This window comes from Tachyglossus aculeatus, chromosome X2 (assembly GCF_015852505.1).
Source record: "Tachyglossus aculeatus isolate mTacAcu1 chromosome X2, mTacAcu1.pri, whole genome shotgun sequence".
In the NCBI taxonomy this organism is placed as follows: Eukaryota; Metazoa; Chordata; class Mammalia; order Monotremata; family Tachyglossidae; genus Tachyglossus; species Tachyglossus aculeatus.
Window position 1 is genome coordinate 15,563,038 of NC_052100.1, and position 144,179 is coordinate 15,707,216.

Here is a 144,179-nt window from a genome sequence, read left to right on the forward strand (position 1 = left end):
GTGGTGTTGGCTCAAAGCGGGTTATCCCACACACTCAAATCCAACATCTTAATTGCCCCCAACATGTTTGAGTGATGGATGAGCCACACTCAACAATCAATAGTATTTATCAAGTACCCACTATGAGCAGAGCACTACACAAATTGCTTGGGAGAATACTGTAGAGGTAGAAGTCATGATCCCTGACACAAGGAGTTTAAATCTTTTGGGGGCAGACAGACAACAAATAATATACAAATAAGAGGGCGAAGTGCTTAAATAGTAGAGAATGGAAAGCAAGAGGCTATGAGGGTAAACATGGTTTAGTGGAATGAGCACGGTCTTGGGAGTCGGAGGTCGTGGGTTCTAATCCCAGCTCTGCCACTTATCAACTGTGTGACTTTGGGCAAGTCACTTAAATTCTCTGTGCCTGTTACCTCACCTGTAAAATGGGCATTAAGACTGTGAGCTCCACATGGGACAACCTGATTACCTTGTATCTACCCCAGTGCTTAGAACAGTGCTTGGCACATAGTAAGCACTTAACAAATACCATCATTATTTTACAGATGAGGTAACTGTGGCCCAGAGAAGTGAAGTGATTTGCCCAAGGTCACACAGCAGACTAGTGGCGGAGCCAAGATTAGATCCCATGACCTTTTGACTCCCAGCCCTGTGCTTTATCCACTACGCCAAGCTGCTCCTTTCACTACTCAGTTCCACCAACCTCTTTCTCCAACCCACCTCACACTCACCAACTCGGTCACACACTCAATCTCATCATCTCTAGTCCCTGTACAATTTCTACTCTCCCACTCTGGACTCCCTCTATCCGACCACATCTTCCTCATCTGTCTTCTCTCGAACACACTTCCCACCTGCAAATCTGTCCAGTTCCTCCACAGAGACCTCTGATCTTTTGAAGTGCTTCAATTTTCTAATGTCACTGTGCCCCTTTTGGGCTCCGTACCCAAACTACCTTCTCTTGATGTACAAATTGATACCCCCAACACCACCCTCTCCATCAAACCTAACTCACTTCTCCCCCTAACCCTGCTGATGGAAACCCAGAAATCAGGCCGACCTCGTCCATTTCACCTGCTTTAGCTTTCCCCCCCTCTTCTCTTCCTGCCTTTCCCATCACTGTGGACAGCACCACCATCCTTCCTGTCTCACAAGCCCATAACCTTGGTGTTATTCTTGACTCATCTCTCTCATTTAACCCACATATTCAATCTGCTACCAAATCCTCAGTTCAACCTTTACAGCATCGCTAAAGTTCACCATTTCCTCTGCATCCAAACTACTACCTCATTAATCCAAACACTTGTCCTATCCCACCTTGATTGCAGCATCAGCCCCCTTGCTGATCTCCCTCCCTCCTGACTCTCCTCACTCCAGTTTGTACTTCACTCTGCTGCTTGGATTATTTTTCTACAAAAATGTTCGGTCCAAGTTTCCCCACTCTTCAAGAAGTGGTCGCTCCTAACTAACCTTGCTGCTTTCCTACTACAACCCAGCTGACACAGTTCGCTCCTCTAATGCCAAACTAAGCACTGTACCTTGATCTTATTTATGTCGTCGCCAACCCCTAGCCCACATCCTGCCTCTGGCCTGGAATGCCCTCCCTTTTCATATCCAACAGGTGATCTCCCTCCCCACCTTAAAGCCTTGTTGAAGGCCTATCTCCTCCCAAGAGGCTTTCCCCGACTAGGCCCGCATTTCCCCTTCTCCCACTCCCTTCTGCATCACCCTTGCACTTGAATTTTCACCCTTTATCTACCCCGCCCTCAGGCCCACAGCACTCATATATCCATTAGTCAATCAGTCGTATTTATTGTACACTTAGTGTGTGCAGGACACTGTCTTAAGCACTTGAGAGAGTGGAATAAAGCAGAGTTGGTAGGCACGTTCCCTGCCCACAGTGAGTTTACAGTCTAGAGGGGGAGACAGACATTAATATAAATACATTATGGATATGTACATACCCATATGTACATTCCCCACAGCTCTTATGTACATAGCCGTACCTTATTTATTTACGCACATTGTGGGCGGGGAATGTGCCTACCAACTCTGATACTGTACTCTCCCAAGTGCTTAGTACAGTGCTGTGTGCACAGTAAGCACTAAATAAATATGATTGATTGAGAGGACAGTGTTAGTGAAACCAAAGTTTCTTCTCTATAGGTAACATCCTCTCTATTGTCATCTCAGGACTTTTTTTACGACATCAATACTTTTAATAATAATAATGGCATTTGTTAAGCGCTTACTATGTGCCAAGCACTGCCCTAAGCGCTGGGGTAGATACAAGGTAATCAGGTTGTCCCACGTGGGGCTCAGTCTTAATTCCCATTTTACAGATGAGGTAACTGAGGCACAAAGAAGTTAAGAGACTTGCCCAAAGTCACACAGCAGACAGGTGGCGGAGCCGGGATTAGAACACATGACCTCTGACTCCCAAGCCTGTTCTCTTTCCGCTGAACCACACAGAGGAAAGTGAAATGTATACGAATTAGTACTTGTTAGGATATAAGATAGTGCTATGGCTGATTGTGAATATACAAGTGCATAATTGGAACAGAAGTGCTGTGGTTGTAGTTGGGGGAAACAACCTGAGGGAGTAGAGAAATTATTCCTGCAAGGCTTCTTGGAGGAGATGTTGGGGACTGAGACTGTGAGCCCATGTGGGCCAGGGACTGTGTCCAACCCGATCTGCTTGTATCCACCCCAGCACTTAGTACAGTGCCTTGCACATAGTTAAGCGCTTAACAAATACCACAATTATTATTATTGAAGTACCCGAGGATCAGTGTTGGCATGGAGAAAGATAATGTGAGGAAGGGATCAAAATGGTTAAAGAAGTTGGAAGTGGGACCTGGGAGGGGATAGATGACTGATACTAGAATCTGGAGTGGGTGGCAGAGACTGATGATATGGGCTTCAAAGGAAGGGAAAGAAAGGGATAGGGGAGTGGAATCATGTGAAAGTGACACTGGAGTGTGAGAAGGAAGCCAAGGCCTCCTCCTTTCTCAGTGAATCTTAACTGTGAGCCCCATATGGGACAGGGACTGTGTCCAACTCTATTTGCTTGTATCCTTCCCAGCACTTAGTACAGTGCTGGCACATAGTAAGTGCTTAACAAATACCGTTATTATGACTACGATTATTATTAAGAAAATGAGGACCCCTCTGGAGAGGTGATGTGAGAAAGGGAACAAAGTGGTTCAGAAAGTTGGAGGTGGGGTCTGGGGGGTAGTAGATGACCATTACTAGTAACTGGAGTGGGTGTCAGAGGCAGTTGATATGGACTTTAAAGGAAGGGAAAGAAAGGGTTGGGGTAGGTGGGCTGGTGAGAAAGCATGAGAAGGAAGTCAATTCCTTTCCTTTTCCCAGTGAGTTTTGGGGAGTGGGACATTTCAACATTTCTAGAACCTGTGCCTTCTTTGCCACTGAAACTGCTTCCATCCTGATCTAAGCATCCTGATCCTATCTCACCGTGACTACTGCATCAGCCTCCTTGCTGACTTCCCTGTCTCCTGTCTCTCCCCACTCCAGCCCATACTTCACTCTGCTGCCTGGATCATTTTTCTTAAAAACTGTTCAGTCCACATTGCCCCACAGCTCAAAAGCCTCCAATTGTTATGTCGCGAGCCCCCGGCTCATAATAGAGTCAAACCACAGCACCGTCCACCAAGGTTACTGTGGAAAGTTTTTTACTTAGTTTTACCAACGCGCAAGGGAGTCACACTCATACACACACACACACTCTCTCTCTCTCTCTCTCCCCCACCCAGGGTCCAGTACCAGTCTGCTGGTCAAGGGAGCCCATTTGGCTGATACTTCTGTCTGCTTCCAAGTGCTGCTACTTTCCCCTGCTTCTGCTGCTCTCTCATGACTCAAAATGAGTGCCTTTTATCTGCGTTAGGCGTTGCAGCTGTGGCTCTACATGGCAGTCATTGATTGGTCCAGGCCCGTTACTGGGTAGAGCAGGGAGAGAAGGCCATATCTCCCTCCATGCTCCGACCCTACATGGACTGGCAACTACCTTCAAGTACACCACGAGTGCCTTCGCGAGTCTCTTCTTTGTTTGTCGTTATTTGTTCGCGGGATCACAAACAGTCACTAGTAAAGTGGTTTGCTGCAGGCTCAACACAGGTTATTCTTCCATCTCTACATCAAACAGAAACTCCTTACCATCATCTTTAAAGCATTCACACAGCTCTCCCCCTCCTACCTCATTTTACAAATCTATTACAAGCAAGTGGAAGGCAATCTGCTATAAGTCAAAACTCACCTGTGCTGGGCAGCAGCAGCTCATACACTGGAGTGGAGGCAGACTGTGGAGGCAATCCAAGGCAGTGGGTTAGTGGTCCAAGATGGACAAAGGGATAGGGGAGCGAATGAGTTGAGTTCAGTAGAAAGGGTGGTGTTGAGGGCATCAATTTGGTCATCAAGGGAAAGTATATTGGGTATGGAGGCTAAGTGGGGCATGATGAGTTGAGAAAATTGGATCGGGTAAAAAAACTGGAGGTCTCTGTGGGGCAACAGTACAGATTAGAGAAGCAGCGTGGCTCAGTGGAAAGAGCACAGGCTTTGGAGTCAGAGGTCATGGGTTCAAATCCCTTCTCTGCCAATTGTCAGCTGTGTGACTTTGGGTAAGTCACTTCACTGGACCTCAGTTACCTCATCTGTAAAATGGGGATTAAGACTGTGAGCCCCCCGTGGGACAACCTGATCATCTTGTAACCTCCCCAGCGCTAAGAACAGTGCTTTGCACATAGTAAGTGCTTAATAAATGCCATCATTATTATTATTATTATTATTTATGGGGAGGAGGTATGTGTGAAAGAATACAAGTGGGGAGGTTGTGGTCAGATTGAGGGATTTCAGAGTTGGTGAGGGTAGAGACTGTGCAAGGACTAGAGTTGATAAAATCAAACATGTGTCCAAGTTGGTGAGTGGGTGAGATGCGGTTGAGCAGGAGGTCAGTGGAGTTGAGAGGCGATCCAAGGTGGGAAGCAGAAGGGGCATCAGGAATATCTATGATGCTATGGGTCAGAGATTAATTCATTCATTCATTCAATCATATTTATTGAGCGCTTACTGTGTGCACATCATCATCATCATCAATCGTATTTATTGAGCGCTTACTATGTGCAGAGCACTGTACTTGGGAATTACAAGTCGGCAACATAGAGAGCCGGTCCCTACCCAACAAAGGGCTCACAGTCTAGAAGGGGGAGACAGACAACAAAACATATAGACAGGTGTCAAAATCATCAGAACAAATAGAATTATGGCTATATGTACATCATTAACAAAATAAATGGAATAGTAAATATGTACAAGTAAAATACATAGAGTAGTAAATCTGCCCTTTCCTCTCCATCCAAACTGCTACCCTGCTGGTTCAATCTCTCATCCTATCCCGACTGGATTACTGCATCAGCCTCCTCTCTGATCTCCCATCCTCCTGTCTCCCCCCACTTCAATCTATACTTCACGCTGCTGCCCGGATCATCTTTGTGCAGAAACGCTCTGGGCATGTTACTCCCCTCCTCAAAAATCTCCAGTGGCTACCAATCAACCTACGCATCAGGCAAGAACTCCTCACTCTCGGCTTCAAGGCTGTTCATCACCTCGCCCCCTCCTACCTCACCTCCCTTCTCTCCTTCTACAGCCCAGCCCGCACCCTCCGCTCCTCTGCCACTCACCTCCTCACTATGCCTCATTCTCGCCTGTCCCGCCGTCGACCCCCAGCCCACGTCCTCCCCCAGCCTGGAATGCCCTCCCTCCACACATCCGCCAAGATAGCTCTCTTCCTCCCTTCAAAGCCCTACTGAGAGCTCACCTCCTCCAGGAGGCCTTCCCAGACTGAGCCCACTCCTTCCTCTCCCCTTCCTCCCCCTCCCCATCTTACCTCCTTCCCCTCCCCACAGCACATGTATATATGTTTGTACATATTTATTACTCTATTTTACTTGTACATATTTACTATTCTATTTATTTTATTTTGTTAATATGTTTTGTTTTGTTGTCTGTCTCCCCCTTCTAGACTGTGAGCCCACTGTTGGGTATGGACCGTCTCTATACATTGCCAACTTGTACTTCCCAAGCGCTTAGTACAGTGCTCTGCACACAGTAAGCGCTCAATAAATATGATTCAATGAATGAATGAATGTACAGATATATACAAGTATATCTATACACAACCTGATGCCCTTGTATTCCCCCCAGCGCTTAGAACAGTGCTTGGCACATAGTGCTTGGCAGTAAGCGCTTAACAAATGCCATCATTATTATAGAATGGGGATGAAGACCATGAGCCCCATGTGGGATAACCTGATGACCTTGTATCCCCCCAGCGCTTAGAACAGGGCTTGGCACATAGTCAGCACTTAACAAATGGCATCATTAGTATTACTACCTGCGGGCCTGCCGGGCTGGGGGCAGCTCGGGGCATGGAGAAATCGATGACGGCGGCCAGGTGGTTGCCCCCCGCGGCACCCCGCTGGTAGACGCAGAACACCTTCTGCTGACTCGACAGCATAAGACAACACTACAACCTAGCCTGCACACTTTATTACTCTAACACCAACCTACTCACTGTAACTCTATTTCACCACTTCCTCCAATGGGCCTTGAACTCCCTCCTCCTTCAAAATTATGTCATCAATGGTATTTATTGGGTCCTTATTTTGTGCAGAGCACTGTACTAAGTCTTGGGAGAGTACAATATAACAGAGATGGTAGACATGTTCCTTGCCCACAATGAGTTTACAGTCTAGAGGACATCTCCTCCAAGTGGCTTGGTTAGGCCTTCTCTATTTGCCCTCATTTCATTTCCCTTATGCACTTGGCTCTGTACCCTCATCATCATCATCATCAACATCATCATCATCATCATCCTGGCAATTGTTAAGCACTTACTATGTGCCAGGCACTGTACTAAGTGCTAGGGTGGATACAAGCAAATCAGCTCTGATACTCACCCCACCCCTTGGCACTCATGTACACATACTTATACTCTGCTTTTTTTGTCTGCCTGAAATTCATTTTAATGTCTGTCTCCCCAATTATAGTCTAAGCTCCTTAATAGTAATAATTATGGTACTTGTTAATCCCTTACCGTGTGCCAAGAACTGTTCTAAGCACTGGGGTAGATACAGTTTCTGCCCCATATGGAGCTCACACTCCTAATCCCCATTTTACAGATGAGGTAACTGAGGCCCAGAGAAGTTAAGTGCCTTGCCCAAGGTCACACAGCAAACATGTGTCAGAGAAGGGATTAGAAGCAAAAACTCCTCACTACTGGCTTCAAAGCTCTCCATCACCTTACCCCCCTCTTACTTCACCTCCCTTCTCTCCTTCTACAGCTCAGCCTTCACACTCCGCTCCTCTGCCGCTAACCTCCTCACTGTGCCTCGTTCTCCCATCTCACCGCTGACCCCTGGCCCACATCCTACCTCTGGCCTGGAATGCCCCGCCCCCCCCCAACTCACATCCGCCAAACTAGCACACTTCCCCCCTTCAAAGCCTATGGAAAGCTCACCTCCTCCAGGAGGCCTTCCCAGACTAAGCCCCCCTTTTCCTCTGCTCCTCTTCCCTTGCCCATCACCCCTACTCCCTCCCTCTGCTCTATCTCTCTCCCCGCCACACAGCGCTTGTGTTTATATACCAGCGCTTTGAACAGTGCCTGGCACATAAGCACTTAATAAATACCATCATTATTATGATTATGTACATATTTATTATTCTATTTATTTTATTAATGTGTATATATCTATAATTCTATTTATTTTGTTTCTATTCTACTCTATTTAATTCTATTTATTTATTTCTACTTGTTTTGTTTTGTTGTCTGTCTCCCCACTTCTAGACTGTGAGCCCTTTGGGTAGGGATTGTCTCTATCTGTTGCTGAATTGTACTTTCCAAGTGCAGCGCTCAATAAATACAATTGAATGAATGAATGACTCCCACAGTTAGGGGGTGGAAGGCAGATGAGGAGTTCCAAAAAGAGATTGAGAATGAGTGTCCAGAGAGGTAGGAGGAGAACCAGGAGAGAACAGTGCCAGTGAAGCCAAGGTTGGATAATGTTTCCAGGAACAGGAGGTGGTTCACAGTGTTGAAGGTTCAAGCACAAACTCCTCACTCGGCTTCAAGGCTCTCCATCACCTCACCCCCTCCTACCTCACCTCCCTTCTCTCCTTCTGCAGCCCAGCCCGCACCCTCCGCTCCTCTTCCACCACTAACCTCCTCACTGTACCTCGTTCTCACCTGTCCTGCCATTGACCCCCGGGCCCACGTCCTTCCCCTGGTCTGGAATGCCCTCCCTCTACACATCCGCCAAGCTAGCTCTCTTCATCCCTTCAAAGCCCTCCTGAGAGCTCACCTCCTCCAAGAGGCCTTCCCAGACTGAGCCCCCTTTTTCCTCTCCTCCTCCCCATCCCTCTGCCCTACCTCCTTCCCCTCCCCACAGTACCTGTATATATGTTTGTACAGATTTATTACTCTACTTATTTTACTTGTACATATCATCATCATCATCAATCGTATTTATTGAGCGCTTACTGTGTGCAGAGCACTGTACTAAGCACTTGGGAAGTACAAATTGGCAACATATGGAGACGGTCCCTACCCAACAGTGGGCTCACAGTCTAGAAGGGGGACACAGAGAACAAAACAAAACATATTAACAAAATAAAATAAATAGAATGGATATGTACAAGTAAAATAAATAGAGTAATAAATACGTACAAACATATATACATATATACAGGTGCTGTGGGGAAGGGAAGGAGGTAAGGCGGGGGGGTGGAGAGGGGGAGGAGGGGGAGAGGAAGGAGGGGGCTCAGTCTGAGAAGGCCTCTTGGAGGAGGTGAGCTCTCAGTAGGGCCTTGAAAGGAGGAAGGGAGCTAGCTTGGCGGATGTGAAGTCTCTTTTGCAGGCTCCTCCTCTCCCTCCCATCCCCTTACTGTGGGGGTTCCTCAAGGTTCAGTTCTTCGTCCCCTTCTGTTCTCGATCTACACTCACTCCCTTGGTGACCTCATTCGCTCCCACGGCTTCAACTATCATCTCTATGCTGATGACACCCAAATCTACATCTCTGCCCCTGCTCTCTCTCCCTCCCTCCAGGCTCGCATCTCCTCCTGCCTTCAGGACATCTCCATCTGGATGTCTGCCCGCCACCTAAAACTCAACATGTCCAAGACTGAACTCCTTGTCTTCCCTCCCAAACCCTGCCCTCTCCCTGACTTCCCCATCACTGTTGACGGCACTAGCATCCTTCCCGTCTCACAAGCCCACAACCTTGGTGTCATCCTCGACTCCGCTCTCTCATTCACCCCTCACATCCAAGCCGTCACCAAAACCTGCCGGTCTCAGCTCCGCAACACCGCCAAGATCGGCCCTTTCCTCTCCATCCAAACCGCTACCCTGCTCGTTCAAGTTCTCATTGTATCCTGTCTGGACTACTGTATCAGCCTCCTCTCCGATCTCCCATCCTCTTGTCTCTTCCCACTTCAATCCATACTTCATGCTGCTGCCTGGATTGTCTTTGTCCAGAAACGCTCTGGGCATGTTACTCCCCTCCTCAAAAATCTCCAGTGGCTACCAATCAACCTGCGCATCAGGAAGAAACTCCTCACCCTGGGCTTCAAGGCTCTCCATCACCTCGCCCCCTCCTACCTCACCTCCCTTCTCTCCTTCTACAGCCCAGCCTGCACCCTCCGCTCCACTGCCGCTAATCTCCTCACCGTGCCTCGTTCTCGCCTGTCCCGCCGTCAACCCCCCGGCCCCCATCAACCCCCTGGCCTGGAATGCCCTCCCTCCCAACATCTGCCAAGCTAGCTCTCTTCCTCCCTTCAAGGCCCTACTGAGAGCTCATCTCCTCCAGGAGGCCATCCCAGACTGAGCCCCCTCCTTCCTCTCCCACTCCTCCCCCTCTCCACCCCCCTGCCTTGCCTCCTTCCCTTCCCTTTAGCACCTGTATATATGTTTGTACATATTTATTACTCTATTTTACTTGTACATATCTATTCTATTTATGTTATTTTGTTAATATGTTTTGTTCTCTGTCTCCCCCTTCTAGACTGTGAGCCCACTGTTGGGTAGGGACCATCTCCATATGTTGCCAACTTGTACTTCCCAAACACTTAGTACATTGCTCTGCACACAGTAAGCGCTCAATAAATACGATTGATTGATTGATTGATGTGGGGAGGGAGGGCATTCCAGGCCAGGGGGATGACGTGGGCCGGAGGTTGACAGCGGGACAGGCGAGAATGAGGCACGGTGAGGAGATTATTGGCAGAGGAGCGGAGGGTGCGGGCTGGGCTGTAGAAGGAGAGAAGGGAGGTGAGGTAGGAGGGGGCGAGGTGATGGAGAGCCTTGAAGCCCAGGGTGAGGAGTTTCTTCCTGATGTACAGGTTGATTGGTAGCCACTGGAGATTTTTGAGGAGGGAAGTAACATGCCCAGAGCATTTCAGGACAAAGACCATCTGGGCAGCAGCGTGAAGCATGGATTGAAGTGGGGATAGACAAGAGGATGGGAGATCGGAGAGGAGGCTGATACAGTAGTCCAGACGGGATAGGATGAGAGCTTGAACAAGCAGGGTAGCGGTTTGGATGGAGAGGAAAGGGCGGATCTTGGCAATGTTGCGGAGCTGAGACCGGCAGGTTTTGGTGACGGCTTGGATGTTTCCTGGTGGGAAACACAGTGGAATCCCCTGCTTGGGGGAGGGTGATAACAACCCAAATCATCATAGGGATGAACAACTTCAGGACTTTGCAGCTGCTTTCCCAGTGCAACTTTTAAAACCTTTCCCTGTCCAAGGACAATTCCCCTCCAATTTACAAAGAAGCCACCTGCACCAGCTAAGAGACCCTCCCCACCAGACTCTTTTGCTGCCCGGGTTGGGGGTACAGGCAGCTTAGAGGGTGGGAGGGGTTTGCTTGCTACTTGGGCTCCTCCAGGGATAATGGGCCTGCTAGAATGTGAGCCCGCTGCTGGGTGGGGACCGTCTTTATATGTTGCCAACTTGTACTTCCCAAGCGCTTAGTACAGTGCTCTGCACACAGTAAGCGCTCAATAAATACGGTTAAATGAATGAATGAATGAATCAATCAAAATATATACGATTGATGATGATGATGATTTATAGAGCGCTTACTGTGTGCAGAGCACTGTACTAAGCGCTTGGAAAGTACAAGTTGGCAACAGATAGAGACAGTCCCTAACCAACAGTGAGAGAAGGCTGATGCAGTAGTCCAGATGGGATAGGATGAGAGCTTGAATGAGCAGGGTAGCGGTATGGATGGAGAGGAAAGGGCGGATCTTGGCAATGTTACGGAGCTGAGACCGGCAGGTTTTGGTGACGGCTTGGATGTGAGGGGTGAATAAGAGAGCGGAGTCGAGGATGACACCAAGGTTGCGGGCTTGTGAGATGGGAAGGATGGTAGTGCCGTCAACAGAGATGGGAAAGTCAGGGAGAGGGCAGGGTTTGGGAGGGAAGACAAGGAGCTCAGTCTTGGACATGTTGAGTTTTAGGTGGCGGGCAGACATCCAGATGGAGATGTCCTGAAGGCAGGAGGAGATGCGAGCCTGGAGAGAGGGGGAGAGAGCAGGGGCAGAGATGTGGATCTGGGTGTCATCAGCGTAGAGATGATAGTTGAAGCTGTGGAAGTGAATGAGGTCACCAAGGGAGTGCGTGTAGATCAAGAACAGAAGGGGACCAAGCACTGAACCTTGGGGAACCCCCACAGTAAGGAGATGGGAGGGGGAGGAGTCGCCTGCAAAAGAGACAGAGAATGAACGACCAGAGAGATAAGAGGAGAACCAGGAGAGGACGGAGTCTGTGAAGCCAAGGTCAGATAGCGTGTTGAGGAGAAGTGGGTTGTCCACAAAGTCAAAGGCAGCTGAGAGGTCGAGGAGGAGTAGGATGGAGTATGAGCCGTTGGATTTGGCAAGCAGGAGGTCATTGGTGACCTTTGAGAGGGCAGTTTCCCTGGAATGTAGGGGACGGAAGCCAGACTGGAGGGGGTCGAGGAGAGAGTTGGTGTTGAGGAATTCGAGGCAGCTCGTGTAGACAACTCGTTCAAGGAGTTTGGAAAGAAATGGTAGAAGGGATATGGGGCGATAACTAGAAGGTGAGGTGGGGTCAAGAGAGGGTTTTTTTAGGATGGGAGAGACATGGGCATGTTTGAAGGCAGAGGGGAAGGAACCAGTGGAGAGTGAGCAGTTGAAGATGGAAGTTAAGGAGGGGAGAAGGGATGGAGCGAGAGATTTCATGAGATGAGAGGGAATGGGGTCAGAAGCACAGGTGGCCAGAGTAGCACTTGAGAGGAGGGAGGAGAGCTCCTCTGAGGATACTGCTGGGAAGGATGGGAGAGTAGCAGAGAGTGTTGAGAGCCGGGGGGTTGGAGAAGCGGGGGAAGTGACTTTAGGGAGGTCGGACCTGATGGATTTAATTTTGTTAATGAAGTAGGAGGCCAGATCGTTGGGGGTGAGGGAAGGAGGAGGGGGAGGAACTGGAGGCCTGAGAAGGGAGTTGAATGTACAGAAGAGCTGGCGAGGGTGATGGGCATGGGTGTCAATAAGGGAGGAGAAATAGTTTTGTCTGGCAGAGGAGAGGGCTGAGTTAAGGCAGGAAAGGATAAACTTGAAGTGAACGAGGTTGGCATGGTGTTTAGACTTTCGCCAGCAGCGTTCGGCAGCTCGAGCATAAGAGCGAAGGAGGCGGACAGTGGCAGTGATCCAGGGCTGTGGGTTAGTGGTACGAGAGCGTCGAAGGGAAAGGGGAGCGAGTGAGTCTAGCTGAGTAGAAAGGGTAGAGTTGAGAGCAGTGATCTGATCATCAAGACTAGGTAGAGAGGAGAGGGAGGCGAGGTGGGGTGTGAGGCGCTCAGAAAGATGGATGGGGTCAAGAGAGCGGAGATCTCTATGAGGGAGTAATATGGATTTACAGGGGAAAGGAGTGTGAGTGAGGAGGCAGGTGAGAAGATTATGATCAGAGAGAGGGATTTCAGAGTTGGTGAGGGTGGACACAGTGCAGCGATAGGAGATGATGAGGTCGAGGGTATGACCAAGTTGGTGAGTGGGTGAGGTGGGGTGGAGCAAGAGCTTGGCAGCGTCGAGGAGAGATAGAAGGTGGGCGGCAGAGGAATCATCAGGGATATCCATGTGGATGTTGAAGTCTCCGAGGATCAGAGTGGGCACGGAAAAGGAGAGAAGGAAGGTGAGGAAGGGGTCAAAGTAGTTAAAGAAGTTGGAGGTGGGGCCGGGAGGGCGGTAGATGACGGCTACAAGAATCTGGAGGGGGTGGTAAAGGCGAATAATGTGGGCTTCAAAGGAAGGGAAGGAAAGGGAAGGGGGAGGAGGGATAGTGCGAAAGCGACATTGGGGGGCGAGAAGGAAACCGACACCTCCTCCTTTTCCGGTGAGTCTGGGGGAGTGGGAGAAGAAGAGGCCTCCACTGGAGAGAGCAGCAGAAGAGACCGTGTCGTCCGGAGACAGCCATGAATGAATGAATGGGCCAAAGCTATGGGAGCGGTGTTGGCTGGGGGCTTGTGTATGATGATGATGGCATTTGTTAAGTGCTTACTATGTGCTAAGCACTGTTCTAAGTGCTGGAGGGGATACAAGGTAATCAGGTTCCCCCATGTGGGGCTCATAGTCTTAATCCCCATTTTACAGATGAGGGAACTGAGGCCCAGAGAAGTTAAGTGACTTGCCCAAAGTCACACAGCAAACAAGTGGCAGAGCCGGGATTAGAACCCAGGACCTCTGACTCCTAAACCCGGGCTCTTTCCACTGAGCCACACTGCTTCCCATGTATCTAATATTAGATATTATCTATTACTATTATCTACATTACTACATCTATTATTAGATATTATTATTACACTATATATAGTGTATCTAATAATGATAATGGTATTTGTTAAGTACTGTGTCTCCTTCCTTAACATCCTTCCCACTGTACTGAGAAATAAAATATTTCTACAGGGTTGGGTTTTCGTTTTTTAAAGAATTTAAGTACGGTGATATTGTTGGTCTCTCTCCTCCCACTTCCCCTCAGTGGTGAGAGCAGATTAGTGGGAGGGAAACAGGGCCATAAAGCCAGTCTACCTGGCCACACCCTGGGAAGTTGTCCTGCATACCCAGGATCTGCTGGCCCCTGTGCCCAAGGGGTTTCCACAGCTGCCACCTTACCTGCCCTGGCCTTTGAGCTGAATACTGGGGGATGCTCCAAGGAGGAGCTGATGACCAAGACAACTTCAAAAAATGTGATTGAATGAATTCAGAATTGCAACCTTTAAGCCCAGGCATCCAGAGCAGTCCTCCTTTCCAGAATGATCTAGAGGTGGAGTTGGGGGGCAGCAAGTGGTGCGTCAGGGAGTTGAGCTGGGAAAGGGCCTGCAGGGGACAGGGTGAAAGACCCAGAGCCTTGGAGAGTAGGCGTACTCAGCTGCACTGAGGCGGGGCAACTTGGTTGTTGCTCCATCACAGTTACTGAGCAGGGTTTCCTGCAACCTGGAGGGTTCTTGGAGTTGGGTGGCAGGGTTTCCGCTCCTTCAAGCCTGTTTCACAACTGGTGGGCACTGCAGGGGTTGAGCTAAGAAGCAGCATGGCACAGCGGCTAGAGCACAGGCCTGGGAGTCAGAAGGGCTGGGTTCTAATCCTGGCTCTGCCATTTGTCTGCTGTATGACTTTGGGCAAGTCACTGGACTTCTCTGTGCTTCAGTTACCTCATCTGTAAAATGAGGATTGAGACTGTGAGCCCCATGTGGAACTGGGACTGTGTCCAGCCCAATTTGCTTGTATCCTTCCCAGGACTGGAGCGAGTGGCCCAGTTTAGTAGCAGGGGTGGCCTCACAAAACTGCTTCCTGTTTTGCTGGGTGAGGGACACAGTGTAATGATCTCACAAGGCACAGGCTGTATGATATTTTCAGGTCATGTAGAGGAATAATAATAATGATGGCATTTATTAAGTGCTTACTATGTGCAAAGCACTGGGGAATTTACAAGGTGATCAGGTTGTCCCACGTGGGGCTCACGGTCTTAATCCCCATTTTACAGAGGAGGTAACTGAGGCCCAGAGAAGTTAGGTGACTTGCCCAAGGTCACACAGGTGACAAGCGGTGGAGCGGGCTTCGAACCCCTGACGTCTGACTCCAAAGCCCGGGCTCTTGCCCCTCACATCCAAGCCGTCACCAAAACCTGCCGGTCTCAGCTCCGCAACATTGCCAAGATCCGCCCTTTCCTCTCCATCCAAACCGCTACCCTGCTAATTCAAGCTCTCATCCTATCCCGTCTGGACTACTGCACTAGCCTTCTCTCTGATGTCCCATCCTCGTGTCTCTCTCCACTTCAATCCATACTTCATGCTGCTGCCCGGATTATCTTTGTCCAGAAACGCTCTGGACATATTACTCCCCTCCTCAAAAACCTCCAATGGCTACCGATCAATCTGCGCATCAGGCAGAAACTCCTCACCCTGGGCTTCAAGGCTGTCCATCACCTCGCCCCCTCCTACCTCACCTCCCTTCTCTCCTTCTACTGCCCAGCCCGCACCCTCCGCTCCTCCACCACTAATCTCCTCACTGTACCTCGCTCTCGCCTGTCCCGCCATCGACCCCCGGCCCACGTCATCCCCCGGGCCTGGAATGCCCTCCCTCTGCCCATCCGCCAAGCTAGCTCTCTTCCTCCCTTCAAGGCCCTGCTGAGAGCTCACCTCCTCCAGGAGGCCTTCCCAGACTGAGCCCCTTCTTTCCTCTCCCCCTCGTCCCCCTCTCCATCCCCCCGTCTTACCTCCTTCCCTTCCCCACAGCACCTGTATATATGTATGTATGGTTGTACATATTTATTACTCTATTTATTTATTTATTTATTTTACTTGTACATTTCTATCCTACTTATTTTATTTTGTTGGTATGTTTGGTTCTGTTCTCTGTCTCCCCCTTTTAGACTGTGAGCCCACTGTTGGGTAGGGACTGTCTCTATGTGATGCCAATTTGTACTTCCCAAGCGCTTAGTACAGTGCTCTGCACATAGTAAGCGCTCAATAAATACGATTGATTGATTGATTGATTGATTGCCACTGAACCACACTGCTTCTCTATACTGTACTATAGAGTAATATACTATATACTATCCTATTATCAAGCGCTTAGTACAGTGCTCTACACACAGTAAGCGCTCAATGAATACGATTGAGTGAATGAATGAACGATACAGCCTCCAAAGCTATATCTTCAATCCTAGAAGGCGTAGCGCATGCGCAGTCGAAGCCCGGGAAGGGGGGGAGAGGGGAGGGAGCACGACGCAAGCGCGTTCGGAGCCCGGGGTGGGGGGAGTGGGTGCAGTCGGAGCCTAGGCGAGGGGAGGAGGGGGCCCCCGCCTCCCTGGAGAGGTCGGAGCGTGCGCAGTCGCAGTGTGCCACGGGGGGGGGGGGGGGGGGAGGCCCGTCCTGGAGAGCGCGGCGCATGCGCAGTCTGAGCCCGGGCTGGCGGGGGAAGGGGGGCCGCCTGGGAGAGCGCGGCGCATGCGCAGTCGGAGCGCGCCGGCGCTTACTAAGTACGAAGCTTCCTATATTGCCAACTTGTAAGAATAATAATAATGATGGCATTTATTAAGCGCTTACTATGTGCAAAGCACTGCTGGGTTACAAGGTGATCAGGTTGCCCCCCGCGGGGCTCAAGGGCTTCTTCCCCATTTTACAGATGGAACTGAGGCCCAGACAACTGAAGTGACTTACCCAAGGTCACACAGCTGACAAGCGGCGGAGTCGGGATTTCAACCCCTGACCTCTGACTCCAAAGCCCGGGCTCTTGCCACTGAACCACACTGCTTCTCTATACTGTACTATATTATGATATACGATATACTATCCTACTCCCAAGCGCTTAGTACAGTGCTCTGCACACTGTAAGCGCTCAATAAATACGATTGAATGAACGATACAGTCCCCAAAGCTATACCATTGGAGCCAATTCCACGTTTTCCCTTTAGGCTATTCTTTTAGAGTATGTACTTTATTGCTTTCATGTTGGGTAGGGACTGTCTCTAGATGTTGCCAACTTGTCCTTCCCAAGCGCTTAGTACAGTGCTTTGCACACAGTAAGCGCTCAATAAATACGATTGATTGATTGATATGTTTCGCTGTCTCTATAGAGGGAACAGAAAAGCAATAGGCCAGAGATATTTGTAGATTCAGAACATCTGACTCTTGAGTTCCCCTATTTGAGGTTTTTCCAAAGTGTCTTTTTTGGGGGTGGGGGTTTAAACACTTACTCTGTGCTAGGCACTGTACTAAGCACTGGGGTAGATATAATTGGGTTGGACACAGTCTTAATCTTAATTTCCGGGCCGCAGTGCTTTCTGGGATAGCTCCCCCCACCCCCCACTCGGCTGTCTCAGGTATTTTTGTTTCAACTTGGCTTTGCTTCCTATTTTTCACTCTATTAATTTTATTTGTACATATTTATTCTATTTTATTTTGTTAATATGTTTTGTTTTGTTGTCTGTCTTCCCCTTCTAGACTGTGAGCCCGCTGTTGGGTAGGGACCGTCTCTACATGTTGCCAACTTGTACTTCCCAAGTGCTTAGTACAGCACTCTGCACACAGTAAATGCTCAATAAATACGATTAACTGATTGCTTGATAGAGCGCGGCGCAAGCGCAGTCGAAGCCCGGGTGGAGGGGGGAGAAGGGAAGGTGCTCTGCGCATGCGCCTACGGAGCCGGGGGAGGGGGGAGACCTGGGCGCATGCGCAGTCAGAGCCTCGGCGAGGGGGTGATGCCGCGGAGAGGGCGGAGCATGCGCAGTGGGAGTGCGCCACTGGGGCGGGGAAGGAAGCAGGCCCATCCTGGAGATCGCGGCGCATGCGCGGTCGGAGCCCGGGCCGGGGTAGAGGGGAGCCCCGCCCTGGAGAGCGCTGCGCATGCGCAGTCAGAACACGGGCCAGAGGGGAAAAGGGGGGCCCTGCCGGGAAGGCGCGGCGCATCCACAGTCGGAGCGCGCCCGCGCTTACCATGTACCAAGCTTACTATGTGACCAACTTGTAATAATAATAATAATGATGGCATTTATTAACTGCTTACTATGTGCAAAGCACTGTTCTAAGCGCTGGGGAATTTACAAGGTGATCAGGTTGTCCCACGTGGGGCTCACGGTCTTAATCCCCATTTTACAGAGGAGGTAACTGAGGCCCAGAGAAGTGAAGTGACTTGCCCAAAGTCACACAGCTGACAAGTGGCAGAGCCGGGATTTGTACCGATGACCTCCGACTTCAAAGCCCGGGCTCTTTCCGCTGAGCCACGCTGCTTCCCAACTTCCCAAGCGCTTACTACAGTGCTCTGCCCACAGTAAGCGCTCCATAAATACGACGGAATGAATGAATGAATGAAGCACTGTTCTAAGCGCTGGGGGGGTTACAAGGTGATCAGGTTGCCCCCCGCGGGGCTCATAGTCTTCATCCCCATTTTACAGATGGAACTGAGGCCCAGAGAAGTGAGGTGACTTGCCCAAATCAATCAATCGTATTCATTGAGCGCTTACTGTGTGCAGAGCACTGTACTAAGCACTTGGGAAGTACAAGTTGGCAACATACAGTGACAGTCCCTACCCAACAGTGTGCTCACAGTCTAGAAGGGGGAGACAGAGAACAAAACCAAACATATTAACAAAATAAATAGAATAGATATGTACAAGTAAAATAGAGTAATAAATACGTACAAACATATACATATATACAGGTGCTGTGGGGAAGGGAAGAAGGTAAGACGGGGGGATGGAGAGGGGGACAAGGGGGAGAGGAAGGAGGGGGCTCAGTCTGGGAAGGCCTCCTGGAGGAGGTGAGCTCTCAGGAGGGCCTTGAAGGGAGGAAGAGAGCTAGCTTGGCGGAGGGGCAGAGGGAGGGCATTCCAGGCCAGGGGGATGATGTGGGCCAGGGGTCGACGGCGGGACAGGCGAGAACGAGGCACGGTGAGGAGATTAGCGGCAGAGGAGAGGAGGGTGTGGGCTGGGCTGCAGAAGGAGAGAAGGGAGGTGAGGTAGGAGGGGGCGAGGTGATGGAGAGCCTTGAAGCCGAGGGTGAGGAGTTTCTGCCTTATGTGCAGATTGATTGGTAGCCACTGGAGATTTTTGAGGAGGGGAGTAACATGCCCAGAGCGTTTCTGGACAAAGACGATCCGGGCAGTGGCGTGAAGTATGGATTGAAGTGGGGAGAGACACGAGGATGGGAGATCAGAGAGGAGGCCGATGCAGTAGTCCAAACAGGATAGGATGAGAGCTTGAACGAGCAAGGTAGCAGTTTGGATGGAGAGGAAGGGGCGGATCTTGGCGATGTCGCGGAGCCAAGACCGGCAGGTTTTGGTGACGGCTTGGATGTGAGGGGTGAGCGAGAGCGGAGTCGAGGATGACACCAAGGTTGCGGGCTTGTGAGACGGGAAGGATGGTAGTGCCGTCAACAGAGATGGGAAAGTCAGGGAGAGGGCAGTTTTTGGGAGGGAAGACAAGGAGTTCAGTCTTGGACATGTTGAGTTTTAGGTGGCGGGCAGACATCCAGATGGAGATGTCCCAAAGGCAGGAGGAGATGTGAGCCTGGAGGGAGGGGGAGAGAGCAGGGGCAGAGATCTAGATTTGGGTGTCATCAGCGTAGAGATGATAGCTGAAGCCGTGGGAGCGAATGAGGTCACCAAGGGAGTGAGTGTAGATCGAGAACAGAAGGGGACCGAGAACTGAACCTTAGGGAACCCCCACAGTAAGGGGATGGGAGGGGGAGGAGGAGCCTGCAAAAGAGACTGAGAATGAACGACCAGAGAGATAAGAGGAGAACCAGGAGAGGACGGAGTCTGTGAAACCAAGGTTGGATAGCGAACTCACACAGCTGACAAGTGTGTCCACCAAGTACCCACATCAGAGCAGAAGGGCCTGCTTTCTGGGGCCCCCTGAAGTGCCCAGAGATGGCTTCGCAGGCCAGCCGCTTACTTGGATTCCGGAGGAGTCAGGCCGCCTTTCGCCATTAGAAACGCCTCTGGTCGCACAGCTCCCGATCAGCGTGTCCGCCACGTGGCTGAGGCTCAGCTCCACCATCCCCGATTCTACCTGTGGGGAATGGCCACCTGGGCTCTGGTGCTTTAAAACCTTTGGAGAGGAGTTTCTGTTTGATGTGGAGGTGGGAGGGAAGGATCTGGGAGACAAGTACAATAACACTGGAACTAGCGGGAGCAGGATGAAGGGGGAACGGGGTTTCCCTCCCACCCCCCAAAATGCTCTAGGCTTAGGGAAGTGCCAAGTACTTCTGCAAAATGGCACTTGTGACATCATCACGTTATACTGTGTGGCTGGCATAACATGTGGCATGAGGTTTTTTTTAAAGGTATTTGTTCAGCGCTTACTGTGTACCATTCATTCATTCGTTCAATCATAATAAAATAAATAGAATAGTAAATATGTACAAGTAAAGTAGAGTAATAAATATGTACAAACATATATACAGGTGCTGTGGGGAAGAGAAGGAGGTAAGGCGGGGGGGATGGGGAGGAAGGGGAGAGGAAAGAGGGGGCTCAGTCTGGGAAGGCCTCCTGGAGGAGGTGAGCTCTCAGTAGGGCTTTGAAGGGAGGAAGAGAGCTAGCTCGGCGGATGTGCGGAGGGAGGGCATTCCAGGCCAGGGGGAGGACGTGGGCCGGGGGTCGATGGCGGGACAGGCGAGAACGCTAAGTGCTGGGGTAGATACAAGGTTGTCAGAGGTGCCTGTCCCACATGGGGCTCACAGTCTTAATCCCCATTTTACAGATGAGGTAACCAAGCACAGAGAAGTGATGTGACTTGCCCATGGTCACACGACAAGTGGCAGAGCAGGAATTAGAACCTAGGACTTTCTGACACCCAGGCCCGTACTCTGTTCGCTAGGGCATCTCAGTGTCCAGTATGCCTAACTGCCAACTGAGGCACCCCTAGCTCCATATAAGTAATTTCATTTATATGTATTGATGTTTGTCTTCCCCACTCTGATGATGATGATAATAATAATAATAATAATAATAATGATAATGCTGGCATTTGCTAATAGTAATGATAGCATTTATTAAGCACTTACTATGTGCCAAGCACTGTTCTAAGTGCTGGGGGGGAGGATACAAGGTAATCAGGTTGTCCCGTATGGGGCTCACAGTCTTAATCCCCATTTTACAGATGAGGTAACTGAGGCCTGGAGAAGTTAAAGTGGCTTGCCCAAGATCACCCATCAGACAAGTGGTGGAGCTGGGATTAGAACCCGTGACCTCTCACTCCCAAGCCCATGCTCTTTCCAATAAACCTGGCTTCCAGCATACACCCCTTTATTTTGCCAGAAGCTCCCACCGGTAGGAGTTCTCACTAGGGTGCACAATCAACCGGTTGTACAGCGGACAGGCCATTTTTCATTTGGTCTGTCCAATTTTGATCTGAAACTGGACACCTTTTAGTCCAGTTTTTTAATTATCATTCATTCAATCATATTTATTGAGTGCTTACTGTGTGCACGCAGAGCACTGTACTAAACGCTTGGGAAAGTTTAATATAACAATGAACAGTGGCATTCCCTGCCCACAATGAGCACACGGTCTAGAGTAGAGTCTGGTAGAGAAGCAGCGTGGTTCAGTGGAAAGAGCACAGGCTTGGGAGTCAGAGGTCATGGGTTCTAATCCCAGCTCTGCCACTTGTCTGCTGTGTGACTGTGGGCAAGTCACTTAACTTCTCTGGGCCTCGGTTACCTCACCTGTAAAGGGGGGATTCAGACTGTGAGCCCCATGGGGGCAACCTGATTACCTCGCATCTATCTCAGCGCTTAGAACAGTGCTTGGCGCCTAGTAAGCACTTAGATACCATTATTATTACATCCCCCTGAAGCCCTCTTCACTGGCTGACATGGAAAAATCTATCTGGGCATCTCTAAGAGGATATTCTGGTGACGCTGCAAAGGAAAAACAACGTGGCCTAGTGGATAGAGAATGGGTTAGGGAGTCTGAAGGAGCTGGGTTCTAGTTCCAGCACAGCCACGTGTCTGCTGTGTGACCTTGGGCAAATAACTTAACTTGCCTGTGTCGCAGTTACTTCATCCGTAAAATGAGGCTTAAGACTGTGGGCCCCATGTGAAGCATGGGCCGCGTCCAAACCTGATTCCCTCGTATCTGGTCCTGCACTTAGAACGGGGCTCGGCAAATATCATAAAGAACCAAAACGACAACAGCAACAAAAAAATACCCTTCACCGGGAATCAATTCTGTCCCGAATGGGAGGTTGAGTGCTGACTGAAGGCACCGCGTTGCCGCAGAAGCCAGCTGTCCCGATAGGCTCCCCTAGTTTCCTTCAGGTGCCCCCGCCCTCACCAGCCCTTGCAAAACCTACCGTAGCCGCCGCCAACACGAAATCAGCCGAACCCACCCCTCGTCACGTGACGAGGTCAATCACGAGAGCAGGGGAAGTCTCTCCGCGGCTCAGAGCGCCAGGACGTCTGGGAATTGTAGTTCCGCGGCAGCTCCCGCAGACGGCTACTTCGGCACAGTGAACTACCACTCCCATCCTGCCCTGCGGTTGCGTGGGCGGCGGGGAGGCCGAAGACGCGGGAGGCGGCTGAGGAGGCGGGGGAAAGTAGGTGTTCTGGCTGCGTTTAGGTAAGTTGAGGGGAGACCCGGCTTTTCTTTTCCACATTAAGGGTGGGCGTCAGGCGTTCAGAGTGCGGGACCCCGGGCGGAGGGAGGATTTTCGTCGTTTGTCCTCCTCCTCCTCCTCCCTGTAGCGGCGCGGGAGAAGTCCAGGCGCGGTCGGCGTGCGGATCCCTCCGCCTCTCCAGGTCCCGGGCCCGTCTCTGAGCTGGGGATTGCGGTGCCCGGTGTCGTCGCCCCTCCTTAAATCACTCAGAACCCGGTTGCTTCTGCTGCCCGCTGCCTTGTGCTGGCTGCCAGGACTATAAAGGGCCCGGCTCTGGCGCCTCCGCCGCTCACGTTGTCGTGAATATGCTGGTCAAATAGCGATCTGCAAGGGCTCTCAGTTCATCCCATGGGGGAGGTTTCCGTGTTCGCTCGCAGATGGATTATCGCGGTAAAATGCAGCACACTAGCGTACCGGCCAGTTGAAGACCCTGCCGAAAGCCGCTCTGTGCTAACAAAATGGCTCCACTTAGCTGCAGGATAACTATTTCCAAAGCTATCATTCCCCACTGTTCCAGTAGACTCTGAGAGCCTTGAAGGTAGAAACTGGGTCTTTTACTTGTATGTTTTTCGAAGGCTAGATTCAGTGCCCTACTAGATTATAAACGCCTTGAGATCAAGGATTATATCCTGTAACTCTCCCAGTGCCCTGCCGCCACGCAGTCAGGCTAAATACTGTTTGAGATGGTGAATGCCCATTATTTTGTAGTCCAAATTCTCTGGTAAGGTAGAGGAACCTGGGGCAGTTATTATTATTGTCATCATTAACCCACGTTCAGCATGCATGTGAGCACTGAGGCAGAATTTTGGTCTGGACGAGACCCTTGATCTACACAGTTTACTGTAAGGCTATCTTCACACATTCACACATTTTCTCTTGTCCCGTGCTCAGGACTGCACGTAGCTTAAGGTCGCCTGCTTGTGGCAATACTCGTCTGTATCGATCAGTCATATTTATTGAGCCCTTACTGTGTGTAGAGTGCTTGGGAGAGTATAGTATAACAGAGTTGGTAGACACGTTACATGCCCACAATTAGTTTACGGTCTAGAGGCGGGGGATATGCAGACATTAATATAAATAAATGATGGATATGTACGTAAGTGCTGTGGGGCTGAGAGTGAAGTGAATAAAAGGTGCAAATCTAAGTGCACCCTGTTGCTCTGGAATGCTTTCCTACACTCAGGAGGAAAGAACTTAAAGCTGGTTTTCAGGAACCAATTGTATTCTAAGACAGAGGACTGCCTATACTAAGATTGGCCCAATGAAACATTACCAAGCTGGGTGAATAAGCAGCAAGCTAAAGCAAAATGAATTACTCAGAAATGATCAATTATTATTTAACTACCTTCTAAGTGTGGAACCCTTACAAGAAGGAAAGGAAGCAACACCATCTCAAAGGAACAGGTAGCCAGATAAAGTCCTTTTCAGTGTACTAAATGCTATCACAAAAGTGATGTACTCTTAGAGTGCTAAGAAAATAAGCCCGTGCAAGTAGGGAACAGATATTCAACAATAAGCATCTGCCAGGATTGAGCGCCAGTTGTTGGCAGTCAAGGGGAAAAGTACTGCAATGCATTTTCTCCTTAACGTGAGGTTCTTAAAGAACACAACTCTCAAGTTACAGAACTGACTGTATTTAGGTAGTAAGCCACAGGAAAATGACCCAGAAGCAGGAATTTGTATTTTTGTACCCCCGATAACAATAATAATGATGGTATTTAAATGCTTTCTAGGTGCTAAACAGTGGGGTAAATCCAAGGTTATCAGGTTGTCCCACGTGGGGCTCACAGTCTTAATCCCCATTTTACAAATGAGGTAACTGAGGTACAGAGAATTAAGTGACCCTCGCCACCTTTGAGAGGCTCAGCCTGCCACTGGTAGCAGGCTACTTCATTTTATTCGTTCTTCATTCAATCATTTATTGAGTGCTTACTGTGTGCAGAGCGTTGTACCTAGGGCTAGGGAAAGTACAATACAACAAACAGTGACATTCCCTGCCCACAGTGAGCTTACATTCTAGAAGCAGGGGAGACAGACATCAATACAAATAAATAAAATTACAGACATGTACATAAGTACTGTGGAGAAGGGAAGAGGGGGGAAAAGCAAAGGGAGCAAGTGGGCGATGCAGAAAGGAGTGGGAGATGAGCCCCATCTAGCCACTAGGCATTTGCCTAGTGGCTAGAGCATGGTCCTGGGAGTCGGAAGGACCTGGGTTCTATTCCCAGCTCTGCCACTTGTCTGCTGTGACTTTGGGCATGTCACTTAACTTCTCTGGGCTTCAGTTACCTCATCTGCGAAATGGGGATTAAGACTGAGCCCCATGTGGGGCATGGACTATGTCCAATCTTATTAATTTGTATATACCTCAAAAAGTACAGTACCTGGCAAGTAGTAAGTGCTTAACAAATACCATATGAAAAAATACATTGGCTTCAGCTTGCTACTCATTCACCCAACACAATGATGTTTGACTGGGCCGTTCGTAGTACATGTAGTCCTCCAACTTATACTACCGCTTATTCCTGAAGATTTGCCAAAGTTGAGGTACAGATGGGAACCAATGTTCTAAATGAAGGATTGGTTCCAGAGCCAAGATCAGATGCCCCATTTTCATTCATTCAACAATCGTATTTATTGAGCGCTTACTGTGTGCAGGGCACTGTACTAAGCGCTTGGGAAGTACAAGTCCGCAACATATAGAGACGGTCCCTACCCAACAACGGGCTCACAGTCTAGAAGGGAGACAGACAACAGAACAAAACATGTATACAGGTGTTAAAATAATCAGAGCAAATAGAATTAAAGTTATATGTACATCATTAACAAAATAGAGTAGTAAATATGTACAAGTAAAATAAATAGAGTAATAAATCTGTGCAAACATTAAAACAGGTGCTGTGGGGAGGGGAAGGAGGTAGGGTGGTGGGGGATGGGGAGGAGGAGAGGAAAAAGGGGGCTCAGTCTGGGAAGGCCTTCTGGAGGAGGTGAGCTCTCAGCAGGGCTTTGAAGGGAGGAAGAGAGCTAGCTTGGTGAATGTGTGAAGGGAGGGCATTCCAGGCCAGGGGAAGGACGTGGGACAGGCGAGAACAAGGTACAGTGAGGAGGTTAAGCGGCAGAGGAGCGGAGGGTGCGGGCTAGGCTGTAGAAGGAGAGAAGGGAGGTGAGGTAGGAAGGGGTGAGGTGATGGAGAGCCTTGAAGCTGAGAGTGAGGAGTTTTTGCTTGATTCGAAGGTTGACAGGCAACCACCGGAAATTTTTGAGGAGGGGAGTAACATGCCCAGAGCGTTTCTGTACGAAAGTAATCTGGGCAGCAGAGTGAAGTATAGACTGAAGTGGGGAGAGACAGGAGGATCGGAGGTCAGAGAGGAGGCCGATGCAGTAATCCAGTCAGGATAGGATTAGAGATTGAACCAGCAAGGTCACGGTCTGGATGGAGAGGAAAAGGCGGATCTTGGCGACGTTGTGGAGGTGAGACCGGCAGGTTTTGGTGAAGGATTGGATGTGTGGGGTGAACGAGAGAGCGGAGTCGAGGATGACACCAAGGTTGCGGGCTTGTGAGATGGGAAAGATGGTAGTGCCGTCGATAGTGTAGCCATGTTTTATATTGGGTCCGAGAGGTTCCATGGTAGCATAGCTGGCTTTAGCTTCATCGGAAGTAAAAGGGATGTGTGACTTCTTGGTGATTCCAGCTTGAGTTCAAGTAGCCTCCTTCAGAACACCTCTCTTCTCCCCCCCGCCACGACTCTCTTGTTCCACCCACCCCATTTCCACTTAAAATTGCTTCTCGTTTGTAATCAATCAGTAGATTAATCATGTTTATTGAGTGCTTACCATGTGCAGAGCACTGTACTGAGTGCTTGGTAGAATACGATAGAACTGGTAGACACATTCCCTGCCCACAGTGAGCTTACAGTCTTCCCAAGCATTTAGGACAGCACTCTGCATACCTTGAGCACTGAATAAATGCAACTATGTGATTGAAATATTGGATGTAAATTTAGGAATGGACGTGCCAATCAATTGTATTTATGTGCTAATTTTTAATGGTACTTGTCAAGTACTTTGTGCCAAGCAGTGTACTAAACGTGGAGGAAGAAACAAGGTTGGACACTATCTCTTTCCCACATTGGGGCTCAAAGTCTTTAAAATTAGGAGGGAGTAGGATTTAGGATTTAATCCCTATTTTCCAGATGAGGAAACTGAGGCACAGAGAAGTCGTGATTTGCCCAAGGTCACACAGCACACATGTGGCAGAGTTAGGAATAAAACCCATTTCTCTTGACTCTCAGGCCTGTGCTCTTTACAGTAGACTATGTGCTCAAATGTATTGAGTGCTTACTGTTTGCAGAGCACTGTAATAAGCACTTGGGAGAGTCCAGTACAACAGAGTTGGTGCACATGTTCCCTGTCCACAACAAGCTTACATTCATCTTAACCTGTAATGTCTTAAAAGTTGAGGACTGTCATAAAAACATTTTATGTTTTTCCTGTTGTTTTTTCCTTTACCTCAGGAAATGATTTGGGGTAGGCAGCAGTCTCTTGGTTTCTCGTAGCTTTTAAAAACCGTTTTAAAACTGAGAGGTAGTCACACTCTGGTAGGGCCAAAGAAGGATGTTTTTGTAATTTTGAACTGGAGACAGTGGTAGCTTTCATTAACCCTAGACTGGATTTTGTGTATACCAAAGGGGAGGTATGTGAATTAATTCAGGTGGAAAAACAGAGTTCACCGTTTACTTGGCTGTAATCACTCTCTACTTATATCTGCTGAAAAGGATGTGCATTTGTTACTTCACTATACTTTGTAAAAGTGAAATGCTAATCTTAAATTATTATTATTGTAATTGAATAGCAATTCTGCAAGAATTGAGGCATGGTAGTTTTTTTTTTAAAGTAGCATTTCTATAAATTCACACTTTTAAGTGGGTTACGTTTTGGGTTGTTTAATATATATATTCATGGATTTTGAGTTTTTCAGCTATAGGCAAATTCAGTGATTCCAGTCACTATAAGTGTTGACAATGTTGCTGGTTTATTAAACTCCTATCCTTACTTTACAAAATGGATATAGCAACAAGAATGTTTAAAAAAACAAGAGCTAGTCCTTAAATTTGCTGGTTTTAAACCTCAGTTTAAATGGGGATTTTTGCTTGCATAAATCTCTCCCTATAAGTTTCATTCTCTGAATATCCAGTAGGTACAGTAAACACAAAGTAGTAGCTCGTGAACATTTTCTAGTGACGTGTTGGATGACCATATTTTTTGTATTTAGTTAAAACTTGGTCTACCAAGGTAGCTACTATCAATCAATCAATCAATCGTATTTTTTGAGCGCTTACTGTGTGCAGAGCACTGTACTAAGCGCTTGGGAAGTACAAGTTGGCAACATATAGAGACAGTCCTTACCCAGCAGTGGGCTCACAGTCTAGAAGGGGGAGACAGAGAACAAAACCAAACATATTAACAAAATAAAATAAATAGAATAGATATGTACAAGTAAAAGACATAAATAAATAGAGTAATAAATATGTACAAACATATATACATATATACAGGTGCTGTGGGGAAGGGAAGGAGGTAAGGCAGCGGGGATAGAGGGGGGGGAGGGGGAGAGGAAGGAGGGGGCTCAGTCTGGGAAAGCCTCCTGGAGGAGGTGAGCTCTCAGTAGGGCCTTGAAGGGAGGAAGAGAGCCAGCCTGGTGGACGTGGGGAGGGAGGGCATTCCAGGCCTCTAGCTACTAGATTAAATATACTTTTAGTCCTAAATGTTAACAGGCACACAGACTGATACAGGGAAGTAGACAAGCACACACCCGTGGACCCAGGAAACTAGATATGCAGACTGTGTGTGTGTGTGTGTGTCTCCCCAGTTTCCCATGCATGTAGGCCTGTTGACCCTCGCACGTACACACTCACTGTCCCTGGGATGTGACCCCCTTAGGCACCCAGGGCAAGCAGATGCACATTGACGCTGAGAGGTAAAAATAATAATTGTGGTTTTTATGAAGTGCTTACTATGCACTTAAGTAATAGTAAGTGCCAAGCACTGTACTAAGTGCTGTGGTGGATACAAGCAAATCAGGTTGGATACAGTCTGTGTCTCACGTGGGGCTCACAGACTTAATCCCCATTTTACAAATGAGGTAATGGAGGCACCGAGAAGTGAAGTGACTTATCCAAGGTTACACAGCAGAGATGTGGCGGACCCGGTATGAGAATCCATGACATTCTGATTCCAGGGCCCATGCTCGATCCACTACGCCATGCTGCTTCTCATGTAGACACATGTACACAGACATGTATGCCCACCAGAGAAGTAGGGGGTGTGCCTGTGCGTGCATGTGCATGGTGCACACACACACACTCCGACATCCTCACAGACCTCACTGTCTCCAGTCTCACCCCTCTTGTCCACATTTCACTTGGCTGCCCAGGTCATTTTTTCAATTAATAGTATTTGAGTGCTTACTCTGTGCAGGATATTTTACTAACTACTTGATGGGGTAGAAGAGAGACGGCATCCCTACTCTCACGGAGCTGATAATTGTGCTGGTGAGACAGACGCTGAAATAAATTACTGATAGGAGGAAGCAACTAAGTATAAAGATCAATGCCGGGGGTGGGAGGGATGGGAGGAGTAAGTGCGTAGCAGGTAGAGACTCACATGCATGGGTGACATTGAGGAGGTGGTAGTATGGGGGAGTTGGAGAAGATGTGATTTCAGAAGGAATTTTAAGATGGGGAGAGTAGTGGTCTGCTGAATGTGAAGGCAGATCTACTTCCAGGCACGAGTGGGCATCTTGCAAGAGGTCAATACTATGGGAGCTGAGGGCGAGGCACAGTATAGAGGATCAAAGTCTCTGGGCTGGGTTGTTGTGGGAGAGGAATGAGGATCAGTAGAGGGAAGAGTACCTTAAAGCTGATGGTTGGGTGTTTCTGTTTGAGGTGGAGAGGGATGGGCCATCATTGGAGGATTTTGAGAAGTATCATTAATGGTATTTGTTTATTGTGAAGTGAGGAGACGTGCTGAGTGATATTTATGAAAAATAAGGGCAACAGAGGGAAGTGTGAACTGGAGGAATGCAGGAATGCCAGAGGCTGATGCAATAGTTGAGTTGGAATTTGAAAAGTTCTTGGACCAGCATGGTGGCAGTTTGGATGAGGAAGGGGAGGATTCTGGAGATGTGAAGGAAAAAAACCAAAAAACTGACAGGATTTGGTGACTGGTTTAATATGCAGGTTGACAGAGAGGATATGTCCAACCCGATTATCTTGTACCTACCCCAGTGGACAGTACAGTGTCTGGCACATAGTGAGCACTTAACAAATACCATATTAAAAAAAAAAAAACAAGGATAATGCTGAGATTGCAGTCTTGAGACAGGGAGAATGGTTGCTTCAGTAGTGATTATTTCATTCAATCGTATTTATTTTTGTTAATGGAATTTATTAAGCGCTTACTATGTGCAAAGCACTGTTCTAAGCGCTGAGGAGGTTACAAGGTGATCAGGTTGTCCCATGGGGGGCTCACAGTCTTAATCCCCATTTTACAGATGAGGTAACTGAGGTCCAGAGAAGTTGTGACTTGCCCAAAGTCACACAGCTGACAATTATTGAGTGCTTACAGTGTGCAGAGCACCGTACTAAGTGCTTGGGAAGTACAAGTTGGCAACATGGAGAGGTGGTCCCTACCCAACAGTGAGCTCACAGTCTAGAAGGGGGAGAAAGACAACAAAACAAAACATGTAGACAGGTGTCAAAACCGTCAGAATAAATGGAATTATAGCTATAGGCACATCATTAACAAAATAAATAGAATAGTAAATATGTACAAGTAAAATAGAGTAATAAATCTGTACAAATATATACAAGTGCTGTGGGGAGGGGAAGGAGGTAGGGCAGGGGGGCGATGAGGAGGAGAAGGAAAAGGGGGCTCAGTCTGGGAAGGCCTCCTGGAGGAGTTGAGCTCTGTAGGGCTTTGAAGGAAGGAAGAGAGCTCGTTTGGAGGATGTGTGGAGGGAGGGCATTCCAGGCCAGGGGAAGGACGTGGGCCAGGGGTCGATGGCGGGACAGGCGATAATGAGGCACAGTGAGGAGGTTAACAGCAGAGGAGTGGAGGGTGCGGGCTGGGTTGTAGAAGGAGAGAAGGAAGGTGAGGTAGGAGGGGGCGAGGTGATGGAGAGCCTTGAAGCCGAGAGTGAGGAGTCTTTGCTTGATTCGTAGGTTGACAGGCAACCACTGGAGATTTTTGAGGAGGGGAGTGACATGCCCAGAGCATTTCTGTACAAAGATAATCCGGGCAGCAGAGTGAAGTATAGACTGAAGCGAAGAGAGACAGGAGGATGGGAGATCAGAGAGGAGGCTAATGAAGTAATCCAGTCGGGATAGGAAGAGAGATTGAACCAGCAAGGTAGCGGTTTGGATGGAGAGGAAGGGGCGGATCTTGGCGAGGTGAGACCTGCTGCAGGTTTTGGTGATGGATGGATGTCAAATGCAAATTTGTGGATGGGGAGAGGGGACAGTATAATTGCATAGTTGTTTCAAATATACCACCAACTAGTGACAAACCAATTCAGGAGCCAATTTTCAAATCTTGATTGCAGCTTTCACTAGAGAAATCTACCTCCACCCACTCTGTTACACTCTCCTCTCTCAGGATGGGGCCCCAGAGAGAAATATGTTTGTACATATTTATTACTCTATTTATTTTACTTGTACATATCTATTCTACTCATTTTTTTTGTTGGTATATTTCGTTTTGTTCTCTGTCTCCCCCTTTTAGACTGTGGCCCACTGTTGAGATTGCACAGTGATTAGAGATAAGATCATGTGTGTGTCCAAATTTCTGAATGGGTGAGGAGCAGGAAGTTGGCAGAGTTGAGAAGTGAGAGGAAGCAAATGGTTGAGAGGTCATCAGGAGCGTCCGCATGAATATTGAAGTCCCTGAGAAGCAGTATAGGGACGGAGAAGGAATGTGAGTGAAGCAACAAAGTGGTTGGAGGTGGGGATTGGGAGACAGGAGATGATGGTGACCAGTAATTGGAGTGAGTGGCATTTTTCTGCATTTCTTTTGGCATTTTTCTGCGACATCTAGTTGCAGTGTCTAATTGAAGTTCCTTTCTGATGGCTGTGAGGGACACTCCCAGCTGTCCTGCAAATGAGAAAAGGTTCACTTAATCACCTATCTTCTACATCCCAATTGATCCATTGTATGTATTGAGTTCTTAGTGTGTGCAGAGCACTGCAGTGAACACTTGGGAGAGTACAGTAGAACTGAATTGGTGGACACGTTCCTTGCCCACAATGAGCTTACAGTCTAGAGGGGGAGACATACGTTAATATAAATAAATGAATTACGGATATGTCCGTAACTACTGTGGGGCTGAAGGAGGGATGCATAAAGGGTACAAATTCATCACCTACCGCTGCACTGTCTCCACCCTCACCAACTCTGAAATCCCTCTCTCTGATCATAATCTTCTCACCTGCCTCCTCGCTCACACTCCTTTCCCCTGTAAATCCATATTACTCCCTCATAGAGATCTCCACTCTCTTGACCCCCATCCATCTTTCTGAGTGCCTCACACCCAACCTCGCCTCCCTTTCCTCTGTACCCAATCTTGATGATCAGATTACTGCGCTCAACTCTACCCTTTCTACTCAGCTAGACTCGCTCACTCCCCTTTCCCTTTGCCACTCTCGTACCACTAACCCACAGCCCTGAATCACTGCCACTGTCCGCCTCCTTCGCTCTTATGCTCGAGCTGCTGAACGCTGCTGGCGAAAGTCCAAACACCATGCCAACCTCATTCACTTCAAGTTTATCCTTTCCTGCCTTAACTCAGCCCTCTCCTCTGCCAGACAAAACTATTTCTCCTCCCTTATTGACACCCATGCCCATCATCCCCATCAGCTCTTCCGTATATTCAACTCCCTTCTCAGGCCCCCTCCTCCCCCTCCTCCTTCCCTCACCCCCAACGATCTGGCCTCCTACTTCATTAATAAAATTAAATTCATCAGGTCTGAGCTCCCCAAAGTCACTCCCCCCCACTTCTGCAACCCGCCAGCTCTCAATGCTCTCCGCTACCCTCCCATCCTTCCCAGCAGTATCCTCAGAGGAGCTTTCCTCCCTCCTCTCAAGTGCTACTCCGGTCACCTGTGCCTCTGACCCCATTACCTCTCATCTCATGAAATCTCTCACTCCGTCCCTTCTCCCCTCCTTAACTTCTATCTTCAACCGCTCACTCTCCACTGGTTCCTTCCCCTCTGCCTCCAAACATGCCCACGTCTCTCCCATCCTAAAAAAACCCTCTCTTGACCCCACCTCACCTTCTAGTTATCGCCCTATCTCCCTCCTACCATTCCTTTCCAAACTCCTTGAATGAGTCGTCTACATGCGCTGCCTCGAATTCCTCAACGCCAACCCTCTCCTCGACCCCCTCCAATCTGGCTTCCGTCCCCTTCATTCCACGGAAACTGTCCTCTCAAAGACCACCAATGACCTCCTGCTTGCCAAATCCAACGGCTCATACTCTGTCCTAATCCTCCTCGACCTCTCAGCTGCCTTTGACACTGTGGACCACCCCCTTCTCCTCAACACGCTATCTGACCTTGGCTTCACAGACTCCGTCCTCTCCTGGTTCTCCTCTTATCTCTCCGGTCGTTCTTTCTCAGTCTCTTTTGCAGGCTCCTCCTCCCCCTCCCATCCTCTTCCTGTGGGGGTTCCCCAAGGTTCAGTGCTTGGTCCCCTTCTGTTCTCAATCTACACGCACTCCCTTGGTGACCTCATTCGCTCCCACGGCTTCAACTATCATCTCTACGCTGATGACACCCAGATCTACATCTCTGCCCCTGCTCTCTCCCCCTCCCTCCAGGCTCGCATCTCTTCCTGCCTTCAGGACATCTCCATCTGGATGTCTGCCCGCCACCTAAAACTCAACGTCGAAGACTGAACTTCTTGTCTTCCCTCCCAAACCTTGTCCTCTCCCTGACTTTCCCATCTCTGTTGATGGCACTACCATCCTTCCCGTCTCACAAGCCCGCAACCTTGGTGTCATCCTCGACTCCGCTCTCTCATTCACCCCTCACATCCAAGCCGTCACCAAAACCTGCTGGTCTCAGCTCCGCAACATTGCCAAGATCCGCCCTATCCTCTCCATCCAAACTGCTACCCTGCTCATTCAAGCTCTCATCCTATCCCGTCTGGACTACTGCACCAGCCTTCTCTCTGATCTCCCATCCTCGTGTCTCTCTCCACTTCAATCCATACTTCATGCTGCTGCCCGGATTATCTTTGTCCAGAAACGCTCTGGGCATATTACTCCCCTCCTCAAAAACCTCCAGTGGCTACCAGTCAATCTGCGCATCAGGCAGAAACTCCTCACCCTGGGCTTCAAGGCTCTCCACCACCTCGCCCCCTCCTACCTCACCTCCCTTCTCTCCTTCTACTGCCCAGCCCGCACCCTCCGCTCCTCCGCCGCTAATCTCCTCACCGTACCTCGTTCTCGCCTGTCCCGCCATCGACCCCCGGCCCACGTCATCCCCCGGGCCTGGAATGCCCTCCCTCTGCCCATCCGCCTAGCTAGCTCTCTTCCTCCCTTCAAGGCCCTGCTGAGAGCTCACCTCCTCCAGGAGGCCTTCCCAGACTGAGCCCCTTCCTTCCTCTCCCCCTCGTCCCCCTCTCCATCCCCCATCTTACCTCCTTCCCTTCCCCACAGCACCTGTATATATGTATATATGGTTGTACATTTTATTACTCTATTTATTTATTTATTTTACTTGTACATATCTATCCTATTTATTTTATTTTGTTGGTATGTTTGGTTTTGTTCTCTGTCTCCCCCTTTTAGACTGTGAGCCCACTGTTGGGTAGGGACTGTCTCTATGTGTTGCCAATTTGTACTTCCCAAGCGCTTAGTACAGTGCTCTGCACATAGTAAGCACTCTATAAATATGATTGATGATGATGATGATGGGTGGCTTGGGGGAGTTGCCTCGTGGCTGTGGGCAGTGGGGGTGTGTGGTACTTCTGAGCCACTGGCCATGGTTTGCAGACCTAGCTGCTCTGACTCCCATCCCGAATTCCCGTGAGGAGGAGATATGCCCCTTTCTAGGCAGCTGCTGCCAGTGTTTCAGACGCACTAGGGCATGGATGTTTTCCAGGGCTGCAGAAGTGCTGCTCTACTGTACTCCCTTTCTGCTGGGTCTATGGATAGTGGTCAGCACACAGATGTCTGTTTCATCTCTGTAGCGCCGCCCCCACCCTTTCTCTGGCAAATTGCCTGGGCTGGGGTGAGGAGAGGCCGGGGGTGGTCACCAGAAGCAAGGGTGAGAGAAGTGGCTTCTGCCGCCTCCTGCCAATAGGGGACATGAAAGGGCACTGCAGTCTTGGCTCCAAGGGGCAGGGTGGAGAGGGCTGGTTAGAGATTCCTGTCCTTCTCAAAAAGTATGGGAAGCAATTGCTCTCGTGGTGGTTCAAGCTAACCAGCCCTGCATGTAGCTACAGGGGAAAGATCCAGGGGTCTCTGGGTCTGGGAAGCTGCTCACTCACTACCTTTGCCAAAGGGAAAGCTAATTTGCATAAAATGCCAATCACTCCCCTGGTGACATAAACTGGTACACACAGCCCATTTCAGGGAAGGATTTGGATGGGGAGGAGGGAGCTAGCAAGGTGGGCAAGAAGACTATGGATTTATATTGTGGGCACTCCATTTTATGCATCTGAGCACGAAGTGGATGAAGAGGGTGGAGGGGCGCGGTCTCCATTTTAGAAACTGGCAGGGAGCAAGCAGAAGTCTGGGGTTTACCTGGAGAGTGTACTTTCACACCTGCCAGCTACGACCTGCGATTAGCCACCATGGAAATACCAGATTAGGGATTGGCTACTGCACTCTCTCGGAACTATCATTCCATGCCTGGATCCAGAAGCTGCGGCCCTAAAGGCTCATCGATTTCACCATCAATCCCCCTCCACCCCCGATCACCCCATCCCTGTCTTTCTTATGCACTTGAGCCTTCACCCCTAAGTATTTAGGCACTCCTGCTCCCCCCAACCCCTGCACACCTCTGTAGCACTTTTGTACACATCTTTAAACTTTGTAATTGATTTTAATATCTGTCCTAAACTGTACACTTCTTGAGGGCAGGGATCATGTAACTTGAATTTTTCCAAGCATTTAGTGTATTGTACTTTGCACAGAGTAAACACTCAGTAAGACACTTAATCAGCTCTCTACTTCCTACCAATCCTTCCTCTCCCACTACAATCCAGCCCACACAATTGGCTCCTCTAAACCACTTTACTTACTGTGCCTCAATTTCCTCTGTCACTATGGGCACCTTGCTCACACTGTCCTGTCTGGAACTCCCTCCCCTTCATATCTGATAGATCACTCTTCTCATCTTCAAAGCTCTATTCAAATCTTATCTTCTCCAGGAAGCCTTTCCTGACTAAAGTTCTCATTTCCCCTCCCTATTCTCCCTGCCTTCTGCATCACTTATGCGCTTAAGTCCATATCCCTTAAGCTCTTTAATACTCATCTCACATCCACAGCAAATCCTTATACTGTGCTGCTTCCCTTACCTGGAATTTATTTCAATGTATGTCAGCTCCTTGAGGGCAGGGATCGTATCAACCAACTCTGTTGTCCTCTCCCAAGAGTATAGTACAGTGCTATGTACACAGTAAGTGCTCCAAAAATGCCTTCATTTTTTAAAAATAACTAGTATTTAAGTGCTTACTTTGTGTCAAACACTGTTCTAAGAGCTAGAATAGATACAAATCAATCAGGTCAGACACAGTCCCTGTTCACCTGGGGCTCATAATCTAAAAGGAGGGAGAACAAGTCTTGAATCTCCATTTTACAGTTGAGGAAACTGAAGCTCAGAGAAGTTGTAACTTGCCCAAGATCACCCAGCAGGCAAGTGGCAGAGCCAGGATTAGAACTCAGGCCCCCTGACTTCCAGGCCCATGCTATTTCTGTTAGACATGCTGCTTCTGTGCACTCATGGATTGATTGATTATAAATACTAGTGCTTAATTGAGCAATACTCAATTTTATCAAGCAAAAACTCCTCACTCTCGGCTTCAAGGCTCTCCATCACCTCGCCCCCTCCTACCTCACCTCCCTTCTCTCCTTCTACAACCCAGTCCTCACCCTCCGCTCCTCTGCCGTTGACCTCCTCACTGTGCCTCATTCTCACCTGTCCTGCCGTCCACCCCTAGCCTGGCTCAGACTGAGCCCCCTCCGTCCTTTCCCCCCTCCTCCCCCCCCCGCCGCCTTACCTCCTTCCCCTCCCCACAGCACCTGTATATATGTATATATGTTTGTATGTATTTATTACTCTATTTTATTTGTACATATTCTATTTATTTTATTTTGTTAATATGTTTTGTTTTGTTCTCTGTCTCCCCCTTCTAGACTGTGAGCCCTCTGTTGGGTAGGGACCGTCTCTATATATTGCCAACTTGTACTTCCCAAGCGCTTAATACAGTGCTGTGCACACAGTAAGCGCTCAGTAAATACGATTGAATGAATGAATGGAATGCCCTCCCTCCACACATCCGCCAAAGTAGCTCTCTTCCTCCCTTCAAAGCCCTACTGAGAGCTCACTTCCTCCAGGAGGCCTACCCAGACTGAGCCTCCCTTTTCCTCTCCTCCTCCACGTCGCCCCCCACCCTACCTTCTTCCCCTCCCCACAGCACTTGTATATATTTGTACATATTTACTACTCTATTAATGTTGTGCATATAGCTATAGTTCTATTTATTCTGACAGTTTTGACACCTGTCTACATGTTTTGTCTTGTTGTCTGTCTCCTCCTCTTAGACTTTGAGCCTGTTGTTGGGTAGGGACCGTCTCTATATGTTGCCAACTTGTACTTCCCAAGCACTTAGTACAGTGCTCTGCACACAGTATGCGCTCAATAATGAATGAATGAATGAGAGCCGAGTGTCAGCAGGGTGGACGACCAAATAGGATCTTGTGGATGGTATGCCCACTGAAGAGCTGCTGAGAGAAGTATAGCATTATGCTTCATTGCATTGTGCAGGCAATTACCCCTGAACTGGTTAGGAATACATTCTAGATTAAAGATGTTATTCCTGGATTTGGGTTATGGTCTGTTGCAATCAGTCAATTGTATTTATTGAGCGCTATGATTCTTGACTAAGTTAATACCAGTTATTGGTTTATGGTCAGAGTGTGGCTCTGTGGAACACACAAAATTAGGTTGTTTTCACAGGGGTGAGTGGGTGTTTTGCATTCCTTCAAGCTTCAACAGTCAGCCCTTAAAGAACAAGAATGGCTAGCCAAACCCTGAATGCTTCTTGTGACTTCCGGGAGTTCAGAATATGAAAGTCATGGGATGGGGCCAGTATACTATCCTGACAACCTTGGTGCACATTAGCATGGACCCCCCCCCCCCCCCGGCACAAGAAAATTCCTACCGTAGCTGTAAGTAAACTGAGAACACTAGGACCCTGGGACTCTAAATGGGCATTGATGCCAAAGGAGCTGGAAAAGTCACCCCAAATGGTAAAAAGTGGGTAGGACTGCCATTGCCACCTATTCCCAAAGGTATCCAAAAACACTGCTCCCACTAACACCTATGGGCCTGGGCAGTGGACGCACAGACCGCAAAAACCCAAGAAGGGAGGAGTTGCAGACATACACAGGGCTAAATAGGTTCAAAGCAGTCAGGGAGTTGTCAGTCAGTTGATCGTATTTGTTTAGCACTTACTTTGTGCAGAACACTGTACTAAGTGCTTGGGAGACTATAACAGACATTTCCTACAACGAGTTTACAGACTGGGGTGGCGGCAGGGCTGGGGAGGACTGAATAAAAGGAGCAAGTCAGGGTGATGCAGAAGGGAGTGGGAGAAGGGAAAGGAGTTCTTAATCGGGGAAGGCCTCTTGGACAAGGTCTCTTGGTTCTCCTCTTATCTCTCTGGCCATTCATTCTCAGTCTCCTTTGCGGGCTCCTCCTCCCCCTCCCATCCCCTTAATGTAGGAGTTTCTCAAGGGTCAGTTCTTGGTCCCCTTCTGTTCTCTATCTATACTCACTCCCTTGGTGAAGTCATTTGGTCCCACGGCTTCAACTATCATCTCTACATTGATGACACGCAAATCTACATCTCCACCCCTGTTCTCTCTCTCTCTCTCTCTCTCTCTCTCTCTCTCTCTCTCTCTCTCTCTCTCTCTCTCTCTCTCTCTCCTCTCTCCTCTCTCCTCTCTCCTCTCTCCTCTCCAGGAGGCCTTCCCAGACTGAGCCCCCTCTTTCCTCTCCCCCTTCCCACCCCCCCGGCCTACCTCCTTCCCCTCCCCACAGCACCTGTATATATGTTTGTACAGATTTATTACTCTATCTATTTTACTTGTACATATTTACTATTCTATTTATTTTATTTTGTTAATGATGTGCATCTAGCTTTACTTCTATGTAGTCTGATGACTTGACACCTGTCCACATGTTTTGTTTTGTTGTCTCTCTCCCCCTTCTAGACTTTGAGCCCGTTGTTGGGTAGGGACCGTCTTCATATGTTGTCAACTTGTACTTCCCAAGCACTTAGTACAGTGCTCTGCACATAGTAAGCGCTCAATAAATGCAGTTGAATGAATGAATGAATGAATTCACCCCACATATCCAATCCATCACCAAAACCTGCAGGTCTCACCTCCACAACATCGCCAAGGTCCGCCCTTTCCGCTCCATCCAAACCGCTACCTTGCTGGTTCAATCTCTCATTCTATCCCAACTGGATTACTTCATCAGCCTTCTTTCTCATCTCCCATCCTCCTGTCTCTCCCTGCTTCAGTCTATACTTAACTCTGTTGCCCGGATTATCTTTGTACAGAAACGCTCTGGGCATGTCACTCCCCTCCTCAAAATTTTCCAGTGGTTGCCTGTCAACCTTCGAATCAAGCAAAAACTTGTCACTCGGCTACAAGGCTGTCCATCACCTCACCCCCTCCTACCTCACCTCCCTTCTCTCCTTCTACAACCCAGCCCGCACCCTCCGCTCCTCTGCCGCTAACCTCCTCACTGTGTCTCGTTCTCGCCTGTCTCGCCGTCGACCCCTGGCCCACGTCCTTCCTCTGGCCTGGAATGCCCTCCCTCTGCACATCTACCAAGCTAGCTCTCTTCCTCCCTTCAAAGCCCTACTGAGAGCTCACCTCCTCCAGGAGGTCTTCCCAGAGTGAGCCTCCCTTTTTTCCTCCCCTCCTCCTTCTCCTCTCCCCTTCGCCCCCTTCCCTCCCTCTGCCCTACCTCCTTCCCCTCCCCACAGCACTTGTATATATTTCTACATATTTATTACTCTATTTTATTTGTACATATTTACTATATTTATTTTTTAATCATGCGTATATGGCTATAATTCTATTTATTCTGATAATATTGACACCTGTCTACTTGTTTTGTTGTCTGTCTCCCCCTTCTAGACTGTGAGCCCGTTGTTGGGTAGGGACTGTCTCTATATGTTGCCAACTTGTACTTCCCAAGTGCTTAGTACAGTGCTCTGCACACAGTAAGCGCTCAGTAAATACGATTGAATGAATGAATGAATCAATAAGACTTTGAAGGTGGGGAGACTCATTGTCTGTTGGATGTCTATCACCCCTGCTCTAGACTGTAAGCCTGGTGTGGACGGGGATTGCCTCTCTTTACTGCTGAATTGTATCTTCATCATCATCATCATCAATCGTATTTATTGAGCGCTTACTATGTGCAGAGCACTGTACTAAGCGCTTGGGAAGTACAAATTGGCAACATATAGAGACAGTCCCTACCCAACAGTGGGCTCACAGTCTAAAAGGGGGAGACAGAGAACAAAACCAAACATACTAACAAAATAAAATAAATAGGATAGATATGTACAAGTAAAATAAATAGAGTAATAAATATGTACAACCATATATACATATATACAGGTGCTGTGGGGAAGGGAAGGAGGTAAGACGGGGGGATGGAGAGGGGGAAGAGGGGGAGAGGAAGGAAGGGGCTCAGTCTGGGAAGGCCTCCTGGAGGAGGTGAGCTCTCAGCAGGGCCTTGAAGGGAGGAAGAGAGCTAGCTTGGCGGATGGGCGGAGGGAGGGCATTCCAGGCCCGGGGGATGACGTGGGCTGGGGGTCGATGGCGGGACAGGCGAGAACGAGGTACGGTGAGGAGATTAGCGGCGGAGGAGCAGAGGGTGCAGCCTGGGCAGTAGAAGGAGAGAAGGGAGGTGAGGTAGGAGGGGGCAAGGTGATGGAGAGCCTTGAAGCCCAGGGTGAGGAGTTTCTGCGTAATGCGCAGATTGATTGGTAGCCACTGGAGATTTTTGAGGAAGGGGAGTAATATGCCCAGAGCGTTTCTGGACAAAGATAATCCGGGCAGCAGCATGAAGTATGGATTGAAGTGGGGAGAGACACGAGGATGGGAGATCAGAAAGAAGGCTGATGCAGTAGTGCAGGCGGGATAGGATGAGAGCTTGAATGAGCAGGGTAGCGGTATGGATGGAGAGGAAAGGGCGGATCTTGGCAATGTTGTGGAGCTGAGACCGGCAGGTTTTGGTGACGGCTTGGATGTGAGGGGTGAATGAGAGAGCGGAGTTGAGGATGACACCAAGGTTGCGGGCTTGTGAGACGGGAAGGATGGTAGTGCCGTCAACAGAGATGGGAAAGTCAGGATCATAAGATCAAATGAATGAATTGAGTGAAAAAGATAGATGAACCAGGAGAGGACTTTGTCAGTGAAGCCAAGGTTGATAACGTTTTCAGGAGAAGGGGGAGGTCCACAGTATCGAAGGCAGTTGAGAGGTTGAGGATTAGAATGGAGTAGAAGCAGTTGGATTTGGCATGGAGGAGGTCATTAGTGGCCTTTGAGACAGTGGTTTTTGTGGAGTGATGGGAATGGAAGTCAGATTGGAGGGGGTCAATGAGAGAATTGGAGAGGAACTTGAGGCAGCAGGTGTAGACAACTAGCTTGAGGAGTTTGGAGAAGAATGGTAGGATGGAAATGGGGAGGGAGCTGTGGAGTCAAAGGAGGTTTTTTTTTAGGATAGGGGAGACATGGGCATGTTTGAAAGTAGTGGGGGGAAAAAGCCATTGGAGAGAGAACAGTTGAAGATGGCAGGGAGGGGGTTAGATGCTCAGGTAGAGGGGGTGAATTTTGAGAAAAGGCAGGAGATGTTTTCTTGAGATACTGCTGGGAAAGATGGGATAATTGAAAGAGAGGCTGGATGGGGGAGGGACAGGAGATTTTTAGGGAGCTCAAGCCTGATAGTATCCATTATCTCACTGAAGTAGGTGGCCAGATCATTAGGGGCAAGAGATGTGGGATTGGCGTGGCGGGTTTAAGGAGGGAGAATAACCTCTGGAACAACTGACGAGGGCAGTGGGCATGGAGAAATAATTTTGCCGGGCAGAATTAAAGCCTGTAAGGATAAACTTGAAATGGATGAGATTGGCCTGCTATCTAGATTTCTGCCAGCATCGCTTTGGGGCTTGTGCACAAGACGGCGGGCTTGGAGGTGATCCAGACCTGTGGGGTAGTGATACAAGAATTGGCAGGGTGCTCTCTCCTCACCCAAATGGAAGCAGGGGCCAGAAGTCAACTGGTGTGTCCACACTCTGCTGCTGCCAAAACTGAGCACTGTTTGGAGCAGTTAGAGTTGTAGCAGGTGAAGATGGATATCCCTGATGACTCCTCTGCCGCCCGCCTTCTATCTCTCCTTGACGCTGCCAACCTCTTCCTCCACCCCACCTCACCCACTCACCAACTTGGTCATACCCTTGACCTCATCATCTCCTACCGCTGCACTGTGTCCACCCTCACCAACTCTGTAATCCCTCTCTCTGATCATAATCTTCTCACCTGCCTCCTCACTCACACTCCTTTCCCCTGTAAATCCGTATTACTCCCTCACAGAGATCTCCGCTCTCTGGACCCCACCCATCTTTCGGGGCGCCTCACACCCCACCTCGCCGCCCTCTCCTCTCTACCCAGTCTTGATGATCAGATTACTGCTCTCAACTCTACCCTTTCTACTCAGCTAGACTCACTCGCTCCCCTTTCCCTTCGCTGCTCTCGCACCACTAACCCACAGCCCTGAATCACTGCCACTGTCCGCCTCCTTCGCTCTTATGCTCGAGCTGCCGAACGCTGCTGGCGAAAGTCTAAACACCATGCCAACCTCGTTCACTTCAAATTTATCCTTTCCTGCCTTAACTCAGCCCTCTCTTCTGCCAGACAAAACTATTTCTCCTCCCTTATTGACACCCATGCCCATCACCCCCGCCAGCTCTTCCGTACATTCAACTCCCTTCTCAGGCCCCCGGTTCCTCCCCCTCCTCCTTCCCTCACCCCCAACGATCTGGCCTCCTACTTCATTAACAAAATTAAATCCATCAGGTCCGACCTCCCCAAAGTCTCTTCCCCCCTTTCTCCAACCCCCTGGCTGTCAACACTCTCTGCTACTCTCCCATCCTTCCCAGCGGTATCCTCAGAGGAACTCTCCTCCCTCCTCTCAAGTGCTACTCCGGCCACCTGTGCTTCTGACCCCATTCCCTCTCATCTTATGAAATCTCTCGCTCCATCCCTTCTCCCCTCCTTAACTTCCATCTTCAACCACTCACTCTCCACTGGTTCCTTCCCCTCTGCCTTCAAACATGCCCATGTCTCTCCCATCCTAAAAAAACCCTCTCTTGACCCCACCTCACCTTTTAGTTATCGTCCCATATCCCTCCTACCATTCCTTTCCAAACTCCTTGAACGAGTTGTCTACACGCGCTGCCTAGAATTCCTCAACACCAACTCTCTCCTCGACCCCCTCCAGTCTGGCTTCCGTCCCCTTCATTCCACGGAAACTGCCCTCTCAAAGGTCACCAATGACCTCCTGCTTGCCAAATCCAACGGCTCATATTCTGTCCTAATCCTCCTCGACCTCTCAGCTGCCTTTGACACTGTGGACCACCCCCTTCTCCTCAACACGCTATCTGACCTTGGCTTCACAGACTCCGTCCTCTCCTGGTTCTCCTCTTATCTCTCCGGTCGTTCTTTCTCAGTCTCTTTTGCAGGCTCCTCCTCCCCCTCCCATCCTCTTACTGTGGGGGTTCCCCAAGGTTCAGTGCTTGGTCGCCTTCTGTTCTCAATCTACACTCACTCCCTTGGTGACCTCATTCGCTCCCACGGCTTCAACTATCATCTCTACGCTGATGACACCCAGATCTACATCTCTGCCCCTGCTCTCTCCCCCTCCCTCCAGGCTTGCATCTCCTCCTGCCTTCAGGACATCTCCATCTGGATGTCCGCCCGCCACCTAAAGCTCAACATGTCGAAGACTGAACTCCTTGTCTTCCCTCCCAAACCTTGTCCTCTCCCTGACTTTCCCATCTCTGTTGACGGCACTACCATCCTTCCCGTCTCACAAGCCCGCAACCTTGGTGTCATCCTCGACTCCGCTCTCTCATTCACCCCTCACATCCAAGCCGTGACCAAAACCTGCCGGTCTCAGCTCCGCAACATTGCCAAGATCTGCCCTTTCCTCTCCATCCAAACCGCTACCCTGCTCATTCAAGCTCTCATCCTATCCCGTCTGGACTACTGCATCAGCCTTCTCTCTGATCTCCCATCCTCGTGTCTCTCTCCACTTCAATCCATACTTCATGCTGCTGCCCTGATTATCTTTGTCCAGAAACGCTCTGGGCATATTACTCCCCTCCTCAAAAATCTCCAGTGGCTACCAATCAATCTGCGCATCAGGCAGAAACTCCTCACCCTGGGCTTCAAGGCTCTCCATCACCTCGCCCCCTCCTACCTCACCTCCCTTCTCTCCTTCTACTGCCCAGCCCGCACCCTCCGCTCCTCCGCCGCTAATCTCCTCACCGTACCTCGTTCTCGCCTGTCCCGCCATCGACCCCCGGCCCACGTCATCCCCCGGGCCTGGAATGCCCTCCCTCTGCCCCTCCGCCAAGCTAGCTCTCTTCCTCCCTTCAAGGCCCTGCTGAGAGCTCACCTCCTCCAGGAGGCCTTCCCAGACTGAGCCCCTTCCTTCCTCTCCCCCTCGTCCCCCTCTCCATCCCCCCATCTTACCTCCTTCCCTTCCCCACAGCACCTGTATATATGTATATATGGTTGTACATATTTATTACTCTATTTATTTATTTATTTATTTTACTTGTACATTTCTATCCTATTTATTTTATTTTGTTGGTATATTTTGTTCTGTTCTGTCTCCCCCTTTTAGACTGTGAGCCCACTGTTGGGTAGGGACTGTCTCTATGTGTTGCCAATTTGTACTTCCCAAGCGCTTAGTACAGTGCTCTGCACATAGTAAGCGCTCAATAAATACGATTGATTGATTGATTGAAGAGTACTGTGGAGATGACCCAGGGCCGTGGACTGGTGGTTTGAAATGAATGGAAGGACAGGAGAGTGAGGGAGTTGAGTTCTGTGGAGAGGGCATAATTGAGGGAGTGAATTTGTGTGTCAGGAAAGGTAGGTTGAGTAAGGAGACCAAATGGACCATGATGACTGAAAAATTAGAGAGGGTGGAAAGAGTGGAGGTCTCTGTTGGATAACAGGACAGTTCAGTGGAGGGACAGAACAGGTAGGTGTGGGTGGGAGAAAAGGTGGCTGAGGTGTTTGTGGTTGGAGAGTTGAAATTCAGAGACTAGAGATGATGAGTTGGAGCATGTGTCCAAGTTGGTGAGTAGTGAGGTGGAGGAGTTGAGGAGTGAGAGGAGAAAGGCACCAGGGAGGTTGTTGGAAACATCCACATGGATATTTAAGTCCCTGAGCATCAGTGTAGGGATGGAGAAAGAGAAGAAATGTGACAGAGACACTAAAGTGGTTCAAAAAATTGGAGGTGGGGTCTGGGGGTTGGGTATGACTGTGATTACTAATTGGAATGGTTGGTAGGGGCGGATGATGCGGACTCCGAAGGATGAGAAAAAGAGGGATGTAGGGGGTGGGATGATGCAGAATCTGCTTCGGGGAGCAAGAAGGAAGCCAACTCCTCACCCTTTCCCAGTGAGTCTTGAGGAATGGGAGAAGATGAGGCCCCATAAGCATTTGGGTCTGTATCCCTTGAGCACTTTGTTTTTCACTCTGCTCACGCAGCACTTATGTACATCATATCCATCTGTAGTCTCTTTTGGTGACTGTCTCCCCCTCTAGTCTGTAAGCTCCTTGTGGATAGGGACTGTGACTACCAACTCTGTTGCATTGTACTTTCCAAAGCGCTTAATACAGTGATCTGCACACAGTAAGTGCTCTGTGGCAAAATGGATAGCACATTGGACTTCTAGCATTGTGGAAGGCATTCAGAGGTTGTGGATTCAAGTCCCACCAGAGTCGGGCTTCTATTTTTTAGAGAAGCAGCGTGGCTCAGTGGAAAGGGCACGCACGGGCTTTGGAGTCAGAGGTCATGGGTTCAAATCCTGGCTCCGCCAACTGTCAGCTATGTGACTTTGGGCAAGTCACTTAACTTCTCTGGGCCTCAGTTACCTCATCTGTAAAATGGGGATTAAGACTGAGCCCCCCGTGGGACAACGCCAGCGCTTTAGAACAGTGCTTTGCACATAGTAAGTGCTTAATAAATGCCATCATTATTATTATTATTATTAAATACCATTGATTGATTGGATAAATGGGATTGATTGATTTGTGTGAGTGCTAATTTCTGGCTGGATCCTGGGCCAAGCATGCCTGATCCTGACTGTGGCCAAGATCAGGCCAAAAATCCAGACTGCCTATTCCCAGATTGAAGTGGGGCTTGGAGCACCCATTCCCCACTCAGGTTAAGAGAGACACCCTTCCCCCTCATGGCAAGGAACCCAATCACAGTTCCTGCTTCCACCAGCCCACTTCTTGCTCTGAGGTGCAACTAGTATCTTTGCCCCCACAGTTGCACCTCCTTGCTGCTAGTGGAAGTGTCTTTGCTCTGGATTATTTTTCAGTCCTGGTAGTAAGGCTGCTCCTAAAGAGAAGTGGAGGCCACCTTCTTTGGTAAGTTGAAGTAGTGGGTATGTTATTAGTTTAATACAAACAACCGTCTTCTATATTTCTTGTGCCTTTAAAGATAAGACATTCAGCGTGGCCTAGTGGGAAGAGCTCAGGCATGGGAGTCAGAGGACCTGGGTTCTAATCCCCACTCTGCCACTTGTCTGCTATGTAACTTTGAGCAAGTCACTTAACTTCTCTGTGCCTCATTTACCTCTTCTGTAAAATGGGGATTAAGACTGTGAGCCCTATGTGAGACAGGGATGTGTCCAACCTGATTATCTTGTATCTGTACCAGTACTTAGTACAGTACCTTGAAAATAAGCGCTTACAAATACCACCGTTATTATTTTCCAAACAAAACAATTTCAGTCAGTGGTATTTATTGAGAATTTACTGTGTAGAGTACTGTACTAAATGTTTAGGTGAATGTGCTCCCTGCCCAGAAGAAACTTAACAATCTTAGAGGTTTAGATTTGTATTGCTTTATTGTAGCAATTCTGGAAAAATAAAACAAGGGAGTTGGTGGATGAGGGGATGCCGGAGAAAGTAGTGTTGATTCTAAGGCTCAGATTTTTATTTTTTTTGGTAACTTGCAAATATTTTCCAAGTGGCTTGTGACTTTCAGAGACATTTTCAGTTAACTTCTTTTTATACATATTCTTCCTAAGTGTTAATTCATACCATGAGGTTATTATTTTAAGCTTGGGGCTATGCATATATGTGTTATTCAAGAAAAGTACCAAGAAGAATCTTTTTGCAAACTGAATGTACCTGGATGTATAATTGCCAAGAAGTAATGGATGAGGAGAAAGGAAGAGTCATTTTTGCAGTTTTCACCCTTAGAAGTAGCCCCTTTTACCTGTTGTTAACTTGGACTAGATCCTGATGATGTCAGCATTTCTGTTGAGAAAGGAGCTGTTTGGTTAGATCAGGTTCCCTAGTTCTGGCACCACCACCTTTTTCATGTGTACAGTAGGTAACTGAGAAAACATCAAAGCAGGAGACACTTGGCTGCCTATCCTAACCCTAAGGAATAAAAGTATAATTTATATCCATTACAGAATTAATATGAGATGGGAAAAGCATAGGATGAATTTCATAAAGTAGTGTTAAGGTAGTTCTGTATTTGGCAAACCTAATTCAAAGAGAATGAGAGAGAGAGGTAGTTTGTCAGATAAAGGCAGGCATAATAACAATGAGGCTTTGAGATGTACAAAGTATCAAATTGAAATGTATGTATGTATTACCGGTGCGAAACAGTGGGATGTCTGAAATTGAGTATATGGTCTGCCCCTTGAGCAATTCAGCTATTAAAAATGCCACTTTGCATAATCAGCATAAATCTCTGTAAAGTCACAATGGAAGCTATCAAACCTTGGAATGAAGGTAGCTTCCTTGAATCGTTTGGTTTGGGGGCTCAGGCCTATATGGGCTAACTGCTGTCCCCCTCCAATTGATAGACGTTGCTCTCCTCCAATCTCTATTTCCTACAGTCTTCCTGGTCCACTGTCTCAATGAAGAAGATGGAACAGGTCCACTGTCCAGGAGACCAGCATGGTGAAGGGAACCTTGTTCCAGACCCAGAGCTTAGTTCTTGGGAAGCTCTCCCAGTGCTTCCAGATCACCAGACTCAAGGAGTTGAACTGGTTTGGGCCTATGCGATTCCTGTCCTGGACAAGAAGAAGACATCCCGGCTGGTGAAAGAGGTGTCTGCAATCTACCCCCTGGTGGGCCAAGGACATCTCAAGAGGGTCCGAGCCTGTCCTGATAAGACCAGTCCCCACGCACTGGAAATTTTGCTCTGTCTAGCGAGCCAGGGAGGAGACACGGTAGAAGGCGTACGGCCCCTTTCTGAGCTCCTCCCCAGTGGACAGATAGACTGGAGCGACTTAGGAGAACCTTATCTTGTGCACGTGCCAGCTCATCCACCCTTTACTAGAGCACAGTTTGAGGAAGCTAAACTCCACTGGCCTACAGTCTTCCATGAAAACAAACACATTTCCAATGCCCTCCAAGGCCTCCTTTTCTCAAAGGAAGATAAAGCCAAGATGCAAATTTACATGGAGAAGGCCATCCACACAGCCCGGCAAGGGGCAGAAAGGGGGATGAAAGCTGTTGGGGCGGTAGTTGTTGACCCAGCCACGGAAGTTGTGTTGGCTGTAGGCCATGACTGTAGCAACGCCTCAAATCCATTACTTCATGCCACTATGGTCTGCATAGATCTTATTGCCCAAAGACAAGGCAGAGGTGCATATAGTTTTAATGCTTATCCTGCTTGTACCATTTCACCATCAGGGGACCGAGCCATTCCCTTACCGGCTAAAAGCATTCAGCCAGGGGTGGTGCGGAAGTATGAATCTAGGCAAGATGGCCTGCCCTATATTTGTACTGGCTATGATCTATATGTCACCAGCGAACCCTGTGTCATGTGTGCCATGGCATTAGTGCATTCCAGGATCCAGAGAGTCTTCTACGGGGCATCGTCACCTGATGGGGCATTGGGCACCAGATACAAAATCCATTCCAAGGAGGACCTCAACCATCATTTTGAAGTATTCAGAGGCATCTTGGGGACTGAGTGCTGCAGTTTGGACCAAAAAAAGCAAGGACAGCAGTGTGTCTCCTCACAGCTCTGATCTCATTTCCTTCTCCTGTAGCCATGCTGTCCTCTGAGTTGGCCAAGACTTTTTCTTCTCATTTTGGGGAGACTATCTTTCCCATGGGTGTTCCCAAATAGAACATTATCTCTCCTAATGCTAAAAAGTTGTGTACCGATCTGTCCCTCCGTAGCTTCTCATTCATGGTAAATGTCAAAAAAAATATCGCTCGACCACATTACTTGTTTCAGTTTGCAGTTGGTTTGTTGTCCGTGTCCCAGACCTTAATGACCAAATGAACAAGACTGAAATTTAAAGAGTTGGCATCTTTTGGGGGTGGGGGGTTGGGGGTGCAAGTGGTGGAACTGTCTTCTCAGATTGCATGGTGAAGCAGTGAGTCCACTATTCTCTAATCTCTAAATCCTCATGTGCAGCGTGGCTCAGTAGAAAGAGCACGGGCTTGGGAGTCATTATGGGTTCTAATCCCAGCTCCGCCACTTGTGAGCTGTGTGATTTTGGGCAAGTTACTTCACTTCTCTGGGCCTCAGTTATCTCATCTGGAAAATGGGGATTAAGACTGTGAGCCCCACGTGGGACAACCTGATCACCATGTATCCCCCCCAGTGCTTAGAACAGTGCTTTGCACATAGTAAGCGCTTAACAAATACCATCATTATTATTAGCATTTACAATCTCTGTGATGTTTTGGCTATTGTTCTTGTGAATTGCCTTAAAACTCTGAAATGCTAAAATAAAAATGGCTCAAAGCTTTGGGTCTCAGTTTATTATCAAGTACCAGTTGCAAAAAATTGTTACAGGAGTTCATTTGGACATTAAGAAAGAAGGCTTGGATGAGCGTTTGGGACTCTGCCCTGATTTATTTGGCTTCAGTTTTTCCCAGACGTGATTACAGTAAGAGCGATGGAGTCTTCTGTCGATAATGATAGACGAACCTTGGTCCTGAGGTTTCAGAACCGAGAATCTGAATAAAGAAATTGTGGGTAGTAGCCTAGAAGTCAGGGGACGTACGTTCCAATCCCGGCTCCTGCACTTGCCTGCCGTGACTTGGGCAAGTCACTTAACTTCTCTGTGTCTGTTTCCTCATCTGTAAAATAGGGATTAAGTTCCTGTTCTTCTTTAGACCCTGTGAGCTGCATGTGGAACAGGGCATGGGCCTGACCTGATTATCTTTTATCTACCTTAGTGCTTAGTACAGGGCTTGGCATATAGTAATCAATCAATCAATGGCATTTATTGAGCACTTTCTGTTTGCAGAGCACTGTACTAAGCACTTGGGAGAGTGCAATACAACAGAATTAGTGGACGTGTTCCCTGCCCACAAGGAGTGTACGGTCTAGAGGGAGTGATGGACATGAAAATAAATAGTAAATGCTTAAGTTCCACAATTGTTAAGGAATTGATTAGCGTGCTAGTGGTTGACACAGCACCATTTCTTTTCTCTTCCTTCCTGGGTGTGTACTTGCTGGTGAACAGAATGCAGTAAGCAAGTAGGCAGGTAGGGGTATAGCACATTGTGAAGTAAATATGAAAATTATCCCTTTTTTTATGTTCAGGATCCAATTACCAGCAGAGTGCCAATGCTGTGTTGTGGCACCAAGACCCTGGAGGCAGTTTCCTTAGTAATAGTAATATTGTACTCTCCCAAGTACTCTGCACAGAAGTAAGTGTTCAATAAACACTTGATAGTAGTAGTATTTATTGAGTGCCCACTTGGTTCAGGGCACTGTACTAAGCATTTTGAAAGTGCAAGATAAAAAAGTGACATGTTCCCTGTCCACTAGGAGCTTATACTCTAATACGGGAGGTAGACATAAAAATATTTACAATTAAAGTAGTCAAAATGAATGAGCCACTTGAGTCTGTGCTGCCTATTGCTTGCCAGGTATTTATCAGGATTCTTGTTGGGCCTGTCCACAGAATGCCTCAGGTGGCTCTTCATTGAGAATTTTCTTATGCTCTACTATTTCTAATATTTTCCCTATCCCTAAGTCTACTTTAATGTCGGTCTCCCCTGTAGACTGTAATCTTCTTTTGGGCAAGGATCACGTCTACCAACTTTGTGTTGTACTCTGCCAAACACTTAGTAAAGTACTCTGCACACAGTAAGCGCTCAATAAATACCACTGATCAATTGATATTATCAAGCATAGTATTGAACACTGTACTATGTGCTTGGGGGAATAGAAGCAGTGTTTGGGCCTGGGAGTCAGAATACCTGGGTTCTACTTCTGGCCCTGCCACTTTTCTGCTGTGTGACCTTGGGCAGCCAATTTCTCTGTGCCTCAGTTCCCTCTTCTGCAAAATGGGAATTCAGTTCCTGTGGTCCCTCCTACTTAGACTGTGAGCCTCATGTGGGAGCTGATTAAGTTGTATCTACCCTGGTGCTGAGTACAGTGCTTGGCACAGAGTAAGTGCTTAAGAAATACCACAATTATCGGAATAGAGTTAATAGGCATGATCCCCGCCCTCCAGGACCTTTCAGTCTAGTGGGAGAAGTAGACATTAAAAGAAATTGGAGGCAGGGGGAAGTGATATAGTGTAAGGATGTGAACAAAAGTGCAGTGGGGTGGTGGTGGGGGAGGGTGAGTGTGAGTACCTGCAAGCTTTGGTGATACAAATGCTGAGGCAGCAGGAGAGGGGGGAAAATGGAGAAGATGTTTGAAAGATTAATCAGGATAGGCCTCCTGAAGATGTACTTTCAGAAAGGGCTTGAAGTTAGGGTTGGTCTGTCAAGTGTGAAGTTCAAGGGAGTTCCAGGCAAAAGGGATGGCATGAGAAGGAGCTCAGTGGCGGGAGAGATGAGAGTTAGTAGATGAGATGAGCAAGGAAATGTAGGGAAGAGCCTGTAACTGTGGCATAATAATAATAATAAGGTAGCATTTTTTAAGCACTTACTATGTGCAAAGCACTGTTCTAAGTGCTGGGGAGGTTACAAGGTCATCAGGTTGTCCCACGGGGGGCTTATCCTCATCTCATCTGTCACTCAACCCGCATATGCAGTCTGCCCCCAAATCCTCTCGGTTCGAACATGTCCATCTCAAACACATCCTTGCCTGCTTTAACTGCCCTCTCCATCTTCTTTGACTCCCATGCCTATTGCCCTCACCAGTGGTTTCAGATGTTTAACTCCCTCCTCAAACCACCTGTCCTCCCACCGCCCTCATCTCCTGCCCCTAATGACCTGGCCACAGACTAGTACTGAGAAAATTGAAACCATCAGGTGTCATCTCCCTAAAATCTCCCCTGCCCCTTCAACTCTCCCATCTTTCCCAGCGGTATCTCAAGGGGAGAGAGAGAGACAATATTTGTTGCTGAATTGTACTTCCCAAGTGCTTAGTACAGTGCTCTGCATGTAGTAAGCACTCAATAAATATGCATGAATGCACAGTATAAATAAAGTTACAGATGTGGACATTAATATAAAGCAGTGGCTTAGTGGAAAGAGCATGGGCTTTGGAGTCAGAGGTCATGGGTTTGAATCCCAGCTCCACCACTTGTCAGCTGTGTGACTTTGGGCAAGTCATTTAACTTCTCTGGGCCTCAGTTACCTCATCTGTAAAAATGGGGACTAAGACTGTGAGCCCCACGTGGGGCAACCTGATCACCTTGTATCTACCCCAGCGCTTAGAACAGTACTTTGCACATAGTAAGCACTTAACAAATACCATTATTATTATTATTATTATTAATGCTGTAGATTGTGAGCTCATTGTGTCTATTGTTGTGTTGAAGAGCCTAGGTGCTTTGTGAAATGCAATCCAATTTGCTTCTATCCACCCCAGCGTTTAGTACAATGCCTGGCACATAGTAAGTGCTTAACAATACCGCAATTATTATTATATTGTTTGCACATAGTGGGTGCTTAATAAATGCAATTGAATGAATGAGTGGGGCTGGGAGGATGGATGAATAGAGTGCAAATCAAGGTGGCACAGAAGGGAGTAGCAAAAGAGGGCTTAATCAAGGAAGGCCTCTTGGAGCACAGAACTGAGCACTTGGAAGAGGACACTATAACAGTTGGTAATCATGTTCTAGAGTTAACAGCCTGATGCCCACATCTCTTCAGTCAGTGACAATGAGGTTGCATTTATTTCCCTTGCCTGGTTTAGGGAGATCTTTGCCATCTTCTGTTGTCTGCAGGGAGCCATTAAAGGAGGGGTGCCCATCTGTGGTTCTCCTTCCAGGGCAACCCAGGTTGCCCTAGGAGGATGCACTGTTGCATGTAAAATTATGCGTATTGGTTGTTCTGCATTGTCAATGAGACGCATACATGATTTGGACGGTCTCCAAATTTTATTCTGCAGAATGGTCAAGCACCACACCTTGGGAAACGATTAGTGTAAGACCCCAAGACACTTTTTAGGTTAGGTTTTTATCCAGACAATAGCCCCGCTTTTCCCCACCCTCCCTTACATATACATTTCAATCACTGACATAGGCATCTTGATTCTCAGATAAGGTTATTTTAGGTGCCAGGGCTTGTTGACACACTGTCAATGATCAGCAGTAAAATTCAGCAGCTACAAAGGATTCTCTAAACCAGATGGAACTTGTAACATTTTTGTATTGACATTTTTTAAAAGTTCTCTTTCATGTTCCTCAAAATGGTGTTACTTCAGCCAAGGCTATGTTTCCGCCAAATGGCCTGCACATTACTTTTCACAGCCCACAGGAGACTTCTGGTCCAGGGTTCCGCACACAATCGAAGCCCAGCTCAGCACCAACCTAACGTTAGGTGCCCAGTGCAGTGGTCTTAATATAATTCTGTTGATTTGTGTCACATTTAAAGCCCACCTGCAGGCTCCACGGGGTAGATGGAAGGGGAAAATGTCTGCCAACGTTGCAGACGCTGTTGCTGTAGGACGTCGTAGAGAGCCATTTGGTCTAGTGGAGGGAGCATTGGCCCTGGAGTTAGAGGACTTGGGTTCTAGTCCCGGCTCTGCCGCTTGCCTGCTGTGTGGCCTTGGGCAAGTCACTTTACTTCTCTGTGCTTCAGTTCCCTCATCTGCAAAATGGAAATTCAGTATCTGTGCTCCCTCCTACTTAGAATGTGAGCTCCATGTGGAACCTGATTGACGTGTGTCTGCCCCCGAGCTTAGTACGGTGCTTGGCCCAGTCTTCTGAAAATGCCTTCAAGTTGTTTCTGACCCATAGCGACTCCATGGACACAGTCTCTTCCAAATGACCCATCTTCTATTATGAAGTCGCTCTGGTATGTGTATCCATAGAGTTTTCTTGGTAAAGATACGGAAATGGCTTACCATTGCCGCCTTCTGCGCAGTAAAAGCTTGAGTCTCTGCCATTGTCTTGGATCACTATTTTGATCCCTTGATCATCTGCCTTTGACTCTTTCCCATGCCTGTATATATGTATATATGTTTGTACGTATTTGTTACTCTATTTATTTTATTTGTACATATTGTATTTTGTTAATATGTTTTGTTTTGTTCTCTGTCTCCCCCTTCTAGACTGTGAGCCCACTGTTGGGTAGGGACCGTCTCTATATGCTGCCAACTTGTACTTCCCAAGCGCTTAGTACAGTGCTCTGCACACAGTGAGCGCTCAATAAATACGATTGAATGAATGAATGAATGAATGCCGCTGCTGCCTGGCACAGGTGAATTAACTTTGCTGCTTCAGCTTAGACCTTTCTATTATGTGTAGCCCTATATGGCATAGCTCTAAACTTCATCAGCATATGCCAACTCTCCTGCCATCATAAGGCCTGGCACACAGTAAGCGCTTAACAAACACCATTATTATTATTCCCCAGATCAGCCAGGTGGGTTTTTTGACTTTTGGGACCTCCTCTGGCCCCTAGGCCCATTTCAATTGCTTTTGTGTCTAACTGTGGATCCCAGCCAGGGAAGCCATGATTGGTGGAAATGGCTTCAAATCAAGCATCAGACTTATAATGTTGGCCGCTTTCATGAGTAAAACAGTCCCTCTCAGCAGGATTCCATTTATGTGAAAGGTTCTTGGGGGGTGTGTTTTTTCACTCCAGAAATTTACCTTTTAATATTCAAAGGTGAGAAGAAAATTAAAAACACGGATGTGACCTCTCAAGGTTCCGCTCCTCAGTATGCATCCATAGGGAGATGGTACGGCGGCTTCTGTGTTGGGGGCTCCGATTGGGCGGTGGTAAGCAGGATAGCTCACTGAGAGCGGGGCTCCGGACCTGAGGTGTACCTATCCTGGTGCTGGGGCTACCTTGGGGAGAGAAGCAGTGTAGCATAGTAGTTAGAGCCCAGGTCTAGGAGTCCAAAGGACTTGGGTTCTAATCCTGGCTCTGCCACCCATCTGCTCTGTGAACTTGGGCAAGGCACTTCTCTTCTGGGCCTCAGTTACCTCAGCTGGAAAACAGAGATTAAGACTGTGCCATATATAGGACAGGGACTGTGTCCAACTCAATTACCTTGTATCCACCCCAGTGCTTAGTACCGTGCTTGGCACATAATAAGCACTTAACAAATACCACAGTTATTATTATATTCAATCTGTCACCAAATCTTGTTGGTTCAACCTTCACAACATCGCTAAAGTCTGCCCTTTCCTATCCATCCAAACAGCTACCACGTTCATTCATTCATTCATTGTCGCATTTATTGGGCACTTAATGTTTGCAGAGGTCTGTATTAAGCTCTTGGAAAGTACAGTTCGGCAACAGAGACAATCCCTACCCAACAACGGGCTCACAGTCTAGAAGGGGGAAGAAAGACCACAAAACAAGTAGACGGGCATCAATACCATCAAAATAGATAAATAGAATTATAGATATACACATCATTAATAAAATAAATAGAATAATAAATATGTACATATATACACAAGTGATGTGGGGCACGGAGGGTGGTAGAGCAGAGGGAGGGAGTAGGGGTGTTGGAGAGGGGAGGAGGAGCAGAGGAAAAAGGGGGGCTCAGGCTGGGAAGGCCTCCTGGAGGAGGTGAGCTCTCAGGGCTTTGAATGGGGGAAGTGAGCTAGTTTGGTGGATGTGAGGAGGGAGGGCATTCCAGGCCAGAGGTAGGACGTGGGCCAGGGGTTGATGGTGGGACAGGCGAGAATGTGGCACAGTGAGGAGGTTAGCGGCCGAGGAGCGGAATGTGCGGGCTTTGCTGTAGAAGGGTAGGAGGGGGCAAGGTGATGGAGAGCTTTGAAGCCTATAGTGACTAGTTTTTGCTTCATACAAAGATTGATAAGCAACCACTGGAGATTTGTGAGGAGGAGGCTGACATGCCCAGGGTGTTTCTATAGAAAGACAACCCGGGCAGCACAGTGAAATATAGACTGAAGTGGGAAGAGACAAGAGGCTGGGAGATTAGAAAGGATGCTGCTGCAGTAATCCAGTTGGGAGATGATGAGTGATTGTACTAACAAAGGAGTGGTTTGGATGGAGAGGAAAGGGTGGATCTTGGCAATGTTGTGAAGGTGAGATGGGCAGATTTTGGTGACGGATTGGATGTGTGGGGTGAATGAGAGAGCAGAGTCAAAGATGACACCAAGGTTGCGGGCTTGTGAGATGGGAAGGATGGTAGTGTCGTCCACAGTGACAGGAAAGTCAGGGAGAGGACAAGGTTTGGGAAGGAAGATAAGGAGCTCAGTCTTTGACATGTTGAGTATTAGGTGGCGGGCGGGCATCCAGGTGATGTCCTGAAGGCAGGAGGAGATATGAGCCTGGAGGGAGGGAGAGAGAACAGGGGAGGAGATGTAGATTTGGGTATCATCTGCATAGAGATAATAGTTGAAGCCGTGGGAGCGAATGAGTTCATCAAGGGAGTGAGTATAGATGGAGGACAGAAGGGGACCAAGAACTGACCCTTGAGGAACCCCTACAGTTGGGAAATGGGAGGGGAAGGAGGAGCCTGCAAAGGAGACTGAGAATGAATGGCCAGAAGGATAGGAGGAGAACCAGGAGGGGATGAAGTCTATGAAGCCAAGGTTGGATAATGTGTTGAGGGTTAGGGGATGGTTGACAGTGTCAGAGGCAGTTGAGAGGTCAAGGAGAGAGGTTGAGAGGTTAGGATAGAGTAGGAGCCATTGGAGTGCTTTGCACATAGTAAGCGCTTAACAAATACCATCATTATTGGCAAAAAGGAGGTCATTGGAGACCTTTGAGAGGTAGTTTCGGTGGAGTGTAGGGGATGGGAGCCCGATTGGAGGGGGTTCAGGAGAGATTTGGAGTTGAAGAATTCAATGCGGTGAGTATAGACAATTCGCTCTAGGAGTTTCAAAAGGAAGGGTAGGAGGGAGATGGGGAGATAACTGGAGGGGGCAGTGGGGTCAAGGGAGGGTTTTTTTAGGATGGGGGAGACATGGGCATGTTTGAAGGCAGAGGGGAACAAGCCGTTGGAGAGTGAGCGGTTGAAGATGGAAGTTAAGGAGGGGAGGAGGGAAAGGGTGAGAGGGAATGGGGTCAGAAGCAAGGTGGAGGGGGTAGCACTTGGGAGGAGGGAGGAGATCTCTTCTGAAGATCCTGCTGGGAAGGATAGGAAAGTAGAGGAAGGGGTCGAGGGGGGGGGGGGGGGGAGAAGGGGGAGGGGTGACTTTGGGGAGCTCAGACCTGATGGAGTTAATTTTATTAATGAAGTAGGAGGCCAGATCGTTGAGGGTGAGGGATGGGGGAGGGGGAGGAACAGGAGGCCTGAGGAGGGAGTTGAATGTCTGGAACAGCTGATGGGGGTGATGGGCATGGGTGTCAATAAGGAAAGGTAAATAGTTTTGCCTGGCAGAGGAGAGGGCAGAGTTGAGGCAGGAAAGGATAAATGTAAAGTGAACAAGGTTGGCCTGGTGTTTAGACTTCTGCCAGCAGCTCAAGCATAAGAGCGAAGGAGGTGGACAGTGGCAGTGATCCAGGGCTGTGGGTTAGTGGTGTGAGAGCGATGAAGGGATAGGGGAATGAGTGAATTGAGTAGAGAGGGTGGAGTTGAGAGCATCAATATGGTCATCAAGAGTGGGTAGAGTAGATAGGGAGGCAAGGTGGGGTGTGATGTGCTGAGAGAGAAGGATGGTGTCGATAGAGCGGAGGTCTCTGGGGGAGTAATAAAGATTTATGGGGAGGGGGAGTGTGAGAGAGGAGGTGGGTGAGAAGGTTATGGTCAGAGAAAGGGATTTCAGAATTGGTGATGGTGGAGATAGTGCAGCGGTAAGAGATGATGAGATCGAAGGTGTGACCAAGTTGGTGAGTGGGGGAAGTGAGGTGGAGCAGGAGGTTGGTGGAGTGATAGAAGGTGGGCATCAGAGGAGTCACCGGGGACATCCATGTGGATGTTGAAGTCTCCGATGATCAGAGTGGGCATGGAAAAAGAGAGAAAGGGGTCAGAATGGTTAAAGAAGTTGGAGGTGGGACCAGGAGGGTGGTAGATGATAGCTACGAGAATCTGGAGGGAGTGATAGAGGCAGATGATATGGGCTTCAAAGAAGGGGAAGGAAAGGGATGGAGGAGGAGGGTCTAAAGCACTTATATACTGCCATAACTATTGCATCAGCCTCCTTGCTGACCTCTCTGCCTTGTGTGTCTCTCCACTTCAGTCCATTCTTAACGCTGCTGCCTAGATCATTTTTCTATAAAAACGTTCAGTCCATGTTTCCCCACTCCTCAAGAACCTCCAGTGGTTGCCAGCGCTTTGAACAGTGCTTGGCATATAGTAAGCACTTAACAAATGCTATTTATTATTATTATTATTATTATTATTATTATTATCCACTTCCACATCAAACAGAAACTCCTTACCATTGGCTTTAAAGCACTCAAATCCCCTTGCCCCTCCTATGTCACCTCTCTGATTTCTTAGTAAAAGCCAGCCTGCACATTTCACCCCTTTAATGCCAATCTACTCACTGTACTTCACGTTCATCTATCTCGATGGCAACCTCTAGCCCAAATCCTGCCTCTGGCCTGGACTGCCCTCTCTCTTCATATCCTACAAACAATCACTCTCTCCACCTTCAAAGCATTATTAAAAACACATCTCCTCCAAGAAGCCTTCCTTGACTAAGCCCTCATTCCCTCTTCTCCCCCTCCCTTCTGCATCACCCTTGCACTTAGATTTGCACTTTTTATTTATCCCACTGTCAGCCCCACAGCACTAATGTACTTATCCGTAGTTTATATTATCTGTCTCCTTTTCTAGACTGTAAGTTCATTGTGTGCAGGGAACATGCCTACTAACTCTTTTTTATTTTACTCTTCCAAGTGCTCTTACTTGGAGTACAGAGTACTCTGTACTCAGAGTACAGAGCTCTGCGTTATAGTAAGTGTGCAATAAATATGATTGATTGACCTTAATATTGCTAAAACCCACCATTTCCTCTTCATTTAAATTGCTACTATGCTGATCCAAGCGCTTATCCTACCCCACCTTGACTACTGCATCAGCCTCCTCATTGACCACCTTGCCTTCTGTCTCTTCTCCACTCCATACATCACTCTCCTGAAAAAATGTTCAGTCCACATTTCCCCACTCTGCATGAACCTCCATCTACCTCTGCATCAAACAGAAACTCCTTATCTTTGGTTTTGAATAACTCAATCTGTTTGCCCCCTCCTCTCTTACCTGCCTGATTTCCTACAACCCAGAACAGATACTTCACTCCTGGAATGCCAACTTACTCACTGTACCTCGATCTCGTCTATCTCACCGACTGCTCACCCACGTCCTCTCTCTGACCTGGAACTCCCTCTCCCTCAAAATACGACAGACCACCACTTTCCTCACATTATTAAAATCACATCTCCAAGAGCTCTTCCCCGATTAAGCCATTATTTTCCCTGCTCCCTCTCCCTCCTGCACCACTTATGCCCTTTAAGTACTAGATTTTCATCCCACCCTCAGCCCCACAGCACATATGTGCATAGCTGTAATTTAGCCCTTTAAATAAGTGTCTGTCTCCCCCTTTAGAGTATAAGCTCCTTGTGAGTGAGGAATGGGTCTTCAAGCGTTTGGTACAGCTCTCTGCACATAGTAAGCCCTCAGTAAGGTCCTAAAGCCAACTGTCAGTAGTTTCTGTGTGAAGTCTCCCAGAACAGGGTAAATACTGCTGCTTCCCACATCCTCTCCTTCATTTCCCTTCTTGTCCTCCTCCAATCCATTTCCAGCCTCTCTTCCCTTACCAAATGTAATAGACTACTTTTATCCTCGACTTCATGGCTGCTTTGAGCACTGTTGACTGCTTCCTGCTGCATACACCATCTAACTTTAGTTTTATGACACTATTCTCTTCTGGTCTCCTCTGACCTCTCTGGCTTCCACTTCTCACTCTTTGGCCAGCTCCTCTTCCATTTCCCACCCCCTAACCATGGGTGTCCTTCAAGGCTGTTTTTAAGATCTGTGACATCCATGAAGCTAGCCCCAACCTCAGAGGAAGGGGGAAGGAGAAACTGAAGAAGTTACTAGAAGGGAGAAATTCACTCCTGGGGACCTCTTCCCTGGAAAAAAGGCTAATTTGATTGTTACAGGGATTGATCAATCAGTAGTATTTAATGAGCACTTACTGTGTGCAGAGGACATTATTAAGCACTTAGGAAAGTACAATAGAGTACAATCCTTGCCCTCCAGGAGCTTACAGTCATGTTGGGGAGACAGACATTAAAATATATTGCAGTAGGTGAAGCCACAGGTTTTGGGCATAAGTGTGCAGGGGTTGGGGAAGTATCAAAGTGCTTAGCGGGTACAGGCCCCAGTGCATAGGCGAGGCAGAAGGAAGGGAGAGGGGTCTGCAGAAGAGAGGTTAGTCAGGGAAGGCTTCCTGGAGGTGACATGATTTCAGTAGGGCTTTGGAGATAACAGTGGTGAGGTCTGTCAGAAATGAAGAGGGAGGGAGTTCCAGGCAGAGGGGAGGATGCCGAGAGATGAGGTACAGTAAGGAGGTTGGTGGGAGAAGGACCGAAGTATGTGGGCCAGGTTATAGTAGAAGAGGAGCTAGGTGAGGTAGGAGGGAGAGAGCTTAATGGGTGTCTTAAAGCCAATGGTGAGACGTTTCTGTTTGATATGATGATCAGTCGTACTTACTGAGTGCTTACTATGTGCAGAGCACTGTACTAAGCGCTTGGGGAAGTACAATACAACAGAATTAACAGACATGTTCCCTGCCTATAACCAGCTTACAGAATTTTTTTTTTATAAGAATAATCTTGGTAGCCAAGAGAAGTATGGAATGAGGAGGGGAGAGGCTGGGGGCCAAGAGGTCCACGAAAAGGCTGATGCAATAGTTGAGGTGGGTTATGACAAGGGACATGTTAAGTGCCTCCATCTGTACCGCAGCCAAGCACAGGGGAGCATTGGGAAAGAAGGAGTGGGAGTAGTTGATTGGGGAAGGAGCCCTTCAGCCATTTGGGGGCAGAAGTTTTGGGAAGCCACCTGGAGGGGCAGGTCTAAGGTGAAAGGTTTTCCATGTGGGGGTCCTGAGTTTAGAATCCCAGAGGAATGAGGCACCCACCCCTGAGGGGAAACAGGTCTGTGGATCAGCAGAAGACCTATACCAGACACCTGTAAATCCAGCGAGAAGGTTTTGGAGAGGGTAAACCTGGAACCTAGGATGCCCCAAAAGAGGAGGGGAGCAGACCAGAAGAATGTGTATACCAGGACACTAACAGAAAAGTAAAAAATGTCCTGAGGAAAGGGGGAAGTGTTTAAAAGAGAGGGAAAGGCGTTTTGGATTGGACTTCTGTTGTATTTGTTAATTAACTCTTTAATACTATATTCAGTTTGTCTAGTAAAAGCCAATTGAGAGCACCTATCTGCCTCTCTGTGGTATGGGCTCGGGTAGTTTTTGGATGCTGGGAAGCTGTGTTTACCTGGGAAGCAGAGGGAGGGATAGGGAGAAAGGACTTCCTCTAGCTTTCTGCAGCTAGCCTTGGAAGGGAGGAAGGCTGGTTGTTTTTGCAGGGGAGTGGGGGTCATATCTGAGAGACAGAGGGGTGATGGTAGCAGCCAAAAGGGGTGTAAGGTGGGGTTTGCTAGGCAGGAAGCCCCAATCCTGTCCATCCCTGGAGGGAAAGAATTGATGGGCTTTAGGACCTAGCGGGCATTATATAGGACCCGGGCTTCCCCAAGAGACACCGAAGGCCCTTTTGGCTGAGATTTAGGCTGAGACGTTCCCAGTATGTCACATGGTCCTCTTTGCTGCTCACTTTACACTCACAACCTAGGGGAGCTCATTTGCTCCTGTGACATCACCTACCACCTCCTTGCGGATGACTTCAAATGGATGTCTAATTTCCTCCGTCTGTCCCTGGGACAGTGGATGGTCCTCCAGCCCCTCAAGCTCACCGTGTCCAAAACTGAACTCCTCATCTTCCTGCCCAAGTCCTCCCATCCGTCTAACTTTCCCATCACAGTTGACAACACCACCCCCCGATAGCTAAATGCTTGGGGCAGTCCTGGGACCAAGGCAGCCCACCCCAAGTGTCCTACAGACCAGGGTGAACTGGGGGTCAGCAACCTAGAGTTGATACCACTACCATCCTCCCGCTCGCTGAAACTTGCTACTGTCGTATTGCCTTGACTCTTCCCTCACTTTCAACTCTCACATTATCTTTTGTTAAATCCTGTCAGTTTTTCCTTCACAGCATTTCTTGAATCTGGCCCTTCCCCTCCATCCAAACAGCTACCCTCCTGGCCCAGACGCTCGTCATATACCAAGAAGACTACCATACCAGCCTGTTCCTTGGTCTCCCCGCCTGCAGTCTCTCTCCCCTCTCTACCCTGCTGCATGCAATTTGCCGATAACGTGAGGATGTGGGAAACTTCCATATAGATTCCCCAAACTACATCTCCAGCCCTGATCTCTCTCCCTCTTTGTGGTCTCCCATTTCCTCCGGCCCTCAAGACATCTCCGCTTGGATGTCCTGCCGACACCTCAAACTTAACATGTCCAAAAAAGAATCCTTTTCTTCCCACCCAAACCGTCTTCCCCCTGATTTTCCCATCATTGTAGACAGCACCACCATCCTTCCTGTCTCACAAGCCCATAACCTTGGCATTAACTTTCTCATCTCTCTCATTCAACCCACATATTCAATCTGTCCTGTCAGTTCAAACTTCACAATATTGCTAAAATCCACCCTTTCCCTGCCATCCAAACTGCTACTACCTTAATCCAAGCACTTATCCTATCTGCCTTAAGTACTGTATCAGTCTCCTTGCTGACCTCCCTGCTTCTTGTCTCCTCCCACTCCAGTCCATACTTCACTCTGCTGCCCAGATTATTTTTCAACAAAAACATTTCAAGCCGTGTTTCCCCACTCCTTAAGAAATTCCAGTGGTTGGCCATCCACCTCTGCATCAAACAGAAACTCCTTACCATCTATCAATCAATCAGTCGTATTTATTGAGCGCTTACTGTTTGCAGAGCACTGTACTAAGCTCTTGGGAAGAACAAGTTGGCAACATATAGAGACAGTCCCTACCCAACAGTGGGCTCACAGTCTAAAAGGGGGAGACAGAGAACAAAACCAAACATGCCAACAAAATAAAATAAATAGAATAGATATGTACAAGTAAAATAAATAAATAGAGTAATAAATATGTACAAACATATATACAGGTGCTGTGGGGAAGGGAAGGAGGTAAGATGAGGGGGATGGAGAGGGGGAGAGGAAGGAAGGGGCTCAGTCTGGGAAGGCCTCAAGGAGGAGGTGAGCTCTCAGTAGGGCCTTGAAGGGAGGAAGAGAGCTAGCTTGGCAGATGGGCAGAGGGAGGGCATTCCAGGCCAGGGGGATGACGTGGGCCGGGGGTCGATGGCGGGACAGGCGAGAATGAGGCACGGTGAGGAGATTAGCGGCAGAGGAGCGGAGGGTGCGGGGTGGGCTGTAGAAGGAGAGAAGGGAGGTGAGGTAGGAGGGGACGAGGTGATGGAGAGCCTTGAAGCCCAGGGTGAGGAGTTTCTGCCTGATGCGCAGATTGATTGGTAGCCACTGGAGATTTTTGAGGAGGGGAGTAACATGCCCAGAGCGTTTCTGGACAAAGACAATCTGGGCAGCAGCATGAAGTATGGATTGAAGTGGGGAGAGACATGAGGATGGGAGATCGGAGAGAAGGCTGATACAGTAGTCCAGACAGGATAGGATGAGAGCTTGAACGAGCAGGGTAGCAGTTTGGATGGAGAGGAAAGGGCGGATCTTGGCTATGTTGCGGAGCTGAGACCGGCAGGTTTTGGTGATGGCTTGGATGTGAGGGGTGAATGAGAGAGCGGAGTCGAGGATGACACCAAGGTTGCGGGCTTGTGAGACGGGAAGGATGGTAGTGCCGTCAACAGAGATGGGAAAGTCAGGGAGAGGGCAGGGTTTGGGAGGGAAGACAAGGAGTTCAGTCTTGGACATGTTGAGTTTTAGGTGGCGGGCAGACATCCAGATGGAGATGTCCTGAATGCAGGAGGAGATGCGAGCCTGGAGAGAGGGGGAGAGAGCAGGGGCAGAGATGTAGATCTGGGTGTCATCAGCGTAGAGATGATAGTTGAAGCCGTGGGAGCGAATGAGGTCACCAAGGGAGTGAGTGTAGATCGAGAACAGAAGGGGACCAAGTACTGAACCTTGGGGAACCCCCACAGTAAGGGGATGGGAGGGGGAGGAGGAGCCTGCAAAAGAGACTGAGAATGAACGACTGGAGAGATAAGAGGAGAACCAGGAGAGGACGGAGTCTGTGAAGCCAAGGTCGGATAGCGTGTTGAGGAGCGAGTTGAAAGCACTTAATCACCTTGCCACCCTCCTACCTCACTGCTCTCCTACTAGAACCCAGCCCATACACTTTGCTCCTCTAATGCCAACCTACTCACTGTACCTTGATTTCGTCTATCTCGCCGCCGATCTTTCATTCATTCAGTGTTATTTATTGAGTCTTACTGCGTACAGAGCACTGTACTAAGCACTGCACCTCTTGCTCATGTCCTGTCTCTGGCCTGGAATGCCTTCCCTCCTCATATCTGATAGTTACTCTCCCCCACCTTCAGTCTTATTATTAGGCACATCTCCTCCAAGAGGCCTTCCCTGACTTAACCCTCTTTTCCTTTTCTTCCACTCCCTTCTGCGTTTACCAGACTTGCTCCTTTTATTCACCCCTCCCTCAGCCCCACGGCACTATGTACATAGATGTGATTTATATATACTAACGTCTGTCTCCCTTCTAGCCTGTAAGCTTGTTGTAGGCAGGAAATGTATCTGTTATATTGTACTCTCCCAAGCCCTTAGCACAGTGCTCTGCACACAGTAAGCATGCAGTAAATACAGTTGACTGACTGACTCGGATTTGCTCCCTTTATTTCTTCGTTCCTCAGCCCCACAGCATTTATGTACATATCCATAATTTATTTATATTAATGTCTGTCTCCCCCTCTAGACTGTGAGCTCATTGTGGGTAGAGAATGTGTCTTCCAACTCTGTTATATTGTACTCTCCCTAGTACTTAGTACAGTGCTCTGCACACAGCACTCAATAAATATGACTGATTGATGTAATAGTGGAAATGATTGTATAAAGTTAGGAGAAGCGGCATTGGCCTAATGGAAAGAGAATAGGCTTTGGGTTCAGGGGACCTGGGTTCTAATCCTGGCTCTGCCACTTGCCTGCTCTTTGACTTTGGGCAAGTCACTTAACTTCGCTGTGCCTCAGCTTCCTCATTTGTAAAATGGGGATTAAATTACCTGTTCTCCTTCCTACTTAGACTGTGTACCTCATGTGAGACAGGGACTGTGTCTTGACCTGATGATCTTGTTTCTATCCTTGTGCTTAGTACAGTGCCTGGCACATAGTATACACTTAACAGATACCACGATTATTCATTATTATTATCATCATCTATTTACATGTAACAGCCATAAGAAAAATACCATTTTGGATTCTCTGGGACATTTGTTGATCTGGCATGCTTTCAGCTGTGCATGATAACTTTGATTTTTGTTATCCTTTCTCAAAGGTGTCCTGTCTTGGTCCAGTTGTCCCCAGGGAACACCGGTGACAATAATGGCAGGTAAAAAAAAAATCAGCCCGAAATGTCCCCAGTGAAACTTACTGTTGTGATTTTTGTGTGCGTCAAAGTGTTAGATGCACCCATCCGCTTTCACATTTTCGAGCCTTTAGTCTTAAACTCTAAAGGAAAAGCCACTGGATTCATTCTGCCTTCTATTACTCATGGGCAGGGAACATGTCTACCAACTCAGTTGTATTGTACTCTCCCAATCACATAGTACAGTGCTCTGCACACAGAAAGGGCTCAGTAAATACCATCAATTGTTTAATTAGCTTTGACCATGTATATTTTGCTTCATGAAAGAGTGCATGGCTGGGAATTAGATGTAGTCCCTGGCCCTCGAGGGGCTCACGGGGATAAAAGTGGGGAGAAAGGGCTGGCAATAAACACAGAAGGAGAGGAGTGATCATTTACTTTGTACCAAACACTGTACTTAGCACTAGAGAAAGCTAGAAGAATATTGATTCAGGTGCAGCCCTGGCCTACTGGCCTACAAGGGGCTCACAGTCTAAGTTAATCTCTCCCCACACAGAGACCTCTGATCTGTAGACCTTTCTCCCCTCATCCCAGGCACACCATGCCTCACTTGGACTGCATCCCGAACCTCACCTCTCTGGGTGCACAAATCCACACCCTCAACTCTGCCCCTCCACTAAAGTCCACTGAACTTCCCCCCTTGACTCTCCTCTGATTCCATACCACCAACCCCAAGTTCTGGAGCATCTCCACAGTATGCTTCCTCCACTCATGTGCTCATGCCATGGAATGCTGTTAATATTAGCCAACTTTGCCCACTCAATCAGTCAATCACTGGTATTTCTGGAGCCCTTCCAGTGTGCACAGCACCCTACTAAGAATTTAAGGACAAATTCATCCATACTTACTTTAATTCTGCTCAGCAATATACTGCTCTCCTCCCTCATCCCCTCCCGTACCATCATCAATGGTATTTATTGAGCGCTTACTTTGTGCAGAGCACTGAATTAAGTGCTTGGGAGAGTACAGTAAAACAGGGGCAGGGAAAGGGTCTACTGACTCCATTCTATTCTCCCAAGTGCTTAGTATAGTGCTCTGCAATCAATCAATCAATAATGTTTATGGAGTGCTTACTGTGTGTAGAGTACTGTACTTGAGAATAAGAATAAGTACAGAGTAAGTGCTCAATAAATACTATCTTTTTGGGGGGTTTTGATTTTTTTTTTAATAGCTCGGCTTCACTATCGCAACGGCTTCTTCACCAATCTTCCTGACTCTAGATGCTCCCCTCTCCAGTCCATACTTCATTCAGCTGCCTGACTCATTTAAAAAATGTTCTGCCCACATCACTCCTTAAAATCCTGCAATGGTTACACTTTCCTCTGCATGTCAAGCAGAAACTCATAACCATTGGCTTTAAGGCTCCCAATCAGTGATCTCCTTCCTACTTATCCACTCTCTTCTCCCTCTTTACCCCAGCTCTCACTCTACACTCCTACCCCTTGCCCACACCCTTCCCCCACTTGGAACTTTCTCCCCCTTCAAATCTGAAAGACCACTGCTCTCTCCATCTTCACCGCCCTCCTGAAATCCTATCTCCTCCCGGAGGCCTTCCCAATTAATTTCTACTCTCCCCATTTGTATCCCCAACTGCTATCTCAGCACTTATGCACCCCACCTGAGCACTTGTGTCCTTCCTCACAACCTCTCATAGCGCTTTTGGACTTATTTTATGTGCCCTGTTTCTTAAAGCAGTACCTCATGTGCACATGCCCTTTTTCCTCTTTCCTCCCAACTGTGAATTATTTCAGTGCCTGTCTCCCCTGCTAGAATGTAAGCTTCTTGAAATTCGGGACACAGTGTCTGTGAACTGTATTGTACTTACCCATGTGTTTAATACAGTATATTCACACAGACAATCAGTCATTACTACTGGTTGATTGGGCGGAGGACAGACACTGGGAAAGAAATAGTGAGCAATTTTCAGTGAAATTACTTCTGAGAGAAAATAATTCTCAAATTTATTTATTTTTAATGATATTTGTTAGGTGTTTACTATGTGCCAGGCACTGTACTAAGCTCTGTGGTAGAACAAGCTAATCAGTTTGGACATACTGCATGTCCCACGTGGGGCTCACAGTCTTACAGATGAGGTAACTGAGGCCCAAATAAGTTAAAGTGATTTACCCATGGCCACACAGCAGTTGACAGAACTAGGATTAGAACCCAGGTCCTCTGACTCCCAGGCCCTTGCTCTTTCCACTACACCAAGCTGCTTCTCCTTACCCCTCCCAGCAAGGCCAACCTTGGTCGACATTCTCATTCGCTCCCACGGTTTCAACTATCATCTCTACACTGATGATACCCAAATCTACATCTCTGCCCCTGCTCTCTCTCCCTCCCTTCAGGCTCGGGTCTCCTCCTGCCTTCAGGACATTTCCATCTGGATGTCTGCCCGCCATCTAAAACTCAGTATGTCCAAGACTGAACTCCTTATCTTCCCTCCCAAGCCCTGCCCTCTCCCTGACTTTCCCATCACTGTAGGCAGCACTACCATCCTTCCCGTCTCACAAGCCCACAACCTTGGTGTCATCCTCGACTCTGCTCTCTCGTTCACCCCCACATCCAATCCATCACCAAACCCTGCCGGTCTCACCTCCGCAACGTCGCCAAGATCTGCCCTTTCCATCCAAACCGCTACCTTGCTGGTTCAATCTCTCTTCCTATCCCGACTGGATTACTGCATCAGCCTCCTCTCTGATCTCCCATTCTCCTGTCTCTCCTCACTTCAGTCTATACTTCACACTGTTGCCTGGATCATCTTTGTGCAGAAATGCTCTGGGCATGTTACTACCCTCCTCAAAAATCTCCAGTGGCTACCAGTCAACCTACACATCAAGCAAAGACTCCTCACTCTTGGCTTCAAGGCTCTCCATCACCTCGCCCCCTCCTACCTTACCTCCCTTCTCTCTTTCTCCAGCCCAGCCCGCACCCTCCGCTCCTCTGCCGCTAACCTCCTCACTGTGCCTCATTCTCGCCTGTCCCGCCATCGACCCCTGGCCCACATCCTCCCCCTGGCCTGAAATGCCCTCCCTCCACACATCTGCCAAGCTAGCTCCCTTCCTCCCTTCAAAGCCTTACTGAGAGCTCACCTCCTCCAGGAGGCCTTCCCAGACTGATCCCCCTCCTTCCTCTCCCCCTCCCCTTCCCCCCTGCCCTACCTACTTCCCCTCCCCACAGCACCTGTATATATATTTGTACAGATTTATTACTCTATTTATTTTACTTGTACATATTTACTATTCTATTCGTTTTGTTAATGATGTGCATCCGCCTTTACTTCTATTTATTCTGATGACTTGACACCTGTCCACATGTTTTGTTTTGTTGTCTGTCTCCCCCTTCTAGACTGTGAGCCCGTTGTTGGGTAGAGACTGTCTCTATACGTTGCCAACTTGTCCTTCCCAAGTGCTTAGTACAGTGCTCTGCACACAGTAAGCGCTCAATAAATACGATTGAATGAATGAATGAATTCACCACTTTTCCTGGGGACCAACTATTGGGAAGTGTGTTTCAGTCTGTCTTCATGTAGGATAGGTCTTTTAACCATAGATTCATTCATTCATTCATTCAATCGTATTTACTGAGCTCTTACTGTGTGCAGGGCACTGTACTAAGCACTTGGGAAGTACAAGTTGGCAACATATAGAGACGGTCCCTATCCAACAGTGGGCTCACAGTCTAGAAGGGGGAGGCAGAGAACAAAACATATTAATAAAATAAATAGAATAAATATGTACAAATAAAATAGAGTAATAAGTACATACAAACATATATACATATATACAGGTGCTGTGGGGAGGGGAAGGAGGTAAGGCTGAGGGAATGGAGAGGGGGAGGAGGGGGAGAGGAAGGAGGGGGGCTCAGTCTGGGAAGGCCTCCTGGAGGAGGTGAGCTCTCAGTAGGGCCTTGAAGGGAGGAAGAGAGCTAGCTTGGCGGATGTGCGGAGGGAGGACATTCCAGGCCAGGTGGGTGACGTGGGCCGGGGGTCGACGGGACAGGCGAGAACGAGGCACGGTGAGGAGGTTAGTGGCAGAGGAGTGGAGGGTGCGGGCTGGGCTGGAGAAGGAGAGAAGGGAGGTGAGGTAGATGGCCAGGGAGTGGTAGGCAGTAGGTGTTGCAATCTCAGCACTGCCCTATCGACTCTGGGCCCCAGACGCTGGGGAACGCTGGACTAACTGGTTTCAGCTCCAGTTTATATCCGTTCTGCCTTCTTTCCAAGCATCTCTCATTTCTCCTTGGTATCAGGACTTTCTCCTCTCATTTTACAGCTAAGGGCCGCTAGGGCAGACCAAGCTTGATTTGGTACAATCTCAATTCAAATCAGTTTAGGAAGAGAGCAGGAATTCTTTCCCAGAGGTTCTAAAGTCATAATCAGCTAGAATATACACCTTTCAGTTGGAGGCCAAATCAAGTAAAACTAGTGTCAACCTTTAATTTTGTTTACTATCTTGTTTTCCCAATTCCAAGGAATAATTGGTGTGATGTGAGTATGGGGAGAGGGATGAACCCTAAAAAAGCGTAAAAATATGTAAATGGTAGCCAGCCTTCTTGCCATGATATTGGCTTTGGCTATGTTGTTCATTTTGGGTGTGGCCCCTTATGTCTTCTTATCTGTGTCCACCCTGGTCTGCTTTTAAGGGTAAATTCCTAAAACGGATATCAGCATCACCTTGCATGGATGCCAAAGGACTGCATGCCAGGCTACCCCATCTAAGGTCCTGTATTGCCCCAATGGAAAGTGGGAGTGTTTAATGGCATATGTGTACGTGGGTGTGCCTGGAGAAAACAGCTAGTCCTTTGTCATATAAGAAGAGGAGAAAATGGGCAGTTAATGACCCTGTGAAGATCCTGAAGCTGGATACCAACAGCCAGAAAAATCCTTTATAAGCCAAGCCCAGAGTCCTGGTAGGGATTCAGAGAGCGAGGAGTCATCAGATGATTGATGCCTCAGTCATTTTAAGCAGATCCCACAGCAAAGCCCAGAGCCCCTTCCTTCAAGACTCTGGTCCTGGAGGAAGGCCCAGGACTGCTTATCTATGAAGAAAAGATAGAAGCAGTGAGGGCTAGTGGAAAGAGCCCAGGACTGGGAGTTGGAGGGCCTGAGTTCTATGCCACTTGTCTGCTGTGTGACTTTGGGCAAGTCATTTCACTTCTTTGTGCCTGTTACCTCATCTGTAAAATGGAGATTGACTGTCAGCCCCATATGAGACGTGATTGTGTCCAATCTGATTAGTTTATATATACCTCAGCACTTAATACATTGTCTGACACATAGTAAGACAGATGGCCAGATCCCAAGCCAACATGTTCCTTGCATGGTATCAGGAGCACAGTTGAGAGGCATTGGGATCCAAAATCGTTATTCAGACCGTCCCTACCCCTTGGGATGATGATGATGGTTTTTGTTAAGCGCTTACTATATGCAAAGCACTGTTCTAAGCGCTGGGGAGATACAAGGTGATCAGGTTGTCCCACGTGGGGCTCACAGTCTTAATCCCCATTTTGCGGATGAGGGAGCTGAGGCCCAGAGAAGTGAAGTGACTTGCCCAAAGTCACACAGCTGACAAGTGGCGGAGATGGGATTTGAACCCATGACCTCTGACTCCAAAGCCCGGGCTCTTTCCACTGAGCCACGCTGCTTCTCTAAAATCCAAAATCATTATTCAGTCCGTCCCTACCCCTTTCAACTTCAGCCTGCAGTGTGCTTCTTTCAGTTCTTCCAGTCACTCACAGTCTTTTCCAACTCTCTTTCCTACCTTCTACTAGTTCTAAAGATTTGAACTGCTTAATTGCAATAGGTTTCTCCAACCGTGGCCCAGCCCTCCTGGCCAATCATTGCCTTTGGAGCTGTCTCTGAGCCAATCAAATCATTTGAAGGTGATCTGGATAGAGGCAATTTCTATGTTTGTTAGAGAGACCTCCAGAAAGGCAGGGCCACTTGGGCATAGATTGGATATATTTGTTTGATTTGATAAAAATATAAAGTGAGTTTAAATATAAGATCAAGCAAAAATACCCAGTGTGCATCCAGTGACTTCTTCCCCACTGCTTTCAAACATGCCTATGTCTCCCCTATCCTAAAAAAAACCCTCCTTGACCCCAAGTCTCTCTCCAGTTATCGCCTCATCTCCCCTGTGGGACAACATGATCACCTTGTAAACTCCCCAGCGCTTAGAACAGTGCTTTGTACATAGTAAGCGCTTAATAAATGCTATCATTATTATTATTTCTCTCCAGATTCCTTGAGCAAGTTGTCTGCACTCGCTGCCTCAAATTCCTCTCCCCCAATTCTCTCATTGACCCTCTCCAATCTGGCTACTGTCCCCATCATTCCACAGAAACCACCCTCTCAAAGGTCACTATGATCTCCTTCTTGCCAAAGCCAACGGCCTCTGCTCTATCCTAATCCTTCTCGACCTCTCAGCTGCCTTTGACACTGTGGACCACCTCCTCCTGGAAACGTTATCCAACCTTGGCTTCACTGACTCTGTCCTCTCCTGGTTCTCCTCTTATCTCTCTGGCCATTCATTCTCAGTCTTCTTTGCGGACTCCTCCAATGCCTCCCACCCCCTAACTCTGGGGTCCCTCAAGGGTCAGTTCTGGATACCCTTCTATTCTCTATCTACACCCACTCCTTTGGAGAACTCATTTGCTCCCATGGCTTCAACTACCACCTCTATGCGGATGATACCCAAATCTACATTTCCAGCCCTGATCTCTCTCGCTCTCTGCAGTTTAGCACTTCCTCCTGCCTTCCAGACATCTCTACTTGTTGTCCTCCTATCACCTAAAACTTAACATGTCCGAAACTGAACTTCTTATCTTCCACCCAACCCAGTCCTCTCCCTTACTTCCCTATCACTGTAGACGACACCACCATCCTTCCCGGCTCACAAGCCCGTACCCTTGGCATTATCCTTGACTCCTTTCTGTCATTCAACCCCCATATTCAATCCATCACTAAATCCTGTTGGTCCCACCTTCACAATATCACTAAAATCCTCCCTTTCCCCTCCATCCAAATGGCTACCATATTAATACAATCACTCATCCTATCCCCACCTAGATGACTGCATCAGCCTCCTTGCTGATCTTCCAGCCTCCTGTCTCTCCCCACTCCAGTCCATTTTCTAGGTTTCCTTGTAGACTGAAGACCTTTGATTTATATAATTTCCTTAGACTTATGCTATTTTAATAATAATAATGATGATGATGACATTTGTTAAGCACTTACTATGTGCAAAGCACTGTTCTAAGCACTGGGGGGATACAAGGTGATCAGGTTGTCCCACGTGGGGCTCACAGTCTTAATCCCAATTTTACAGATGAGGTAACTGAGGCACAGAGAAATTAAGTGACTTGCCCAAAGTCACACAGCTGACAAATGGCAGAGCTGGGATTAGAACCCATGACCTCTGGCTCCCAAGCCCATGCTCTTTCCACTGAGCCACGCTGCTTCCCTATTTTATTATCACAGACATGTTGGAAGCCCACACTGTTGTGAATTTGAATCTATTTTGTTGGTTGAAAATAAAGTTCTGTTAAAACAGCTCACCATGCCCTGCCCAAAGCACAAAAACACTTTTTCCTTGTCATAAAATACAAGCCTTACTGAAAGAAAATTTACCTCTGGGATGAAAGCAGACATGGGAGTTTCTCTCCTTTTAAAAGAACAAAATTAACACATGTTCCTAATCTGAATTATCCATGGAAGCAGCATGCAAGAAGCAGTGTGGCTCAGTGGAAAGAGCACGGGCTTTGGAGTCAGAGGTCATGGGTTCAAATCCCAGCTCTGCCAATTGTCAGCTGTGTGACTTTGGGTAAGTCACTTAACTTCTCTGTGCCTCAGTTTCCTCATCTGTAAAATGGGGATTAAGGCTGTGAGCCCCCTGTGGGACAACCTGATCACCTTGTAACCTCCCCAGCACTTAGAACAGTGCTTTGCACATAGTAAGCACTTAATAAATGCCATCATCATCTTGGAATTATTCTGGGTAAAGAGAGTTATTCCAAAACCAAAATTAAAAAATCAATTTTTAGTTATTCCTTTCAACTCCCCCCCCTCCCCTTTTAACTAAACCTGTTAACAACTAGCTGACTGGACCGATTTGTTTTGCCCCTCCTCTCCCTCCCCCACCTTCCCTTTCCTGTGCCTGCCCTCTGATAGAGACACTAATGAGCAGCCAAATGGTCATAAGGTAAAGAACAGGAAGGGGAAGGAAAAAAAAATGCTCCAAATGATTAACCCCTCAGCAATTCCCAGCTGGTGATACAATACAATGAAAGGGTCTTAGAATCAGTGACGACAAGATGGTCCGACCATTGGCCTGTCAGGCCTTCCAGGTCACTTAGAGTGGTCCCACAAATCTCCCCATGCTTCTGGTAGGCCCTAGCTCCCAGCCTCGGATCTCTGGGCAAAACCAGGTGAAAAACAGGGTCAGCAATACGTGCACCTCCTTTCCCTGGCATGGAAAAAGTGAGAAAGGCACTCCCATGCCTCCAGGACAATACTTTAATCAATCAATCGTATTTATTATACTTTAGAACTCGAGTGTTTGGGGAGCTATTAGCCTCCAGGAATTGGGAGAGGGACTCCCCTTCTGGTGGTTGGGAAAGGAAAACGGTTAGACCAGCCTGATCTATAGCGTTCATGTCCTATGAGTGTTAATGTGTTAAAATGCTTGGATTTTGATTTATATTAGGTTCAAAATATTCTGGAGTGAATCAACTGGTTTTAATTGAAAATTGTTTTTCTTCTTGCAGAGAAAGTAAATAACTTCCCCCCGCTACCAAAGTTTATTCCTCTGAAACCCTGCTTCTACCAGAACTTTGAGGATGAAATTCCCATAGACCATCGGAGTCTTGTGAAAAAGATTTATCGTTTATGGATCTGTAAGCATTTACAGGAGTTACTCCCCAAATCCACCTAGAATGGATAAAGGAAAAGACAATTGGGTTTTATCTGCTTGGTTTTAAGGGAATGCTACTTCAAGCTATCTTGAATATTTGAAACCATTTCATCAAATGACAGCCTGATTCAGTAATCCTTGCTAGTATGAAGCAATTTATGCAAGTCCTCAACTACACAGTAATGCTTACCAACTTCAGATTAATACACAGTAATGTTTACCAACTTCAGATTAATTATTTTTCCCAAAGAGCCTGTTCTTTTTCCTGGTAGAGTTCATTTACCTCAAATGGGAGAGCATATTGGGTTTGCCTTGCATGGTCATGGAATTGGGTCCATTCTTTGAAAATTGTGGGCTTTTTTATACTAAAAGCCTGAGTTCAAAGCCCTTTGTTTCCTCTGCAGTTGGAGACATCATTGACAGTTAAATCAGGATTGGAGTTATTCATTGCTAAGGGACAGTGGCGTTTTGGGTCCAGATCATGGCAGGCAAGTGAAGGAGGGGATGATTGTCAAATTTTAGACTTTTCAAGGGTTTGGATTTAGTTAGAGATCTTAAATGAAAGGCATTAGCAGCTTAAATTTGGCATATTGGCCATTGGATTCAAATCCACTCCCTCCGAAGGGATTTCTGTGAAAATGATCTTTTGCTCCGCAGCAACTCAGAACCAAATTCTTCCCAAATTAGAGTGCCCTCAGATGTCAAGGCCCAACATTTGGCAAGGAAATATTTCCTTCTAGAGTGCAGATGCACTAGTAGGAAAATGAAGCTTTTTCACATTTTGTTTTATCAAAACAGAAAGAGTTTATGGGGTGGTGGTTCAGGGGAGCCAAAGGGCCTCTCTCCCACCCCCACGCCCTTTCTTTCCCTATTTAGTTTCAGTCAGTCAATCATATTTTATCAATCAGTTGTGTTTATTGAGCACTTACTGTGTGCATAGTACTGGACTAGGTGCTTTGGGAGAATACAATATTTGCTCTACATGACAAAGCTGCTACTATGGGTGTCTACTCAAAAGTTCTCATTCAGGTGAATGGGAAAATAGAAATCTGCGAGCCTGTAACTGTATGTAGAGGGAGGGAGGAGTGGTTTCAGAATAAAATAAATATTTCCCATAGTATAAGATCATAACATAGTAGAGGGTCTGCCAGAGAAAGCAGAGGAAAACTGAGGAGTTTATGATTGGCTTAGCAAGCCAACTCACGGGCAGAGATAGAAGGAAGAGTTCAGAGTATCTCCTTGGTCATGAAACTTGTAATTTCACTTGGGGAGGAAATAGAGAATTCATCCAACAAGGTTTGAACCAACTAACAATTGCAGCAGGTCAATCTCTCACAACAACCAGTCTGGAGATATTGGGGAGCAGCTTTCAAGGATCGTAGTTCCTCCCCGAGAAAGGAAACAAAGCCTTGTCACAGAGGGAGCTGGGGAAATTAGAGGAGAGTGTGTATTTCTGGATTTGGTAATGTATTTTATGGATAGTGAGGAAGCCATGGATACTCATTATTGTAGTGAATAAAGCTCCTTATTTCACAGTCACTTGCCAAATGGGATCATTACTACTTATTCTGAGTCTTTTTATGGTGTTTGTTAAGCACTTAGCATGTGCCAGACACTGTACTAAGCACTGTGGGATAGATAAAAGTTAATCAGGTTGGACACAGTCCATGTCCCACATGGGGCTCACGGTCTTAATCCCCATTTTACAGATGAGATAACTGTGGCACAGAAAAGTGAAGCAACTTGCCCAAGGTCACACAGCAGACAGGTGACAGAGTTGGAATCAGAATCCAGGTCCCTCTGACTTCCAAGCCTGTGCTGTACCCACTAGGCCGCACTGCTTCTCACTTATTCACTACTTAAGAATAGTTTAAACATACGATATTTCTTATTAGGGTACCCTAATATGATATTAGTCCTTGTCAGCATTTTGCACAAATGGGCCTTTATAACTAGCAGCAAATATCAGATTTCCACTAAGGTTTGCTTTTTCCATATGTTGTAGATTTTTAATTTTGGTTCTCTCCAGCTGCTTATTCTGGGGCCCAACAGACACATCCCTTTTCACATATTTTCTCTGTTTGTTTTTCATATTTTTTTTTTTGGTAGTTTACTGCATCACACTTGTGATAAATCTCATTGCTTGCCTGGCTTGGTGGATAAGTGGTGGACATGGAGTGAATTTTGGATTGGCTATCCTTTGGCTACTTATCTTTAGCCCTTGTGGTTATGTGTGCTGGTTCCAACCTGCTTACAAAGCCTTCCGGTAAGTCAAAGAGCAATTTGATTTACTTTTTCTCATCAAAATCTTTTCTGCTGTGTTAGCTTCATCATGTATTTGAAGCCCTCAAGGCATTTGCCTAGAGGAACTGAGCATAATGAACAAGCAGGAGCTACCCCATTATTCTTAGCAGTCTATTCTGTCCGCTATTCTTTTGATTTATGGGTACCCACCCAATAATAAAGAATTATAATTGCAGTATTTGTCAAGTGCTTACTATCTGCCTAGTACTGTATCTAGCACTGGGGCAGATACAAGATGATCAGGTTCCTATCAGTCCCTGTCCCATACAGGGCTCTCAGTCAAAGCAGGAGGGGGAACAGGTATTGAATACCTATTTTACAGGAGAGGAAACTGAGACCCAGAGAAATTAAGTGACTTGTCCAAAATCACATAGCAGGCAAGTGGCAAACTCAGGATTAGAACCCAGGTCTGACTTCCAGGCCTGAGCTCTTTCCACTAAGCCACACTCCTTTCCTATCTCTGAATTTTGAAACCCTTAATATGTGACTTATGATCCCTATTTCTTCACTGGGGGGAACAGAAATAAAGGAGGATTCTGCCCTAAAATAAAAGGCCGAGTAAAGGTGTCAACAACAAAATCATTAAACTCCAATAGTGTGGCTCAGTGGAAAGAGCCCAGGCTTGGGAGTCAGAGGTCATGGGTTCAAATCTCTTTAAGGGTAGGGACTGTGCCTTTACCCGCATCAGTCTCACCAAGCACTTAACAGAGTGCTTTATACCCAGTAGACACTCAGGAAAAGCTACTGATTGATTAATTTTCCTATCTGCTCTTGAGGATGATAATTCCCTGGGTCTGCTCAATCAAAATAACCATAAATGTTCTCCAGTCCTTTAATTGGAAGCTTATTTAGACTTAGAGCAAATGGTCCCTGATTCAAGTATGATTCTCTGTACAAATACCTTCCACTCCATTCTCCTAGAGAAAAGACCATCTTCTCTTGTCAGCAACTATGCACAAGTTGCATTTAGATCAGTGCTGGAAGGAATGAGAAGTATAATGCTATTTATTAAGCACTTACTATGTGCCATGTGATATGCTAAATGCTGGGGGTAGATATAAGCTAATCAGATTGGACACAGTATATGTCCTATGTAGGCTCACAGCCTAAGAGGGAGAGGCCACAGGTATTTTAATTCCCATTTTTTTAGAATTTGAATTCCCATTTTTTAGATGAAGAAATGTTGGCCAGAGAGGTAAAGTAACTTGCTCCAGATCCTGCACCAACCAATAATAATAATAATAATGATGGCATTTGTTAAGCGCTTACTATGTGCAAAGCACTGTTCTAAGTGCCGGGGGGATACAAGGTGATTAGGTTGTCCCACGTGGGGCTCACAGTCTTAATCCCCATTTTACAGATGAGGTAACTGAGGCTCAGAGAAGTTAAGTGACTTGCCCATGGTCACACAGCAGACATGTGGCGGAGCCGGGATTAGAGCCCATGACCTCTGACTGCCAAGCCCGTGCTCTTTCCACTGAGCCACGCTGCTTCTCTTCAGCCAATGGCAGAGCTGGGTTAGAACTTGGCTCTCCTGACTCCCAGGCCTGTGCTTTCTCCAATAGGCCACGTGCCTACTTAAGTGAACCGGAATCAGCCGGAACTCTGCACCAGTCTAAGAAAAAGCCCCAGAATGTGTGTTCTGGGGTGAGGGTGCAATGACTCCATCCACATGGGGCAGGGGGAGGAGCTATGCCTGCCCTACCCCTTCCTGCCTGCTGTCTCTCTGTTCACCAATTAACTGTGGTGTTTGTTAACCGCTTACTATATGGCAAGCAATGTACTAAGCGTTGGGGTAGATACAGGATAATTGTGTTCCACATGGTGCTCACGGAATAAGTAGGAAGGAGAACAGGTATGAATCCTCATTTTGCAGATGAGGGAACTGAGGCACAGAAAAGTTAAGTGAGTTGTTCAAGGCCACACTGCTGTGTGGCAAGTGGCGGAGCCGGGATTAGAACCCAGGTCCTCTGACTCCCAGACCTGTGCTTTTTCCACTGGGCCACACTACTTCCCAACAGCCACAGCCCTGCCTCTCCCATTTTTCACCACTCTGCAGCTCTAGATTTTGTGTTAGGCATCACCATCAATGGTTGGTTGGTTGACTGGCAGATGACCACACCCTCTTCTGTGCCCTCTCACCGGCCCCCCCCCCAAAAAAAAAAACCCAGGTCAGCAGAGTCTCCTGGCTCTGTCATATTATTTTTTTTTTTAACTTTCAGCCCTGATTTAGGTGTAAGGGGAAATTGATTCCTGAGGTTTATATGTGGGAAATATTTGTACAAACCATCTCATTTTAGAAAAACCAAAAAGAGGTGATGCTCCTAAACCATAGTTAATGTTCTTCATTATTACATGACATTCACGTATTACAGCTTCAAAATCAAAGTACAGGCATCAGTCCCCCCAGCTAGTTTCTAACAATAAAGCTTACTTATCATCATCCTGATGCAGGTTTGCAACAAAGGTGATTTCTGAAGTGGACTAGTGGAGAAAACTTACTTAAGCTTATCATTTCTTTAAGTGCATCAAAGGTTAAAAGCCTAAGAGAATACCAAATTAAAGGGTTTATGGTGGCAACTGTCTTCAATAAAGAAAGAAATGGCCCATTTGGAATGAGGAATTAATAAATAGCTTAACCTTATTGCAGCAGGTTTTCATAGTGCCCCTTCCTCAAGTCTTCAAAACTTCTACTTTTACTAGGTGTGATAGAATGCAGGATTCTGCTTCTGTAGAGGTCATATTTCCTTTGTACTTTATTTATGGCCTGTAGCCTTGAAAAGCACTCAGCACTGGATTGGTCTCCCTTCTCAGCCATTTTTGGAGGCTGATTACAGAAAGAGATGCATCCATGCATGCTGTATTGAATTATATGCCATCTGTATGTAGCAGTCATCGAATTGATCGAGATTTAGAATACAGTACTGCTGAGTTTGGTTCCGTTTATACTAAAATACTTAGACACTTTGGGCCTGTTCTAGATGGCAGTCTTGATCTGACCCACCCATCCTATTGACCTATACCTATTGAAGTCTCCTCGGAGACTTCAATATCCACATGGATATCCCTAACGACTCCTCTGCCGCCCGCCTTCTATCTCTCCTTGACGCTGCCAACCTCTTCCTCCACCCCACCTCACCCACTCACCAACTTGGTCATACCCTCGACCTCATCATCTCCTACCGCTGCACTGTGTCCACCCTCACCAACTCTGAAATCCCTCTCTCTGATCATAATCTTCTCACCTGCCTCCTCTCACACTCCTTTCCCCTGTAAATCTGTATTACTCCCTCACAGAGATCTCCGCTCTCTGGACCCCACCCATCTTTCGGAGTGCCTCACACCCCACCTCACCGCCCTCTCCTCTCTACCCAGTCTTGATGATCAGATTACTGCTCTCAACTCTACCCTTTCTACTCAGCTAGACTCACTCGCTCCCCTTTCCCTTTGCCGCTCTCGTACCACTAACCCACAGCCCTGGATCACTGCCACTGTCCGCCTCCTTCGCTCTTATGCTCGAGCTGCTGAACGCTGCTGGCAAAAGTCTAAACACCATGCCAACCTCGTTCACTTCAAGTTTATCCTTTCCTGCCTTAACTCAGCCCTCTCTTCTGCCAGACAAAACTATTTCTCCTCCCTTATTGACACCCGTGCCCATCACCCCCGCCAGCTCTTCCGTACATTCAACTCCCTTCTCAGGCCCCCGGTTCCTCCCCCTCCTCCTTCCCTCACCCCCAACGATCTGGCCTCCTACTTCATTAACAAAATTCAATCCATCAGGTCCGACCTCCCCAAAGTCACTTCCCCCCCTTCTCCAACCCCCCAGCTCTCAACACTCTCTGCTACTCTCCCCTCCTTCCCAGCAGTATCCTCAGAGGAGCTCTCCTCCCTCCTCTCAAGTGCTACTCCGGCCACCTGTGCTTCTGACCCCATTCCCTCTCATCACATGAAATCTCTCGCTCCATCCCTTCTCCCCTCCTTAACTTCCATCTTCAACCACTCACTCTCCACTGGTTCCTTCCCCTCTGCCTTCAAACATGCCCATGTCTCTCCCATCCTAAAAAAAACCCCTCTCTTGACCCCACCTCACCTTCTAGTTATCGCCCCATATCCCTCCTACCATTCCTTTCCAAACTCCTTGAACGAGTTGTCTACACACGCTGCCTAGAATTTCTCGACAACAACTCTCTCCTCGACCCCCTCCAGTCTGGCTTCCGTCCCTGCCGTCAACAGAAATGGGAAAGTCAGGGAGAGGGCAAGGTTTGGGAGGGAAGACAAGGAGTTCAGTCTTCGACATGTTGAGCTTTAGGTGGCGGGCAGACATCCAGATGGAGGTGTCCTGAGCTTGAATGAGCTACCCTGCTCATTCAAGCTCTCATCCTATCCCGTCTGGACTACTGCATCAGCCTTCTTTCTGATCTCCCATCCTCGTGTCTCTCTCCACTTCAATCCATACTTCATGCTGCTGCCCGGATTATCTTTGTCCAGAAATGCTCTGGGCATATTACTCCCCTCCTCAAAAATCTCCAGTGGCTACCAATCAATCTGCGCATCAGGCAAAAACTCCTCACCCTGGGCTTCAAGGCTCTCCATCACCTTGCCCCCTCCTACCTCACCTCCCTTTCTCTCCTTCTACTGCCCAGCCCGCACCCTCCGCTCCTCCGCCGCTAATCTCCTCACCGTACCTCGTTCTCGCCTGTCCCGCCATCGACCCCCGGCCCACGTCATCCCCCGGGCCTGGAATGCCCTCCCTCTGCCCATCCGCCAAGCTAGCTCTCTTCCTCCCTTCAAGGCCCTGCTGAGAGCTCACCTCCTCCAAGAGGCCTTCCCAGACTGAGCCCCTTCCTTCCTCTCCCCCTCATCCCCCTCTCCATCCCCCCCATCTTACCTCCTTCCCTTCCCCACACCACCTGTATATATGTATATATGTTTGTACATATTTATTACTCTATTTATTTTACTTGTACATATCTATTCTATTTATTTTATTTTGTTAGTATGTTTGGTTTTGTTCTCTGTCTCCCCCTTTTAGACTGTGAGCCCACTGTTGGGTAGGGACTGTCTCTATATGTTGCCAATTTGTACTTCCCAAGCGCTTAGTACAGTGCTCTGCACATAGTAAGCGCTCAATAAATACGATTGATTGATTGATTGATTGACCTATGGCAGGTCTTGTCAGACACCCCTCTGTGCCCCTTTGCATTTCCCGCCCTGGTTTGGGTCAAATTCAGGGCAGCAGTGCCACAGTGGGTTGTCTGCTAATTGAAGTGGAGTGGAGCTTGATACCATGGACACTGTGAGTAAACTCAAATGTACAGCACTGCTCATTTGAAGTGTAGTCCAGGCCTCTTTTCATCTACCGTAGTTTCAAAAGCTGGGGTTTTGGAGTTTGGCTCAGCCCAAATCCGTATTGGTGCCATGTCAGACTGGCCCATGAAGGGCTCTATCCTAGCTGTCATGGTAGCTGAAATTTTGAATACACTTATTAATCAATCAATCATAGTTATTGAGTGCTTACTCTGTGCAGAGCTCTCTACTAAGCACTTGGGATAGTCCACTGCAACAGAGTTGGTAGACATATTCCCTGCCCATAATGAACTTACAGTCTAAGGGGGAGACAGGCATTAATATAAGTAAATAAATTACAGATACAGTTACTCTAGAGGGGTGAGTAAAGGGTGCAAATCCAAGGGCAAGGGTGACGCAGAAGGAAGTGGGAGAAGAGGAAATGAGGGCCTAATTGGGGAAGGTCTCTTGGAGGAGATGTGCCTTCAGTAAGGTTTTGAAAGTGGGGAGAATGATCATCTGTCAGATGTGAAGAGGGAGGGCACTCCAGACCAGAGGCAGGGTTTGAGCAAAAGGCTTGCAGCGAGACACAGGAGAGGTCAGCAAGATAAACGAGATTGAAGTATAGTGAGCAGGTTGGTATTAGAGCAGTGAAGTGTGTGGGCCGGGTTTTGGTAGGAAATCAGAGAGGTAAGGTAGGAGGGGATAAAGTGATTGAGTGCTTGAGTGCCAATGATAAGGAGATTCTGTTTGATGCAGAAGTGGATGGTGGATCTTGAGGAGTGGGGAAACATGGACTGAATGTTTTGAAGAAAAATGATCCGGGCAACAGAGTGAAGAATGGACTGAATTGGAGAGAGACAGAAAGCAGGGAGGTCAGCAAGGAGACGGGTGAAATAGTCAAGGCGGGATAGGATAAGTACTTGGATTAATGTGGTAGTAGTTTGGAGGGAGGGTAAAGGGCAGATTTTAGCAATGTTATGAAGGTTGAACCGACAGGATATAGTAACAGATTGAATATATGGGTTGAATAAGAGAGATGAGCTGAGGATAACACTGTGGTTATGGGCTTCTGAGATGGGGAGATGGTGGTGCTATCTACTGTGACAGGGAATTAAGAGGGAAGAGAAGGTTTGGGTGGCAAATAAGGAGTTCTGTTTTGGACATGTTAAGTTTGACTTGTATGGAGGACACCCAAGTAGAGATCTCCTGAAGGCAGAGAAGGGGAGAGATCAGAACTGGAGATGTAGATTTGGGAATCATCTGCATGGTAGCTAAAGCCATGGCAGCGAATGATTTCTCCAAGGGAGGGGTTGTAGATGGAGCACAAAAGGGGACCCAGAACTGATCCTTGAGGGACCCCCACAGTTAGGGGGTGGGAGGCAGAGGAGGAGCTCACAAAAGAGACTGAGAACGAGTGGCCTGAGAAATAGGAGGAGAACCAGGAGAGGACAGTGTCAGTGAAGCCAAGGTTGGATAAAGTTTCCAGGAGAAAAGGGGGTGGTCAACAGTGTGGAAGCAGCTGAGAGGTCAAGGAGGATTAGGCTGTTGGATTTGGCAAGGAGAGCATTGGTGACCTTTGAGAGAGTTCTCAGTCTAGTGGGGGAGACTTATGGACTTCCTCATGTTTCCATCTGTTCCTTAAGAGTCTTCCCAACAGTCTCACTCTTTAAATTTGAATACAACTTGCCACAATTGATTGCATTTATTTTTTTAATGGTACTCGTAAAGTGCTTACTGTGTGCCAGGCAGTGTACTAAGTGTTGGGATATTCACAAGGTAACTAGGTTGGACACATTCCCTGTCCCACATGAGGCTCACGGGCTCAATCCCCATTTTAAAGATGAGATAACTGGGGCGCAGAGAAGTGAAGAGACTTGCCTAAGGTCACATGGCAGACAAATGTCAAAGTCGGGATTAGAAACCAGGTCCTCTGACACCAGGCCCATGCCCTTTCCACTAGGCCACACTGCCTCTCTATTATTGAGCACCTACTATATGCAGAGAAGTATACTAAGCACTTGAGAGAGTACAATGTGATTAGAAGGCATGATCCCTGCCCCCCAAGAGTGTAGAGCCTAATAAGGGTGACAGACAAAATAAATTACAGACAGGAAGAAGAGGAGAATCGAAAAATAAAATATATTAAATGGAGTGAAGGGGGTCAAGGAGAGACTTGGAGGAGAGGAACTGCAGGCAGTGGATGTAGACAACTTGCTCAAGGAGTTTGGAAAGAAATGGTAGGAGGGAGCCCTGGGGTCAAGGGGAGGTTTTTTTAGGATAGTGGAGACATGAGTGTGCTTGCAAGCAGTGGGGAAAAATCCACTGGAGAGTGAACAGTTGAAGATGGCAGTCAGAGACAGGGTAAGTGCTTTGATGAGGTGTGAAGAGATAGGGTTAGGAGGCCTTCCCAGACTGAGCCCCCTCCTTCCTCTCCCTCTACTCCCCCTCCCCATTCCCCCGCCTTATCTCCTTCCCCTCCCCACAGCACCTGTATATATGTATACATGTTTGTACATATTTATTACTCTAGTTATTTTACTTGTACATATTCTATTTATTTTATGTAGTTTATATGCTTTGTTTTGTTGTCTGTCTCCCCCATCTAGACTGTGAGCCCGCTGTTGGGTAGGGACCATCTCTATATGTTGCAAACTTGTACTTCCCAAGCGCTTAGTACAGTGCTCTGCACACAGTAAGTGCTCAATAAATACAATTGAATGAATGAATGAATGAAAGGTACAGGTGGAGGGATGTGGGTTTTGAGAGAAGGTAGGAGATGTCCTCTAGAGATACTGTTGGGAAAGATGGGAGAGTTGAAGAAGGGGCAGGAGGAGGGAGGGACTGGAAAGGAGCATGGGAGATTTTAGGGAGAGCACGCCTGATGGTTCCAATTTTCTTAATAATGTATACTGGCAGGTCAGTTATGGGCAAGAGATAGGGGAAGTGGGAGGACGGGGGTTTGAGAAGGGAGTTAAATGTCTGAAAGAACTGGCAAAAGCAGTGGGCATAGTAGTCAATAAAAATGGAAAACTAATGTTGCCAGGCAGAGGAGAGGGCAGAGTGAAAGCAGGCAACAATGAATCTGAGGTGGATGATGCCAGCCTGATATCAGGATTTCCACCTGCAGCACCCTATAGGTTCTACCTTCACAACATCTCTAGAATCTGTCCTTTCCTCTCCATCCAGATGGACACCACGCTCATCCAAGCAGTTGCCCACTTCCCGACTTGATTACTGCATCAGCCTTCTCACTGACCTTTTTGCCTCCTGCCGTTCCCCTCTCTAGTCTATACTTCACTCTTCTGCCCAGTCATTTTTCTGAAAAAAACATTCAATCCATATCTCCCTACTCCGCAAAAACCTCCAGTGGTTGCCCCTCAACCTCTGCATCACAACAGAAAGTCCTTACCATCAGCCCTTTTCCTCTTACCTTACCTTGCTGATCTACTACAACCCAACCTGTACACTCCATTCTTCTAACACCAACCTACTCACTGTACCTTGATCTCGTCTATCTCACATTCAACTTCTTGCCCATGTCCTCCCTGGGACCTGGAACTCTCTCCCCCTTCATATCTGACAATCCTCCACTCTTCACATCTCCAAAACCCTCCAGAAATCACATGTCCTTTAAGAGCTCTCATTTCCCCTATCTGCCCTCCCATCTGCATCAGTAATGCACTTGGTTGTGTATTCTATAAGGACTTTGATACTTACCCTAGCCCCACAGCACTTACATAAACATCCTTTACTCTAATATTTCCCATATCTGTAACTGAATTGATTTTAATGTCTCCCCCTGTAGACTGTAAGTGCCCTGTGTGCCGGGGTTGCAAGTACCAGTTCTGTTGCACTGTTATTTCCCAGGTTCTTAGTACAGTGGTCTGCACACAGTAAGTGCTCAATAAATACTATTAATTGATTGATTGATGATTGATTATACCCAGTTTCAACACTGGACCAAACATAAAAGGGAGACATATTTGGTGCTTGTTAGGTTCACAGTTTGAATTCAGTATTTTTTTAAAAGTAGTATTTGTTAGGCACTTACTATGGGCCATGCACTGTACTAAGCGATCGGGTAGATACAAGTTTCACACAGTCCATGTCCCATGTATTAATCCCCGTTTTATGGATGAGGTAATTGAGGCACAGAGAAGTTAAGTGATTTGCCCAAGATCACACAGCAGACAAGTGGCAGAGCCTGGATTAGAACCCAGGTTCTTGTGATCCCCAGGCCGGTGCTCTATCCATTAAGCCACACTGCTTCTCTTTTTTATGGGGTTTGTTGTCATCCCTATTACAGAGCACTGCTGTGTACAAGCACTCTACTTGGCACTTGGGTACAAGCAAGAGAAGTAGAAGACCCTAGTCCCTGCCAGGAGAAATTCACAATCTAGGAGGGAAGTCAAGTAGATGTAAATCGTAAGCACACAGTAGGAACAAGAGTAGGAGCGTAGAAATAAATGATAAAAACAAAAAGTGTGCAATTCAAGTATTCCTATTCTCTAGATCTAACATCCAGCAGCGTGGCTCAGTGGAAAGAGCCCGGGCTTGGGAGTCAGAGGTCGTGGGTTCTATTCCCGCCTCCACCACTTGTCAGCTGTGTGACTTTGGGCAAGTCACTTGACTTCTCTGGGCCTCAGTTCCCTCATATGTAAAATGGGGATTAAGACTGTGAGCCCCACGTGGGACGACCTGATTACCTTGTATCTACCCCAGTGCTTAGAACAGCACATGGCACATAGTAAGCACTTAACAAATATCAACATTATTATTATTATTATTTTTATTTGCAATTAATTTGATTCTGTTACAAGGGAGAGAGCATGCCCTTCTCCAAGAGCTCAAGGTTCTTTTGTCACATCTCACAGCTCTCCTTCACACATTACACACATCGCTAAAATCCACCCTTTCTGCTCCATCCAAACTGCTACCACATTAATCCAAGCATTTATCGTATTCCTCCTTGATTACTCTATCAGCCTCCTTGTTGACCTCCCTGCCTCCTGTCTCTCTCCACTCCAGCCCAGCCTTCACTCCTCTGTGTGGATCATTTTCCTACAAAAGTGTTCAGAGCATGTTTCCTGCACTCCTCAAAAAACTCCAGTGGTTGCCCACTCACCGCCTCATCAGACAAAAACTACTCACCATTGGCTCCAAAGCACTTTATCACCCTGCCTCACCTCATTACTCTCCTACTGCAACCCAGCTCATGCACTTCACTCCTCTAATGCTAACCTTCTCACTGTGCCTCAATCTCATCTATCTTGCCACCAACCTTTTGCCCTCATCCTGTCTCTGGTCTGGAATGCCCTCCCTCCTCATATCTGAAGGCCGGTTACTCTTCCCCCCTTCAAAGCCTTGTTGAAGGCACATCTCCAAGAGGCCTTCCCTGACTTAGCCTTCCTTTCCTCTTCTCCCACTCCCTTCTGCATCACCCTGACTTGCTCCCTTTATTCATACCCCTCCCAGCCCCACATCACTTATGTACATATCTGTAATTTATGTATTGATATTAATGTCCATCTCCCCCTCTAGACTGTAAGCTCGTGGGCAGGGAATGTGTCTGTTTATTGTTATTTTGTACTCTCCCAAGCACTTAGTATGGTTCTTTGCACACAATAAATACAATCGAATGAAAAAATGAACACAAGAAACACAATTGAAAATGAATGTGAAAAGTAACTTTTAGTTTTGTTCCCTTTCTCAGATCTGACAGCTCCTTCAATTTTATGGCATTTTTCTTCATCTTCGGGGCACAATTTGTTCTGACAGTTATACAAGCAATTGGGATCTCAGGATGGGGAGTCTGGTAAGCAAAGTACTTCACGTTTCCTTGGAATATTCTACTAGCTCCATGAGGTCATTCTTCTTGGTCTTTGTTAGCAGCTTTCCGATACAGGTCATGCATGGGGAGTCAGGTGACCATTCCTATACAGTAGCAGGAAGTGGTTTCCAGGCCCACTTCCAAATGTCTAGAAATTCTTATACCTGTTACCTTTTAAAAGCTGAAGAAATCTATGTGATTGTCAGCATTGGAGGGCTAGTCACTCACTGATTTATGGTGGATCTGTGCACTTATTTAGATGGGACCTTTAGTTGGCACATGCTGAAAGAGAGCCCAGGCTACCAAAGAAGCTTGAGGAAGGGATTGGGATTAAACCCTCCATCTTGGGATCTTGATTTTACCTATGCGTAAAATACTGATTTAGCAGTCTATAGGACACAAAAGGTCAGAAACCCATAATTTCAGGTAGGGGAAGGGGGGATTTCAGGTGTGTATAGGATATGTGTGGATGTAATGTCATCACAGTCAATTTGTGAGGAGAGGGGGCTTTCTCAGTCTACTTGAGTGGGCTAGGGAAGAACTTTGGTCAAGAGAAAGTGCCTTTCACCTTGCTGGGTTTAGTTTGGCTTTTCAAATGTCCATGGGATTGATACCCAAAAGGTTTTTGGGCGAGTTGGGCAGCCATACTTAGCCGTGCCCACCCCTTGGAGCTGGAAGGGACCAGAGGTGAAATTGGAGCCAAGATTTTGGCTTTATTTATTGATTTATTTATTTTTGGCATTCTCTGCCAGCAGGCTATGACCTCTACTGCCATCACTGAGTTCTAGGGCTGGATCAGAGACTCCTCTCGTTCCCATGACCCCAGTTCACAACCAAGGAAGTAACGTGGCCCAGTGGAGAGAGCATGGGCCTGGGAGTCAGAAGGTCATGGGTTCTAATCCCGGCTCTGTCACTTCTCTGTGCTTTAGTTACCTCATTTGTAAAATGGGGATTAAGACTGTGAACCCTACGCAGACAGGGACTGTGTCCATCCCGATTTGCTTGCACATAGTATGTGCTTAACGAATACAAATTAGCTGCAATACTGTTTTGCAGTTTGACTTTGTTTCATATGAAAAGCTGAAAATTATATTAATCCAGTAAAGATTTTGGATGTGCCTGGCCATTTAGCATTTTGCTGCTCCTGCGAGGGACTAGCACTAGCCCGTGGAGGCTCTGGGGAGGAGCAGTAGGGGGACCAGGAAGAAATCTGGACCAAAGAGCAGGGAGGGGAGGCAGAATCAGGCTTCCCCAACAGTTCTCCATGGCGATCATTTGATCCCTTTCTCACATTCCTCTTCTCTTTCTCCAAGTCTGAAGTTCTTTGGGGACTTCAGTATCCTTGTGGATGTTCCTGCTGACCCTTCTGCTGCCTGCTTTCTATCACTCCTCAACTCCACTGACCTCCTGCTCCACCTCATCCACTCACCAACTTGGACACACGCTCAAACTCATCGTCTCTAGTCACTGTACAATCTCTACACTCACCAACTCTGAAATCCCTCTGTCCAATCACAGTTTCCTCACCTGCCTTCTCCCCCACACACCCCCTCCCTGCCATTCTGTGCTCTTCCCCCACAGAGACCTCTGAGCTTTCAACCCCATCCAATTTTCTCAAGTAATGTAGCCTCCCCATATAGCCTCCTTACCCAAGCTACCTCTCCTTCACAATCAAATTGACGCCCTCAACACCACCCTCTCTACTGAACTCAAATTCATTCATTCATTCATTCAATCGTATTGAGTGCTTACTCTGTGCAGAGCACTGTACTAAGCACGTGGGAAGTACAGGTTGGCAACATATAGAGATGATCCCTACCCAACAACGGGCTCACAGTCTAGAAGGGGAAGACAGACAACAAAACAAAACATGTGGTCAGGTGTCAAGTCATCAGAACAAATAGAAGTAAAGCTAGATGCACATCATTGACAAAATAAATAGAATAGTAAATATGTACAAGTAAAATAGAGTAATAAATCTGCACAAACATATATACAGGTGCTGTGGGGAGGGGAAGGAGGTAGGGTGGGGGGGATGGGGAGAGGAAAAAGGGGGCTCAATCTGGAAAGGCCTCCTGGAGGGGGTGAGCTCTCAGTTGGGCTTTGAAGGGAGGACAAGAGCTAGCTTGGCAGATGTGCGGAGGGAGGGCAGTCCAGGCCAGGGGGAGGACGTGGGCCAGGGGTCGACGGTGGGACAGGTGAGAACGAGGCACAGTGAGGAGGTTAGCGGCAGAGGAGCGGAGGGTGCGGGCTGGGCTGTAGAAGGAAAGAAGGGAGGTGAGGTAGGAGGGGGCGAGGTGATGGAGCGCCTTGAAGCCGAGAGTGAGGAGTTTTTGCCTGATGCGTAGGTTGACTGGTAGCCGCTGGAGATTTTTGAGGAGGGGAGTAGCATGCCCAGAGCGTTTCTGCACAAAGATAATCTGGGCAGCAGCATGAAGTATAGATTGAAGTGGGGAGAGACAGCAGTTCTGGGTCCCCTTCTATTCTCCATCTACTCCTGCTCCGTTGAAGAACTCATTCACTCCCATGGCTTCAACTACCACATTTATGTAGATGATACACCAATCTACATCTCCAGCCCTGATCTCTCTCCCTCTTTGCAGTCTCACATGTCCTCCTGCCTTCTAGACATGTCTACGTGGACCCCCTCCCCTCACCTCAAACTTAATATGTCTAAAACAGAACTCCTTATCTTCCCACCCAAGCCCTGTCCTCCCCTTCACATTCCCATCACTGTCGATGGCACCACCATCCTTCCTGCCTTATAATCCCATAACCTTGGCGTTATTTTGGACTCATCTCTCTCATTCAACCCACATATTTAATCCATCACTAAATTCTGTCAGTTCAACCTTCACAACATTGCTAAAATCCACCCTTCCCTCTCCATCCAAACTGCTACCATGTTATAACAATCACTCATCCTATGCCACCTGGATTACTGCATCCGCCCCCTTGCTGACCTCTCAGCCTCCTGCCTCTCCCAACTCCAGGCCATACTCCGCTCTGCTGCTCAGATCATTTTTCTTCAAAAATATTCAGGACATGTTTTCCCACTCCTCAAGAAACTTCAGTGGTTGCCCATCAGCCTCCGCGTCAAACAATAACTCCTCACCATTGGCTTTAAAGTGCTCAATCACCTTGCCCACTCCTACCTCACCTTGCTACACTCCTGTTACAACCCTGCCCGCACAGTTTGCTCCTCTAATGCTAACCTTCCTACTGTGCTTTGATCTCACCCAACTTGCCACTGATCCCTTGCACACATCCTGCCTCTGGCCTGGAGTGCCCTCTCTTCTCAAGTCCAACAATTATTCTCCCCCGTTTCAAAGCCTTGTTGAAGACACATCTCCTCCAGGAGGCCTTCCCTGACTAAGCCCCTCCTTTCCTCTTCTCCCACTCCGTTCTTTGTTTCACTGACTTGCTCCCTTTGTTCTTACCCGCTCCCAGCCTTACAGCATTTATGTACATAGCTGTAATTTATTTATATTAATGTCTGTCTTCCCCGTCTAGACTATAAGCTCGTTGTGGGCAGGGAATGTGTTTGTTTATTGTTGTATTGTACTTTTCCAAGCACTTAGTACAATGCTCTGCACGAGTAAATGCTCAATAAATACAATAGAATGAATGAATGAATATCAATCAAGCAATTGTACTCTCCCAAGAACTGTATTAATCGCTTGGGAGAGTACAATAATCAATCGTATTTATTGAGAGCTTCCTGGGTGCAGTGCACTGTACTAAGTGCTTGGGAGAATACAGTATAACAGAGTTGGTAAACAAGTTCCCTGCCCACAATAAGCTTACAGTCTAGAGGAGGAGGCAGACATTAATATAAATAAATAAATTATTGATATGTACATAAGTGCTGTGGGTATGAGGAAGAAGTGAACAAAGGGTGCAAATCCAAGTGCAAGGGTGATGCAGAAGGGAGAGGGTGGAAAAGAGGGTTTAATTGGGGAAGGCCTCTTTGTCAAATATGAAGAGGGAGGGCATTCCAGACCAAAGGCAGGACGTGGGCTAAAAGTTGCTAGTGAGGTAGATGAGCTTGAAGGCCTCTTGGTGGAGATGACTTTAATAATGCTTTGAAGGTGGGGAGAGTGATGGTCTGGTGTATACGTTGGGGGAAGGAGTTCCAGGCTAGCAGGAGGACATACAAAAGGGGTCGGCAGCAAGATACATGAGATCATTCATTCATTCAGTCAGTCATATTTATTGAGCACTTACTATGTGCAGAGCACTTTACTAAGTGGGGAAGACACACATCAAAACAAGTAAACAGGCATCAATATAAATAAACAGAATTATAGATATATACACATCAAAACAAGTAAAAAGGCATCAATATGAATAAGTAGAATTATAGATACGTACATATGCACAAGTGCTGGGGGCGGGGAGATGGGGGTAGAGCAAAGGGAGCGAGTCGGGGCAACGCAGAGGGGAGGGGGAGCTGAGGAAAAGGGGGACTTTATCTGGGAAGGCCTCTTGGAGGAGGTGAGCCTTAAATAAGGCTTTGAAGGAGTGATGTGTGATTGGTGGATTTGAAGAAGGAGAGTGTTCCAGGCCAGGGGTAGGATGTGGGCCAGGGGTCGAAGGCAGGACAGGTGAGAACGAGGCCCAATGAGAAGGTTAGCACCAGAGCAGCAGAGTGTGCAGGCTGGGATGTAGGAGGAGAGAAGGGAGGTGAGGTAAGAAGGAGCAAGGTGATGGAGAGCTTTGAAGCCAATAGTGGGGAGTTTTTGTTTGACACAGAGGTTGACAGGCAACCACTGGAGGTTTATTTTTGGGGGGGGGAGGGTTGGCATGCCCAGAATGTTTCTGTAGAAAGATATTCCAGGCATCAGAGTGAAGTATGGTCTGAAGTGGGGTCCAGTAAGTAAGCTGGTGCTAGAGGAGCAAAGCATGTAGGCTGGGCCATAGTAGGAAATAAGTGAGGTGAGGTAGGATGGGCCGAGCTGATTGAGTGCTTTAAAGACAACAATAAGGAGTTTCTGTTTGACACAGAGGTGAATGGGTTACCAATGAAGGTTCTTGAAGAGCTGGGAGACATGGACTGAAAGGTTTTTTAGAAAAGTGATCCATGCAGGAGAGTGAAGTATGGACTGGGGTGGGGAAAGACAGGAGGCAGGGAGGTCAGCAAGGGGGCAGATGCCATAGTCACGGTGGGATAGGATAAGTGCTTGGATCAGCAGTATAGTAGTTTGGATGTAGAGGAAAGGGTGGATTTCAGTGATGTTGTGAAAGTTGAACCTACAGGATTTGGTGACAGATTGAATATCGGATTGAATGAGAGAGATGAGTCGAGGACAATGCCAAGGTTATGGGCTTGTGAGATAGGGAGGATAGTGGTATTGTCTATAGTGATGGGAAAAGTGGGGGAAGGCAGAGTTTTGGTGGGAAGATAAGGAGCTCTGTTTTGGACATGGTTAGTTTGAAGTTTTGGTGGGACATCCATGTAGAGTTGTTCCAAAGGCAGGAAGAAATGTAAGAATGCAGGGAAGGAGAGATATCGTGGATGGAGATGTAGATTTGGGAATCATATGCAAAGAAATGGTAGTTGAAGCCATGGGAGCGAATGAGTTATCCAAGGGAGTGGGCGTAGATGGAGAATAGAAGATGACGTAAAACTGAGCCTTGAGGGACTCCCACAGTTAGGAAGTGGGAGGCAGTGGAGGAGCCCATGAAAGAGACTGAGAATGAGTGGCCAGAGAGACAGGAGGAGATCCAAGAGAGGGCAGTGTTAGTGAAACCAAGATTGGATAATGTTTTCTGGAGAAGGGGGTGGTCGACAGCGTCGAAGGCAGCTGAGAGGTCGAGGAGGATTAGGATGGGGTAGAGGTTGTCAGATTTGGTGAGAAGAAGATAATTGGTTACCATAAGAGAGGGCTGTTTATGTGGAGTGAAGGGGGCAGAAGCCAGATTGGAAGGGATCAAGGAAGCTGCATTTCAGACTAAATTCACATAGTTTACTAGATCCCAGTACTCTTCACCATTTTTATATTCAGACATTCGGGTGGCTTAATTAATACCCTCCTGAGGCAGTGTCTGAGACATTGTCCAGCACCTGCCATCAATCTCCAATAAGAGGACTTGTGTAGTAGCAGGGCTTCAGCTGAGGGCTCAGCACATGCAGAAATTCCAGAAATCGGCCTAAACCGAGCTTAATAAAGGTGACGCTCACCCAAAGAATAAAAGTAAAGATGGTGTTTACCAAGCACTGTGCTATGCCCTGGGGTAGGGACAAGATTAGTCAGATTGGACCCAGTCCCTGTCCCGCATGGGGCTCACAATCTAAGAGGGAGGGAGAACAGATATTTAATCTTCATTTTTCAAATGAGGAAATTGAGACACAGAGTGGTTAATTTACTTGCCCAAAGTCACACAGCAGGTAATTGGTGGTGCTGGCATGAAAACCTGGGCCTGTTGAGTCCCAGCCCTATGCCCTGACCACTAGGCAATGCTTCCTCCTGGCTTAGCACTTGATTTTCTTTGGCCTTGTCCAGGCCAAGATTGTGGGGCCTGGTTGGCCTAGTCTGATATGAATCAACTACATGCAATCTTACACCAGGGTAAGCCTACCTCCAATTCACTGGGGATGGGCATGGATTTCTGCAAATGTGTGAGCCATCACCATAGCAACACAGGCACGTTGGTGCGTGCCCCCCCCCCCCAAAAGTCAGTAAGAGCCTCAAAATGAAGGGAGGAGGGGGACGACCACCTTTCGTCCCTCCAAAGACCACTTTTCTATAGCCTAGTCCAAGGACTGGACCCCAGTTTGTTGGTCCATGCAAAATTCTGTCAGCTGACCTAGGCCTGACTTTTGAAAGACATCTGGGATCCAGGCATGCACAGTGGTGAACTTGCATATGCTAAGTTCCCCAATCCATGTTTTGGAAGAATATGAGGCACCCTGCTTGACTCAAACCCAGTTTGTCTGCCTGTTTATCGGGCCCAACCCATTGAAGGACAGCACATTTTAAAATGCCGGGGTTGCATACTTGACAAACCCCATGGTAAGGAAAACCTATGTTAGGATACTAATTCTTTGACCAATGCCGCATCCATGTGCTTTGGCATTTCTTCCATCGTCGGATCACTATCTAACCAGATAGACACTTGCTGCTGGAAGAATGATTCCTAATTCTTCCCTTGCATTCCATCCAAAGTAGATAGGGAAAACATGTGCCATGGGCAGACTGATTGCATTTTATTATCCAGTGGTCTGGGAGCTCTCATCCCTTTTCTTCTCCCACTGGACTTCAAGAGCTTTGCAGACTCTTATTCTGTTCTTCTCTGCCCCCTTTGAATATTGGCCAGTGCCCCTGTTAATGAGAGGTGTCATAGATTATGCTTAGAAGTTCGTCAGGCACTCAAAGCACAAACTTTCTCTGAGTCTGTGGTATTTGTGTTCATTCTTCTCAGTGGTTGGTTGTCGACCATCACTTTCTTCCCGACGAATGTCGGAGCTGCTGTAGTCATGCTGTTCCCAGCCATCATGTTTTCCATATCAGCAGTTTTGATGGCCATTGGGCTCCTGAGGGTAAGTGTTGTTCATAGTCGTAGTGTGCATTTTTGTGCATTGTTTGAGTCACTTTCCCCTCCACTAAAAAAAAATCCATGGTCAATCGTGTGACCACTTATGATTTCATCAGATCAGATGTAAGAGCAATCGGTGGAAAAGGAAGAGACTGGAGAGTCTCTCCATCCATGTACCATGTGCATCTGGCCACTTCTGGTCTGAATGCCCTCAAGCCACTGAACGGGCTCCTACCTCTCTCCCACATCATCCTACCCCCTGGACCGCCATGGTCCAGAGCCAACCTGGGGAAACCTGGAGTGCCCCATGGAGCTTCCAGGCCATTCCAGGGTTCAGAGATTCCCCAGTGGCTGCAATTGCAGGGCTAGAGGAGGAGTAGCATTGTTTTTACTCCAGCTGTACCACTAATTGACTGTGGGACCTGTGGGAAGTCATTTCATCCTTCTAATCTCACTTTGTTAAATGGGAAAAATAACCCTGATACCCACTATCTGCTTAACAGAAACAGAAAACAAGAATACTTACACATACCATCTTATCCTACTGAACACATCTGTGTCTTTCTCCCTGATGAGAGTGCAAGCTTTTGGAGGGTAGGGATCATGCCTTCTAACTCTAGTGTGCTCTCCCAAGTGCTTACAGGGCTCTTCCCACAAGCACACAATAAGTACTGTTGATTGATTGTCCTTACTAGAGGTTATCGTCTTATTGGCCCTCCCACTTTGCTAAATAAAACTTTTTTCATTCTCACAGGTCCTGTAGCATCCCACCAAGTGTCTCTAGTTTATTAAAATGTGGGGATAGGACATACCCATAAGCCATTTTGATCTGATTGTCTTGTTCCTACCCAAGCACTTAGATCAGTGTTTGGCACATAGTAAGCTCTTAACTCATACCATCGTTATGATTAATACCCAATATATGAGGACTGGGCACTGAGAATCAACTGACAGTGAAACAGAGTTGTAAAATGACCTCAACCCAAAAGAGAAAAGTAAAATGCATATCTTCCTGCTCATGTTTTTTCTTCTTTCCCTCTCTTCTCTGTTCCTCAGGTTCATAAGCTATACCGAGGGACTGGTGGTAGCTTCCAGAAAGCTCAGAATGAGTGGAGCACTGGTACCTGGAAGAATCCCCCAACTAGGGAAGCACAGTACAACAACTTTTCTGGAAATAGCTTACCAGAGTATCCCACGGTGCCCAACTACCCTACAGGGAACCAGTGGCCTTAGAAACATCAGTAACACTGCGTAGAGTTGTAGTGTTTTTTGGATTTTTTTTTAACTTTGGTTTCTACTACTGTTTGGAAAATTCATTTGTTCTTTCTTCTTCATAAAGCGATGGTAGATTATTATTTCACCCCTCAAATAAAATACCCACAGAAGAAACTCATTACCTAACAACAACCACCTCTGAAGGAATCTCTAAAATTTTGCATATCTGTAATTGAAGCATTTTTGTGCCCAGTTAACCAGTATTCAGCACGTTTCAGATAGAGCAAACTTTTGCTATCATTGTCTAGAAATCAGCCAGAAATCAGGATTTGGGACTGATGACTTGTCCTGAAAACACTTCATGAAATTCCTCCCCTGCCCCCAGTCATACTGTTATGTCAGATGTGCAAAAGCCTTTCACTTTCCTCTTCTGTTAGTAATGAATTGAAAATTCAAACTGTGGAAGAATCTCTTTCTAGATGCTCTGGTGGAACTCCTCTATTTATTTTTCTTCTTCTTACAATACTGATGGAGCTGAGCAGTGAGAATATATACTTGATTTTGCTTTCATAGTCCTAAGGCAGCCACGGTTTCAATGGGTGAATTGCCGCTTTGTATTAAATGAGAAAATAGGAATTGCCCAAAGACAATTGAGCATGCCTGATCGAATGAGCCTAGTTTGTAGCTTTTCCACCATTAAAAATTTTTATTTTAAAATTTTCCTCACCCCAATGTGCAAAGCACTTGAAATGGCATTGCCAGTGGGAATATCAAATTATCAAATTCCTGATTATATCTTTCGTTTAGTATCCACCAAAACTAATAATCAGCATCTCAAATTCTCATGAGTTGTAAAAACTCTTCTTGGTTACTTATCAGAAAGCAGTAGGTGTATAACTTATTAGTATGAATAATACATGTTTTACTATATATTGTCTAGAAATTTATTTTTCTTTAGGTTTCCAAGTTAAGAAGTACCATAGAAAGGTAGGTAATTGATTTAGGATTACCTTATCCATGAGGTCATTGCTTGCCTTAAGGAGTTCTATGTATGAAACTCTTCTGTGGGAAGAGATAGATGTAAAGGAGGAAGCTTGCTTGGGGAAGCAAATAAAGCAAGGCTTCACTCCCCTTTCTGCACATGGGTTTTGTGGGAGGAGGGAAAAAAAATAATTTCTTAGAGTGAGCGTACCCACCCAAATTTATTTACATTTGCCAAGCACACACATTGGAATCTGTAAGTACAGTAGTCAAATTCTTCATTCTTTGAGGCTTTTCAAGCAAAAGTTTAACATATTTTTATATTTTTGATTACAATAACTACATCATTTGCACATTTCCCAGTGCAAAGGACACTTTCATCAAATGGTCTTAAAAAAAGAAAATCTTGATCTATGTGCCTTATCAAATAATTAAAACAAAGGAACCCGTTATCTAAAAGTGACTTTTTCCCCTTCTTCTTTAGTTAGTCTTAATTTTCCTAAACTGTTTTGTAAATATTTCAACAACTGAAATGCATTTTGTTGGGATTTGTGAGACATATGAGCCCCCCTCAAAGCCCCTAAACCTGTTTACACTCGATGCTTAGAATATTTTGTTTACAAAGACATAGATGTTTCCTAAAAAGTTATCTTCTTGACCTCATAACTGCCTAGCCATTCCCAGAAGTTTATTCCTTTCAGAATTTTCTCCTTTATAAAGTACATAATTTGCTGCTTGAAACCAAGGTATCCTGGTCCAGTGGAATCTTCCTCTTGAGGAGCTTCCTTTGCCTTTCGTAGATCATGCTAAGTGAAATATTCAGGTTTACTTCACTCCTAAACTTTTGCCACCTTTAGCCAGCAAACTTCCTCTTAGTCTTCCTGAAAATAATGACCATGTTGTCTCTTGGGAAAAGAGCAGTCAAGTTTTCAGCATCATGTCTGCTTAATGAAAATTCCTAGATTACTGCGAAAAGCAGCACATGGTGTCTTTCCAAAAGCACAACTTTATGCCAAGATCTGCAATTTGCTTAGAGAACAAACTATGTAAAACACTATGGCTCTTTTTTGTAGTTTTTAAAGTGTTTATATTAGACATATAAAATTAACAGTGTTGGTGAGAAAATAACAATTGGAATTAATGACTTTTTTGGTTATTTGCATGTTTCTTTGTGGTGTATTTTGTTCAATAAAAGTATTCTTAAAATCTGCATCAGGCAGGACGGTGGTGACTCCCATCAATGTATATGCTTGTGGGTTTCTGGGGTTTTTTTTCATGGATGAGAGAAATTGGTGAATGAGAATGATTAGATTCCACTGATTTCTTTGTGGAACAGGTAGAGGGGAGTCATCCAAGAGCTTTTGAATGAGGAGTATGTGTGGTTTCTTCAGGAAGGGAATTTTAGGAACTTAGGCTTTCTTGTTTTTTCATTGAGAATTCAAAGGCCACTGGTAAGTGAATTTCGAACTAATTCTGAGAGGTAGTTTAGAGAGTTTTAATCAACCAGTTGTATTTACTGAGTGTTTACTGTGTGGAGGGCACTGTACTAAGCATTTGGAAGAATACAACGTAACAGAGTTGGCAGACACATTCCCTGCCCACAACGAGCTCACAGTCTAGAGGGTAAGACAGACATTAATATAAAGAATTAAATTATAGATATGTACATAGATGCTCTGGGGCTGAGGGAGGGGTGAATAAAGGAAGCAAATCAGAGCGATGCAGAAGGGAGAGGGAGTAGGGGAAATGAGGGCTTACTCAGGGAAGGCCTCTTGGAGGATATATGCCTTCAGTAAAGGCCTTGAAGGTGGGGAGAGTGATCATCTGTCAGATACGAAAAAGGAGGGCATTCCAGGCCAGAGGTACGACATGAGCAAGAGGTCGGTGGTGAGATAGATGAGATTAAGGGACAGTGAGCAGGTTGGCTTTAGAAGAGCAAAACATGGAGCCTGGGTTGTGATAGGAGAACAGCGAGGCTAGGTAGGAGGGGGCAAGGTGATTAAATGCTTTAAAGCTGATGGTAAGGAGTTTCTTTTTGATGTGGAGGTGGATGGGCAACCACTGGAGTTTCTTGAGGAGTGCAGAAACATGTCCTGAACATTTTTGTAGAAAAATGATTTGGGCAGCAGAGTGAAGTGTGGGCTAGAGTGGGGAGAGACAGGAGGCTGGGAGGTCAGCAAGGAGGCTGATACAGTAATCAAGGCCAGTTAGGATAAGTGCCCAGATTAGTGTAGCAGTTTGGACGAAGAGAAAAGGGTGGATTTTAGTGATGTTGTGAAGGTTGAACCGACAGGATTTAGTGATAGATTGAATATGTGGGTTGAATGAGAGAGAAGAGTCAAGGATATAACACCAAGGTCATGGGCTTGAGACAGGAAGGATGGTGGTGCTGTGTTCAGTGAGGGGATTGTCAGGGGTAGGGCAGGGTTTGGGTGGGAAGATAAGGAGTTCTGTTTTGGACATGTTAAGTTTGAGGTGTTGGTGGGACATGCAAGTAGAGATGTCTTGAAGGCAGGTGGAAATATGAGACTGGTGAGAGATCAGGGCTGGAGATGTAGATTTGGGAATCATCTTCACAGAGGTGGTAGTTGAAGCCATGGGAGCAAATCAGTTCTACAAAGGACTGGGTGTAGATGGAGAATAGAAGGAGACCCAAAATTAAGCCTTAAAGGACTCCCACAATTAGAGGATGGGGAGGCAGAGGAGGAGCCTGAGAAAGAGACTGAGAATGAGTGGCCAGAGAGATAGGAGGAGAACCAGCAGAGGACAGTGTCAGTGAAGCCGAGGTTCATTCATTCATTCATTCATTCAATCAATCGTATTTATTGAGTGCTTACTCCGTGCAGAGCACTGTACTAAGCGCTTGGGAAGTACAAGTTGGCAACATATAGAGATGGTCCCTACCCAACAACGGGCTCACAGTCTAGAAGGGGGAGACAGACAAGAAAACAAAACAGGTGTCAAGTCATCAGAATAAATAGAAGTAAAGCTAGATGCACATCATTAACAAAATAAATAGAATAGTAAATATGTATAAGTAAAGTAGAGTAATAAACCTGTACAAACAGATATACAGGTGCTGTGGGGAGGGGAAGTAGGTAGGGTGGGGGGAGAGAAAGGAGGGGGCTCAATCTGGGAAGGCCTCCTGGAGGAGGTGGGCTCTCGTAGGGCTTTGAAGGGAGGAAGAGAGCTAGCTTGGCGGATGTGCGGAGGGAAGGGCATTCCAGGCCAGGGGGAGGACGTGGGCCGGAGGTCGACGGCGGGACAGGAGAGAGCGAGGTACAGTGAGGAGGTTAGCGTCAGAGGAGCGGAGGGTGCGGGCTGGGCTGGAGAAGGAGAGAAGGGAGGTGAGGTAGGAGGGGGCGAGGCGATGGAGAGCCGTGAAGCCGAGAGTGAGGAGTTTTTGCTTGATGCGTAGGTTGACTGGTAGCCACTGGAGATTTTTGAGGAGGGGAGAACATGCCCAGAGCGTTTCTTCACAAAGATGATCCGGGCAGCAGCGTGAAGTATAGACTGAAGTGGTGAGAGACAGGAGGATGGGAGGTCAGAGAGGGGGCTGATGCAGTAATCCAGTAGGGATAGGATGAGAGATTGAACCAGCAAGGTAGCGGTTTGGATGGAGAGGAAAGGGCAGATCTTGGCAATGTTACGGAAGTGAGACCGGCAGGTTTTGTTGACGGATTGGATGTGAGGGGTGAACAAGAGAGCTGAGTCAAGGATGACACCAAGGTTGCGGGATTGTGAGACAGGAAGGATGGCTTCCAGGAGAAGGTGCTCGAGAGTGTCGAAGGCAGCTGAGACGTCGAGGAGGATTAGGACCAGTAAAGTCCATTGGATTAGGCAAGAAGGAAATCATTTGTGACATTTGAGACGATGGTTTCTGTGGAGTGAAGGGGATGGGAATCAAATTGGAGGGAGTCAAGGAGAGAATTGGAGGAGAGGAACTTAGCATGTGTAGAAAACTCACCCAAAGAGTTTGGAGAGGAATGGTTCAGTAGGCAGGTGGATATCTCTGGACTAGCCAGGAGATATCTATTAAGAATCCTTGGAGATTTCTGATTGACACACAAGTCAATCAATCAATCAATCATATTTATTGAGCGCTTACTGTGTGCAGAGCACTGTACTAAGCGCTTGGGAAGGACAAGTTGGCAACATATAGAGACAGTCCCTACCCAACAGTGGGCTCACAGTCTAGAAGGGGGAAACAGAACAAAACCAAACACATTAACAAAATAAAATAAATAGAATAGATTTGTACAAGTAAAGTAAATAAATAGAGTAATAAATATGTACAAACATATATACAGGTGCTGTGGGCAAGGGAAGGAGGTAAGATGGGGGGATGGAGTGGGGGAGGAGGGGAAGAGGAAGAAGGGGGCTCAGTCTGGGAAGGCCTCCTGGAGGAGGTGAGCTCTCAGTAGGGCCTTGAAGGGAGGAAGAGAGCTAGCTTGGCGGATTTTGGGAGGGAGGGCATTCCAGGCCAGGGGGATGACGTGGGCCGGGGGTCGACAGCGGGACAAGCGAGAACGAGGCACGGTGAGGAGATTAGCGGCAGAGGAGTGGAGGGTGTGGGGTGGGCTGTAGAAGGAGAGAAGGGAGGTGAGGTAGGAGGGGGCAAGGTGATGGACAGCCTTGAAGCCCAGGGTGAGGAGTTTCTGCCTGATGCGTAGGTTGATTGGTAGCCACCTCTTGAAAACCAAACTTCTGGCCCATATTTAGCTGGATTTCACCAATCATGACATTAGGCTAAAAAGGTGGGGAAAGGAGTTTTTGCAGCTGGATACAGACTGTGCATACAACATCTACAACCCAACATGCTCACTTTAGTCCTCTAATGCCAACCTACTCACTTTACCTCAATCTTGTCTATCTCACCGCCAATCCCTCACCCACGTCCTGCCTCTGGCCTGGAGCTCCTTCTTCCTTGATTCACATCTGACAGGCCATCACTCTCCCCACCTCCAGAGCCTTACTAAAATCACATCTCCTCCAAGAGGCCTCCCCCAACTAAGCCCTCATTTCCTCTATTCCCTCCCCCTTCTGCATTTCCCCACGCACTTGCATTTTGTCTCCTTCATTCACCCCACCCTCAGCCCAACAGCACTTATGTACATATCCATAATTTATTTTAATGTCTGTCTTCCTTCCCTAGACTGTAAGCTTCTTGTGGGCAGGGAACATGTCTACCGAGTATGTTGTAGTGTAATAATAATAATAATGATAATAATAATAATCATCATCATCAATCGTATTTATTGAGCGCTTACTATGTGCAGAACACTGTACTAAGCACTTGGGAAGTACAAATTGGCAACATATAGAGACAGTCCCTACCCAACAGTGGGCTCACGGTCTAAAAGGGGGAGACAGAGAACAAAACCAAACATACTAACAAAATAAAATAAATAGAATAGATATGTACAAGTAAAATAAATAAATAAATAGAGTAATAAATATGTACAAACATATATACATATATACAGGTGGTGTGGGGAAGGGAAGGAGGTAAGATGGGGGGATGGAGAGGGGGACGAGGGGGAGAGGAAGGAAGGGGCTCAGTCTGGGAAGGCCTCCTGGAGGAGGTGAGCTCTCAGTAGGGCCTTGAAGGGAGGAAGAGAGCTAGCTTGGCGGAGGGGCAGAGGGAGGGCATTCCAGGCCCCGGGGGATGACGTGGGCCGGGGGTCAATGGCGGGACAGGCGAGAACGAGGTACGGTGAGCAGATTAGCGGCAGAGGAGCGGAGGGTGCGGGCTGGGCTGTAGAAGGAGAGAAGGGAGGTGAGGTAGGAGGGGGGCGAGGTGATGGAGAGCCTTGAAGCCGAGGGTGTGGAGTTTCTGCCTGATGCGCAGATTGATTGGTAGCCACTGGAGATTTTTGAGGAGGGGAGTAATATGCCCAGAGCGTTTCTGGACAAAGATAATCCGGGCAGCAGCATGAAGTGTGGATTGAAGTGGAGAGAGACACGAGGATGGGAGATCAGAGAGAAGGCTGATGCAGTAGTCCAGACGGGATAGGATGAGAGCTTGAATGAGCAGGGTAGCGGTATGGATGGAGAGGAAAGGGCGGATCTTGGCAATGGCAATAGTGGCATTTGTTAAGCACTTACTATGTGCAAAGCACTGTTCTAAGCACCGGGGAGGTTACAAGGTGATCAGGTTGTCCCACGGGGGGCTCACAGTCTTCATCCCCATTTTGCAGATGAGGGAACTGAGGCACGGAGAAGTTAAGTGGCTTGCCCAAAGTCACACAGCTGACAAGTGGCGGAGCCAGGATTTGAACCCATGACCTCTGAGTCCACAAGTAATAATAATAATAATAATAATGATGGCATTTATTAAGCACTTACTATGTGCAAAGCACTGTTCTAAGCACGGGGGAGGTGATCAGGTTGTCCCACAGCGGGCAGGGGGCGGGGGGGGCTCACAGTCTTAATCCCCATTTTACAGATGAGGTAACAGGCACAGAGTAGTTAAGTGACTGGCCCAAAGTCACACAGCTGACAATTGGAGGAGCCGGGGTTTGAACCCATGACCTCTGACTCCCAAGCCTCGGCTCTTTCCACTGAGCCACGCTGCTTCTCTAAGCATGTACTATCTGTACCCTCACAAGTGCTTAGTACAGTGCTCTGCACCCAGGAAGTGCTCAACAAATATGATTGATTGATTTAAAGGGGAAGCTCAAAGCCTAATCTTCCACCTAGTCACTATCCCTCATTACACCAGACTAGATAAGTACCTATTACAGTTCCCATCCCTTTAGGCTAAAATCCACATCCTCCACTTGCCCTCTCCACTAAACTCAAATCCTTTGCCCTGCTGTCCCTCCACTCGCATACCACCAACCCTGCATTCCGATCCTGAGAGGCTCGCCCGCCATCACACCAGGGGGCCTCTGCTGCTCCCGGAAGGATCCTTTCATTCATTCATTCAGTCGTATTTATTGAGTGCTTACTGTGTGCAGAGCAGTATACTAAGTGCTTGGGAAGTACAAGTCGGCACCATATAGAGACGGTCCCTACCCAACAACGGGCTCACCTGTAAAATAGAGTATTAAATATGTACAAATATATACAAGTGCTGTGGGGAGGGGAAGGAGGTAGGGGGAGGGGGATGGGGAGGAGGAGAGGGAAAAGGAGGCTCAATCTGGGAAGGCCTCCTGGAGGAGGTGAACTTTCAGTAGGGCTTTGAAGGGAGGAAGAGAGCTAGCTTGGTGGATGTGTGGAGGGAGGGCATTCGAGGCCAGGGGAAGGACGTGGGCTGGGGGGTCGACGGTGGGACATGCGAGAACGAGGTACAGTGAGAAGGTTAGCGACAGAGGAGTGGAGGGTGCGGGCTGGGTTGTAGAAGGAGAGAAGGGAGGTGAGGTAGGAGGGGGTGAGGTGATGGAGAGCCATGAAGCTGAGAGTGAGGAGTTTTTGCTTGATTCATAGGTTGACAGGCAGCCACTGGAGATTTTTGAGGAGGGGAGTAACATGTCCAGAGTGTTTCTGCACAGAGATGATCCGGGCAGCAGCGTGAAGTATAGACTGAAGTGGAGAGAGACAGGAGGATGGGAGATCAGAGAGGAGGCTGATGCAGTAATCTAGTCCGGATAGGATGAGAGATTGAACCAGCAAGGTAGCAGTTTGGATGGAGAGGAAAGGGCAGATCTTGGCAATGTTGTGGAGGTGAGACAGGTGTGGTGGTGACGGATTGGATGTGTGGGGTGAACGAGAGAACAAGAGAGTGGAGTTGAGGATGACACCAAGGTTGTGGGCTTGTGAGACGGGAAGGATGGTAGTGCCATCTACAGTGATGGGAAAGTCAGGGAGAGGGCAGGGTTTGGGAGGAAAGATGAGGAGTTCAGTCTTGGACATGTTGAGTTTTAGATGGCGGGCAGACATCCAGATGGAGATGTCCTGAAGGCAGGAGGAGATACAAGCCCGGAGGGAGAGAGAGCAGGAGCAGAGATGTAGATTTGGGTGTCATCAGCATAGAGATGATAGTTGAAGCCGTGGGAGCTAATGAGTTCACCAAGGAAGTGAGTGTAGATAGAGAACAGAAGGGGACCAAGAACTGACCCTTGAGGAACCCCTACAGTAAGGGGATGGGAGGGGGAGGAGGAGCCTGCAAAGGAAACTGAGAATGAATGGCTGGAGAGATTAATAGAACCAGGGGAGGACGGAGTCTTTGAAGCCAAGGTTGGATAGCGTGTTGAGGAGAAGGGGGTGATCCACAGTGTCGAAGGCAGCTGAGAGGTTGAGGAGGATTAGGACAGAGTAGGAGCCATTGGATTTGGCAAGAAGGAGGTCACTGGTGACCTTTGAGAGGGCAGTTACGGTGGAGTGTAGGGGACGGAAGCCAGATTGGAGGGGGCCAAGGAGAGAGTTGGCATTGAGGAATTCGAGGCAGTGAGTGTAGATGACTCGTTCTAGGAGTTTGGAAAGGAAGGGAAGATAATAAATATGTACAAATATACACAAGTGCTGTGGGGCGGGGAAGGGGGTAGAGCAGAGGGAGGGAGTAGGGGCGTTGGGGACAGGAGGTGAAGCAGAGGAAAAGGGGGGCTAAGTCTGGGAAGGCCAGACTGTGTTATATTCTGTTATATATTCTTTTATACTGTACTCTCCTAAATGCTTAGTACAGTGCTCTGCACACAGTAAGCACTCAGTAACTACCATTGATTGATTGACTGCTTCCTTCCCTCCTGGTTAAGCAGCTTTCCAGAGCTGGAGGGAATGGAAGGAATCAGGAGGCAGGGGAAGAGTAAGCTGAAAAAAACTTCCAAGCCCACAGTAAGCACGTTTCGGGCAGGGAGTATGTCTGTTTATTGTTATATTGTACTCTACCAAGCGCTTAGTACAGTGCTCTGCACAGAGTAAGTGCTCAATAAATATGATTGAATGAATTAATGAAAGGAGCATCCTGGGTAGGTGGTGATTCTCCTACCTCTGGCATGGCATAGTGGATAGAGCTCAGGCCTGAGAGCCAGAGTCTTATCCTGACTCCAGCACTTGTCTGCTGTGTGACCTTGGACAAGTCACTTAACTTCTCTGTGCCTCAGTTGCATCATCTCTAAAATGGTGAGTGCTTCTGCCTCAACTGTGAGCCCCATGTGGGATAGAGACTGTGTCCAACCCAATTTGATTGTGTCCACCCCAGAGCTTAATACAGTGCCTGGCACATAGTAAGTGCTTAAAAAATACCATTATTGTTATTGTTATTATGTGAGGAGCAGAAGCTCCCTGTCTGAGTGGATGGTGGAGAGGATTTCCTGGTCAAAGCGGCATGAGTCTGGGCTCTGGTGCACTAAAGTTTGGGACTGGATCTGAGTCTTTTTTTTAATGGTATTTGTCAAGCACTTACTATGTGTCAAACACAGTTCTAAGCACCAGGGTAGGTACAAGTCAATTAGGTTGGACACAGTCCCTGTCCCACATGGAGCTCACAGTCTAAGTAGGAAGGAGAACAGGTATTTAATCCCCATTTTAAAGTTGAGGGAACTGAGACACAGAGAAGTTAAGTGACTTGCCCAAGGTCACTCAGCATGCAACTGGCAGAGTCGGGATTAGACCCAGGACCTCTGACTCCCAGGCCCATACTCTTTCCACTAGGCCATGCTGCTTCTCTTTTGGAAGTACCTGTTGCTGGTCCCCCTCCCCCAACTCTTCCTCCTCCCCTCCACCCTTCCCTTTCCCTCTTGGCTTCCTGCTTTCCCATTCTCTTTGCTTCCCTTGCTTTTCTCTTTCCCATCCCCGCAGGCAGAAATAGCTGTAGCTATGAACAACTGTTTGTAGGAAACAGCCATACAGTGCAATGACATCACCACTTCGTGCTGAGCAAAGCATGATATAATGAAATGTGACATATAGGAAGCCATAAATTATTTGTTCTTTGCATACTCATTTCTCAAAGGTTTCATGTTTGGTTTTTTGGGGGCGGGGGGAAGGCGGGTGTTTGGCCCTTCTGAAAAAAAAAGAGAATCAACCCCCGGATCTAAGGCTTTTGTTTGGAAACAGGTTGGAATTATAAATCCTGAAAGTCTATTTCACTACCAGTACTGGTTAAGGAGAGCGCAGAAAACTGTCCTCATGCCTTTGGGTCAAATTGGTAGTAACAGAGGTAGATCTTCTCCTGGCAGAGTCATAGGGTCCAAAGCAAGGAGGAACCCAAAAAGAGAGAGAGTTTGGAATCTGAACAATGGTTGCTGGGAAATGCAGACAGTCAGCCCCTGGGAGTTTTGTTTTTTTTTTTTTTAATTGAGCACATACTGTGTTCAGAGCACTGTACTAAATGCTTTTGGGAGAGTACAGTGCAACAGAGTTGATAGACACATTCCCTGCCTACAGCAAACTTACAGTATAGAGGGCTTCCCAGGACAGAGAGTGTGATGGGAGTGTGATTTGCATAAGAGATGTTTGGTTGGCTTATGAAGTAGTCTGGGTGATCTGTCAATTGTACCAATCCTGAGGCAAAAGCATTGAACTACAGTCCATGGGGGTTCCCCAAGGTTTAGTTCTTGGTCCCCTTCTGTTCTCGATCTACACTCACTCGGTGACCTCATTCGCTCCCACGGCTTCAACTATCATCTCTACGCTGATGACACCCAGATCTACATCTCTGCCCCTGCTCTCTCCCCTTCCCTCCAGGCTCGCATCTCCTCCTGCCTTCAGGACAACTCCATCTGGATGTCTGCCCACCACCTAAAACTCAACATGTCCAAGACTGAACTCCTTGTCTTCCCTCCCAAACCCTGCCCTCTCCCTGACTTTCCCATCACTGTTGACGGCACTACCATCCTTCCCGTCTCACAAACCCGCAAACTTGGTGTCATCCTCGACTCCGCTCTCTCATTCACCCCTCAGATCCAAGCCGTCACCAAAACCTGCCGGTCTCAGCTCCGCAACATTGCCAAGATCCTCCCTTTCCTCTCTATCCAAACCGCTACCCTGCTCATTCAAGTTCTCATCCTATCCCGTCTGGACTACTGCATCAGCCTTCTCTCTGATCTCCCATCCTCATGTCTCTCCCCACTTCAATCCATACTTCATGCTGCTACCCGGATTGTCTTTGTCCAGAAACGCTCTGGGCATGTTACTCCCCTCCTCAAAAATCTCCAGTGGCTACCAATCAATCTGCGCATCAGGCAGAAACTCCTCACCCTGGGCTTCAAGGCTCTCCATCACCTCGCCCCCTCCTACCTCACCTCCCTTCTCTCCTTCTACAGCCCAGCCCGCACCCTCCGCTCCTCTGCCGCTAATCTCCTCACCGTGCCTCGTTCTCGCCTGTCCCACTGTCGACCCCCGGCCCACGTCATCCCCCTGGCCTGGAATGCCCTCCCTCTGCCCATCCGCCAAGCTAGCTGTCTTCCTCCCTTCAAGGCCCTACTGAGAGCTCACCTCCTCCAGGAGGCCTTCCCAGACTGAGTCCCCTCCTTCCTCTCCCCCTCATCCCCCTCTCCATCCCCTAGTCTTACCTCCTTCCCTTCCCCACAGCACCTGTATATATGTATATATGTTTGTACATATTTATTACTCTATTTATTTATTTTACTTTTACTTATCTATTGTATTTATTTTATTTTGTTAATATGTTTGGTTTCGTTCTCTGTCTCCCCCTTCTAGACTGTGAGCCCACTGTTGGGTAGGGACTGTCTCTATATGTTGCCAACTTGTACTTCCCAAGCGCTTAGTACAGTGCTCTGCACACAGTAAGTGCTCAATAAATACGATTGATTGATTGATTGCTGCCCTCCCTCCAGCCCCGCCACTCTCCAATCATGTGACACAGTCTGATGCCAGCTTGGGCGGTCCCGGCCCCGTGGAATGTGGCCCTGGTTCCCGGAGCTCGGTCCTGGCTCGTGTACCACGGACCACTGATCGCGCGACTCCCTGGAGCATGGACCGCTGCCGTTCACTGGGATCAGCTCCAGGGAAGAGGTCTTGTAGCAGGGCATGTGCTCCCAGGCCACTACCCACCATCCACATGTGTCCCCAGAAGATTCCATCCCCCACCCACCTCTCCTGGGTCAGCTCCTGAGGAAAAAATAATAATGATAATGGTATTTGTTAAGTGGTTAGTATGTGCTAAGCACTGTTCTAAGCACTGGGGGAGATACAAGGTAATCAGGTTGTTCCACGTGGGGCTCAGTTTTAATCCCCATTTTCCAGATGAGGCAACTAAGGCACAAAGAAGTTAAGTTACTGCCCTAGGTCACACAGCAGACAAGTGGCAGAGGTGGGATTAGAACCCACAACCTCTGACTCCCAAGCTCTTTCCACTAAGCCACGCTGCTTCTCCCAATTATGATATTTGTTAAGCACTTACTATGTGCCAAGCACTGTTCTATGCACTGGGGCAGATGCAAGGTAATCAGGTTGGACACAGTCCCTGTTGCACCTGGGGCTCGCAGTCTTAATCCCCATTTTCCAGATGAGTTAACTGAGGCCCAGAGAGGTGAAGTGACTTGCCCAAGGTCACACAGCAGACAAGTGGAAGAGCCAGGATTAGAACCCATGACCTGACGCCCAGGCTCTATCCATTACACCATGCTGCTTCTCAAGTTCCGCCTCCCTCTTCCCCCGTGCCGCTCCACACTCCTGGTTGATGAGTGAGGAGACGAACTTCAGGCTGGATTAGGCATCCCCACTCGAGAACATGGAAAAATGAGCTGGGGCAGTGGAGGAAAGGACGCATCCTTGTGGTCAACCAGGGGTCCTTCCTCCTGAGCTTGTTGAAAAATCCCTCTTCCCTGGCACTGCCCCTGACTCAACTGATCGGACGACCTAGTGTCGTGAGCGCCCCCCGCCCCCCACCTCGTACCAACCAGGACCTTCCTGGACCCAGGGAGCCTCAGTGACATGTAGTAGAGTTCAAACCACACCTCTGATCACCAAGGTTACTGTGGAAAGTTTTTACTTAGTTTTACCAGCGTGCAAGGAAGTGACACATACATACACTCACTCCATCACCCAAGGGTCCAATACCAGCCTGTGGTCAAAGGAGCCCGTTCTGCCAATGTTTCTTCTTTCTGCTGCCTTCTGCTGTTTTCAAGTGCTGCTCTCCAGCATCCTTCAGGTGCTTCTCACTCTGCGTGCCTTCTGCATGCCTCTACCTGCATACCCTCCTATGTGGCCTCCAGGTGCCCCCTCACGATTCAAAGCAACCACCCTTTATCTGGCTTAGGTCCAGACCCACTAATGGGTAGAACAGGGAAAGAAGGCCCCGCCTCCCTCCATGCTCCACCCCACAGGCCAGCAATCACCTGCCTCAAGTAGAGGCCGTCAGTGCCTCGCGAGTCTCTTCCTTGTTGTTATTGTTCACAGGATCACAAACAGTCACTATAAAGGCAGCTTGTTGTGGGCTCACCACACCTAATAATACAAACTATGGAACAGATCACTCCATAACATTTTACAATCCTGCCCAACATATCATCTTGAAGGATTTTGCCTGAATTAATGTGCCATAGTGATAAATGCACCTCACCTTCGTGGAAACCTTTGCTCACAATCACCCAAGATGATCCTAGACCTTTAACTTCCTTCTGAAGGCCCCAGGGACTCGACTGCCTCCTTCTCTAACCCCTCCTGACTTTTCTAAGTACTTTGTCAGCAAAATAGAAACCATCAGGTGTGAATTTTTTATAGTCCTTCCTTTACCTCCTCAACCCTCCTATCACCTCCTAAATAATAATTGTGGTATTTGTTAAGCTCATTGTGTTCCAAGGGCTGGGGTAGATACAATATTATTATTATTATTATTATTAATCATTTATTGAATGCTTACTGTGTACAAAGCACTGTACTAAGCACTTGGGAGAGTGCAATATAACATCAAACACATTCTCTGCCCACAGTGAGCTCACAGTCTAGAGCGGGAGACAGACATTAATACAAATAAATTGATAAATAAATGAATTACCGATATATGCAGATGTGATTTCAGAAGGATTTTGAGGATGGGGAGAGTAGTGATCTGCTGGCTGTAAAGTGGGAGAGAGTTCTGGGCATAAAAGAGAGTGTGAGGAAGAGATCAACGTCATGAAAGATGAGAATGAGGTCCAGTGCGTAAGTTGGCTTGAGAAGAGCAAAGTACGTAAACTGGGGCATAGTGAGAGAGGACCAAGGATAAGTAGTGAGGAGAAAGCTGACTGAGTGCCTTAAAGCCAATGGTCAGAAGCTAATGCTTGATGCAGCCATTTGAGGTTTTTAAGGAGAAGGGAGATCTGTGCAGAATAATTGTTTAGAAAAATGATTGGGGCAGCAGAGGGAAGTTTCAACTAGGGAGTGGGGAGACTGTACACTCACTGTGGGCAGGGAATGTGTCTGTTATACTCTCCCAAGTGCTTAGTACAGTGCTCTGCACACAGTAAGTAATAAATACAATTGACTGAGAAACTGTGAGGTCTGCGAGGAGGCTGGTGCAGTAAATGCCACTGTGCCCTCAAAATAATGTGTGAAAAGTCCTGGAGAGCAAAGGGGAGAGCTTGTGGAGTGTTGGTTGAGTGTTGTAAAGGAGTGGCATGGAACATAATCAACTAAGGTGGGGGCATGCAATTCACTCAGCTCTCCAGGAGGCTAAGGTCAAGGAACTATACCTCCCCAGAAGCTCCTCCCTCCTAAACCAAGTTATTACAGGTCAAAGAAAAAAAGAGAGTATTGCACTGCATGCTGGAGTAGATGAACTAAAATTATATCCCAACCAAAGTGAGGGTGGATAGATACAAACAACAATAATAGTGAATAAGTACCAGAGTCAGCAAACCCAGATGACAATGTTAAGCTAAGTAAATTAGTCCAGTTCCCTGGGAGGTAATAATGGTAGTAATGATGGTGGTTGTGGTGGCGGTGGTAGTGGTAGAAGTAGTAGTAGTGTTTTTTAAGTGCTTACTGTGTAAGCTGGGAAAAAATACATAGGTCAGAGTTAGACACAGTCCCTGGCCCTTAGGGACTCGAAATCTAAAAGTAGTGTGAGGCTGGGTTTGGTGATAGACACAGTAGGAAAGATGAAATGGTATAAATACAAAACAACATAAAAGCTCCCCTAAGACTGCAGGGTTCACCAAGTCCGGCGGTCAAAGTGACTTGTAAGAGGCCTACTAAAATTTGTGGAGGCTGCGCACTGCCGCAACTTCAATCCCCCGTGACACCACATGCACAGGGCATGCTGGTATTAGGGAGGCTGGAGGAGTAGTAATAGTATTGATGAAGCACTTACTGTGTAGTGGGAGAGAATATAGAGATGGGAATTAGGCATGGTCCCTGTCCCTTATGAGCTCACATAGGAAGGTGGTAGGGTTTCCCAGTTTTGCTCAGCCATCTGGTGGAAAGCAAGAAACAGATGGGGGTGTTGCTCCACCTTAAATCCCCTCCAACAAGCTTGCACAGAACATGTTGAGAGCAGGGAGCCGGGATGTTAGGGTAGGAAGGTGGCAAGAGTCACCAGTGGTTTTGCTCAGCAGTTTGGCGGACGGGGGTAGTAAGAGTATTGCGCTGCTGCAGATTAAATCCCCTTCCTCCGACATGCGTCGGGCATGTCAAGACTATATTCAGGAGCATATTCAACATATTCAATCCATCACCAAATCCTGTTGGTTCCCCCTTCACAACATCGCTAAAATCTACCCTTTCCTCTCCATCCAAACTGCTATCATGTTAATACAATCACTTATCCTCTCCCTCCTTGATTACTGTTATCAGCCTCCTTCCTGACCTCCCAACCTCCTTTCTCTTCCCACTCCAGTCCATACTTGTCTGCTGTCCAGATCATTTTTCTTCAGAAATGTTCAGGACATATTTCCCCACTCCTCAAGAAGTTCCAGTGGTTACCCATCCACCTCCATATCCAACAAAAACTCCTTTAAAGCATTCAATCACCTTGCCCCCTCCTACCTCACCTTACTATTCTCCTACTGCAGCCTACTACTACTTTGCTCCTCTAATGCTAATCTTCTCACTGTACTTTTATCTTGTCTATCTTGCTGCCAATCCCTCACCCATGTTCACCCTCTGGCCTGGAACTCCCTCCCTCTGACAAATACGACAATTACTCTCTCCTACTTCAAAGCCTTATTGAAGGCCTATCTCCTCCAAGAAGCCTTTCCTGACTAAGTACCCCCCCCCCACTTACCTCTTCTCCCACTCCATTCTGCATCACTCTGACTTGCTCCCTTTATTCATTCCCCCACTCCCAGCCCCACAGCATTTATGTACGAATCTGAAATTTATTTATTTCTATTAATGTCTGTCTTCCCCCTCTAGACCGTAAGCTTGTTGTGGGTGGGGAATGTGCCTGTTTATTGTTATATAAACTTGGAGTGTACTCTCCCAAGTGCTTAGTACAGTGCTCTGCAAACAGTAAGCACTCAATAAATACTATTGAATGAATGAATGAAGCAGGGGCCCTGAGTGTCTCAATGGAAAGGTGGCAGGATTCCCGGCCATATTGCTTGGTAGTCTGGTGGAAAGATAGTCCAGTGGGAGGTGTTAATGACCACCAGTACATGACAGTGAAATGCCAGAAAAACAATTGAAATACAACAATTCCAAATGTATACTTGAAGTCTGCAGAGTTAATGACAGAATTGGCCCCTGACGTAATTGGTTCCCCTGTTAGATTGTAAGATTGTAAGATTTTTTTAGGGTAGCAATCATGTCTACACTTGCTGCCTAGAATTCCTCAATAACAACTCTCTCCTCGACCCCCTCCAGTCTGGCTTCCGTCCCCTTCATTCCACGGAAACTGCCCTCTCAAAGGTCACCAATGACCTCCTGCTTGCCAAATCCAACGGCTCCTACTCTGTCCTAATCCTCCTCGACCTCTCAGCTGCCTTTGACACTGTGGACCACCCCCTTCTTCTCAACACGCTATCTGACCTTGGCTTCACAGACTCCGTCCTCTCCTGGTTCTCCTCTTACCTCTCCGGTCGTTCTTTCTCAGTCTCTTTTGCAGGCTCCTCTTCCCCCTCCCATTCTCTCACTGTGGGGGTTCCCCAAGGTTCAGTGCTTGGTCCCCTTCTGTTCTCGATCTACACGCACTCCCTTGGTGACCTCATTCGTTCCCACGGCTTCAACTATCATCTCTACGCTGATGACACCCAGATCTACATCTCTGCCCCTGCTCTCTCCCCCTCTCTCCAGGCTCGCATCTCCTCCTGCCTTCAGGACATCTCCATCTGGATGTCTGCCCGCCACCTAAAGCTCAACATGTCGAAGACTGAACTCCTTGTCTTCCCTCCCAAACCTTGCCCTCTCCCTGACTTTCCCATCTCTGTTGACGGCACTACCATCCTTCCCGTCTCACAAGCCCGCAATCTTGGTGTCATCCTCGACTCCGCTCTCTCATTCACCCCTCACATCCAAGCCGTCACCAAAACCTGCCGGTCTCAGCTCCACAACATTGCCAAGATCCGCCCTTTCCTCTCCATCCCAACCGCTACCCTGCTCATTCAAGCTCTCATCCTATCCCGTCTGGACTACTGCATCAGCCTTCTCTCTGATCTCCCATCCTCGTGTCTCTCTCCACTTCAATCCATACTTCATGCTGCTGCCCGGATTATCTTTGTCCAGAAACGCTCTGGGTATATCACTCCCCTCCTTAAAAATCTCCAGTGGCTACCAATCAATCTGCGCATCAGGCAGAAACTCCTCACCCTGGGCTTCAAGGCTCTCCATCACCTTGCCCCCTCCTACCTCACCTCCCTTCTCTCCTTCTACAGCCCAGTCCGCACCCTCCGCTCCTCCACCGCTGATCTCCTCACCGTACCTCGCTCTCGCCTGTCCCGCCATCGACCCCAGGCCCACGTCATCCCCCGGGCCTGGAATGCCCTCCCTCTGCCCATCCGCCAAGCTAGCTCTCTTCCTCCCTTCAAGGCCCTGCTGAGAGCTCACCTCCTCCAGGAGGCCTTCCCAGACTGAGCCCCTTCCTTCCTCTCCCCCTTGTCCCCCTCTCCATCTCCCCATCTTACCTCCCTCCCTTCCCCACAGCACCTGTATATATGTATATATGTTTGTACATATTTTTTTTAACTCTATTTATTTAATTTATTTGTACACATCTATTCTATTTATTTTATTTTGTTAGTATGTTTGGTTTTGTTCTCTGTCTCCCCCTTTTAGACTGTGAGCCCACTGTTGGGTAGGGACTGTCTCTATATGTTGCCAATTTGTACTTCCCAAGCGCTTAGTACAGTGCTCTGCACATAGTAAGCGCTCAATAAATACGATTGATGATGATGATGATGATGTCTACTAATTATGTTGTACTCTCCCAAGCACTCATTACAGTGCTTTGCACACAATAAATGCAATCAATACAGCTGATTGCTTGATTGATTGAAAACTGTCATAAATTGAAACAATTTTCTCATTAGAACAATGTTATAAATGGGGGAATTGGCTCCTAAGCCAAGCTCAGATCATCTATTCTTGTGCAAATTAATAATAATAATAATAATAATAGTATTTGTTGAGCTCTTACTATGTGCCAAGCACTGTTCTAAGCGCTGAGGGGGGATACAAGGTCATCAGATTGTCCCACGTAGGGCTCACACTCTTAATCCCCATTTTCCAGATGAGGGAACTGAGGCCCAGAGAAGTGAAGTGACTTGCCCAAAGTCACACAGCTGACAAGTGGCAGAGCCAGCATTAGAACCCATGTCCTCTGACTCCCAAGCCTGGGCTCTTGCCACTGAGCCACGCTGCTTCTCTAATTGGGTACTTAGTAAATCCAGGATGGGTTATGTAGCTACACTAATGTAGTTATATTGAATCAGCAGTTCAATACTAGGGTAGCCAATTTTTTCTTAAGAGTAAAAACCCTCCCTGTGAACTCCTGCTGGAAATCAAGAAGCCAACCCCTTCTTGCACTCTGGTGTCGCCTACTCTGTCCCTTTGCCTTCTTTAAAGGTTCTCCATTTACCTCTCCCCAACATGCACCTCTCACCATCCATGCCCTCAGAGTTAGTTAGTGATGGAAAGGAGGCTAGAGTCATCAAGTTGAAACATGCGCTGTGAAGCTGAGACAGTGTAAATTTACAAACCCAAGTGCCACTCATTCTTTCAAAACACCTTTAGTTGAGGACTTCTTATAAGGCTTGTTCATCTTCCATAGCCTTCTTGAATTTCAGCCAATGTGATATGAAGCCTCAGTTTCTGACGAACCCCACATTAAGGGAAACTCAGTACACGAACCTTCACCATCACAACATGCATGCACACAATCATTTCTCCTGATTGCATGTTCTAGTCACATGATGAAATATTCTCCCATTGAAGATGACAAATGAATCTCAGTCCAATCATGAAAAACTGAGTTTATATCAGTTGTTTTCAAACCATATTTCCCCTAGCCCCTAATTAAATTATTGGAAGTGATTTGAGGATTGCCAGAATATATTTTAGGAAAAATTACTGTATTTTCTACCTGACTCAGAAAAGTATGTACTAGCAAGTAGGGTATCTCCTAAATTCATTTATTTTTTTTAAGTTGGCAGTGATGGAGTCTTCCTTAGAGATCAGACCAGCGAGGAGGCTAATGAAATAATTTACCTCTGGTCTTGCCATAGCTAGACTATTACATTAGTCTTCTTACTGGTCTCCCAACCACTAGCATCTCTCCCCTCCAATCTCTGCTACATGTTGCTGCATAGATCCTCTTCCTGAACCACTGCTCAGCCGAGATCTCTCCTCTCCTCAAAACCTTCCAGTGGTTTTCCATGTCTTCTGCATCAAACTAAAACTCTTCACAATCAACTTCAATGTTCTCCACCATCTGGCCTCATCTTAACCTATCTGCTTTCTTCATCTATTCTACCCCAATTCAACTGTATTTATTGAACGTTTGCTGTTTGCAGATCACTGTATGAAGCGCTTTGGAGAGTACAATATAAGAGAGTTGGTAGACATGTTCCCTGTCTTAAGAGAGCTTACAGTCTCGTGGGGGAGACAAACATTAAAATGAATCTTCATTCCTCCCAAGTCAACCTCCTAGCTTTATTATTATTAGTAGTATAGTATTTTTAAGTGCTTACTATGTGCAAAGTACTGTTCTAAGCACTGGGATAGATGCAAGGTAATCAGGTTGTCCCACGTGGTGCTCACAGTCTTAATCTCCAAGCTGTATTTCACTCTTGACTCTACCTCTCCATCCCTTCGCTCACACTATTCCTTCTCCTCTCATCATAAAGCCCGTAGCTCTCCACACATTCAAATCATTACTAAAATCCCACCTCCTCCAACAAACATTCCCTGTTTAACCCTGAGCCAGATCATCTTTTCAGCCAATTCTAGCTCTATGAACTTATTTATACCTTCCTTCCTAAGTACTCATAATTATACATGTACTCAAATATTTAATTTTGCCACTGTAGTAGTAAATATTTTTATATTTGTCTCCTCGTTAGAGAGTAAGCTCCTTGTGGGCAAGGTAGTGTCCCTTTTTTTATTGTGTATTTCCCAAGTGCCTAGTACACCAAATGGGAGCTCAATAAATGCTGCTACTACTGCTACTTCTACTGCTACTGCCTAGGTCCTGAAACTTTGGGATCGAGAACCTTTGCTAAGATATTGATTCTAGTGCTAGTGGCTTGCACAGCGCCACTCACTCTCTCATCTTTGCCATTTGTATTCCTGCTGGGGCACAGAGTGCATCAAGGAAGTAAGCAGAATTATTCTATTAGTAGTATTTCTGGTATCATGATTAGTTCATTCAGCTGCCATACACTGAGGATTTTCGATTGCAAAGTACTTAGTGTGAAATGTTTTTATCCCTTTCTCCTACTTTCATTTTCTATCATTCACCCTCAGCCCCACAACACTTTATGTACATATCTGTAATTTACTTATTTATATTAATGTCTGACTCCCCCTCTAGACTGTAAGCTCCTTATGGGCAGGGAATGTATCTACCAGCTTAGAACAGTGCATTGCACATAGTAAGCGCTTAATAAATGCCATTGCAAAGAAACTCTGTTGTATCGTACTCTCCCAAGCGCTTAGTATAGAGCTCTGCACTCAGTCAGAGCTCAGTAAATACCATTGTTTGATTGATCGATTGAAATTAGGGATTTGCAAGTTTAACCTGAAAATATTTTCTGCTTGAAGCCTGCTTCATTTTTGACCCAGTTACCTTTTCTAATCCTCCAAACATGACAAGGAAGGATTCTATATTACATGTTGAAAGTAATTGGCCCCTTGTCTAAGCAATTTTATTATCCCTAGAGTCATACTTGTCCTTTTCTTTTTCTTTCTTTTTAAAAGCAAGATATTACATAGGGTACTTGCAAATTAGTGATAATTGGGTTCTTCCTGTAATTAGTTGGAACCTTCAGTAGAATATCCTATCTTGGTATCTTGCAAATCTGTGTGGGTGATTGAATAAAGTGTTTGCCCCAACTATTCATTCACTCATTCGAGTATTTATTGAAACACAGAACTCAGTGTTGGGGAGGAGTCAAATAAGACGGGCAAGACTTGGCCCTTGGGTCTTTGGGCCCTCAAAATCTAAAAGGGAAGCCAGGAGGTTGAAGATAGAAATATGAGGAATGATTGAATCCAGAAAAATGAAAAAGTGGAAGAACACAAGGACAACAATAAATGTGATAAGAGAACAAGAACCCAGTGATTAGAGGAGTCATTTTCAGAATCCTCACCACCCAAGGAAAGTTGTCTGGAGTCCAGTAGTCCCAACAGCCACAGCCAAAGATCAGTCATTTGTGGAGGCAAGTGCTCCCTGAGTCCTTTCCCACCCTATTTGGGCAAAAGAGGTCAGGATTAGAGCCTCAGGATTTCACAGGGAGAAGACAGCTTGGGGCCCAGACATTATGGCTTGGTAGTCCAGTGGCATGGGAGGTCCCAAACGATTTGCTGTCCCAGCATGAGTCTTTCCCTGCCCTGCTCAGACAAAATGGGGCAGCAGAGGCCAGAGATGGGAGATGGAGAGGAGAGAGGGGGGCCGTGGGGGTGGAAACATTTATAATTTGGCAAAGGAGAGCAGAGGTGGCAGCAGGTTGGGACAAAAGCTCTGGGAAGACTCAGAGCCGGGAGCAGGGGAAAGGCAGTATAGGATCCAGGCATTGTGGCCTGGGAGCCTGATGGTGCAGGAGGGCCAAGACCACAGCCTTCTGCAACCTGAGTCTCTCCCCACCCAACTCCAGCAAGACAGGTTGAAGAACTTTGCCTTTTATGTCAAAATCAGGTGTCTTGGAATTACCTCGTCAATAAATGAATAAATGAATTCTGTTTTCCCTTCTGTTCTCTGCAAATAGGAATATCTCCCGAGTTGACCCACACCTATCCAGGGAGTGTTTGAAAGTGCTCCAAATAATCTCATGGGACAAGAATTTGCCTCAGCGGATTCAACTATCGATTCTCTAGTTCCAAATCCTGCTTCTTTCAGGAGTTAGAAGAAAGTCAGAGGAGAAAATGAAACTCTTAACCAGTCAGACAGGGCTCTCTAGGGGCCTTTCTAATTGATTCTTCTGACTCTTATTTGTTGTTCTCCCTGAAACATGATATCTAAAGCCATTGATTTAATCATTGCTGCATAGCTCCAACTGCTTTTAAGGAATCTTCTAGGCTTTAAAATCCACTCAATGCCACTTACTTCACAGCTAGTGAGTTCCTTAGTGGATTAGAATGATTGATTTTTATTCAAAACTTTCAACTGGTCATTTATTTTCAAGTTAAATGAAAAAGGAGTGAAGAGAAATTGAACACATCGACTCCTTTGTTATTAAATTTACAAAGCCTATAGGTCACTGTTCTTTCGGCCTGAGAGAGATGGGGAAGAATGAACCTGGAAATTTTTGAGTGCAGTTGTTATATGGTTACTCAAAGATTCAAAGTAGAATTCTATTAATTTTACTCATAGACACATTGGGTTTGCTTTTCAGTTTCCACAAATGAAGAGAAATCTGAAGTACAATGAACCAAACTAAGAACAGCAGACCAAGACTGAAATATTCTCAGACTGTTTTTAAAGCAAGAAGAAAACTAGTTTAGATCAATAACTCTTTGGGAGGAAAAAAAATGTGACTGAAATTTTTTAAAAAACCTCACATCACCGTTCACACCGTTTTTTTACAAACCTCAAGACTTTCAAATACATCCTTTATTTAGAGAATTGTTCTTATTCCACTTAAACTAAAGGTGGAATAGTAGGACTTCTCTAAAGTTGAGTTGTGAAATATCATTGCAGGTAGAGTGCTTCCAAATCACCAAACTTCATCTTGGGGCTCAAGTGCCTTGGGCAGTGACTTTGGCTCAGAATTATTTTAATACATCCTGCCAGGTCCAAACTCATGCTTGGTGCTGGGAGAGAAACCTAAAAAAAAAAAAATGCTGGATGCAGCATAACCTAGCAGAAAGAGCACAGGCCTAGGAGTGAGAGGATCTGCATTCTAATCCCAGCTCTGTCAATTCCTTGCTGTGTGACCTACGGCAAGTCACTTGACTTCTTTGTGCCTCATTTTCCTCACTGTAAAATGGGGATTCGATACCTGTTCCCCTTCCTACACTTTTTAAAATGGTATTTGTTAAGTGTTTCTATGTGCCGGGCACTGTACCAAACACTGGGGTTGATATGAACTCAGCAGGTTGGACACAGTCCCTGTCCCATGTAAGGCTCAAAGTCTTAATCCCCATTTTACAGATGAGGTAACTAAAGTGGAGAGAAATTAAATGACTTGCCCAAGGTCACACAGCAGACAAGTGGCAGAGCTGGGATTAGAGCCCAGGCCCTCTGATTCCCAGGCCCATGATCTTTCCACCAGGCCATGTTGCTTCTTCTAGTTAGATTGTGAGCCCCCCGCACCCCCCCCCCCCCAAAAAAAAACAACTTTTAAAAAAAATACCAAAAGCAGCAATCTTGAGTGACTGAGAACCAAATATCAGGTTTGGTGTTGGGGTAAAGGTCTGGAACCCAAGGCAGAAACCAAATTTTTTTTCTGATTAAATAGAATATGATGATGAAGCAACCCTACAGCAAGACTGACAATGGGCTGTGAAAAGCCCAGGTATTAATCCAGGACAGTGAATCTCAAAGCATCTCCTGGATTAGACTCTGACCAGCAGAATGGATGTTGCATAGTACCACCTTGCAGATCTCTCAAGAACCAGTCTAGACTGTAAACTCCCCTCTCCTCTGACTGTAAGCACCTTGTGGACAGGGAGCTTGTCTATCAACTCTGTTGCATTACTTTCCAGGTGCTTAGTACAGTGCTCTGCACACAGTACATAATGCATAATAAAAATAAGTAGTAATAATTATTGTATTTTTAAGCACTTACTATGTGCCAAGCACTCTCCAAAGCACTGGAGTGGATACAGGCAATTCAGGTTGGACACAGTCCCTGTCCCACATGGGGTTCACAGTCACAATCCCCATTTTACATATGAGGTAACTTAGGCACAGAGAAGTTAAGTGACTTTCCAAAGGTCACACAGCAGACAAGTGGCAGTCAGGATTAGAACACATGACCTTCTGACTCCCAGGCCTGTGCTCTATCCATTATGCCATGCTGCTTCCCCTGGCTGAACAATGAGCTGTGTAAACAGGCCTAACTTGACAGCAGGGTATTCATTTCATTTCAAGGGAAATATTTGAGGACATTCTTTCTTAAAACCTACAGCTCTCTGGGAGTCTGCTAGCAGGAGGCACTGCCCATTTACCAGCTACTGATTCACACTGACACAGCCTTCAGCCTCACATTAGTGGTTATTTCATGATTTCTTATGGCACTACATACTTCTTCCAGATTACAAAAAAACTGAAAAAGCAAAATGAGAGAACAAACCATCCTAAAAAGAAGAAAGTTGCCTTGTCATTTGTCTTGTTGCAGAAGTTACCCTCCAAAAAGCCAGTGACATTATCTTTGTCTAAAGAGTTTTGATTTGGCCCTAAAGATTTTTGACTGATTTGATGATTCTACGCACAGCCCTTTGCCCAATAAAAGTGCGAAAAATCTAGTTGGACTACATTTTCATGCTGCTGGGGCAGTGGGAAATGGGGAGGTTGAGCATGGCAGTCTCTTTTGGCCATAGCACTGCTAAAAAGAAGTTGACAGCTGTATTTATTGTTCAGATCTTGGACAGGAGCTAATTACATGGGATGAAAATTTCACACCCACAGGAGAAAACTGGATTTGTTCAAACAAAGACTGGGAATGTGTAAATTAATATATGAAAACACTTTGGGTCCTTCCCTTGTGGAGACAGCTTGTCTTTGAGCAATTATTGCAGTGTGTGTTGGGTAAGTTGATGCCACTTGAAACAAAGGAGTTTCTTATATGGGTGACCTTAATTGCTGAACAGAAATAACTCCCATACAGAAATGCACTAGAGTTGAAGGCTTTCCGCAGCCAGTGAAAACAAAATCTTGCCAAGCAGAAATGACTGCAGTTTCTAAGTATCCCATGCTTTTTGGAATGAAAATCTGGGAATGGAAATATTTTGTTCTGAAGCTTGGCTTCAGATATTATGTGTATGTGTTTGTATGTGTATCTATATATCTGTATATAATTTAGTGAGGTTTTATATTTTTTCTTTTTTCCTCCCTCCTATTCCTGCTTACTGAGCACTACTCCTGAGGGGTGGCAATTTCTTATTTCAGTAGTTTCAATGGACTATTATTATGTTTTCAAACATAGTAACTAGCTCAGAGCCCAAGAATGATCTGAAGAGAGAGGGTGATATCTTATAAAATGGGTCAAAACTGCTACTCTAGATATATTCTGTCCAGGGTATTTTGTGGTAGCCAGAACTGAAAATGAGAAAATGTAGTTTATGAACCGATTGGATCCGGGCCAGCTGAGAGCAGAATCGGCCCTGATATCTACTGATTCTTTTCTATCAACACCAGTCATCTCCACCTCCCTCCTCTCCTCCTTATCTTTCTTTTCAGTGATGGAGTTTGTATTGGGAATGACAGATGAGCCTCAGTCCTGAGGCATAAGGCCCAAGAGCCTGCCCTGAGGATTTGATTAGAGTGCTAGTGGCTGACTCAGTACCTCTTGGACTCACATTCTCACCAGCCACGCTCTGAGTGCCATGGGCCACAGAGTGTATGAACACAAAGCGGGGAAGAAGTGCAGCATATAACAATAATAATAATAGTAGTATTTTTAAGTGCTTACTATGTGCCAGGCACTATACTAAGCACTGTGGAAGAGCTAAAATAGTTGGGTTGGGCACAGTTTCTGTCCCACATAGGGCTCACAGTCTTAATACCCATTTTATAGATGAGGTAACTGAGGCACAGAGATGTGAAATGACCTGCCCAAGGTCACACAGCAGATAAGTGGTGGAGCTGGAATTAGAACACAGGTCCTCCTGACTCCCAGATTTGAGCTCCATCCACTAGGCCACACAGTTCATTTCTTGTTCAGGACCCATTTATGGCCAAAGTGATCACAGCCCAGCAGGTAACTGCTGCAGTCTTTGCTGTCCTTGTTGGCCCAGCATTTTTCAGGATTTTTGCTGGTCCTGTACACCTCAAGGAAAGCTCTAGGTGGTTCTTCAGTCAGAAACCTCCACTACTGATGGCAAAGCCCCAGCAGCCAGAAGTGGGCCAAGAATCCAGATCTCCTACTGCCCAGAACAGTTCTCTTTCTACTGGGCCAACAGCAGGTCTACTCCCCAAAGTACAGCCTGGTAAAAGCAGGCCCCCTGCCAAGCTGGCTGCCGTTTCCCTGCCTTCTGAGATCTGAGTGTCCCAAAGGCAGTCTTGGTCCTGAATAATAACAAGAATGAAATAGATTCAATGAGCAGAATTTGCAGGGAGGGGGAAGTGGAGAGAGAATTGGAGAGGGAGGGGCAGGCAAAATGGGAGGCAGAGATGGAAAAAGGGGAAGACCAAAGGGAAGGAGAAGGCGAGAGGGGATCAGATGCCCAAAGTCCAAAGCCCAGGAGGAAACGGTCAAGGGAAGTGGTGTGGCCTAGTGGAAAGAGCATAGGCCTGGGAGTCAGAGGACCTGGGTTCTAATCCTAGCTCTTCCATATGTCTGCTGTGTGACCCTGGTCAAGTCACTTTACTTCTCTGTGCCTCAGTTACCTCATCTGGAAAATGGAGATTAAAACCGTGAGCCCCATGTGGGACATAAATTGTGTCCAATATAGTTAGCTTGTACCTACCCCAAGGCTTAGTACATTGCCCGGCATATAGTAAATGCTTAACAAATACCACTGGAAAAAAAAAGTGAGAAGAGGGGAAGAAGTCTACTTTATTTTTTCCATAAACCATCATTTTCCTGTTTTCCCTCATCTCAAGGCTGGTTCCACAGCTAAGCAGTAAGTTGAGAGTGCTTGCTCTTCTGTATTTAAGGGTCACGTTGGACTTCATTAATATCCCTTATTTCTGCTCCTGCTGTGGGAGTGCAAATGCCAGTGGGATGAGTGACACCCTAGATGAACAACTCCTTCTGAAGCCAAACAGAAGAAGGGAGTGGAGCTGACTTGCTCTGTTGATCTCACCCAACCCTCAGATGCTGAGAACTTAGGTTTCCAGGATCTCCTGCAAAGATGGACTCTAGCTTCAAGGAACAATATAGGGACAATATATTCAGTTATTCTGTGGCATGGATAATTTGCTTCTGTTCTGTTGGCCTGAAGTACTTCCCTTTTGAAAAGGACAGAAATTTCTCTCAGTTCAAGGCTGGTATACATCACTGAGACTTCAAGCAAATCTTCCTGGCTTCCTTGGGAAGAGTATGCATGAGTAGCAGATGTAGATTCTCACCTGTGACAGATAAGCAAACTCAGAGAAGCCGAGAGGTTGAAATGACCAGGCCATTCGAGCTGACTTTGTAGACCCCAAGAAAATAAGACATGAAATGATAATTGGAAACTCATTCAAAACCACTGAAATCAGCACATAGTTGCTCCTGACAAAACCAACAGGAAATCCTTGAATATTCTCAAAAGTGCAGGGGGTGGAAAGGAAGCAGAATAGGTTCAATTGGGGGCACAAAAAAAAGATCTACTTATTTTGCCATGAGGGTCAGTTATACAGAGCCAGGAGTTATGCAGGTGATTTGCAAGTGATGTGAACCCAAATGCCGCAGCCTCAGAAGACATGAGTGCACATTTTTCTACTTAGAGTACTACAGAATCCTCAAAAATCTCCAGTGGCTACCAATCAATCTGTGCAGCAGGCAGAAACTCCTCACCCTCAGCTTCAAGGCTCTCCATCACCTCGCCCCTCCTACCTCACCTCCCTTCTCTCCTTCTACAACCCAGCCCACACCCTCCACTCCTCTGCCACTAATCTCCTCACTGTGCCTCGTTCTCGCCTGTCCCGCCGTCGACCCCCGGCCCACATCATCCCCCTGGCCTGGAATGCCCTCCCTCCCAACATCCGCCAAGCTAGCTCTCTTCCTCCCTTCAAGGCCCTACTCAAGGGCCTTCAAGGCTCACCTTCTCCAGGAGGCCTTCCCAGACTGAGCCCCCTCCTTCCTCTCCCCCTCATCTCCCTCTCCATCCCCCCCGCCTTGCCTTCTTCCCTTCCCTGCAGCACCTGTATATATGTATATATGATTGTATATATTTATTACTCTATTTATTTTACTTGTACATATCTATTCTATTTATTTTATTTTGTTAATATGTCTGGTTTTGTTCTCTATCTCCCCCTTCTACACTGTGAGCCTACTGTTGGGTAGGGACTGTCTCTATATGTTGCCAACTTGTACTTCCCAAGCGCTTAGTACAGTACTCTGCACACAGTAAGCGCTCAATAAATATGATTGCTTGATTGATTGATACAGAATGATTAATTTTTCCACTATGAAACAATATTCTTCCCCTACCTGCAAAGAGAATTTCATGGATTTTCATATTGCTTTTCAATGTTTATTATCATAACAGAAGTCAAAACAAAAAATAACCTCCAAACCTCGACTTCAACTCTACTTTTAGGTCAAAGGCACTGGGATGAGCGGCAAAAGATTCTGTCTGAAGCCAGTGGAAGAAAATCACATACAACGAGCTCTCCCAGGAATGGTATGTTTAAGTGAATTCCAAAGCTAATACAAAAACCTCAATTCAGAAAATGGTTTAAACCTTTCTTCACAAAACATTTTACCAAATAGCAAAATGAACAGGTTTCAGTCTCTCCTTTTATTCCCATTTCCTGCTCTCTGGCTGAGGATTAGTGATAGGGCCCAAAATAGTGTGCTCAGAGGCAGAAGAAACTGCAAAGGGCCTGGATAATCCACAAATTGGTTAGTCAGCACTGCCAATTTGTGGCTCAAACAGATTTGACAATACGTGGCAGAAGTCCTGGAGCCCAGGTTAATGCAATATTTAGAAGTCATAATGCAAACTAAATAGGAGCCATCTCATGGTCTAGGACAAATGATGTACTCATGGTGAGTAGGCAAAATGGGCTTATTCATTCTACCACTTGCCTACCTTCCAAGGACAGGTTGAGCTTGTCAGGGAGAAGCACAGGGGAGAGAAACACTTTTACAGAGGTTCTTTTTCCATATTTATTTTGCAGGCCTGGCTTTTGGTATGTTGTGAAAATCAATCAATCGTATTTATTGAGTGCTTACTGTGTGCAGAGCACTGTACTAAGCGCTTGCCAACCTTTGCTAAGTTACTCCTCATTTAGAGGATCTATTTCTATTTGTAAATTCATTTCCGGCTTTGCTGATGCGCGCGCGCACGTGTGTGTGTGTGTGTGTGTGTGTGTGTGTGTGTGAAGAAAGTGAAACCCACTTAAAATTTAAATTGAACAGAGGAAGGCAAGGCCAAAAGAGCAAAATGGCAATGGTACAGATGACAGAGAGGTAAATTATATATCAAACTTTTTTAAAAGGCCAATACACAGGAAAGGACACTAACTTCATAAAAATACTTTGTCTATACATTCAAACATATACATTTTTTCAGGCTTAAAAAGACAGCACTGATGGTGAAATTCAGCCCAAAGCCCTACAGAAAGCTCACCTCCTCCAAGAGGCCTTCCCAGACTGAGCCCCCGTTTTCCTCTCCTCCTCCCCATCACCCCTGCCCTACCTCCTTCCCCTCCCCACAGCACCTGTATATGTTTGTACAGATTTATTACTCTATTTTACTTGTACATATTTACTATTCTATTTATTTTGTTAATGATGTGCATCTATCTTTAATTCTGTTTGTTCTGACGACTTGACACCTGTCCACATGTTTTGTTTTGTTGTCCCCCTTCTAGACTGTGAGCCTGTTGCTGGGTAGGGACCGTCTCTATATGTTGCCAACTTGTACTTCCCAAGCACTTAGTATAGTGCTCTGCACACAGTAAGCGCTCAATAAATAGGATTGAATGAATGAATGAATTCAGCTATGACTACATACATGGTCTGAATTGGAGAATAGAAACATGCAATTGAATTTCCCAGTATATATGTATATGGATTCCAGCAGCCATGCATGGAGCAGATGTTGGTAAATGTGCACTATAGAATTATCCAATAGATATGTACAGGAATCACAGAGGCCCATGAGTGGAGAGGAGGGCTGGACGGATACACCCTGATAGGCTCCAAGGTCACACTGCTACAACCTTTGCATCAAAAAGCAGCCTCCAAGCCACCAACACAGCCAAGGGTAAGACTCATGGAGAACGAAGACAACCTGCAAAGAAGCCGGAACAGGAAATTCCAACCGCAGTCTCCAATACAAGTAGTAAAAAGACACTGAAGGTGGGGAAATACTGTCTATCAGGCAGTCGCCAAGATGCTGTGCACGGCTAAGCGATGTCACCAAGAATGGGTTGATGTAAATGACTCAAGAAATAAAAAGTCTACTGGCAGCTAAACAATTACTGCACCAACACATCTTGCAAAACCTCATGACTTAGACAAAGATGTGGCTTCCAGGGACCTGTATAGTGACATGCAAATCATGACCAGGAACTAGTTTGGGATGCCAAAGCAAGAGCGAGCCCAGGCTATGCAGGCCACCTCTCAGTGAACAACTTCTGCCCATCACTGAAGAAATCAGGTGGCCCTCCCCATGCTGTCACACCACCTCTGAAGGGTGAAGATGGCTCCAGCCAAGCTCACCTCAGTGGCAGCTTGTGGAGCTTGTGCAGCAGGGTTTGCAGCACAGCCAAGGCTCCTCTAAAGACTCTCAGAGCGTGGGGGTCTTTAGAGGAGAATGTAGCTTTGGCTGGTGAGTCCTTACTTATTGGCTGTGTTCGATAGCCAATGTGAAGATTCAGATCTTGGCTCATTGAAATGAAGGAGTGGGACCAAAATATTGAACTGATTATCAAAAGCAATCCCTTTATTTCTTTGAATGGGGTTTTCACTCAAAGATCTAAGTTTCTATTGAAATGAAAATCCCCCAAATCTCTGCAGCAGAGTTGACTGACTTGGTTGGTGGTTCTGGGGCAAGTAAGGGATTTTGCCTGAGAAGGTGCACTGAAATGTGCTGCTAATGAACGTCCAGCCACCAACCTCCATACATGGGGGAAGTAAGCAGGATTTCCTTCAGAAAACTGAGTGGGACTAGAGGCAGAATTCCAACATCTACCCAAAAGTAGAGGGAAAATTATCCAGGCAGCAGAGTGAAGGATGGACTGGAGTCAGGAGAGACAGGAGACAGGGAGGTCTGCGAGGAAGCAGATGCAGTAGTCAAGGTGGGTAGGATAAGTGCTCAGATTGATGTGGTAGGAGTTTGGTTGGAGAGGATGAGCAGATTTTAATGATGTTGTGAAGGTTGAACTGACAGGATTTGGTGATGGATGGAATATGTGGTTTGAATGAGAGATGAGCCAAGGATAATGCCAAGGTTACAGGCTTGTGAGACAGGGAGAATGGTGGTGTGGTCTACAGTGATGGGAAAATCAAGAAGACAGGGTTTGGGTGGGATGCTGAGGAGTGAGGGGATTGCATCCCAGATGGAGTGGGAAGCCTCTGGGTTCCAGCTAGCTCATCTGCCTTTTTGTTTACTATGGTATTTGCTAAGCACTTACTATGTGCCAGGCACTGTTCTAAGCACTGGGGTAGATCCAAGTTAATCAGGTTGGACACAGTCCATATCCCACATGGGGTTCACAGTCTCAATGCCCATTTTCCAGATGAGGTAACTGAGGCACAGGAAAGTGAAGTGACTTGCCTAAGATCACACAGCAGACAAAAATCTCCAGTGGCTACCAGTCAACCTATGCATCAGGCAAAAACTCCTCACTCTTGGCTTCAAGGCTCTCCATCACCTCGCCCCCTCCTACCTCACCTCCCTTCTTTCCTTCTACAGCCCAGCCCACACCCTCTGCTCCTCTGCCGCTAACCTCCTCACTGTGCCTCGTTCTTGCCTGTCCCGCCGTCGACCCCCGGCCCACGTCTTCCCCCTCTCCTGGAATGCCCTCCCTCCTCACATCCACCAAACTAGCTCACTTCCCCCCTTCAGTGCCCTACTGAGAGCTCACCTCCTCTGGTAGTCCTTCCCAGACTGAGCCTCCCTTTTCCTCTGCTCCTCCTCCCCTCTCCATTGCCCCTACTCCCTCCCTCTGCTCTACCCCCCTCACCCCCATAGTACTTGTGTATATATGTACATATTTATTATGCTATTCATTATATTAATGGTGTGTATATATCTATAATTCTATTTATTTTGATGCTATTGATGCCTGTCTACTTGTTTTGTTTCGTTGTCTGTCTCCCCCCTTCTAGACTATGAGCCTTGCTGAATTGTACTTTCCAAGCACTTAGTACAGTCTTCTAGACTGTGAGCCTGCTGTTGGGTAGGGGCCGTCTCTATATGTTGCCAACTTGTACTTCCCAAGTGCTTAGTACAGTGCTCTGCACACAGTAAGTGCTCAATAAATACGATTGAATGAATGAATGAATGAATGCTGTACACACAGTAAGTGCTCAATAAATATGATTGAATGAATGAATGAATGAATAATGCTCAGCTGCACTTACACAAAGACTTTAAATTAAATCTGGATTTGAAACGCCTTGCCATCAAGCTAAAGTTTCCTGATTTGGGAAGACTTCCCCTCCCTCACCCCCTTCCCTGCCCCCACGGTACCCTTGCACTTCCCTGTGAGTGGTCCTCAGTGGTCCTTCTCAATCAATAAATCAATCAATTGTATTTATTGAACACTTTCTGTGTGCCGAGCACTGTACTAAATCCTTGGGAGAGTACGCTATAACAGTATGACAGAAACATTTCCTGCCCATATTCATTCATTCGATCATATTTATTGAGCACTTAATGTGTGCAGAGCACTGTACTAAATGCTTGAGAAGTACAAGTCAGCAACATATAGAGATGGTCCCTACCCAACGAGCTCACAGTCTAGAAGGGGGAGAAAGACAACAAAACAAAACATGTAGACAGGTGTCAAAACCATCAGAATAAATAGAATTATAGCTATAGGCACATCATTAACAAAATAAATAGAATAGTAAATATGTACAAGTAAAATAGAGTAATAAATCTGTACAAATATATACAAGTGCTGTGGGGAGGGGAAGGAGGTAGGGTGGCGGAGATGGAGAGGAGGAGAGGAAAAGGGGGGCTCAGTCTGGGAAGGCCTCCTGGAGGAGGTGAGCTCTCAATGGGGCTTTGAAGGGAGGAAGAGAGCTAGCTTGGCTGATGTGTTGGGGGAGGGCATTCCAGGCCAGGGGGATGACGTGGGCCAGGGGTCGATGGCGGGACAGGAGAGAACGAGGCACGGTGAGGAGATTAGCGGCAGAGGAGCGGAGGGTGTGGGCTGGACTGTAGAAGGAGAGAAGGGAGGTGAGGTAGGACGGGGTGAGGTGATGGAGAGCCATGAAGCTGAGAGTGAGGAGTTTTTGCTTGATTCATAGGTTGACAGGCAGCCACTGGAGATTTTTGAGGAGGGGAGTAACATGTCCAGAGTGTTTCTGCACAAAGATGATCCGGGCAGCAGCATGAAGTATAGACTGAAGTGGGGAGAGACAGGAGGATGGGAGATCAGAGAGGAGGCTGATGCAGTAATCTAGTCCGGATAGGATGAGAGATTGAACCAGCAAGGTAGCAGTTTGGATGGAGAGGAAAGGGCAGATCTTGGCAATGTTGTGGAGGTGAGACAGGCAGGATTTGGTGACGGATTGGATGTGTGGGGTGAATGAGAGAGTGGAGTTGAGGATGACACCAAGGTTGTGGGCTTGTGAGACGGGAAGGATGGTAGTGCCGTCTACAGTGAAGGGAAAGTCAGGGAGAGGGCAGGGTTTGGGAGGAAAGATGAGGAGTTCAGTCTTGGACATATTGAGTTTTAGATGGCGGGCAGACATCCAGATGGATATGTCCAGAAGGCAGGAGGAGATAAGAGCCTGGAGGGAGGGAGAGAGAGCAGGGGCAGAGATGTAGATTTGGGTGTCATTAGTGTAGAGATGATAGTTGAAGCCGTGGGAGCGAATGAGTTCACCAAGGGAGTTAGTGTAGATAGAGCACAGAAGGGGACCAAGAACTGACCCTTGAGGAACCCCTACAGTAAGGGGATGGGAGGGGGAGGAGGAGTGGCCATAGAGATAAGAGGAGAACCAGGAGACAGGAGAAGATGGAGTCTGTGAAGCCAAGGTTGGATAGCATGTTGAGGAGAAGGGGGTGATCCACAGTGTCGAAGGCAGCTGAGAGGTTGAGGAGGACAGAGTAGGAGCCATTGGATTTGGCAAGAAGGAGGTCATTGGTGACCTTTGAGAGGGCAGTTTCAGTGGAGTACAGGGGACAGAAGCCAGATTGGAGGGGGTCAAGAAGAGAGTTGGCATTGAGGAATTCGAGGCAGCGAGTGTAGACGACTCGTTCTAGGAGTTTGGAAATGAAGGGTAGGAGGGAGATAACTAGAAGGGGAGGTGGGGTCATTAGAGGGTTTTTTTTAGGATGGGGGCATGTTTGAAGGCAAAGGGGAAGGAACCAGTGGAGAGTGAGCAGTTGAAGATGAAAGTTAGGGAGGGGAGGAGGGAAGGGGCGAGAGATTTCATAAGATGAGAGGCAATGGGGTCTGAAGCACAGGTGGATGGAGTAGCACATGAGAAGAAGGAGGAGATCTCATCTGAAGATGCTGCTGGGAAGGATGGGAGAGTAGCGGAGAGGATTGAGAGCAGGGGGGTGGGGCTGGAGAAGGGGGAGGAATGACTTTGGGGAGCTCAGACCTGATGGAGTTAATTTTATAATGAAATAGGAGGTCAGATCGTTGGGGTGAGGGATGGAGGAGGAGGAGGAACAGAGGGCCTGAGAAGGGAGTTAAATATACAGAACAGCTGATGGGGATGATTGGCATTGGTAGGGAGAAGAAATAGAGGGATTCTCGGGAGGGGGTGAGGGGGAGGGTTGGGGGTGGGAGAAAGGGAGGGAAAGAGCTTGGTGGTAGAGGGGAAGGGGAAGATGAGGAATGGGAAGGGCAGCTGGGAGCAGGAGAACTGATAGTTCATGGTGAGGTCAGCAAGGTAAATGACAGCACAGTGGGTAGTTAACAATTAACATGCAGTAGCAATAATAAAATAAGTAGATGATGCCATCACAGAGAGTAGTTAACAATTAACATGTGATGGCAATAATAAAATAAGCAAATGATATTACAGCAGTTAACAATTAATATGTGATGGCAAAAAATAAGCAGATGACATCACAGAGAGTAGTTAACAATTAACATGCGATGGCAATAAAATAAGCACATAGTGTGCTTACACTCTGGAGATGGAGACAGACATTAATATAAATAAATAAATTATGGATATGTACCTAAGTGCCATGGGGCTAGGAGGGGGAATGAATAAAGGGAGCAAGTCCGGGCAATGTAGAAAGGAGCGGAAAAAAAGGTAAAGAGGGCTTAGTTGGGAAAGGCCTCTTGGAGGAAATGGGCCTTCTATAAGGCTCTGAAGTCGGGAAAGTAATTGTCTGTTGGATATGAAGAGGGAGGGCGTTCTGAGCCACAAGCAGGACATGGGCGAGAAGTCGGCAGCGAAGTAGACAAGATTGGCAGGGAGATCAGCTAGGAGGCTGATACAGTAGTCAAGGCAGGATAGGATAAGTGCTTGGATTAATGTAGTAGTAGTTTGGATGGAGTGGAAAGGGCCGATTTTAGTGATGCTGTGGAGGTTGATTGACGGGATTTAGGGATGGATTGAATATGTGGGTTGAATGAGAAAGAGGAGTTAAGGGCAATGCCAAGGTTACTGGCTTGTGAGATAGGAAGGATGGTGGTACTGTCTACAGTGATGGGAAAATCAGGGGAAGGACAGAGTTTGAATGGGAAGCTAAAGAGTTCTGTTTTTGACATGTTACATTTGAGGTGATGGCAGGACCTCCAATTAGAGATGTCTTGAAAGCAGGAGGAAATGCAAGACTGCAGAGAGGGAGAGAGATCAGGGCTGGAGATCTAAGTTGGGGAATCATCCGCAAAGAGGTGGTAGTTGAAGCCATGGGAGTGAATTGGTGTAGATGGAGAATAGAATAGGACTGGGAACTGAGCTTTGGGGGACTCATACAGGTAGGGATTGGGAAGCAGAGGTGGAGCCTGCAAAAGAGACTGGGAATGAGAGGTCAGACAGATAGGAGAACCAGCAGAGGGAAGTGTCAGTGAAGCCGGGGCTAGATGAGGATTCCAGGAGAAGGGGATAGTCTACAGTGTTGAAGTTTCAACTGAGAGGTCGAGGAGGATTAGGATGGAGTAGAGGCCATTGGATTTGGCAAGAAGGAGATCATTGGTGGCCTTCGAGAGGGCACTTTTTGCGGAGTGAAGGGGATGGAAGTCAGATTGGAGGGGGTCAAGGAGAGAATTGTGGAGAGAAACTTGAGACAGCGGTGTAGACAGTTTGCTCAGGGAGTTTGCAGAGGAATGGTAGGAGATGCGGTCATAACTGGAGGGAACCAAGGTGTCAAGGGAGGGTGTTTTTTTTTTTTAGGATAGGGAATTCATGGGCATGTTTGAAAGCTGTGGGGTAGAAGCTATGGGAGAGTGAACAGTTGAAGATGGTGGTCAGGTAGGAAAGAAGGGAAGGGGAAAGTGTTTCGATAAGGTGAAAAGGGATGGGGTCGGCTGCGCAGGTAGAGGGGGGGATTTTGAGAGAAGGCAGGAGATCTCTAGATCCTGCTGGGAAAGATGGGAGAGCTGAAGGATGGAGAGCCTGGTGGGTAGGGAAGATTTTAAGGAGATCATGCCTGATAGTTTTGAGTTTCTCACCAGCTCATTAGGGGCAAGAGATGGGGAAGGCAGGGGGACAGGGGGCTTGAGGAGGGAGTTCAATGTCTGGAACAACTGGCAAGGGCAATGGACATAGGTGTTAATCAGGATGGAAAAATAATTTTTCCAGGTAGAGGAGAGGGCAGAGTTAAAGCCTGTAAGGATAAACTTGAAGTGGACAAGGTCAGCCGAATAACTAGATTTCCTCCAGCAGCACTCTGCAGCTCAGGCACAAGAGTGAAGAAAGCGGACTGTGGAGGTAATCCAGGGCAGTGAGTAAGTGGTCTGAGATTGATGAAGATCTCTCCCTCTAGACTGTAAGCTTGTTGAGGGCAGGGAATATAACTGTTATATTGTACTCTCCCAAGCTTAGTACAGTGTTCTGCCCACAGTGTGTGCTCAATAAATATGATTGACTGACTGACTTACTGAGGAAGGGATAGGGGAGCCAGTGAGCCAGTGGTCAATATGAATTTTCGGTGGTGAGTGTGGCTTTCTTGGTGTAGGCTGATGCAACACCTCAGCCAGCCCAGAGTGGATTTGGTGAAGTAAATTACAATCATTTGCATTTCTACTGAGGTGAATGATACACGGGGGCAGTCACTTACAGACAGCAATTGTTGTCTTTCTGAATATGAATGATGCTCAAAGCCTGTTGAGTTGTAAGCATTTCCCTTTGGTGTAGAAGTGTAGTCTAACTCCTGCATCTGGGTCTCATGGTGCATCCTCCAGCACGGCTGCCTAGAATAAACTGAACTGGACCAGGTCCCCTTCATACCCTGTTTAACTCCATCAGTGATGGGGTATGTCTCAGACACAGCAACCTGAGATCTGATCTGGCCAGCCCTGCTGTCGTGACGTTGTCATAGCACTTTGATGAACTTTTCAGGGCAGCCAAATTGGTGAAGTTTTGTCCAGATCCCAGATCTACTGACACTCTCAAACATTTACAAGGGTGATGAGGTCTCGGTGCCATTACTTGCACTTTTCCCAGGCTGAAAAAAGGCAGAGATCACATCTACTGCATGACACTGCGATTGAAAGCCATGACGTGATTCCAGAAGTCATGATATTCCTAAAATTTTGCTGGCAATGGAGACTAAAGAGATTCTTCGATAATTGCCGTGATCTGATCTTTCATGTTTCTTCTTGAAGGTGGTGATGATGGTTGGGGGGGAGAAATCATTCAATCTTCCAAACCTATTTTACTGAAAGCCATCCTTCCATTCATGATGAGAAAATATTTGTTCACAGAGATTAAGTGCATTGCCAGGGGTCAAAGAAAGTCTTGAGTCAGAAACAAGGTCTAATGTCCTGACACCCCCCAACCCATACACACACACCCAGTTATCTGCTCTCTTTGGGTCATGAAGCTGCTGCTGCTTCCACTTTCTGTAAAATTGAAATGAGGTGCCAGCCCTGAGAGGAAAATTAAACCCACCTCCTAGCTAGGTCTTACTTCTAGGTGAAAAGCTCCTTGCATTTTCCCCTAGACCATATTTTACAAAATAGCAGGGAGGGTTTTCCTCTACATGACCCTCTATGTAGTAGCAAGATGGGTCTACTGATGTGTAGGTAGGGCCTGTGTTTCTTATCAGTCAACCAATGGCACTCTTGAATTTTTCTGTGCGCAAAGCGCTTGGGAGAATCTAGTACTGCAGAGTTGTTAGATATGTTCCTTGCCCTCAATGAGCTTATGGTCCTAGCTGAGCAAGTGGTGATTATGATCTCCACTGTGGGCAAAGAGGGAAAGAAAACGGTGGTGGGAAGGAGTAAGACTGTCTTGTGAATGTGGGATGAATCAGCATTTTAAAAAGACATTCGTGTGGGGCACAAAACTGGCTTTCTTTCATTCATTCAGTCAGTCATATTTATTGAGCGCTTAATGTGTGCACTGTACTAAGTGCTTGGGAAATACAAGTCGGCAACATATAGAGATGGTCCCTACCCGACAATGGGCTCCCTTCTTCCTTAAGGTCTTGGCTCTTTCCTTCTTTACTGCCCACACCCTTTCAGAGCCTGCTTTCTGCAGAGTCAGCCAACAGGGCTGGAGCCCCTTCTCTAAAATTAACCCAGAAAAGAGATGGAAACACTTTGGGTACTGTTTGGGGCCAACTTACCTTAAAGCCTCTAGTGTTGCTCTGACAGCAGCCTCCCAGTTCTCAGGCCCAACTACAGGAAATGCCTATGGCAGGGCCTGGAAGAAGCCTGTGGACACTGGGGGGGCCTCTGATTTCCAAGGAAATCTGCAACACAGGGAAATGCTCCTTAACCAGCTCACATTGTCCTTTGGGTTGAATATCTTCCTTGTAATAATAATTGGGTTATTTATTTAGCCTTATACTATGAAGTGGAGTAGATCCAAGATAATCAGGTCAGACAAGTCCCTGTCCCCCATGGGGCTCACAGTCTAGGAAAGAGGGAAAACAGGTATTAAATCCCTTCTTTATGAATAAGGAAACTGAAGTACAGAGCAGTTAAAGTCCCACAGCAAGCAAACGGCAGAGCCAAGATTAGAACCCAGGTGCCCTGCCGTCCCAGGCCTGTGCTTTTTACAACTAGGCCACACTGTGAACATTGGTGCCAAGTCTATAGGGGCAAGGAGAGTCTTTGCACCTAAGGACTTGGCATTCCAGGGACAAAGCCATTAACTTCACCCCACCAGCTTTGGGAGCTATCTGAAGCTATCTCATTTTGCCCCTCTGAACTGGAACAGGCCCAGAGGTAGAGCCAAGTTGTTGCTCTTGCTCTCTGCTGGTAGGATGTGGGACCCAGCCTGGCTCCAGCGCTTGTGGGGTTCCTGTTATCTTTACCAGGCTGCAAGGCTAGGCCAGGGGCTAATCTCACCTTAAAGTCCAGGAGGATAAGCCATCTGGAGCCCCTGCAAAGGCTTTTCAAAACTCCACCCGAAAGAGCAGTCTTCATACTCTTTCCCAGCCTGACACCGTGCCGCCCACTCACCTGCCACCACTGTTCAAACTGTGACAGTGGCTCTGGGGCTACCAAACGAATCAGCTGAGTCAGAGCTCCTGCTTCTTGGCTGTTGATGACAGCAGCCGCAGGTGAGCAGGTCGTGGAGGAAATGGGCAGGGAAGGGGCACAGAGACTATTCTGCCTCAAGGCATTTAAATAGCTTCAGTAGCCCCTACTGAAGCTCTGTCTGCCCCCACAGCCTGGAGATGATGAAAGAAGCAGCGAGAGCAGCAGTGAAAGAGGAAGAAGAGGAGACGGTGAGTAAGTTCAAGTATTCATGAACTGTAAATTCTGTGGGCAGGGAATTTATCTACCAATCTTGTTATACTGGACTCCCTCAAGTGCTTAATAAAGTGCTTTGCACACAGTAAGTGCTCAATAAATATAGTTGATCGATTGACTGATTGATTGCCCTCAATAAGTACCTACTGTGTGCAGAGCACTATGCTACGCCCTTGGGAGAGTACAATAGATGTAAGGAACACAGTCTCTGCTTTCAAGTAGCTACTTAACTTCCTCTCCCTTGCCCACTCTTTTCCTTTCCTCTCCTTTCCTCAGCTCTCTAACCTTTCCCCATTTTTCTTCTCTTTCTCTTCCTCTTCATCCACCTCTTCCTCTCCCTTTCTCTCCCCTTCGTTTCCTCCTTCCTCCTCTTTCCCCCCCATCTTTCCCTCCCTCACCCCCTCAAAGTCCCCCCTTCCAGCACCCTGCCCCCTCAGTACTCCAAACCCACTCTCAAAATGACAAGTTGGCACCCCTGGTTATGAATAGTTCATATGTGGAGCATCCTACTCAGACATTCTTTCATTCACCCTCACAATAGCCTCCTCCTCTAGAGCAGAGTAGGTGGCAGATTTTACAGATGGGAAGGCTGAAACAAAGTGAGTCAGTTGTGAAACCAGAAACTGAGCCCAGGGCTCCCTTTACCCCTCCCTATCCAATGGGGCTGAGCACACCCTTCCTGCACTGTAGAAGCTCAGAGTCTGCCTTCCCAGTGGTCGTTCTGCATGCCATCTCCCGGTCCTGACACCAACTGCACTGATTCTCCTAATCTTAGCAGGCATCTACCCGAAGTCCTGGGTCTCCTTGCTACAGGAAAGCCTTGATGGTAGTGGAAGGGAGGGGGCATCAGGTCCGTTGGGGTAAGGGAAGTTTCTGGGCTTTATTGGGCTGTGAGGAGGAAGCTCTGTGCTGGAGGATTTTTGACAAGTGGGGGAAACAGGTGTGTACAGTGGGAAAGGCATCATGGAGCTAGAGTCACAACTCCAAATTGGTAGCTTCTGGGCCTTAAGCTTAACTAAGCAGACCTGGGCTCAGTCAATACTTAAGGAAACCTCTAAGGAAGAGTCAGGGCAGTGTAGGAAATGGTGGGGTGACTGCCAGGATGGCATGCTTCCCTCGGAATCCTCTGATCTCTTAGCACAAAGCTGATTTGTTCCTGAGCAAATTGTCTAAACCCATTGTCTCCACTTCCTCTCCTCCAGTTCTCTCCTTAAACCCCTCCAATCTGGCTTCTGTCCCTTTGACTTCATTGAAACTGCCCTCTCCAGTGATCTCCTTCGTGCCAAATCCACTGGCCCCTACTCCATCCTAATCCTCCTCAACCTCTCAGCTTCATTTGAAACTGTGGACCAGCCCTTTCTCCTGGAAACATTATCCACTGTCCTGTCCTGGTTTTCCACCTGTCTGCCTTGCTGCTCCTTCTTAGCCTCTTTCCCAGGATCCTCCTCTGCCTCTCACCCCCTAATTGTGGGAGTCCTTTAAGACTCAGTTCTGGGTCCCCTTCTATTCTTCATCTACACCCACTCCCTTGGAGAACTCATTCACTCTCATGGCTTCAACTACCATCTCTATGTGGATGATTCCCAAATCTACATCTCCAGCCCTGATCTCTCTCTCTTTCTCTGCAGTCTCATATATTCTCCTGCCTTCAGGACATCTCTACCTAAGTATTTCATTGAGACCTCAAATTTAACATGTTCAAAACATAACTCATCTCCCTATCCAAACCTTGTCCTCTCCTTGACTTTCCCATCACTGTAGACAGCACCACCACCCTTCCTGTCTCACAGGCTTGTGACCTTGGCGTTATCCTTGTCTCATCTCTCTCACTGAAAGCACATATTCGATTTGTTATTATTATTATTATGATTATGGTATTTGTTAAGTGCTTACTATGTGCCAAGCACTGTTCTAAGCACTAGGGTAGATACAAGATAATCAGGTTGTCCCACATGAGGCTCACAGTTTTAATCCCTATTTTACAAATGAGGTAATTGAGGCACAGAGAAGTCAAGTGGCTTGCTCAAGGTCACACAACAGACAAGTAGTGGAGCCGAGACTAGAACCCACATCCTCTGACTCCCAAGCCCCTGCTCTTGCCACTAAGCCATGCCGCTTCTCCGTTCTGTCCACTGCTTCTGTCATCAAATCCTGTCGGTTCAAGTTGCACAACATCACTAAAAGTTGCCCTTTCCTCTCCATCCAAACTGCTACCACATCAATCCAAGCACTGCTCCTATTCCGCCTTGCTGACCTCCCAGCCTCCAGTCTCTCCCACTCCAGCATATACTTCACTCTGCTGCCTGGATCATTTTTCTACAAAACCATTTAGTCTATGTTTACTCACTCTCCATCCATCCATCTTCTCCACATTAAACAGAAACTACTTACCATAAGCTTTAAAACACTCAGTCACCTAGCCCCCTCCTACCTCACCTTGCTATTCTCCTACTACAACCCAGCCTGCACACTTCATTCCTCTAATGCCAACCTACTCACTGTACCTCAATCTCATCTATCTCGCTGCCCCGCTCTAGACTGTAAGTTTGTTATGGACAGGGTTAGGGTCTACCAACTCTGTTATAGTGTACTCTCCCAAGTGCTTAGTGCAGTGCTCTGCACACGGCAGGTGCTCGATGAATATGATTGATTAATTATTTGACCTCTCACCCATGTCTTGCCTCTGGCCTCTGCATATCTGACAGATATGATCACTCTCCCCACCGTCAAAGCCTTACTAAAAGCATATCTCCAAGAGGCCTTCCTTGAGTAAGTGCTCATTTCCTCTTCTGCATTTCCCTAGCATTTGGATTTACACCCTTTATTCACCTTCATTACATGGATCCTGTCAACTTATAGGTCAAATAGAGCTCAAGTTACATTCAGAGGAGTTTCTTTTTTGCATGCACATGGCTTAGATGGCAAATTCCCTACATGAGCTGCAGACAGGAAAATGTAGTGCAGCTGTGTGGCCCAAAGCCTTATGGGGGGACCATTGGGCCCAGTATAGTGCTTGACTTGCCTTTTAACCAGAACTGGCCATTGGGCCCAGTGTGGTGCTTGACTTGCCTTCTAACCTGAGCTGGCAGTGGGCTGTCAGCCCACTGAGCTCAGGATGCTGCTTTCCTTCCTGCTTACCTGCTCTCCCTATTGCTTAGATTGTGAGCTCTATATGGGGCTGTGTCTGACCTGCTTATCTTTGAATCCCTTCAAAGCCCTACTGAGAGCTCACCTCCTCCAGGAGGCCTTCCCAGACTGAGCCCCCCCCTTCCTCTCCCCCTCCCTATCCCCCCTGCCCTACCTCCTTCCCCTCCCCACAGCACCTGTATACATGTTTGTACAGATTTATTACTGTATTTATTTTACTTATATATATTTACTATTCTGTTTATTTTATTTTGTTAATATGTTTTATTTTGTTGTCTGTCTCCCCCTTCTAGACTGTGAGCCCGCTGTTGGTTAGGGACCATCTCTATATGTTGCCAACTTGTACTTCCCAAGTGCTTAGTACAGTGCTCTGCACACAGTAAGCACTCAATAAATACGATTGAATAAGTACTATGGGGAGAGATTCATTTATAACAGTGCTTGGCACGTAGTAAGCTCTTAATGAATACCCTAAGTATCATTATTATTGATTGATTGACCATGAAAATGGGAGCAATCACTACCTAGAAAACTCAGGTTCCTTGGCCAAAATTGGGGGCTGGATTACATTTGTGAAATTCTTCAAAGCAGTCCAGGATGAACTCTAGACCCTAGGATCTAGATCTGGGGACTTAGAGGTCTTTTCCCCAGGTGTCACTGGTATCCTTGGTTTCTCCCTAGGCTAAAACGGTGCAATGGTACAAATTAACAGCAACAACCACCCACACATGCCCCATCATCATCCTTCGTAGGACTGTCTGTTCATTCATTCAATTGTATTTATTGAGTGCTTACTGTCTGCAGAGCACTGTACTAAGTGCTGGGGAAGTACAAGTCGGTAACATATAGAGACGGTCCCTGCCCAACAACGGGCTCACAGTCTAGAAGGGGGAGACAGACAACAAAACATGCAGACAGGTGTCAAAATAGTATAAATAGAATTATAGCTATATGTACATCATTAACAAAATAAATAGAATAGTAAATATGTACAAGTAAAATAAATAGAGTAATAAATCTGTACAAATATATACAAGTGCTGTGGGGAGGGGAAGGAGGTTGGGCAGAGGGGGGTGATGGGGAAGAGGAGAGGAAAAAGGGGGCTCAGTCTGGGAAGGCCTCCTGGAGGAGGTGAGTTCTCAGTGGGGCTTTGAAGAGAGGAAGAGAGCTAGTTTGGCGGATGTATGGAGGGAGGACATTCCAGGCCAGGGGAAGGACGTGGGCTGGGGGTCAACGGCAGGACAGGCGAGAATGAGGTACAGTGAGGAGGTTAGCAGCAGAGGAGCGGAGGGTGCAGGCTGGGCTGTAGAAGGAGAGAAGGGAGGTGAGGTAGGAGGGGGCGAGGTGATGAAGAGCCTTGAAGCTGAGAGTGAGGAGTTTTTCCTTGATTTGTAGGTTGACAGGCAACCACTGGAGATTTTTGAGGAGGGGAGTGACATGCCCAGAGTGTTTCTGTACAGAGATAATCCAGGCAGCAGAGTGAAGTATAGAATGAAGTGGGGAGAGACTGTTGATTTACATCATTGATTTACATCACAGCAAGGAATTCCTTGAATTTTAACTGGTGTTTTGAATTCCCTGAGAAAAGAGTGCTATGAAAGTATCTATCATTCTCCTAGCAAAGACAATCGTGTTTCTCCATCTCCTGGCCTGGGACCCAGAGCACCTGGGTTTGAATCCCAGTGCCACCACTCGCCTGTTGCATGACCTTGGGCAAGTTGCTTAACTCCTCTATGCCTCAGTTTCTTCAACTGCAAAATGGGGATTCAGTACATGTTCTCCCTCCTATCTAGTCAGTGAGCCCCATGTGGGAAAATAACTGAGTCCAACCTGATTAACTTGTACCTACCCCAGCGCTTAAAACAGCTTGACCCGTAGTGAGCACTTAACAAATACCATTAAAAAAATCATCCAAGTGCTTTGGATAAAGGATCAGCCAAACCTAATACAATTCAGATAGAGACAAAAAACCTACTTTGTCTCACCAGCCGAGGTGGTGTTTCTAGGTCTCTTATTTATAACTCTATCCATTTTTTTTCTGGGTGCCTACAGCAGCATTGTCCATCTTGGAGAAGATGCCCCATAACTCAAGGTCTGGGTCTTTTGGCTTATTCTCTCCAGATGTTGCTTAACATATCTAGTAAAGCTCCATTAACCCGGTGGGCACTCAGCAAGTAGAGATAGAGGGTGACAGTGTGTGTTCCTGTAGTTATGTGCAGAGAACACTCTGCACTCAGTTCCCCTCAAGAGACATGCCATCAATTATTCTTCGAGCCAAATCTGGGCTAGAAGAAAAAGAAAGAGTTCTACAA

General features: G+C 47.1%; 2 protein-coding genes across 2 annotated transcripts; both read left to right on the top strand.

Moving 5' to 3' along the window:
• The first annotated feature begins 22,573 nt into the window (after positions 1-22,573).
• SCAMP4 (secretory carrier membrane protein 4) lies at positions 22,574-99,555 on the top strand. Its single transcript, XM_038771067.1, has 7 exons — positions 22,574-22,643; positions 66,186-66,239; positions 75,042-75,170; positions 77,297-77,453; positions 88,494-88,595; positions 96,036-96,153; positions 97,206-99,555. Exons 2-7 carry the CDS (start codon positions 66,233-66,235, stop codon positions 97,380-97,382), a joined length of 690 nt encoding a protein of 229 aa, XP_038626995.1. The 5' UTR covers positions 22,574-22,643; positions 66,186-66,232; the 3' UTR covers positions 97,383-99,555.
• LOC119949355 (probable inactive tRNA-specific adenosine deaminase-like protein 3) lies at positions 22,579-49,588 on the top strand. The gene is made up of 2 exons (XM_038771065.1): positions 22,579-22,643; positions 48,157-49,588. Exon 2 carries the CDS (start codon positions 48,178-48,180, stop codon positions 49,297-49,299), a length of 1,122 nt encoding a protein of 373 aa, XP_038626993.1. The 5' UTR covers positions 22,579-22,643; positions 48,157-48,177; the 3' UTR covers positions 49,300-49,588.
• Positions 99,556-144,179: the final 44,624 nt, after the last annotated feature.

Bases quoted from the DNA above. Each gene is read 5' to 3' on its own strand.
- LOC119949355 (XM_038771065.1), top strand. From the start codon at position 48,178: ATGAAGAAGATGGAACAGGTCCACTGTCCAGGAGACCAGCATGGTGAA.
- SCAMP4 (XM_038771067.1), top strand. The intron at 88,596-96,035 runs GTAAGCAAAGTA...CATTCTTCTCAG, and splicing joins ATCTCAGGATGGGGAGTCTG to TGGTTGGTTGTCGACCATCA. The intron at 96,154-97,205 runs GTAAGTGTTGTT...TCTGTTCCTCAG, and splicing joins TGGCCATTGGGCTCCTGAGG to GTTCATAAGCTATACCGAGG.